General features: G+C 32.6%; 13 protein-coding genes, 1 long non-coding RNA gene and 1 pseudogene across 20 annotated transcripts; 8 read left to right on the forward strand and 7 right to left on the reverse strand.

Annotated features, from left to right (window-relative positions):
• Window positions 1-15,311: 15,311 nt before the first annotated feature.
• On the forward strand, window positions 15,312-19,166 carry LOC110812182 (putative protein phosphatase 2C 23). The gene is made up of 4 exons (XM_022038880.2): window positions 15,312-17,205; window positions 17,339-17,452; window positions 18,380-18,644; window positions 18,754-19,166. Exons 1-4 carry the CDS (start codon window positions 15,538-15,540, stop codon window positions 18,867-18,869), a joined length of 2,163 nt encoding a protein of 720 aa, XP_021894572.2. The 5' UTR covers window positions 15,312-15,537; the 3' UTR covers window positions 18,870-19,166.
• Window positions 19,167-22,549: 3,383 nt separating this feature from the next.
• On the forward strand, window positions 22,550-24,384 carry LOC110812150 (ENTH/VHS family protein). Its single transcript, XM_022038840.2, has 4 exons — window positions 22,550-23,034; window positions 23,174-23,296; window positions 23,381-23,542; window positions 23,700-24,384. The coding sequence occupies exons 1-4, from the start codon at window positions 22,892-22,894 to the stop codon at window positions 24,262-24,264; spliced, it is 993 nt and encodes a 330-aa protein (XP_021894532.1). The 5' UTR covers window positions 22,550-22,891; the 3' UTR covers window positions 24,265-24,384.
• LOC110812151 (uncharacterized) lies at window positions 23,610-29,349 on the reverse strand. Of its 4 annotated transcripts, none has more exons than XR_015817331.1 (7): window positions 29,002-29,349; window positions 27,512-28,480; window positions 27,048-27,202; window positions 26,520-26,970; window positions 25,929-26,422; window positions 24,846-25,056; window positions 23,610-24,252 (listed from the first exon to the last, which is right to left on the reverse strand). XR_015817331.1 is itself a non-coding variant. In XM_088214320.1 (5 exons), the coding sequence occupies exons 2-4, from the start codon at window positions 27,649-27,651 to the stop codon at window positions 26,531-26,533; spliced, it is 735 nt and encodes a 244-aa protein (XP_088070446.1). In that variant the 5' UTR covers window positions 27,652-28,480; window positions 29,002-29,349; the 3' UTR covers window positions 25,780-26,422; window positions 26,520-26,530. The 4 variants fall into 4 exon arrangements, 1 of the variants encoding a protein (XP_088070446.1); XR_015817330.1 differs by having other exon boundaries at window positions 24,842-25,056; XR_015817332.1 differs by having other exon boundaries at window positions 24,842-25,056; window positions 27,512-27,621; window positions 29,002-29,347.
• A 1,253-nt stretch (window positions 29,350-30,602) lies between these two features.
• LOC110812077 (actin-like) lies at window positions 30,603-33,267 on the reverse strand. 2 transcript variants are annotated; one of them, XM_088214319.1, is made up of 4 exons: window positions 33,177-33,267; window positions 32,065-32,531; window positions 30,982-31,595; window positions 30,603-30,890 (listed from the first exon to the last, which is right to left on the reverse strand). In XM_088214319.1, exons 2-4 carry the CDS (start codon window positions 32,516-32,518, stop codon window positions 30,825-30,827), a joined length of 1,134 nt encoding a protein of 377 aa, XP_088070445.1. In that variant the 5' UTR covers window positions 32,519-32,531; window positions 33,177-33,267; the 3' UTR covers window positions 30,603-30,824. The 2 variants fall into 2 exon arrangements, with proteins under 2 accessions (XP_088070445.1, XP_021894447.1); XM_022038755.2 differs by having other exon boundaries at window positions 32,065-32,518; window positions 33,177-33,259.
• Window positions 33,268-35,504: 2,237 nt separating this feature from the next.
• On the forward strand, window positions 35,505-37,272 carry LOC110812170 (bZIP transcription factor 29 pseudogene; annotated as a pseudogene).
• A 2,096-nt stretch (window positions 37,273-39,368) lies between these two features.
• Window positions 39,369-40,429, forward strand: LOC110812171 (uncharacterized). The gene is made up of 2 exons (XM_022038867.2): window positions 39,369-39,492; window positions 39,618-40,429. The coding sequence occupies exon 2, from the start codon at window positions 39,636-39,638 to the stop codon at window positions 40,206-40,208; it is 573 nt and encodes a 190-aa protein (XP_021894559.1). The 5' UTR covers window positions 39,369-39,492; window positions 39,618-39,635; the 3' UTR covers window positions 40,209-40,429.
• Window positions 40,430-43,035: 2,606 nt separating this feature from the next.
• LOC110812162 (uncharacterized) lies at window positions 43,036-45,642 on the forward strand. The gene is made up of 3 exons (XM_022038857.2): window positions 43,036-43,225; window positions 43,448-43,603; window positions 45,030-45,642. Exons 1-3 carry the CDS (start codon window positions 43,214-43,216, stop codon window positions 45,513-45,515), a joined length of 654 nt encoding a protein of 217 aa, XP_021894549.1. The 5' UTR covers window positions 43,036-43,213; the 3' UTR covers window positions 45,516-45,642.
• Window positions 45,643-47,530: 1,888 nt separating this feature from the next.
• LOC110812163 (putative E3 ubiquitin-protein ligase XBAT31) lies at window positions 47,531-51,121 on the reverse strand. Its single transcript, XM_022038859.2, has 8 exons — window positions 50,701-51,121; window positions 50,434-50,493; window positions 50,225-50,296; window positions 50,021-50,142; window positions 49,763-49,903; window positions 49,553-49,660; window positions 48,964-49,222; window positions 47,531-48,304 (listed from the first exon to the last, which is right to left on the reverse strand). Exons 1-8 carry the CDS (start codon window positions 50,878-50,880, stop codon window positions 47,912-47,914), a joined length of 1,335 nt encoding a protein of 444 aa, XP_021894551.1. The 5' UTR covers window positions 50,881-51,121; the 3' UTR covers window positions 47,531-47,911.
• Window positions 51,122-59,456: 8,335 nt separating this feature from the next.
• LOC110812138 (16.9 kDa class I heat shock protein 2-like) lies at window positions 59,457-60,200 on the forward strand. The gene has a single exon (XM_022038823.2). It carries the CDS (start codon window positions 59,569-59,571, stop codon window positions 60,040-60,042), a length of 474 nt encoding a protein of 157 aa, XP_021894515.1. The 5' UTR covers window positions 59,457-59,568; the 3' UTR covers window positions 60,043-60,200.
• Window positions 60,201-60,836: 636 nt separating this feature from the next.
• Window positions 60,837-64,552, reverse strand: LOC110812137 (uncharacterized). 2 transcript variants are annotated; one of them, XM_022038822.2, is made up of 11 exons: window positions 64,316-64,552; window positions 64,100-64,234; window positions 63,495-63,561; window positions 63,287-63,383; window positions 62,922-63,018; window positions 62,750-62,833; window positions 62,245-62,285; window positions 62,057-62,122; window positions 61,889-61,948; window positions 61,638-61,689; window positions 60,837-61,254 (listed from the first exon to the last, which is right to left on the reverse strand). In XM_022038822.2, exons 1-11 carry the CDS (start codon window positions 64,473-64,475, stop codon window positions 61,085-61,087), a joined length of 1,029 nt encoding a protein of 342 aa, XP_021894514.1. In that variant the 5' UTR covers window positions 64,476-64,552; the 3' UTR covers window positions 60,837-61,084. The 2 variants fall into 2 exon arrangements, with proteins under 2 accessions (XP_021894514.1, XP_021894513.1); XM_022038821.2 differs by having other exon boundaries at window positions 60,837-61,257.
• Window positions 64,553-69,151: 4,599 nt separating this feature from the next.
• On the reverse strand, window positions 69,152-71,242 carry LOC148269001 (uncharacterized). Its single transcript, XR_015817333.1, has 2 exons — window positions 70,407-71,242; window positions 69,152-69,440 (listed from the first exon to the last, which is right to left on the reverse strand). It is a non-coding gene; the product is annotated as an uncharacterized LOC148269001 (long non-coding RNA).
• A 1,770-nt stretch (window positions 71,243-73,012) lies between these two features.
• On the forward strand, window positions 73,013-77,831 carry PUB12 (armadillo/beta-catenin repeat protein). Its single transcript, XM_022038808.2, has 4 exons — window positions 73,013-73,459; window positions 75,091-75,207; window positions 75,455-75,901; window positions 76,422-77,831. The coding sequence occupies exons 1-4, from the start codon at window positions 73,190-73,192 to the stop codon at window positions 77,580-77,582; spliced, it is 1,995 nt and encodes a 664-aa protein (XP_021894500.2). The 5' UTR covers window positions 73,013-73,189; the 3' UTR covers window positions 77,583-77,831.
• A 1,016-nt stretch (window positions 77,832-78,847) lies between these two features.
• Window positions 78,848-81,897, reverse strand: LOC110812174 (actin). The gene is made up of 5 exons (XM_022038871.2): window positions 81,735-81,897; window positions 80,776-80,848; window positions 80,283-80,676; window positions 79,373-79,986; window positions 78,848-79,202 (listed from the first exon to the last, which is right to left on the reverse strand). The coding sequence occupies exons 2-5, from the start codon at window positions 80,833-80,835 to the stop codon at window positions 79,137-79,139; spliced, it is 1,134 nt and encodes a 377-aa protein (XP_021894563.1). The 5' UTR covers window positions 80,836-80,848; window positions 81,735-81,897; the 3' UTR covers window positions 78,848-79,136.
• Window positions 81,898-82,135: 238 nt separating this feature from the next.
• On the forward strand, window positions 82,136-84,552 carry LOC110812114 (uncharacterized). The gene has a single exon (XM_088214321.1). The coding sequence runs from the start codon at window positions 82,522-82,524 to the stop codon at window positions 84,418-84,420; it is 1,899 nt and encodes a 632-aa protein (XP_088070447.1). The 5' UTR covers window positions 82,136-82,521; the 3' UTR covers window positions 84,421-84,552.
• A 4,289-nt stretch (window positions 84,553-88,841) lies between these two features.
• On the reverse strand, window positions 88,842-90,795 carry LOC148269002 (dof zinc finger protein DOF2.2-like). Of its 2 annotated transcripts, none has more exons than XM_088214322.1 (2): window positions 90,577-90,795; window positions 88,842-90,299 (listed from the first exon to the last, which is right to left on the reverse strand). In XM_088214322.1, the coding sequence occupies exons 1-2, from the start codon at window positions 90,625-90,627 to the stop codon at window positions 89,307-89,309; spliced, it is 1,044 nt and encodes a 347-aa protein (XP_088070448.1). In that variant the 5' UTR covers window positions 90,628-90,795; the 3' UTR covers window positions 88,842-89,306. The 2 variants fall into 2 exon arrangements, with proteins under 2 accessions (XP_088070448.1, XP_088070449.1); XM_088214323.1 differs by having other exon boundaries at window positions 90,453-90,577.
• Between the last annotated feature and the right edge of the window lie 14,707 nt (window positions 90,796-105,502).

The raw sequence follows: 105,502 nt of genomic DNA on the forward strand, positions 1-105,502 counted from the left end.
GATCGCATCCCGTGCGCATAGATGACTTAGATACGTTTTTCCTTTGGGCGCAATCGTACGGTCAGATTCAATTAGATCGTGCAGTTCAGATTCATTCTCTGAATAAGAAGCATCCAACGGACGAGAGATGGTCACATATCTCCGCACGGATGGTCCAGAGAACCCTAACCCTAACCCTAGCCGCACCAGTCCTCGTCGGAGAAGAAGAATAAGGGCATGGAAAACAAAACTAACCGTCGTCGCCCCTGCACCGGAGCCACCGCACTGAAGCCACTGTGATGCCAAAATAGGTAATTTTTTTTCTTTTTCGCTAAGAATTCGATCCCGAGTCTCTTCATACCCATATTGGAGCTAAAGGATCGACAGGTGAGTCAAAAACTGCGGATAAAGCTCGACCGAGCTGCGGCAGCCAAAACTCAAAACCCTTTCTATTGACCCCCCTTCTTGTTTCCTGTTTCGCGTGATTTTTTTACCACCATGTTCATCATCCTTTTTTGGTGTAAGTTAGCCGAAGAGGAACCCCAACCGCGAAAGAGGACCGGCAGAGCCGCCACACTCAGAGACCTCCAGCCAGTAGGTTTTGGTTTTATTATCTTTTCTGACCAACTGAGGCCTTATAACTCGCTTTTTCATAGGTTTACGTGTAAAACCGGTTAAAACTGACCTAAATCGGTTCAAACCAGTTAGGTCGAGGCGAACTGTTGTTGTGCCAGAATCCTAAAATTGGCAAAAAAGATTTTAAAACACTTATTTTGAACTTTTGATGTATTTTTGGGTACGTGACTGATGTTTTAATTTTTGTATGAAAAATTCAAGAAATCCGAGGATCGTCATACGGCATAATGGAAAGTACGGTACTTCAGACACCGATCTAGGGTAAGAATTTCTCACTCTTCTCCTTGTTATAGTAAATTGAAGCCTAACAACCAATAATACTGTATTTTGTGAAAATTAAAAAATTCTAAAAATAATTACAGGTCACTAGTAAAGGTATAACTGGTTAATGCTTAGTTGCTCTAGTTTATTATTTATTTTCTCATGTGCTGCTTAAAATACTTACTATTATATTATGTGTATTAAATTACTAGCTTAAATTGCTTTCTCGATTATTTAGTTAACATAATTGTATAACCCTCAATTGTTGATTTATTTTGCAATAAATGTCTCAATCATGTTTCTTAGTGTATGTATCACCTATTTATATAACTTACGGTTAATATATAAATATGAGATATTGGTATGTAACTAGTAATTGGTTAATTGTGTTAATCTATATATAAAAGGCTTACTAGGTGCCTTGAAAAATGGTAGACAAATCCGGTACATAAGAAACCCTAATGTGGGTATTATCTCAGTCAGACGGAACTGAGAAGTCTTATATCAGAAGTGTTTGAGAGATATGACTCACCTTCATACCAGTTATGATATCGAGAAAACGATGTTTGGTGTCCATTACCAAATAGAGTATGAAGACGGCCAGTTAATTGATAAATTTGGATAGTAGGTTCACGCATAGGAGGACATCCCTATGGACCCCCAGAGGTAGAAATACGCAGGTAAAAAGGAAAGTTTTTTGTTCTTACTCATTTGTACATGAAATCATAATGTTATTTGAGTTATTGTCCTTATAGCTCATTGGAACTCGTAACAGTAAATATGGAATAAACAGTTTTATGTTAAATGATTTTATTTAATAAAACAAGTGGCTCCATTTGTTGTTTTATAATTTTTACCAACATTTGATTTTTCGTGTCAGTGATAAGTGTAATATTCTTATTGAACTAGTATAACTCATTCATCCATTTAATAATTTCATATCAATAAAATCAAGATCTAGATCCTGAACAGAAGAACGGTTGCGGGTAAAGGTTACCTTCCGAATCCCATCAAAGTTGCCAGTGGAGATTAACCCCATAGGATTTTAACTTTATTTATGTTATGTTATTTTAACTCTTATCAAAAAGTGGCATTCCCTTAATTTTATTAGACATCATAAATTACTGTGTAAGAAATATAAACTTTAATTATTATTTGTTTCTACTATTTTAATATATATCAATTTCCTTAAAGTTTTGGGTCTTTAGCATGGAATCGGTGTCAGTATATCCGCCACATTGCGTATTTTAAGTCGTCATTGCTACTAACGTGGCCGTCTCACGTGGCTGTATTTCTCTTTTTTACGATTTTACTTCCTATTTTTAAATTTTCTTTCAAAAATATCTCTCTTATTTATAATTTCACCTCTTTTTTCTATAATTATTTTCAATTTCATATCTAATTCTATTTTTTTCAAAAATTTCACAAAATTTAAAATAAAATAACATTAAATTATTTAAATATATAATTTTATTAATTATAAAATTATCCTTAGCTAATTTCTGAACTCAAATGTTACATTATATTTTGTTTTGAGAGAATTAAAAAAAAAATAATATCTCGTTCAAATATTCTATCCATCAACCTTTTTTTTTTTTTGAATGGTAAATATGTTTTAGAACACAAAGTGTAAATTAAACTCGTATCTAAATGGAAATTCATATACTAATGTAATTTTTTTTATTAATCAAATAGATTTATATTTAAAAAGGGTTAATAATAATTTTTTAAAAAATTAACTACTTATACCTATATTATAGATGCTTTAAAAATATCTATAATCGAATAAATAGCTTTATAAACAAATACTAATTCTCACGGTAAGAAACTTCAATTTGTATTATCAATTCTTAAAAAAAGAAAAAAAAAATCTACACAATATATATATATATATATATATAATCTAACCTAATATATATAAATGTATTATAACATTCTTAAAAACACAAATCTTTTCAAAAGTAAAATAGAATATATATATATGTGTGTGTTTGTGTATATATATATATTTTATGTGGATTTTGAGCAATGAGCTTAATTAATGAGATTGACGAGAATAGGTGGGGTCAAGCAAATGGATTAATGGGGATGGTGGCTTAAGAAGGTTTCTCCACTAGCAATATTTGAATGATTATGGCTTTGAATCGCCCAATAAATTATAATTATAGAAAAGTGGAAATTAATTTAATAATAAATTATAAGGTTCTTTTTACACTGTTTTTCAAACATTAAATTAAATTAAATTAAATATTTACCACTTGTAAAGTAATTTCAAAAGTTGAGTGATATAAAATTTTTAGAAGAATGACTTTCTAAATTCTAAATCTTTAGTTTGAATTTTATTACTTTTTTTTTATTTATAATTCAAATGATTTAAAAACAAATAACAACAATTTTCAACAAGGAAATTCATTAACAATTTCATTAAGAAATTTAATCAGTTGTTTTTTTTTAAAAAAAGTTAATATAATCAATCATTAATTACACACAAATTGGGTTTAGACTTTTAATCTTAATCCCAAACTTTTCTTTTTTCTAATGTTAATGTTGGTGGACAGTGGACACCATCATGTGTACCCAAAAACCAATTATCTATTCCTCATTATAAACCACATTGATTTTATTCATCAACTCGTGGCAAAAGCTTTTTTTGCCACGTGTCAAATTAAATAATATAATATTAATTTTCTATAAAGTACTCGATTACAAAAAAAAAAAAAATTAGACCCCGACCAATGGTATTAATTACTAAATAAGTATTTTTATCCTCGAAATATTTAGTTCTTATATATATATAATTACTAAATAAATTTATGAAATTACCCAATAAAACTTTTCATAAAAAACCTAATAATATATATATTTATATAATTGACATGTGAGTTTTATATGTTTAATTTTGTTACTAAATATTTAAATTTTAATTATAAGAAAATAATATTAATTATTTATGGGAAATAAATAGAAGGATATACTTTTTTCTGAATAAGTGGGCTAGCAATTAAGGCACTTTAATGATGAACAAGTCACTCAATCAATTTAGTTGACTTTTGTAGTCTTCAAATTAAAATAAATGGATTTAATGTACCCGTGAAAAAACCTACTATAGCCTGTATGAAGATATTTGCTACTGATTTTGCCACGTATACAAGATCGTACCACAAGCTCCAATATTTTAATTAACTTTAGTGTTAAAAATTTTTTTGCTTCATTTAATTTCATTATTTAATATGTCAACAAACATAGTAGATCTAGTTTATAATCAATTTCATTTAAATGGTCCCGATCACATCTAAAAAAATCATCCTAAATTTAAATATATTTATTGAATTATAATTGATACACGTTATATTGAATAAATGTTTATATTTATTTTAAAAAAATATTAAATTGAGTGAATTGTATGTAAACGATAATTCTAAATTGGATATTATTTTTATTATAATTTTATAAATAATATTTTGATTAAAAAAAATTTTGAATTGCAAAACTAATATAACAGTTGTTCCTTAAAAATAACAAAAGGCAATATTTGAAAAATATTTAGAATTAACCCAATCACAAATGCTTTAAATTACGCTTTAAAATAATTGTAAGGACTTTATTTAGTTGGACACAACATATAACATGAAAAACTAAGTATATGTGAAATTTACTACTTTGAAATTTTATATAATAAGCATTATGATACTATGATTTACAATATGATTAATTAATAAATGAAACAATTTGAATAATGCAAATGAATCGTTAATTTATAATGAATTTATTAGTAAATCAACCATTTTATAAAAGAGAGAATATTACAAAAACTTTAATGTTAAACATAAACTAATATCTATATTGGGGTAGGGAGATCTTGCATTTATAGTGCCATAGTTCTTAACTTAAATTTTGTATTTAAACTACTATATATAAATTAATAAATTTTTTGTCCTTTATTTTTAAGCAACTTATAATCATATTTTATATAAAAAATATGCATGATAATGTACATGTCATGACAAATGTAAAAGCTAGAAACATTAAAAGAATAAATATATATTAAAATAGCAGAATCAGATAATAATTAGTGTTTACATTCCTTACATAGTAAATTGCAATGCCCAATAGGGTTACGGTAATATTCATTCTACATTGATTCATAAAAAAAGACAAACAATAATTAAAACAAATAATTAGATATTCTAGGGGATTAATCTCTACTAGCACTTGAATGGGAGTTTATGAAGTGATATATTCACAACCCTCTTACTGATCGAAATTTGGATATTGGTCTTCTTGATATGAAATGATTAATATAACAGTAAGCTACACTAACCCAGTAAGAATATAATACTAATAACTGATACGAAAAATCAGAAGTTGGTAAAAATCACAAAACAACTAATAGAATAATTGATTTAAGTAAATACATTTAACTTTAAAACGTTTTATTCCATATTTACCGTTACAAGTTTTTCTAAAGTCAACATATGAAGATAAGTAATCAAATGATATTTTAATTTCATGTATAAGATGGTAATTCTTCTTTTTTAACCTACTTACTATGACTTTTGAAGGTCCATAGGGATATCCCCCTACTCGTGAACCTAGTATTTCGACTTGACAATAAACCTGATCGTCTTTATACCCAATTCGGTAATGGGCATCACATGTCATCCCCTCGATACCCTGTCTAGTATGAGGTGAACTATCTTTCCCATATCCTTCCGATAAAGAACTTTTTAGCCCCGTCCGACTGAGATAATATCTGTAGTAAGGTTCTCTATGTACTGAGTCTGTCCACCATTTCTCAAGACACCCGGTAAGCTTTTATATACATAGATTTTCATCATCCAAACAACCACTAATCACATAGTACACATTCACATATTAATTTAAATGACACATAAGCAAACGATATAATTTACATAACCGAATAACTAAGTAACTAGATAACCAAATAATCAGTACATGAGAAACCAAGTAAACCAAATAACTGATATGACAATTTAAACTAGCAATTTAATACACACAATTCAATAGTAAACATCTTAAGCAACATAAGAGAAAATGAACAGTAAACTAAAGCAATCATATACTGACCAGTTTCAACTATATTAATGACATGTAATTATTATTAAGGTTTTTATAATTTTCACAAAATATAGAATTATTGATTATTAAGTCTCAATTTATTGTAACAGATAATGGAGTGAGGGATCTTTATCCGGATTAGTGTTCAGAATGTCGTGCTACCTACTACGCTTCCTGATGGTCCCCAGGTTTCCTGAATTTTCATTGCGAAAATTAAAATACCAGTTACGTACCTAAAAATACCACAAAATACTAAAATTGGTGTCGAAAACCTTTTTCAGCCAATTTTAGGGATCCGGCACGGCAACACCGTTGTGTTATAGCACCGGCTCTGTCGCCCATGGTGGCAGTTCGCCTCGACCATGTCAGTTTTAGCCAATTTCTGCCAGTTTTATACATACCCATGCGAAGAAACACGTTAGAAAGTTTCAGTTGGTCAAAAAATAAAAAATTTGAACCTACTAGCCGGAGGGGTCTTCGGGTGTGGTGACTCTACCAGTTCTCCTTTGTGGTTGAGGTTTTTCTTTTGGTTAACTTGTACAGAAAGGGTCGGTGAATACAATGGTCAAAGAATCAAGTAAAACAGAAAATGGGAAGAGGCTCATCAGATGCGTTTTAGGGTTTTGGCTGCGGCAGCTCCGTTGGGATTTACCTACGTTTCCGCCTCACCCGCCATTCCTTTTGCTTTAATATAGCTACATGAAGACTTATAATCAAATTTTGAGTGGGAAGGAAAAAATTTTACCTTTTTCAGTAGTTGACGGTGGAATGTGGTACTAAGAGATAGTTTCGTACCCATAGCTTACTGAAAATTAGACCATAACCGAGAAGTAAACGTAGGGTCCATGTCGGATACTACTATCATAGACACTCCATGTAACCTGACTATCTCTTGGATATATATTATTACTAGCTTATCCAATGGGTCGATCATCTTGATGGCCAAGAAGTAAAAAAATTTGGTGAGTCAGTCAACAATTATCCAAATGGCGTCATATCCTGAGTATGTCCTAGACAATCTTGTCATGAAATCCATTGTGATGTATTCCCATTTCCACTCCGGAATCGGTAATGGCTGAAATAACCCACCTGGGTATTGATGCTCTATCTTTACTTGCTGACACACTAGATACTTGGAAACAAAGTTGGTCACCTATCTTTTTATCCCATTCCATTAAAATCGGAGTTGCATACTTTGATACATCTTAATTTTTTTGGGATACATGGCAAACTTTGAGTTATGAGTCTCTATCATGATGTCCTTTTTCAGCTCACTGTCGCATAAAGCACACATATCCTATCCTGAAATTTGAGCAGCCAATCGACAGATACTCAAAATTTTGAATTTACTCCATATTATGCATTTTTCCTAAGAGCTGCTATGATGAGATCGACGAATTGGGCTTCCTTTATTCTCCGGATCAACTCAAGTTAAATAGTCAAGTAGGCCAAACATGTAACTCTCTTCAGATCCTGAACTTGTATCTATTGTGTGGCCCATATTACCCTGCATTATGAAACCATTAGGTGAGCTAATATACTTGTATTTTTTCTGCTGAGTGCATCGGTTACCACGTTGTCCTTACCCGGGTGATGCAAAATACTGCAATCGTAGTCCTTGAAAAGTCTTATCCATCGTCTCTGATGCATATTGAGATCTTTTTTAGTGAATATGTGTTTCAAGCTCTTATGGTCGGTATAGATATAAAAAGTGTCTCCATACAAGTAACTTCACCAAGTCTTCAAGGCATGGATAATTGCAACAAGTTCTACATCATGGATGGGGTAGTCTTTCTTATAACTTTTTAACTGCCTGAACCCATAGGCTATGAACTTCCCATGCTGCATCAGAACACAAGCCAACCTTAGGTAAGAGACATCACTATAAACTGTATATCCAACTGTCTCACTCGGCAAGACTAACATAGGTGCAGTAGTCAACCGTTTCTTTAGTTCTGAAAAGCTCTTTTCACAGTTCTCGTTCCACTCAAACTTGACGTTCTTTTTTGTGAGCCGAGTCAAAAGAGCAGTTAGGTTAGAAAATCATTCCACGAACCTGCGGTAATAACTTTTCATCCTTAGAAAGCTACGAATCTCCTTGATCGATGTCAATTTCTCCAAACCAAGCATTGCCTCAATTTTTTTAGAGTTCACTGACACTCAATCCCTTGATATGATGTACCATAAAAAGGTAGTCTGCTCGAGCCATAACCTATACTTACTCAACTTTGCATACAACTTCTTTTCTCTGAGAACCTGCAAAACTTGAGTCAGATGGTGAGCGTGTTCCTCTCTGCTTTTTGAATAGACCATGATATCATCGATAAATACAATGATAAACTGATCTAAAAATTGTCTGACAATCTTGTTCATCAAATCTATAAAGATAACTGGTGCGTTGGTTAGTCCAAATGACATGACCATGACCTCATAATATCCGTACCTCGTTCGGAAAGCTGTTTTATGAATGTCTTCTGCCTTGATCTTTACCTGATGTTAACCTGAACGCAGATTTATTTTGGAGAAGACCTGGGCACCCTTTAACTGATTAAAAAAAGTCATCGATCTTGGGGAGGGGGTACTTGTTCTTGATCGTGACCTTGTTCAGTCCCCTGTAGTCAATACATAACCTTAACATCCCATTCCCCTTCCTTATAAATGTGACTCCAGTATTCCAAGGGGACACACTATGTTGGATGAACTCACTATCCTGTAATTCATTGATCTGTTTCCTTAGCTCTTCCATTTTAACACGACTCATGTAGTAAAGGGCAACCGAGATAAGCTGGACGCATAACTGAAGATCTATAGTGAATTCAACTTCTCTGTCCACTGAAAATTCATGTAGTTCATCAAGAAACACATCCGAGAAGTCTTGAACTACTGGAATCTCTTACATGCAAATTTTTTTCTTAAGTTTGCTTAGTTAGAAAAAAATAACCGAGTTAAAGCACTTGATAATAGAAAAATTGCCATGAGGGAATAATGTTTCAAGAATTTTATTAATTTATAAATGACTCTTCATTAGGAGGGTTGAATTTAAGATTCTTGTGAAAACAATCTACGGTGGCGTGATACACCGTTAACCAGTTCATTCATATGATTATATCAAAGTCCCTCGTGTCAATCTTTATTAGGTCTACACTCAATTTTTTATCTGCTATATTTATGATACAGACTTTGTATATAACCTCCCATGGTAGTGTCATACTATCAAGAGTAGACACAAACAACACAAAATCTATAGACACAAATAACACAAAATCAAATCTTTTAGGTAATACATTCAAGTTTGGTGTAAAGTCATGTGAGACAAATGAATGTTAGGCACTAGTATCAATTAAAACATGTGCAAGATGATTATAGATAGTGTACGTACCCTGTATCATGTATGGGTTGGCTTTTGTATCTTGCTAAGTGAGGTTGTAAGCTCTACCTTGAATAGGAGGTCTGGCCCAGTTCTGATTTCTTAGATACTCTATCGTGTAATTCTGTACACTCCCACATATACGACAAGTATTGTTGAGGCGGTAGCAAGATCGGTCTCCATGATCCTTGCCATAATGCTAGCAAGTCCTACTGCGTCATGTTACTGGAATATGAGGAGGAGCCTAAGTCACTAGCATAGGTCTCTTGTTTTGCAGAACAGGTATAGTGGGTGCGGTATGTGGTGTGAAACTGGGGGCCTGAGGTTGCCAACTACTGGAGGAAAAATGCAAAGGTTCCTCTTTATTAGTTGTGCATTGGCCAGAATGGCTGAGTAAGTACTGAGCTCGAACACATACAACTGTTGTCTAATATTAAGACAAAGACCCCATTCAAACTTTCTTGCCTTCCTACCTTTATCTATTACACTCTCAGGGGAATACCGGTCCAACTCTAAGAACTTTCAAGCATACTCTGACACAATCATATCACCCTGGACCAGGTGTGCAAACTCCATTTTCTTCATATGTTAAAGATGCTCTAAGAGATATTCTACATTGAAGGCTATCAGAAACTGTTTTAAAGTGATTGGAATGAGCAGGGTGGCCTGCTTGAGTTGCCACCAGCAACGTGCTTCTCCCACCAGCATGTAGGTGGCGAGTATAACTCTCTGTTTGGGAACCACCCTACGAGTTGTGAAAGCCTTCTCTGTCTCAACTAACCAGTACTCAGCCTCTTCAAATAAGGATGCCCCTACAAAAGTAAATGAGTTTAGTCATTTGTATCTCTCAATATAGTCTAGACCCATCATGGGTGTAACTGGGTCCCGTGAAAGAAGGACTGGATTGTGCTGGGGAGGGATCAGATGACCATATGGTGGTATTGAAGGATATGGTGGAGATACTAGATTGTATCGTACTAGTGCCAGGTGATGCAGTTGGGCCATCGAAATATACTGTGGTGGTGCCGGATGGTACTGTGGAGGAACAGATTGTACTGGGGTGGCTCAGTATCCTCACGTTGTAGGAGTGGCTCAAACTGTGGTAGTGGGAGAGGGTCAGGTAGCTCCCTCATTTCCTCCCGAGTTTATTGGGCAGTGATGAGTCTCTTCAACATTTTAAATAATCGATCAACATCCTCTTGAAGTGAATCTTCCCGAGCTGTTTAGTTTAGTGAGGGTCTTCATCTTCTCATCTATCTGTACTTGCATTTCACAAAAAATGGTTGAGTAATAATTCATTTTTTGGTGTTGCCTTAGGTCTTTGTGTAAAGAATGGTTCCGAAGAATGTGCCTCTGATACCAACTGTAAAGACTTGAAACTTAAAATGAAATAAAGTCATAAACTAAATGTGGAGAAAAATAATAGAGTTTAGCATTTATATTCCTTACACAATAATTTAGAATACCCAATAGGGATGCGAGAATATCTATTCTAAAAAACTAAATGAAAATCAAAGAAATAAATAAAAGACAAATAACTGAGCATTCTAGGATGACCTTCACTAGCTTTTGAAGTGAATCTGGGTGGTGAACTATTCACAACTCTCTTATTGATCGGGATTTGGATCTTAACCCTCTTAATCTGAAATAGTTAATGAAAGGGTGAGCTACACTACCCCAGTAAGAATATCACGTTATTCACCGATACAGAAACTGAAGGTTAGTAAAAATCATAAAAACAACCAATTAAGCTCTTGATTTAAATAAATTCATTTATCATAAGAAAAACTATTTATTATAGATATTTACCATTGCGAGATTTCCAAAACCGACCTATAGAGACAATAACTCAAATAACATTTTAATATCATATTCAAGTGAGGAAGAATAACAACTTTTCTTTTTTATTTGTCTACTGGTATCCCTGGAGGTCCATAGGGATGTCCTACTACGCGTGAACTAATATCCACCATTGTCAACTAACTTTTCATCCCCATACTCTATCCGGTGTGAGCGCCAAAAATACCATCATTTAATACCCCATTCGATATGAGGGTAAATTGAGCCGTCCCTATACCCCGTCCGGTATGAGCGCCAAAAATACCATTTCTTGATACCCTATTCGGTATGAGGCAACATTCACGGTAGGATTCTCTATGTACTTGGTTCGTCCATCATCTATCAGGATATCTAATAAGACTATCATTCATTAATTTACATGACCAAACAATTTTTCGTTTGCATATTAATTTTCAATTTCATAAATTAACCGTAAATCATGCAAGACAATCATTAAATATACATCAAGAAAGCACAACTGAATCATTTAACCATTTCAGTATATTCTCATGTATTTGAACCTGAAAAAGCAAACAATTAATTACACAGGACAAACAAACAAACAAATAAATAATCGATTCTGACTCCATTAATAACCTGTAATTATTCTCAAATTTTTTTAAATTAGACAAATATTATATTATCGATTATTAATCTTCAATTCTATAACAGAGAATAAGGTGAGAGATTCTTATCCGAATCGGTCCGAAATACTGAACTTTCTATTATACTTACTGGTAGTTCCCAGATTTCTTGAATTTTTCTGCAGAGATTAAAACATGTTTCAAGTACCTAAAATACCCCAAAAGTCCAAAATTAATATTAAAAATCCTTTGTTGGCCAATTTCGGGGTTTCGACATGGCGGCCCGCTGCCTAAGGTAGCAGTTTGCCTCGACCTTGTCATTTTTGGCCCGTTTCAGCCAGTTTTATACCTATCCCTGTGAGAAAACACATTAGAGAGCATTAGTTGGCCCAAAAAAGTTTAAAAAACATAAACCTATCAATGGTGGAATTTTTCGGTGCGGCAGCTTCGCCGGCTCACCTTCGCGGCTTGACATTTTTCTTCGGTCAACCTATAGAAAACATAACGATGAACACAAAGGTGAAAAAATAGCACAAAATGGGAAACAGAAAGGGGCTCATCGGAGGAGGTTGCGGATTTTGCCCGTGGCGGTGCTGTCGGGCTTAGCCTATAGTTTTCAACCCACCCGCTATTTCTTTTACTTTAATTTGGGTATGGGGGTGCTCAAAATCAAATTATGAGCAGATAAAATTTTTTTTACCTTTTTTAGCGGTCGGATGTAGCTTCGACATGGCAGCGGTCGACAGTCGGTGATCGGCTCCTTTCTTCGATGACTAGTTCTTCTTCTTCAGCATGAGACTGATGGCTAGGGTTTGGGTTCAGTGTGATGTGTGATATTTATACTCGTCTCGCGTTAATTTGGGCCATTCATCGCATTTGATTTCGACTGTCCGATTGCGTTTAAAGAGGAAATGAATCTGAACTGTTCATCGTGATTTGATCTCGTCCGTCCGATTACATTTAAAGAGAGAATAAATCTAGATCGTTGATAGCGTTTGATCACGACCGTCCGATCGCGCATGAGGAGGGAACGGATTCGGACCGTTTACACGCGTGGGAATGTTTTTGGGTCGTCCGATTGCTGGGCACGCGAATCGCTAGCGTGGTATGGCGCCGAGTCAGCGTGCCCTCTCACGCAGTGCGCTTCGATTTGTCGAGACTACTGACTAGGCAATCCTACGTCGCAATATTTTTTTTAATTGCATTCTGATCCATAGTTTTTGATTTTTATTAAAAAAATACCCTCCAAACTCAAATTTTCACTCTTCTTTTCCAAATTATTTTTATTTTCATCCTCAATCTATTTTTTTTTTCATAATTTTACATTAAATTTTTTATATATTTTTTAATGTTAAAATTAATTTCGAGCCAAATGCCGGATCCGGGTATTACAAATTGCATCGATGAATCTGAGCGATCATTGCGATTGATTTCGTCCGTCTGATCGCGTCTAAATAGAAAATGTATCTGAGCCGTCCGTGCGCGTGGGACATGGTCGAGAGGATTGCTTGCATGACCTCCTGCGTGGTATCGATGTCTGCGTGTTTTGCCACGTGGCGTGCTCTACTTCGTCGTGGCTGCTAACTGAGTCATCCAACGTTGCTGAATTTCTCCATTTTGCATTTTAACCCCCTTATTTCCATTTATTTTTTCAAAAATACTTTACAAACTCAAAATTTCACTTATTTTTTCAAAAATTATTTTCAATTTAATTCCTAATCAATTTTTATAAAAACATTTAATAAAATAAAATTAAAATAAATAAAATTACTTATTAAAATATATTTTTGAAAATAAAAATATCATTTCATATTAATTTTCAGACCTGAATATTACCATAAATCTATAAGCAAAAAAAAAAAAAGATATATATATATATATATGTATATTACAAGTACATACTACAAATATATACCTTTTAAGGATGACTATATGAATAAAAAACTAATTTATGAGTCTAAAATTATGGAGTCGAGAAGTGACGTATTGAATTATTGTTGAGGGAGTCTTACATTACAATATTTGTACATATAATAATTAGATTATTATTTTATACCATGCAAAAAATATAATTTTTTGTAATTATATAAGTTATAATATAAATATTATTTTATGTTGATAAAATTTTATGAAAATAAGAAAAAATTAATAAAAATATAAAAGAATTAGCATACATAATTTGTTGACTAAAGATATGCAAAATAAATAAGATACAAAAAAAAAAAAATTGTGTGATGAAAAACTTATATAGAATTTGTAACAAACTAAAAATAAATTAGATAAAAATTTAATCATACTCAAGTTTTATTTTTATATTTATGTAATTTAAATAGATAACCATCACCTATATTATTACATTAAATTTATTTTAAAATATTTATATTATTATTTTATAAAAATAAATAACTAATTTATACATATTATTATATTAAATGTAAAATATTTAAAAAATAAAAAATTGACACGTATGATTTTTTAGTATTCATTGTATTTATATATTTGATAATTAAGAATATTTGTTCTTATTACTTCAGAATAATATAAATTATTTTTGACACGATTAACATATTTTTCGAACTTGGAATTTAAGTAACATTTAATTCTTGCTACTGTAGGTGTTGAATTGACGTTCAAAATTTTAGTTTGTTGGATCAGTATAAGATTTGAAATGTAATTAACCAATCAAAATTTAATTAGAGTAATTATATATAAATAATTAGGCAATAGTAATTGTAAAACTACCCACCTTAATAAAATGAACAAATTGGGAAGTACACAAATCATTTAATTTCTGTACTAATAAATATTTAAAAATTAGTAAATTGAGACAGACAGAAAAAAGTCAGTATAAAGAAAATAAATGAGAGAGAGAGAAAGTCAAGGTAAGCTGCGGAGAAGAGAGAGTGCTGGCTGGGGAAACCTCGAGTTGACAAATGATAATATGAAACTTCAAAAACTAGTGACACGTGGTAGTCAAACCTTTTTTTGATCAATTTATTTCGCCCGATCCAACGGTGATCCTGACACGTTTCCCCATGCAAGTGTCCGTTTTTTTAAATTTTCCCACTTGACTTTTCGATTGTTACCAGAATTTATGACCACTTATATCAGTTTTACGAATGACCCTATTTTGTTCATCGCCAAATTTATTTCAACGCTCTATGGCAGCGCGTATTCCGCACTCTCTCTAGGCCCAATTCCGCGCAATGGTAATTTGGATTAGGAAAAAGATTCTTTCTTGAAAAATTACAAATTGCTGCCCCCATGATTGGGCCCCACACAGATCTTGTCCTCTTCGAAGAGCGCGTGATCTTCAAGCTCACCAGCGAGATTCCAGAAATATTTTCAAGTAACTAACCGCTTTCATAATCAAAACTCTCCTCAAAACCAACCACGAGTTTACTTAAAACCCCTACTCTTAGTCAACGCCCTACAACAAGGAAATAAAAAATATTTTCATTGCCTTTTTAAAAAAATAAATTTAAAAAAAGTAAAATTCGAATAAAAACTGTTTTTTTCTTCTTCATATTAAAAAAAATCCTGGCTCAAAAGTCAACGCTCCTTCTCTCTCTCTCTCTCTCTCTCTCTCTCTCTTCTTCACATCTTCTTCTCGTCTTCCTTCTCCTACTTTGTCTATCTCTCTCTCTCTCTCTCTCTCTCTCTCTCTCTCTGTAGCTCCTTCAGAATTCCAAAATGAAATATCATTTGCAGTGATTTCAACACAAGACGATTTCTTTGGTTGTTTTTGTGCTTCTATTTCTTATTTTTGTCAGGTGGTATTTCGTTTCCCTTATGGGTAACGGTATCGGAAAGCTCACCGTGTGCTTCACCGGCGGGGGAGAAGCTCGACGGCGGCAAGATTTATCTGTCCTGATAACGGACCCTTTGGACGAAGGGTTGGGTCACTCTTTCTGGTACGTGCGCCCCGACCCGACCCGGCTTTCGTCCTCGAAGGTCCATTCAGAGGAAGAAACCACCACTTTCCGTACAATTTCCGGCGCCTCGGTGAGTGCCAACACTTCGACCCCTCTCTCCACATCGCTTATGGACTCGTACTCGTATGGTCACTTTGATCGAGCCGCGGCGTTTGAGAGCTCCACTTCGTTCTCTTCGATTCCTCTGCAGCCAATTCCGCGGAATCTGATAAACTCGGGTCCGATACTCCCCGGTTCGGGTCCCCTCGAGAGAGGGTTTATGTCGGGTCCGATTGAGAGAGGATTTATGTCCGGTCCGCTTGATCGAGGGTTGTTTTCAGGTCCACTTGATAAGGGCTACTCTGAACAGTTTCCGAGGAGCTTCTCCCATGGAGGTTTCGCGTTCAAACCCAGATCAAGAAAAGAGTCCATAGTTCGGGCTCTGCAGAAAGCGATATCGAAGACGATATCCCGGGGCCAGAATTCGATTGTTGCTCCGATTAAAGGGGTGATTTCCTTTAAAGAACCCGAATGGATTGTTGGCGCGGAGAAGCCGCAGCAGCAGCACCACCACCACAACGAGAATCTGACTGTAAGTAGCTTGAATTTGAGTAGCGATGGTAGTTTAGAAGATGATGATTCGTTGGAGAGCCAAAATCTTCAGTGGGCTCAAGGCAAAGCCGGGGAGGATCGGGTACACGTCGTCGTTTCGGAGGAACACGGCTGGGTTTTCGTTGGGATTTATGATGGATTTAACGGCCCTGATGCGCCTGATTTCCTTTTATCAAATCTGTACCCCGCGGTTCATAAGGAGCTCAAGGGTCTGCTATGGGATGATAACAAGAATGAACCCAGTACAGTAAGCGGCCCTGCCACCTCCCCTGTTTCCTCCATTACAGAGATTGGAAACGGAGTGAATGATTTTTCCCGGAATCAGATTGTTGATGATTGTTCACATTGCGTTGAGCAAGAGAACTATTCGTGTCCTAATGAGGATGTAAATTTCGATTTCAATTTGAAGCGAAAAACGAGCAAGAAGACGAAGAGTAAGTACAGAGGAGCGTCAAAGAAATGGGAAGAGACGCAGAGGAGATGGAGGTGTGAATGGGACCGGGAGAGACAAGAGCTTGATCGGAGACTAAAGGAACAGTTGAATCAAAACGGTTCTGATGGGTCCAAAGCTATCAATCATGGAGATGTCTTGAATGCTTTGGCTCAGGCATTGAGGAAAACGGAGGAGGCCTATTTAGATATTGCAGATATGATGCTCATGGAAAATCCTGAGTTGGCAATGATGGGTTCTTGTGTGCTGGTGATGCTGATGAAGGGGGAGGATATGTATGTGATGAATGTTGGTGATAGTAGAGCTGTGTTGGCACAGAAGGCAGAACCTGATTACTGGCTTGGGAAGATTAGACAGGATTTGGAGAGAATCAATGAAGAAACATCACATGACCTTGAAGCTAGTGATGGTGAGAAACCTGGTTCAGTTCCCAGTTTAAATGCTTTTCAGCTTACTGTGGATCACAGCACCAGTGTGGAGGAGGTATATTATTATTCCCTTGTGTTTTACAGCTGAAGAAATGACTTTGTGAGCGCATATTTTCAGATTATAGAACAGATGATGCTGCCATATGCTTCTTTTGGTGTATTAAACTTTATATTTTGTTGCCTTGTAGGAAGTTCAAAGAATAAAACTTGAACACCAGGATGATGCTTGTGCTGTGATTAATGACCGCGTGAAGGGTTCCTTGAAAGTAACTCGAGCTTTTGGTGCCGGTTTCCTTAAAAAGGTATTATTGTCTCTCGCTTTACTATATATTGAATCTGCAGAGTTAAATTTGTCTTTCTTCCCATGTTCAAATAGTGCATTGCTTTAAATCAATCATAGGAAACTTGGCTCATTTATATTCAAAGCAAAAAGACTTGATTTCAGTGAGAACATGGTGTATAATGCAAAAAGTTAAAGATGATAAATTTGTTTTAGAATCTTAAGAAGGCTGCAGTTTAAGATGTATGCTAGTTACTGTGCCCTCAATGTTTCTTTATAATTGTGCTAAGTTCCAGTATCATAGGCATCATGACCAAAATGGTATATTTCTTGATTTAATGTTCTCTTGGTTGGCAAATGAGTGTACCTAATTGACTTTAGAAGGAAAAAGCTTGGCTGTTATAATGCTAATATCAGTAGTATGATGTCTGAGAACTCACATGCCGGTAAAGAAGAAAGTAAGATGATTAATTCAGGAGGGCTAATGAGACAGTTGTTCTTGTTTGTCTTTGCCAGTAAAAGTTTTCAATTGAAAAAAAAAAAGGATTCATGATGAGAAACTTCACTAATTAGTAAAGTTGAAGATTCTGGTTTATTGATTTAGTTTCCCCACAGAAAGTTACATAGAAAGAAACTGATGTTTTTCTTACTTGATGAGATATAGTAGATTTATTTCGAAAAAAAGATGAGATATAGTAGCATTTTCCTGATAAGCACCTTCAAATTATATGTTGCGAATCAAATTGCTATGATGTGAAAATGTATGCTCAACAAAATTTTGTCTTTTGAGATGTAGTAGGTGGACCATGGAACTCTTTTGCAAGTGCTACCTTTGTGTTTGCTTTTGGGAAAGAAATATATATATATATATATATATATCTGATTATTGTCCGAAAGTTCCATTCAAAAGCCAGTGCTTTCATCTGATTTTCATTTTTACTTTTTGCAGCCTAAATGGAATAATGCACTTCTAGAGGTGTTCAGGATTGATTACAAAGGGACCTCTCCATACATCTCTTGCTTGCCCTCCCTCTACCACCATAAATTAGGCCCAAAAGATCGGTTTTTGATATTATCCTCTGATGGTCTCTACCAGTACTTCACCAACGAAGAAGCTGTCTCCGAAGTTGAACTTTTCATCGCACTGCAACCCGAAGGAGACCCTGCTCAACATCTGGTTGAGGAACTGCTGTTTCGTGCTGCTAAGAAAGCTGGTATAATTCAATTCTCTTTATAACAGTTTCTTTTTTACAAACATGATTCTTTCTGCTTGCATAAGAAACTAAAGTAAATTTTATGAATTTGTGTTCTGGGTAATGGTAGGTATGGAATTTCATGATTTGCTTGAAATACCACAAGGGGATCGTCGGCGTTACCACGATGATGTTTCCATCATTGTCATCTCATTAGAGGGAAGGATATGGAGATCATGTGTATAAGTAGAGAAAAAAAAACAACAGATAGAAGATATAGAGACATCCGCAAAAAGAAAAAAAAAATGAGTAAGGCATTTTCTCATCGCCGTTTTTTGTCCTGTTCACCTCTGTAACATACCAATTGGGCGCCGTGGAAGGGTTCTGAGGAACTTAATTGTGCAATGTAACTGGTTGGTGAGTGGGTTGTAAATAAACGTTATAAAAGCTGGTTCATGTTGATTACAAAACTATCATAGAGAAATTGTAATTTTGCTACTAATAAATAAAATAAAATTCCTTCTTTTTTTGAAAAACAGACAACAGCTTTTTGTTCCTCTTTATCATCTTTATCACTTTTCTCTATCTGTATCTGTTTCTTCTTCTTCTTCTTCTTCACTGCATATGTGGGGTTGGCAATCAGAATCTGCATCTTATTTGGAGCATTTCTTATCATAAAAAAATTGGTTTCTGCAATATTTTGCAGCATGAGAATATCTGGGTTCTGCCTTAAATTTTGTGGGCATTCTCAGATTTTCATTTTCAGGAGGTGTGATTGGTTCCTAAAAAGCCCTAGAATCACAAAAGAGAATATCATAGATGGCTTTGCCAGTTCTTTAGGCAACATGTACCTTCTTTACGTGTTTACTCCTTGCATATAATAAAACCTAAATTCCCAGTTCATAGTCCTTTTATGCCATGCCTTATATATTAATCTTATCTTCTTCCTTAAAACTTTAAACAACACAAAAGGGGATATGAGAAAATTATTCTGAAACTCCGAAAAAATTCTTATCTTATTGTGCATATGATCGGTGTACATGATCTACTGTTCGGAGTGCAGAAGTTTAGATTCATTCTGAATAATTTAAAAATACAAAACCTTTTTTTTCTCTCTCAACCAGTAATCTCAATGCATCAAAACCTCATGGAATAACAAAGATGTGAACTCTATAAATAAAATATCTAAAAAATAAACAGTAGAATTAAACCTAATGATGACTCATAATTGAACTGGGAAAAAGCAGAGGAACCCATGTAAGAACTTGATGTTTTGTCCTGCTGCATGTGATCAGCATAATGCAGAATTCTCCATCAGACATGATCATAAAGCTTCAAACATCAACAGCAGTAGAAGTAATTTTCCTCGCCACGTGGCAGAGCGAGAGCGGTAGGATGAAGGGAAGAAGGGTGATCCATGGTTGCCATGATATGATCATAAAATCTCCTGCTAACTACTAACAACTTTAGTATTGAGAGTAAATGCAGATAGGGGGTTAGGTGAGTGCTACGAGACTCATCAGTAATAAAAACCTGTTGATTCTGCCATTAATTTTCTGGATGGTCTGCCAAAATTTTGTTGCTTTTCTCGGGAAAATTTCCTTGTTTGGTTGGAGAGAAAACAGTACCTTTGGTTGGCTGGCTGCCCAATTGATGCAACTCTGACTTTCTGTTGGATGCATTTGTTTCAGCACTTAAATGAATCCACGTTAGCCAGCCAGGCTCTGGTTTTCAGTTTTCAAACATGAAGAAGCTCATCAAATATTAATTTTATAAAATTCAATATAATTTTAATTTCAAGTAAACTCTATATTCAGTTCATGAGCGAGCATATTCTGAAACTAATATCAAATAATTAACCAAATACACTGTGAATAAGCTATAATTCTTCTAATATTTTCTCAAATGTAATTATATTATGTTCTTAATTACTTAAAACGTATTAAACTATATTGTTTTATTAAAAAAAACAAATTTAATTGATAAATATATTTGTCACCCAATAACAAAATTATTATTTTTTAAATAAAAATAGTTAGTGTTATACTTATACTTAAAACTATAAATAAATACAAAAATTTACTCAAATCTCAAACAAATTATATTGATTAAAATAAATCAACAAATACTTGGATTAGCCCACATCCTATTTTTTTTTTTAACTCAATGGGCCTTTTTATTCTTTGGGTTATGTCCAATATTTATAAACATAATGCTAATAAATCAAACTAAGCCTAATGAGTCTAAAATGGGGTTCGAGCTTGAATTGGAATTGGCCTATATAAAGTTGTTACCAAGTTAATCATGTATATACATATTGAGATAATCATATATATATATATATATTTTGGGTTCTTTTTTTTATAGATTAAACCAGTTTTTGCATATTAATTGTTGTATTATACTTAAACTAAAGATATGCCCAAGTCGATTTTCTACCTAAATTAGCTAATTTAGCAAGATATGTTAGAAAATCAGTCAAATTTATACCTAGAATAATTAAATTACTAAAATAGGATTAGCACCTAACTTAATAATAATAGTAATTATCATAAAACTTAGTTTAAAATTCCATGGCCAACAATTTTCAGTGAAATCTCAACTTATTAAAGTATTTAAATTCAACCTTGTATTATATATTTGACTTGGAATTATCTCACTGACTAATTATTATCATAAAATTCTCTAGTTAGGCAGGATAGCTCATTTTTTTAACCTTATATTATATATTTAACTTAAGTGACAGTTAGTTTAATATATATATATATATATATATATATAATATAACTTTTGATATGCTAATTTAAGATTATATATATATATATATATATATGGAGATCCATCACCGCCGGCAACTCTAATAATTTGCGAAAAAACGACAGATATGTTACAATGGCGATATTACCAATCTTCTATTACCTTTTATTTCTTTATTATTTCAGTTAAAACTACAGTTTTACCTTATAATTTCGCATAATTACAATTTAAAATCATTTAATTTTTTGTGATGATTAAATCATTGTTGTTAGATTTTTTAAATAAAATTACTAATTCTTTGATAACAATTATAATATTTTTATGTCAAATTTTGCATTAGAGAGTTCAAATTTATATATTATATATATATATATATTTAGAATTTTACTTCATTAATTTGATTACAAAAATTGAATTCAGATAATCACAGTATAAACTTAATTTATTAAGTACTTAAATATATAATTATCACTAGAATTGCAAAGTGGATGAATTTAATTATATCAAATCTTTATAGGAAAATGAGTTTCTGAAAAATCTTGTACGACATGTATCGTATTGTCATAGGAGTAAAAGTAAATATGAATTATGACATATAAACTGTTAATTTTTCTCTTCAATTTTTTTTTTTTTTTGTAACTGTGGATATCTATGTAACTTATTATATACATGTATACATACATATAAAATCATAAATTGCATTTCTTGGAAAGTTTGTACAGATAGGTATGAATCAATAATCAATTTGCTATCCTTTTATTTTAGTTAATAATATATTGCAAGTACAAAATTTTTAAAATGTTATGAAACTTTTGGATTTTTTTTTGAAAGAAATTTATTGCTCAAGTAATGAATGCTGAAAATTGCAATGTGTCAATTTTTTAATTTTGAAAAATATTTTTTAAAATAAAATTAAAGTAAAATATATATATATATTTAAGATAAGAGTTCATATTTCTTTAACTAAAATATTTAACTTAATCCTAATTTAATGAAAAAAAATTATTTTATTTTAATTTAAAAAAAAAATCTTAATTGGTTACCCTACTCCGATATACAGAAATTTCAAATTCAAACCAAACATATCGGCAGCTTTCAATTGAACAAAGGTGTTGACTTTACACCTTCACACGTTGATAAAATATAAATAAACTTAATAATTACAAAGACACAAAAGAAAAATACTCTCTCTGTTCGTCAGACTTCCAAACTAGAAAATTCCACCCAAAACCCACAATTCATTTATGATTTAAGATCCAATGTTTTTTTCTTTTTAAAAAAGGAAAACTTTGAAACCTTCTCCCACTAATTTATGGATTCTGTCATCATTTTTCTTCTCCTAATCTTCTTTGTTACATATGCAGAGCCCCACTTTCTACAACAGGTGTTGGAAAATTACTAAATGGTTTGGTTGGGCTGTTTGGATTACCTCTGTTTCTATCACCTCTAATGTAAAAGAAGAAGAAAAGAACAGTCTTGATTGATCTCGCCTTTTTTCTTCTTCAAAAAAAATGTCAACCATGAACAATACCAGTAGCAGTTCCAACATGGGTTCTCCTCTGTTCCATGAATTCAAGAGGCAAGCTTCGTTTTTTCTCAAAGAGAAGATCAGAACTGCGCGTTTGGCGTTGACTGATGTAACCCCTGCTGAATTGTGAGTTAAATCTTATAAAGTGCTTGTTTTTTTCTTTACTCAGAGAGATTTGTTATGTTTCTGTTTATGTAAATCTCTTCAGTCTTTTGTGTTTTGATCTTGTTTTTCTTTTTCTGGGTTGTGTTTAAAATGGTTGAAGAATGACTGAGGAAGCAACAAATGGGAATTCATGGGCACCAGACACAAGAACCCTAGGATCAATTTCAAGAGCTGCTTTTGAATTAGATGATTATTGGAGAATTGTGGAGATTCTGCATAAGAGGTCTGTGATCTTCACACTCATCATCATGATCTCATTTGGGTTTGTCAAATTTTTCATTGTTTCAATGTAAAAATATAAAAACAGATTGGCAAAATTTGAGAGGAAGAACTGGAGGGTGGCTTACAGTTCTGTCGTAGTACTTGAGCACTTACTGACTCATGGACCGGAGAGTGTAGCAGAAGAGTTTCAGAGTGATATTGGTATTATCACTGAGATTGGAAGCTTCCAACATATAGATGAGAAAGGGTTTGTATTAGTTTTTTAACTTGTCATCAATTGAAATAATGAGCATTCTTTGAAAATATCTTGAATATTTGCATAATAATTAAATTTAGAATAAAATAATAATAGAATGAACTGAGCACAGTGTAAATGTTAAAAGAAAAGAAAATGATGAATGCAGATTCAATTGGGGACTAGCTGTTAGAAGAAAATCAGAGTGGGTGTTAAAGCTGCTGCAGAAAGGACCTGTACTCAAGGAAGAGAGAGACCGAGCTCGAAAGCTTACACGAGGAATTAAGGGGTTTGGGAGCTTCTGCCAGAGATCTTCAGGAGGAGGAATTCTGCAGGAATCATCGCATGAAATCTATGGAAGAAGTAATTCAGATTTCATTAACAATGACCATCAGGAAAACCAGCTCTTGTCCTTGGATGAACTAGACTTGATCAAAGGAAAGACTCAAAGATCCGAACACAATAATCGTGAGCCTAGCAAGAGAGATGAGAACCTGAACTACTGGCAAGAGAGACCTGAAACAAATGAGAACATGGACATGGCTCGAAACAAGCAAGAGTTGCATAAATGGAGCGGAACTGGTGAATCGAATCCACTTTTGAGCAGCAAGAATGATGATGAGCACAGGATTGGAACTTCCATGGAAGATGATCATCCTTTCAGTGATGCCGAGAATCAGATCACCTTTTCATTGGTCCCAGCAGCAAGAGGTGGGTTACTCCTGCAAGGATGATTAGACAAACAATGAATAAGTTGAAATTTTCTGCATATTTTTAGCAGCCAAGTGTTTTTTTTTCTCTGACAATGTTGTCTTGTAGATAATTTTTGCAAAAGAAATCTGCTTCTTTCTCTAGTCATGCTTCTATGAACTTATCTGAACTGAGAATGTTCTATGGTGAATACAGTTAAAGGATATTGCTCATGGCCCCTATAAAAGAGCAAAGAGATTGTCTATTGCGCATTACTTTATTGTATGAAATAAAGGCATTTTCCAACACATTAAATATTAAATTAGAGGGATTTTCTTTATGAAATGAGTCTAAATGAACATCCATGATAAGCAATTAAATTCTGATTTTGGCAATCACCAAGTTTTTTTCCGCCACTCACAAGAAACCATAAACTGGGAACTGGCTCAATAACTCATAAATTAAAACCCCTGTTGTTGCATAATTGATAACATTTAATTCAATTATGTACATGGGAATTACAAGAACTGCGTTTTCAATAAGTTATCATATTGATTAATCCAAAAGCTTGAGTTGACAAGAAAAATTCTAATAAATTATTTGTATTATAAAATTACATACATACAAAAAGTGGCTGGGGAATTTGGGTTCAGGATCTGCAAAGCAAGTCTTGAATTGCAAGCCTTGGTGCATTGTTAGGAGTAAGATGCAAATTGCTCAGTTTCAAGTTGGTCATGGGTGTGGTCTCAAAGCCATTTTGCCAACCAATCACGTAAAGCTTCTTCTCCATAAGTGAACCCATCTTCTGCTGCAACCCGAGGATCATGCATTATTTCCTGAAAGCAAATTAACCTTAAGTTTTCTGTCAACTCAACGATAGAGTAAAGCTTAATGGAAATGGCAGCACATAAAAGGCCTTAACTTTAATAAAAAATCACACAAACCTTCGATCAATCTGTTCATTCGGTTATAAAATTACCATTTTTATACATTTTGGTTTGGCTTATTTTATCCAAAACCTTTCGATAACTAGCTGTAAAATGATTAGCCTGAAGGAGTAAATATTAGACTTGAGTGTCAGCACACCAATTCTATGAAACCCAGGATCGGTGTATAGAAAAGTACACTTTCGCTCACTACTTCTGCAGAAACTTGCACAGTAAAGGGTATCCTCTGTTACAAGTCTGCTGGTACCAAATCACATATCTTGCAGTGAAGTTCAGAATCAAGCAGGATATTTTGAGGTTTCAAATCACCATAAACAATCTCTTCAGGTTTGGTAGAGTCCAGGAAGCAAAGGGCACTAGAGATTCAGGAACTGTTCATTGGCAAGTAATATGTGACAGACTTCAGGGCATGCACCAATCAAAGTTTCCAGATGTGGATGTTGCAGTTTGCTAAGAATTTGATCCTCTACATGGGAATGAAGATTAACTTGGGTGCAAAGCAAAATTACCATGCTTCTTTTATAGGATAAATAACGTTTTAACACATAACCACATGCAAAAATTTATGCTTTCCTACAGGAAACATTAGCCATTTTGAGCAATATACCAATGTAAAAGATATAGAATTGCACTGTTGTACTTATTGAATAGGCATTGACAAAAAACCATTAGTTTTTCTTTCCTTTATCAGGACCTAGATTTCTTAATCATTATCTTATTCTTTGTTGTGTGTGCATGAGTTGAGTGAGACAGTACCCAACCTCTTATTGAAACTCTGATTGTCTTCTATAGCACAGTTCTACCCAACACTTCCTCTTTGTGAACACAAATTGTATCCCCCCGACCTATTCAAAAGCTCTCCAAAAACATTGCACCTTGCGGTTTGCATATCTGTCAGTGAAAATTCTGCTAATTCTGGCAAATCTTTGCAGCTCCAACTGGCCCCTGATTTCTCCAATGCTCTAACCAGCACACAGCTTCCAATTTTTGCTGCTACACCCTCTGCTTTCCTTGGAGAGTAGCAATGGATGTCTGTATGAGTTTAGTTCTCCAGCAACTTCATAACAACTATAGGTTGCTTCCTTTGCCCGACTATCGAGAACAGCAACATTTATCATGGTCTTTTGTAACTACCCTACTTTTTTTCTCTTTCTTTCAAGAGCGTCTTTAGTTCCCGGATTGTAGTTCCAAGTGCATCCTCAGCTTCCTTTCTGAGTTTAACTTCACAAGCATGGGCAGATTCAAAACCTTTGGCCTGAAGGAAATCAAGAATCATAGTTCTTAAAATTATTGGATATGCAAAGTAGCCTTTTTCCTAACTGATTAGTTTTTATGGGAAACAGAAAAGCTACCATTTTGTCCATTAAGCTGAACTTGATTGTTCGATTGCCAATGATTTATTTTCTGTTCTTGCCTGTAGGGAACAAAATCTACAATTTAGATTCCCCAAATGAAGTTGGAGCATTGAATTCATGGTAAACTTCCTGATAGCTTCAGTAGCTTCATTTTCCAATTTCTTGCACTTCAATTGCTCTGCAAATGCTTCATTCTTTAACATCTCAACTGCTAGCGTTGCTTCTTCAAGTTGAATATAGAAACATTCTCCCTCGGCCTTTGTATCATAATCTGAATATACCCTTCTCTCAGCAATAGTATATGCTGGGTCTGTGGTAGTAATCCTTGCACTAAGTAAGCTCTGATGATAGGGAAAACATGTATTGCCTGCATTAGATAAACCAGGTGCTAAAAGCACTTTCCCCTCAACTTCTTCATCCGGAACCTGATTGGTTGTTCCTGCACAAACTACAGTTCTTGCAGATCTGGAATGAAAATTTTCTGGGCGGAGTAATAAACTACTTTTCTATTTTGCAGTGACCTACTCCTGAAAATTGCTGGAGTTGAAACTTCCATTTTATGAAACCTAGGACCTTCAGACATGCTTTCTTCTGTTGACAATCTAGATTTCATAGAATCTGGGTGCACATTTGGCTGCATAATTTGATTTGATGGAGCTCTTTTTTTCACCTTCATATAACTGTATAAACCATTAGAGTAACGTGGAAAAAGTAGAAGAAGGAAAGGGAGAAGAAAAAGAACTTTTTTCAGCTTAGTTCTGACTACACAAGCCAATCTATAACAAAGAGGAAAAAAAGAAGCAGATAGATAATGGATTTTTATTTAGATAAAATTTTATTTTTGCTGCAGCATCAAGTATATAAAGGAGTCTTGCAAGAGAAAAAAAAACATGTTTCAGTAGAACAAAAGGCTAGCTGAAGCATAGCTAGATGTTACTAATAATTTGATCTTGAGCTGAAAATGGCTGAAATCATAAGGAGTCGCTTACCTCTCTAGTTTGGTACCCATAACAAGCTTCCTGATGCCATGTCTCTTCACCATCTCAATGATCCCTTCATGAACTTGATCAGCCTCAGTCGTGGGCATACTTCCTTTAACCTGCAAGAAAAGTAGATAACTACCTTCCATAAGGTGCACTTGATAGGAGGATCTTAAAAAAGAGACAATCTACTACCCATTTTTAACCAATGGACATGCAGTTATTTTACGAAAAACAAATAGCACGAGAGAACTATAAAAGCCTGAAGAATATTGATTCTTCTTCTCCTTTTTCACTGAAGTCTTATTCATGGTAAATGTCATAGACCACATTCCAAAAGCATTATGATTCGTTCAAACCCAAATTTATTTAACTTCATATCATGCGTATTTCCCCATGATTATTGATTGCCATTTGGAAAGAAGCAAACATATTAGATGAGAAAAATTCACTTGAAAAGGAAAGGGAAGTGTATCAACTTAATAGTTAACATGGCTAAAAATCTTCTGGAACACATTTAATTAACTTATTGGCTCAACAAAGACGAAACTTTTTAGAGAAGGATTCTCATATCTGTAGATTCAGCCTACTCGAACCTTCAACGAACAGAAATAGGTGTTTCTTCAAGTTTTCAATCATTAACCAGTTTTCTTTTTAAGATATATTAACTAACACTTGGAAGAATATGCAGGAAAAAAAAAACTATTTTAACTGCAATTGCTAAAGAACTGTGCAAAAATAAGATAATCACCCAAATGCCAATTTTCATCAACAAAAGTCCAATTTCATAATCCAGAAAAAAAACTCGACAATATCCATGTAACTACGTATTATTAACATCTATAGAGCAAAAAGGTACAATTGTTCTACAGCAAGTACTCAAGTAGTTATCTAAAAGTTTACTCATCTGTTCCTTCTCTTCCCTTCTAAATGCAGACAGAACTTGGGTATTTTCTCGACTTGCCTGCAGTTTCCCTACTGCAAGGAGGAACCAATGATGAAAGTATCTTGGGTTATATTTAGTTAGACCTTATTCTATTCTCGTTCTATTCGCATATATTCTTAGTATCTAGAATTTAGTAATAAGCAAACCTGGGATCTTTGGTCAATAATATATGCACATTTTCAATTCTATAATAAATTTGTATTCTTACTAAAAGTAATATAAAGCACATATAACACCCATTCTATACCATTGAAATCTGAAAAAAAAAAAAAAAAAAAACAAGCTGCGTGATTGTTCTTTACTCCGCAAACAAAAAGATTTAAATTTGGAAACGAATTATTCAAAAATCTCTAAGGTATTTACAAGAATCTGACCTACATTCTACTTTGCGTAACAACTTAAACAAACCCATTAAAGCTGAGGAAAAAATTGAAGAAAAAAACAGACCCGGTAACAAAGAATGATCAGTACATATATGCTCACTCATATACTTATATATTCAGACAGAGAGAGGGAGAGAAAGAGAGAGAGAGAGAGAGGGAGAGAGTTTTACTTAAGACACGTAAAGCTCCATTTAAGCAAGCCCATAGCTTTGTCCACAGACTTGCCAACAGCTACATACACCTTCTCACAATTACGGCCACCGTCAGCGATCTCAGGCGACTGTGAACTGACCGGACGGTTGAAACTTGAAGGAGACGATAACCCAGGAAGTGGATTCCGGGTCAGATCGTATTGGGGTGGGTATCCGGGCTGTAGAAGCTCCATAGTTGATTTTTCGGGTGAAGTTTGTTTCACCTGAAATTGGCGAATTAACCAGTGATTTGGCGTGGGTCATTGACTTACTACCAAACCGAGGCCTGAGTGTTGATTTCTTTGCTGACTAAATTAGGGAGAGGAAATTTTTGTTATGAGAATAAAAGTTAAAAAAACCTAATTGTTATTGTTTCGTATTATTTTAATAATAAAAATAAAATTATTTTTTTAAAAAAAAACCATGACTAAATAAAAATATTTAATATATTTTAATATTTTTACATAAAAATAAAATTACCCTTACATGCAACTGGAATTGAGACATTACTATAGTTTTTATTTCAATTTTAAGAATATCATTATATTAATTTTGTGGGTTCTCTGCTTCGACAGGACAGTTAGTAATTCTTAGCTTTTATTATGAAATTATATATATATATATATAAATATATAAAAACTTAACTAAGATCACAATTAAAGAATTACATGGATCATCTTGAAATTAAATTTTCGTCAGCTCCCATTTGATTTGAACTCTTTTTTTTTTTTTTTATCTATATAAAATTTGGTTTGTTTTTCAATATGTTATGGTTATCTTAATTAAAAAATATATAGTTATTACGAATAAATTTTTTACTTAAAATATAATAAATTTTTTTCAAACTGAACATAATTTTTATTTCGTCTGTAAATGTAATAGAGTGCGCTAAGAATTATCTAAAATTGTTAATCTAATTCTTTAAAATTAACATAGTAAATTTTTAATTTTAATGAATCAAATATTATACATCAGTCATTATCATTTTATAATATACCAACAAATAGTGAGTTTTGTATTTTCAATAACATTTAAAATTTTTAATCTTCGAATATAACGTAAAAATTTTAATTAGATTGTATTTATAACTCGCCGTATTAATTTAAAATCTGTAATTTATATAAACAAAGCCACATATATAAATTAAGAAAACCATATCCCTATTATTTTTCTAAATTTTATTAACCATATGTTTAGATATGTATAACTTTGGATTCCATGTGGGTCACGATCAAATAAACTACCACACCGTACGAACTTAATTCTTGTATTCTTTCTCAAAAATAAAATAAAATATAATCTTAGAATTAAATTATGAATGTTTATTTTATAGTCAAAGTTCAATAGGGTTTCCACAAGAAATGTCTAAAGAAAATTTTAAATTCTGTCAATAAACAGATAATATAATATTCATGTCAAAAAATGGATAGGCAGAAGAAGTCTTACTTGAAACTTAAAAAGACATTACATTATTTTATGGACAACCAATTTTTATATTTATTGTAATGCATTGTAAAGATTTTTTAGACCTTATAAAGACAATGCAATAAGAAAAATATACTAATGGGAAGAAAAAAAAAAATTGCAAATTTCTTTAAATTAGCATTGAAATCCAAGTGTTGAATGACTACAAATATTAATAAATGAATTTCAAAATTATCCCATCGTCTCCTTCAAACTTTTTTCAACAGTAAAATTCAAGAGAAAGAAAGCTTAAAAAAGAAACTATTTAGCTGCAACTCCGTTACCCAAGACCAGAAATTAAGATCATTTACTCATTCAACTCCTCTTTCTTCATATAATCAGAAGCATTTCCTGTGCACAATGGAAGGTCCAGATTCATCGTACTCGGCCTTGGCAATCCACATCTGTATTTTGATAATTACACAGTTAATAATCAAACAAGGAACCTGCAAATCAAAGATTTCGAGAACACCAACACAATCATTATAAACATACCTGCTGGAAAGTACTGAGAGATGCCAAGATAGATCCTCCAATCCACACGCTGTATTTTCTCTCCGGCGGAGCCACCACCTTGATCTTCATGCTACTCGGTGCCAAAGCAGTGATTTCCTTACTCATCCGATCAGCAATACCGCCGAACATGGTAGATCCACCACTAAGGACAATATTCCCGTATAAATCCTTCCTAATATCCACATCACACTTCATGATAGAATTATACGTGGTTTCATGAATCCCCGCTGCTTCCATTCCGATCATCGATGGCTGGAAGAGGACTTCTGGGCATCGGAAACGCTCAGCACCAATGGTGATCACCTGTCCATCAGGCAACTCATAGCTCTTCTCGAATGAAGAACTGGTCTTTGAAGTTTCCAGCTCTTGCTCAAAGTCAAGAGCTATATATGATAGCTTCTCCTTCATGTCCCTCACGATTTCACGCTCGGCAGTGGTAGTGAAAGAATACCCACGTTCGGTCAAGATTTTCATAAGGTGGTCTGTAAGGTCTCGACCAGCTAGGTCAAGACGGAGGATTGCATGGGGGAGAGCGTAGCCCTCGTAAATTGGAACTGTGTGACTAACTCCATCTCCAGAATCCAAAACAATGCCTGTGCAAAGGATAATTGTTTTCATATATTGAGAAACGCTGGAAAATACACTTTAGAATTTCTTCTTTGAAGAAGATTGTAATGCTTGGAAATAAAGAACATCTATGATTCTCTTAAAAATAAGGAGACATTCGACAAAAGAGTAACAAACAATATATATTATAAAGAAGAAAGAGAAAATACAAACGTAGAGTAAAAAGTGAAGTTACGAATGTATAAATTCATTTGATACAAATAAATTTTCTTATATATATATATATACATAAACGATATAAACAAAAGTCAGTGTTATCCACTAATCAAGTCATGTTACCACTAATGATAGAAATAAAAGCTAATATTTATGTTAACAAACTAAACTAAGATAAATAATAAACTTGATTAAATAAAGACCATGTGCTGGCTGGTGTTGTAGTTTTAACAAGAATCAGTATCAATCGAATAGAGCTATATAAGTCAGATCACTTACCAGTTGTACGACCACTGGCGTATAAGGAGAGAACAGCCTGGATAGCTACATACATAGCAGGAGTATTGAAAGTCTCAAACATGATCTGGGTCATCTTCTCCCTATTGGCTTTTGGGTTGAGAGGAGCTTCAGTGAGAAGAACTGGGTGTTCTTCTGGGGCTACACGGAGCTCATTATAGAATGTGTGATGCCAAATCTTCTCCATATCATCCCAGTTATTTACAATACCATGCTCAATTGGGTACTTCAAACTCAAAATTCCACGCTTAGATTGAGCTTCATCGCCAACATATGCATCTTTTTGGCCCATGCCAACCATGACGCCTGTATGACGAGGGCGACCTACAATGCTAGGGAAGACAGCCCTTGGAGCATCATCGCCAGCAAATCCAGCCTTAACCATTCCAGTCCCGTTATCACAGACGAGTGGCTGGACATCTTCACCATCTGCCATCTTTAATCACCAGCTTCAACATGTCACATGCAGGAAAGTAGAGTCAGGCAAGAAGAAAAAAATCTAACCTTTAATTTGTAAACTGCAAGGTGTTCACATATAATGTTTCACTTATTCTTCTTATCGTCCATAAATGTGATTCGAAGTCAAGGCCAAACAAAATCTCAGGACAAGGAAATTTTTTGAATGTCATCAATCTCAATATGTTCCAAATAACTTACAAGTAACAAAAATACAAAATGGATCTCTTCCATTTAGAAGGATTTCACTATTCATTGCCATTAATCTCAAAAGGAGAAAAAAACAGAAGGTGTTATCATTGGTGAATGCAAAAATTTTCAGATAATAATTCGAAGAATGTGAGAATGATATTGAAGTTTAAATCGTGATAAATTCTCTTTCATTCAACAATATATTCTATTATTCTAAATAAATAAGAGAATGTAAATATACAAACAAAATAATCACAATGTATAGAACCTTGGATTGTGAACTAAGTCGGATGAATCACCTAAATAACCACGAATCAATCAAATGAAAAAGGGAAAGAAAAAAACAATGTGATTGACTGAGGTCAAATAAAATCATAGTTGATATGTAGATGGACTGCAATTTAAGAAAACCAGATGGGTAATGAAAATAAGAAGAAGAAATTTACCTTGGAAAATTTAGATAAGGAGCAAGATAATGAGGTAGAAGAAAATGAGGAAGACAAAAGGAAGAGTTGAAAAAAATTCAAACACCAAAATGGGAGTGGAATTACATATATATATATATATATTCATTTTTCCTTATTTGACAACCACATCCTTCCATGAGAAACGGGCACAACCATTGCCATTGAAAAATAGGCAACCACAGAGAGAGACAGACAGACAGACACCATTCCAAGTTTTTTTTTTTTTTGGTTCTAATTTCTTTTAAATATATTTTAGAATATTATTCCATTAGATATTTTGTTTCTATTTTTGTTTGATATAAAATAATTTTATTTCTAATTTCAGTTAAAATTTACAATTACCTACAAACATTAAAAATCCCTAAAATTAATATTAATATATGTTTTACAGAAAAAAATAGATTTTTCAAATAAAGATATATATTTTTCAATTTTTTTACAAATTGGACATTTAAATGTGAGAGTCTTTGATCTCGATCATAAGCCTGCAATCTAAAATATATTATAGACATTGATCTTAGCAATTTATATCAATATTTAATTTACTATAAGTTATTTTATAAGCAAATATATTAAAACTTTTTTCATTTTGATTTGAGTATTCAAGTGTTCTGTATACATAGAAAGTAAAATACTTGTTCTAACATACAATCAATTCAGGATTATACGAAGCTCTCTCGTGCTCTTGAGGAGGTTGGCACTCATTTCTATCTAGATTATTGTGGTATTGCTCAAACTTGTCTAATTGGTTATTAACTTCTTGTTTTTTTATTTTACTTTTTATTGATTTTTTTTATATTTATAAATTCTTTCATGTCGTTTATATATTATATTATTTTAAATTTTTTTTATAGAATTAAGAATAATTAATTAGTGTTTGATATGATTCATCATTCATGTGCAAAAGCATATAATATAATTGCACCTAAAAAAATAATAATAATAATAGTGGGCCAAATAAACAAATCACACATAGGGAAGTCCAATTAACACAGACATGGACTTTCTTAATAGTATTATTTACATCTATTTTTATGTGGGACTCAGCCCATCCACATCCATGTGGTATGGCTTTTTTTTTATACACGTGTGATTATATATAAACTTAAGTTCTATATAAAATGGTGAGAAAATAAATAAATAATTTTTTTCTTTTTAAAAAAAAAAAAAAAGTAAAAGAGATGATGGGGTGAGATCAGACGGGGCATGATGATCGGAGATGGGAAGCAGAATGATTAAGCATGAGCATGACTATTGAGCTGCAATTATATTTCATCAGAGTCTTTGGTTTTCATACTTTTTTAAGTATCATGCACCACCCCACATAATTATCATTAATTATTTATTTAATTCCCCCCCCCCCCCCCCCCTCCGTAAGTATTTAAGTGATTATGTGTGTGTGTATACACACACACACACACACACACGTATATATGTACCATAAGTCATGTTTAAAACAAGGGATGTTCAAGTATTGGCAAGTACCACCATGTCCATATTGTTCGTGCCCTTATATTTATTTTTCATTGCACCACATTTACTAATACAACTAATTTTATTTTTTATAAGAATAATAAATTTTTTTTATTTTTACTCTGAATGACATAAATAATAAATTAAAGAATATAACGTATCTGTTTATATTAGTTTAGTGACTTAATTAATAAATGATAATAATTATTTTTTTTGTCAAATCTAGTAAATCGATTATCATGACCGTAAAAACTAAAATAAAAAATATTGGCTCGTATGTTATAATAATCAAAAGTTTGGGGGCGTAAATATAAATTGAATAAAAAGTAGGGACCTATTTGTAAAATAATTATTCAACTGAAAAGTTGAAAGCATAAGCCACCAAGAGTCGCGTGTTAAAACTGCTACTACCCACCTAGGCCTTAATCATGGTTTACGATGATGCATTTGATGTGGTGAAATCCAAGCAATCCAAGTGGGCCCCGCTACTTTTACAAAACGAGATATTCACATGAATTATATCGTCTCATTTATTGTTGCGTTGAGATATTTGAATATCTTAAATTTTTTTAAAAAAATAAAATAAAATAAATAAAACGACAGAAAAGAAAAAAACATACCGAATCCGCCAACCTCCGAATTTGCCACTTCCCATTTTCAACGCGGGAATCCTAAGAACCCTCCTGCATGGCCCAGTGGGGCCCACTTAGTGTATAGCCCCCACACAACACGGAATTGGCCTGCAAAAAATGGGACCCACATGGGAAATATATATATATATATATATATACACACACACACGTATATGTATTTACCCACGTACATATCCGATGATAACATGCAACCAATTTAGAGTCCAAAAAATTAAAAACTTTAATTGGTGTTTGGAATCTAGATAGCTACGAGGTGATCGATTTGTCTTTTAATTAATTGTTTTATTGCTATTTGGTGTAGAGTATTGTTGAGTCTAATTTAATTAACAATTAATAATTAGAGTTGTGGTGGAATCTCCGTCGAACATGTAGGATTTTTATTTCATCAACTCTATTATTTTCTATTTTAGGAATCTTTTTAGTTTCCTTTTCGATTCATCTCCTAAATTTGGAAGTGCCCCATTGCTGAAGCTCTGTGGTTGAATTTTTGACGGAATTAGTTTTGTGAGAGAGAGAAAATGGAGGGTATTACAGAAACTGGTAAGAAGCTTCAATCATCTTTGTTTCCTAAACCGGATAACTTGGATATGGCTAGTTACAGTTCGTCTCAAGTGATTCTTCCTGTGCGTCAATTATCTCCATCTCCAACTTCTGATAACAAAAGACCCGGTATACCTCCTACGAACCCTAAGAGTGACACCCCTCTAGGATTTTCTGCAATTATTCAGTCTTCTCCTCAGTTGATACCCATTTCGAGCCGGAGAGCTTTGGAGAAGTCGGTTTCCATGAAGGAGAATTCAAAGGTAGAAAAGCCAACCCAATTCGTGAAACAAGCATCTGAACGGAAGAAAGAAGGGATGGGGGACTGCAAATCTGGGGGAGAGGTAGTGAACGACTTGCTTAATTCATACATGAATTTGGACAATATCGATCTTCTGAATTCGTCAGGTACTGAGGATAAGGATTTGGACAGTAGAGCGAGTGAGACAAAGACAAACGAAGGTGAAAACAGTGACGATGAAGTTGAAAGCTGCCTCAATGGAAATCCAGAGAAGAGGGAAGGAATCAAGATAGTAGCTGGTGGAGATATTGCATCACCTACCCGTCACTATAGAAGTTTTTCAATGGATAGTTACATGGGTAGTTTCCTTTTTGGTGAAGAATCACTGAAGCTTTCTCCTTCCAAAACCCAGAATTCTCAGCAATCGCCTGCAAATTTAGCAGATGGGAATTTGCCAAATGGCGAGTTTACCAAATCTGAGCTCAAAAAGATTATGGCTAACGAGAAGCTCGCCGAGATTGCACTGTCAGACCCTAAAAGGGTCAAGAGAATTCTGGCCAACCGTCAATCTGCTGCTCGTTCCAAGGAGCGTAAGATGCAATATGTTGCAGAATTGGAGCAAAAAGTACATACTTTGCAATCAGAAGTAACCAGTTTGTCTGCGCAGCTGACATTGTTGCAGGGAGATTCTGCAGGGTTTACAAGTCAGAATAATGAGTTGAAATTTCATCTTCAGGCCATGGAACAAGAAGCTCAACTCAAAGATGCTTTGAATGAAGCATTAGCTACAGAAGTTCAACGATTGAAGCTTGCTACTGCAGAATTTACAGGAAAGGCTCATCTTTCCAACTGTATGGCTCAGCAGCTTTCTATCAATCATCAGCTGTTCCAGCTTTGTCAACTGCATGATAAAAGACAGTGCCAACAGCATAATGGCGATTCTAATATGCATGACAGGGAATAATTTACCCTTGGGAAAACCATGAAGTTCTGTTAATTCGAGTTAAAAAGGATCTGACCCAGTTTGAAATAAGGACAATAGAAAATCATGTATAAGCTCCAATATCTACATAATCTATAATTCACTTAAGAAAATTTGACAATTGTTTTGTTCTTGAGGTTGGTTTGATGCCAAAATATAGAGAGTTGGAAGTTTAACTCTTGTTTATGAATGAGATTATCTTTATGTATTGAATTATCATAGAAAATTATGTAATCATTTAAACCAAGTAATATTTAAACAGTGATCATGACTAAAATTGTAACTTACTCTTAAAAAAATTATGTATTGTTATTATATTTCATTCATAAAATCAAATATATTACTTAACAATCAATATGATAATAGCGAGAGTAATGATATAATTATAAAAATTTAAAAGATATTTTAGTATTTTCTTGCAAATTTTTTATTTATATTTTACATTTATAAAACATATGAATGAAGAAAATAATGATATTTTATAAAAATACAACTTTAATATAGTTCCATGAATAATAAAATTATAAGACATATAATTCAGAAAATATAAATTAAATCGTATTTTTATTTGCCAAATAGAATATAAGTAATCTTATTTAAATTTGTTCCTCAGAATTCTTTTCTTCCAATTATTAATGGAGGCACGTGAGTGGGATATATAATTTTAATTGCTCCAATTTAAATTATTAACATCATAAACGAGACCATAGAATTGAATTCCATTCACGTTGGAATTTTAAAATTTATGAAATTGTACAAGATTACTTTTGATTATGATGGATATAAAATAATATTTTTACATATACAATTTTAATATTTTTCATTAAAAAATATATATCATATGAATTTATTTATTAATAAATAAAGTCCAAATATTCCAATTTTACTAACATGAACTTACAAAAGTTGTGAATGAAATAAATTTCTAGCCAGCTACTACCATTATTAATTACATAAGAATCCTCGAATTGAATTCCACTCTCGTTGAGATTTGAAAATTTATAGAAATATTAAAGAATGGTTTTAGATAATTTATATTTGACCCACCATATAAAACTCAAATTAAACTCTTTCAAATATTTATATATACATTCTTTTTTTAAAATTATGTCCTAATTATCTTGTAAGTATTCTTTTGTCCATATATATATATATATATATATATATATCTAGAGAGACAATCATCATTATATCTATATGTTATGTGGTGTTCATCACCCATCAATCACACATTTATGTGCTCAATATATATATTTATATATACACTCATATCTAATTATATCATAATTAATAAATTAACACAAAAATAATTAGACCAACCTTTTTATTAAAATAAATATACCGGTGAAGATAGGGTAATAAATTAATAGCCATTATAATATCAATGAAGATGAAAACACTAGGAAGACAAGAGTGGCAAAACGACAATGATAATGCCGTAGAACCCAATGACTATGGTAGCTTCCTAAAACGCCCCGTTACTATCTTCACGCAATTTTTCGCATGCTGTCATTTTAAGCAATCCCCATGAACACTCTAACCTTTACATATATTTTTCAAGTTAATTAATTAAATAAAGATCACCCAAAAAAAAAAAAATATTGATGCAAGACTCGTCTCAAAATATCGTGAGATGATTAGTTAATCGAGACGGCGTCGTTTAATTTACTGCAATGTATGTATCATATAATATATTTATCAGCATGTTGTGACATGGTTTAGCTGTGGAGAAGCACGTGGATGGGCGCATCAAAGTTCGTATATACCTGAGAAAAAGCGATTGCTTAAACGTGGTTTTCCTTTTCCCTTTGTTACATATATAGGTGTATATATATATATATATATATATATACGCACACACAAAGAGAGAGTATATTCATTCATTCTTTTAAGAGTATCAGAGAAAGAAACAGTCCTTTTTAGCCCAGAGAAAAAGAACCAACCTTTTTTTATATATATAAAGAAAAGAGATAGAGAGAAAGAGAAAGAGATTAGGGCTTATAAGATTTATATTTGTATGTGTGATATGCAATATATCTTCTTGCATTGGATCCTTCGCCGTAGTGCGTTGTCGTCAAAGCCTTTCATTTTCAGCCATTAATTTCTGTAAATTTCCTCTCTTTTTTTTCTTTATCGTTTTCTGATCTCTCAAGAAACATCTTCCCAGCTAAAATCCAAGAAACTTGAAAGGGGAAAAGAATAAGAACAAGGTGAGTTTCCATCATTGTTTTCATTTGTTCTCTATCTATATTTATATATATATATATATATATTTACCCTGGTTTATCATATATCTTTAATTCTTTTTCTTCCAGGCTTCTTCAATCTTCTCTGCAATTCTTCTTCTTCTTCTTCTTGTTTTCTTGTCTGTTAGTTGTGGAAACTGAATCTTCTTCAAATAATTCAGTTCGTGATAATTATTCTCTTTGCTATTTAATTATACACCAAAGACACCTAAATATATACATATATACATGCATATGTATATGGGTAGTACTGACTGATCTCTCTATCTCCTGATATATATGCAGAGAGAATTATTCTTGACAATGGGAATCAATACCGAAACATTCCTCTCTGAAAAAGATCGGGTCAATGCCCCACTAAGACCCAGTTTAGATCATGAGTGCAGCAGTACCCAAACTGCACCATCAGAAGTTGATGACAATCCTGATCACGAAGATGATAAGGTTAAAGGAAGAGCTGATCAAGAACAAGACCACAATAATCAAGAATTTCGCCAAAAGGAGAAAGATTACGAGGAAGATGAAAAAGAAGCCAAGTCTTTAATGTCATCGCCGCCGTCGTCGTCGTCGTCATCTTCTTCTTCTCTGCAAATAAAATTGCCAGAATTCAAGGTTGAAGACGACGATGAAGATGGATTCAAGACTCCGACATCTTCGGACTGTAGAATTCCGTTGATACCCAAATGCCCGCCGGCCCCGAGAAAGTCCAAGACAAAGAGAAAAGCGGCGGCCATGCCGGCGAGAGCCAGTTGCGGCCAACAGAGAATAAAAATTGATTTATCTAGAGAGATATTTGAGTCCCTTTTCTCGATTCGTCAAGATGATGATTACCTCGATCAACAGATCAAGATGGTTAGACAAGAAAATATTATGTGAAAAAAATAGTTATGATCCGTGATGGTCCGATTTTCATTTTTCATTTCAGGTCATGGAAATTAAACTTCCATGAGACATTAATCAGTTTCGCTGATAATATCTTTTTTTTTTTCCTGTAATTTCTGATAACATGGTCTCATCAGACCCTTTGATGATCAGTTTTAATATGCCAAAAGTTTGTAGGTACAAATTTACAATCTCCTGAATCTTTTTTTCCCCCACATTGTTTTTTTCTATATATGCATACATATATATATATATATATATATATATTTATCTTAATATAAATTATGTTTTTGAATTAATTAACCTGTGTTTGATTCTATTACTAACCCAGATCTGAATCTATACATGAGCTTAAGGGCTTAATCCAGCCTCCACTATTCATGGTTTAATTCTCTTTTATTGTGAAATTAATTTTCTATGAACTCCTTAACTCCACTTAAACAATTTAATTTTGATTAGACTAATATCTAAAATATTAACATAAATACCCAAAAAGGAAAATCTCTATATGAGGTGCAATATATAACTACATATGAGAAATCATTGTATAGAACTAATATTTCAAAATTATTTGTCTTTTTCTTCTGTAATTTTTTCATAAAGCCATTAAGTGTGACGTTTAAATACTAATTATTCTTTTTATTTTATATACATTATATATATATATGACCTTTGGGTTGATTTCAATATTTTGGTTATTTGCAATACTTCAAAGTGATTGAATTAATTAATATTGACTTTCTTAATATCTTTCCATGAGTATTGATATGCAGGCATTGACTTTTTTTTTCTCTTTTTCCTTTTCTTGGGAAACAAACATCCTTTTATGGTCTTTACCACCAGAAGGGTTGGTAAACCCAAAAATGGTGGGGATATTCCCTTTATGACAGGAGTAATTCTCAAATCTAAAGGGTGTATATATGTGTCTACATATATATATATATATATATATATATATAACTTCAGGGAAAGTTTATTAATATCACTCCGTGCCCTCTCAAAAGTTACATGCAATTTTTGCTATTGCCACACCACCTTTTGGTAAATCCCATTAGCTTTACGCAACATGATTTGACAGATACACTATTGGTTTTAGCAAAATTAAGGAATATCTTGTCATAATCTGTTTCGAATTCATGCAACTAATTATTAACTTTTATGTGTTTTTAATCAAAATGCTTTTTTTTTTAGAACCCTTTTTCTTTTTCTTTTTCTTTTTCTTTCTTTTTTACCTGCTTGGAAAACCCAATTTACCAATGATTTTAAGGTTAGTAATTATTTTTAAATTTAGTTAGAGAGTGTTTTTATCTCTCTGAGTATACCTAAGAGTATATAAATCATATTTAATTTTACCTTGAATTAATATAGGTTATTCAAAATTTTAAACTTGGTTCAAATTTCAATAAAATACGAGATAATACAAAATAACTAGAACAAAAAAATGCAAGATGCAAGGTGTGAAAATTAAAAATTCTATTTTTGGGCTTTTCTAAAAAAGAAAAGAAGCCCACATTAAGTCCATGTTTGGCCCATCTTGATATTTTCGTGATCTGCTTAATAGGAAATTGGTTTCTGATGGGACGTGCCATACACGGTGCAACATAATATATTTAGATAAAGAAAGATGTGGGCTAGTTGTAATATATAAGTTTGGGCCAATTTTGGAATATAAAAAAAGATATGGGCTATTTCCACTATATAATTTTGGGCATTTTCTAATATATCAAAGAATATATGGGCTTAAAGGAAATATATTTGTTTGTTAAAATTTTGGTTAATTTAAAATATTGAGAGGCCCGTATCTCTACTTTGGGTTTTTGTCAACGAAGTAGAATTTTGCATTATTTTTATTGCCTATTAAATAAAAAATATTAAACCAAAAAAAAAATAAAACTCAAGTTTGCAATTTTTTCTAACTATAATAAAAAATAAATTTAAATATTTTGAATTAAACTAAAACATATTCAGAATAATAGAATAAAAATATATTTATAATTTAAAATCACACGGCAGTCCCTAAATAGACAAGTAAAGATTTCATTAACGTTTTTAAGAAATTTAAAAATCAAAATATCTAAAATTTTAATAATCTTAAAATCGAGAGTGAAAAGATAAATAATTATCTATAAAAAAAAAAAAAAAAAAAGTCACTGTCGTTGAAAATGAATGACAAGACAAGTTCCGTAAAAGTTTCTCAAAGCCCATATGATGTGGGCCCCCTGAAAACTTGGTCCCACTTCATCATATCAAGGTCTAGTGGGACCGGGAAGAAATTTGGTCTCTCTATAATTAGTGTGGGCCCTCTCCACGGATCCATTCCTACATTACTTAAACGGCTAATTTTATTTTATTTTTTCTCAAGTAAATTATTTTTAGGCCCATTTTACAGGATATATTTCTAAATTAAGTTATAATAAACAAAATTATCTTTAATAAATTTCAAATTTATTTATTACACACTAATTTATGTTATAAATTAATTTTTCTTCTCCAATTTATTTTTAACAAGGGTAAAACCGTAATTTTGTATGACAGTCTCTGATCTCCCTCCTCTCCCGACACGCTGGCTTTTTCAATCCTCTAAATGTAACACAATGATTCTGCTCTTTCCCTTTTCTGTCAACAAACCCAACGAAAGCATCCCAAGAATTTTTCCACATGATTTGACCTTTCAGTTTTTTTTTTCCTTAAGTTTTAACCCTCTCCTCTTCTTTTTACCCTCTTCCTCCCCTCCGACCGAATCTCATTAACCACTCTCATATTAGTGGACTGTCAGTCATCCATAATTCCCCATATCAATTTCCATATGCAGCAGTTAAAACCCTAATCACCATGGAAATGACACTTCCTTCTCTTTCAGTTCAGCATTTATTATATATATAGTACCGGAGGAAGTGACCCAACAGGAATTTTCTTTTTTACCCAGGAAAGAATCAATCAATACAGACAGAGGACAGTGTTCCCCAGTAGTAGCTACAAGTACTTTGAGCAAGTTTAATATGGCTCAACAGGTTCCTTCTTTGTCTTCTTCCTCATTTTTCTTCTGGGTATTTGATTGTGTTTTTCTCTCTTTGTTCTTTTACATTTGTTCTGAGTTTATGGCCATTTCCTATAATTCTCACTGATAATTGTTCTGGGTTCTTAGCTTTTTTAACCTGTCACATTGTTTTGTTTCTGGTTCAGTGTTAGTACTTTGTTTTTTATATTTCAGTGGCTGATTGATTTGATTTTAGGAGGAAGGTTGGCCCCTGGGGTTGCAGCCTCTGAATGTGAGAGTAGGATTAGGGTTTGGCAGGAGCAATAATTTCTCTGGATCAATATCATTCAACACTTTACTCACTGGTTCCCCTACTTCCTCTACAGATTCTTCATCAGATTTAGACACAGAGGTCAGTGATGAATGATCCAATACCAGAAAATTTTAACCTCTATTTTCAGTTCTTTTTTAAATTTAAACTGGTCTTATCTTTAGGTGGTTGTGTGAGAATATTATTTTCAGTTACTCAAAAAGGCCATGTTGTGTTGACATGATGAACATGTACCTCTGCTGCTCTGCCATTGTTTTCACTTCAGCTGTTTTTCTTCATGTCCAAATATTCTGGGTAATTTTGGAATTGACTGGAGGAAATTGTTCTTGATTTTTACTTTTCTTTCTGGGTTAACAATGAGTAGCCAATTTATACCCATGTGCTTGAACATTCTTTTCCCTCTTATTTGGCTCAATGTACCCGTACAAGGCACTAACAAGGGTTCTATATTCACTGTATATTTTTCAGTGTAATTATCTAATATTATGCATGACGATTAAAAATTACTAAATTACTATAAAATATTATAAAAATTAACAGAAATGCATGATACCTCCAAGCCACCTTAAAGTTTCCATATGAAAAGCCCTTCATTTTCCTATTGCATTGTGAGTTGGGAAAAATATACTTTAGCTAGTTAATTTGTATTTTCTTTTAATTCCCTTGAACTTTAATGATTGGGTACAGTCATGGTATAATTCACAAGAGAATCTGTTAGTGAATCAGGGTCTTCCCAGTAGTATATAATATTTACGGTTGAATCTAGGTAAATGGTCTTGAATTGGGTTACCCTCACTGGCAGTTCCATTACTGTTAAATCTTACAGATCAGAAATCTCAAAACCAGTTTCTTGACAAAATTCAAATGGTTAATCAAAACCAAGTCAGGCTAAGTTTTAATAGATAGCAAGTTACCTTAGAGTCAACCAATACTTACGTCTGGATTTGAAATTCCACGAGGACCAATTACTCTTGCCTGAGGTGTTTTGTGATCTTATCAAAATATCACAAGATCATATTGGAAACTTAAGCTAGAAACTGTACTAACTCTCTTGTCAATTGGAATGAGAAAGTGCATTAGTTCACCTTTTTTCACCTCTAAAAATGTGTTTGTCAATTATTTGATTGAATCAAAAAAGTATTTTCCCCGTTCGGAATGGCATAATAGGTTGTAACATATGATGTTCGAGAGAATAATTGAATATCAAGTTTGGTAGTCTAAAATCTCTTTTAATGATTTCTTCTTTGATTTACTTTCTAGGAGAAGAAATGCAATATGGTTGTAACATATTATAAGTGATATTCTCTGATAATGCAAGACAAAGTTTCAGTTGAACTTTTCAAGATAAAATCTAATTGTAAATATTAGAAAATCACAAGCCACAAGTATCAATCTTTCTTTTCTTTTTAACTTGGGTTTACATACATGCATATATATTTATGTGTATGCATGTGACCCATATGTTAATTTCACCAAAATCTCTTACTCAAATATATGATTATTTCAGTCTACGGGGTCTTTCTTCCATGACAAGAGCATTACACTTGGGAGCCTAATAGGTGTTTCAAGCATTGTAGAGCTCTCCAAAAGATCAGTAAGAGTAACAAAAGTAGAATCACCAAAGGATAAAAAGGGTTGCAACAAATCAAGAACTTGGCTCTTCTCTTTATGCTCAAGAGACACTACTGACGCAGATAACACGACCAGCCCGCCATCCCTCGGCCACTTCCTTGCAGCAGAGAGAAGAGCTGCTAACGATAACAGAAGAAATCAAAGCCCTTATATTTACGGACTCGATGAATTTGCTTTCTCTCAAGCCAATTCAGAACCAAACTCGCTGTTCCTTAATGGCCAAGTTATGCCTCCTCGAGGAAGTCCATGGCATGGATCGGAGAATAGACTGACTGGAGGACTTGATGATTATCAGGGAAATATTGGGAATGCAGCTCCTGTACTTTTTTCATGTATGTGTGGACAACCTTCTCATAATTAAGTTTTAGCACATATTCTTTTTGTATGAATATACATTTTTATCATTGAATTTAACGTTGCAGAACATATATGCTAGTGAATTCTATGTTTTAGGAAGAGAATAATAAACTTGGGTTCTATTTGAGTTAGCTTTTCTGGAGAAAATGGAATCATTTTGTCTCACTCGTGCTGAGTTTCTCGAACCTTTAACTCGTTTCGATCTAGCCCTTGATCAGTTCTTGTTATTCTTAATGAGCTGCCTACTCAGGTATCTCAGAAACACTGCGAATCAAAGTAATTTTCTGACATTTTATGGTAATTTGGTAACTTTAATAGTAATTACTCAATAATAATTTAACTCATTATTCAAAGTAGCCATGACTTCTATAAGGAAAAAAAAAAAGGGTACATACATACATGTAAAATTACTGTTTCAGCATCCATGACATCTCAAAGGTACGTTCTTGATCTTTATGGACATATTGACATCATGGCATGTGCTTTCAATTCAGTGGGTAAATTTTATAAATTAAAATAACTATTTAGTAATTAAATAAAAATAACATATATTTGACCTACAGAAAAATAATGCTTATAAAATGGGCAACCAAAATCTGTCTACCCTTTGTTCCCAATGAAAAGTTACCACGCTTGTCAATTTTGATCGTCTAAAATTGTGTCGGAGAATATTTCAAATACAAAATTCATTAATGTTAAATATATATATATATAGAATAATGAAATATATCAATTAATTGTTGTCTTTGGTGGCTTTTAGAAATTTAAAACATGCAATAATTGATAATATTTATTTACTTAATTTATTTATTTATTGGCTTTTCTATGGGTAAGCTAACTCTTAATTTGAACATGATCTAAGAAAAGTTGGTCTACACTTGTGAACGCCTCCTTTTTCTTCTTTTGATGTGCATAGTCTTCCCAAATTTCATGTGAATACATATATTTATTTATATAAATATATATATTTAAAATTTTACTTTTTTAATCAATAATCTATGAGCCCATGAAAATGGCATGTTCTTACTTATTAATTTTTTAATGAATTCGATTTACACGAGCTACTAGTACAAAATATCTTCCATCCTCATAATTTGACTTGTATGAATTCAGATTGTTAATTTAAGCAAATAAAATTAGTACACGTATTTGTGTAAAACATAAATTTAAAATTGAATTTTGCATAAATTGGTAAAAAAAACGAAAGTAAAATGACGAAGTAATAGTTCATAAGAAAATGTTTACTATATTTTTGACAAAAACTCATTAGTTATAAAATTATAAACTTTAAATTGATTTATGAAAAACATATATATATTTATTTATTTATTTCCCTTGCATAATTCACCAATAAAGTTTTCAATAATTTTATCAAAGTATCTTTTGTAAAAGAAAAATAGCAACAATAAATATAAAATTCAAATCCACGACATTATTCATCCTTAAATCCGGACCGTCAAAATCAGGGAGAACTGACTAAGCATACACGTGGCAGAATCGGAAGCCAAATGGTACCCATCAAATTGGAAGAAAGTCAATGACGCGTTTACATCAGGAGTTGGAAAGAGACACACTGCACACTTGATAAGAAAACAAAAGGCCAAGGCCAAAACCAACCAAAAGCTGGGCCCCCACACAGTACACTCTCAACGAGTTAGGTGTCCTTCCATTTTCTATACTCTATCCTTCGGGCCCACCATCTTCCTCCACGTGTCCACATCATGTCAGATCATGAGTTCTGGGTCCCAAATCCATACATACACATAATCCAAACCCCACCTGACTTGTCTGAGATTTTTTCATATATAATAACAGAAAACAGTAATAAATATATTCTTGTAAATATTTTACAATATAAAAACTTACCATATATATATATATATACATTCACATGACATCATAGTTCATAAATTATCAAAAAAGCCCGAGAAGAGACATGATCACATGACAACCAACACCTAGCAGGCATGTTACATATGTACATATACATATAATTTTCAAAAAATAGCAGCCGGGAAATGAAGAATAATCAGATTAGGTTACTCGAGTAAAAGAAAGAATTTCTTTTCAATTCAGGTTTCTAACAGAAGAACAATGCTTCTTCAAGCTCAAGTAAACAAAGATTACAACAATATGACCCACGGCAACCATTACCAAACTTACCAACCAAAACCTGCAACTCACTTCTTTGCTTATTACCAAATCTACATACAAAATGGACCTCAATCTATCTATAGATAGATATATATTTTATATATATACCAAATGGGTCCGGCGGCTCCACGATGATTCCTTGATGAGTTTGCTCCCCTTTTTCTAGTTTGCTGAAAAAAATCAGAATTCTTCATTTAAATGTGAAGTGGAGGTTTTACCAATTTGCTGGATTCTACCAAGGTCGGTTCAAGGCTTATCAACCCATTCATTATCTGCAGCAATTCTCCCAGAGCCACGGCCACCCATCTTTCCAAAGGAACCAACTGCTGATAACCCTTTGAAACTGCTGCTTCCCTCGCTGAAGTTTCGGGATTTCCTTGACTTCCTTGCTTTTGAAGAAGTATTATCAATGTCATGATCAGGATCATCGTAGTTCTTGATTTTGGCAACCACCAGCCGGGCAATAGTGCTCCGGCAAAACGGGCATACAGGAGGGTTCACACATGATGTTGTTGGATTAGGCTTGTTGTGGCAGCAGAGGGCTAGAGTGCATTGTGCACACATCTGGTGGCCACAGTCTTGAACTTCAATTGTACATACCTGCTCAAAGCATATGCAGCATAGCTCTGTGTCGCTGGCCTGCATTATATGATCCAGCAGCATATTTATCAGCAAATTGTCCATAACAATCTGAGAAGTTGCAAAACTTTGCATGTGGAATGATTAAACTTTTCTGGAAAAAAAATTCCCTTTGACCCATAGAGGAAAGAGTTATTAACAATCTCCTATTTTTGGTTCATAAGTATTGATACCTAGAGCACAACTGAAATTACCATTCAAGGATGTAGGATCGTGTTTAAGTTTCGTGGTTCTGATCAGGTCGAAGAAAGAAAGTGTGTCAAGCAAAGATAAGATAATAAATTGGTAATTAGGGTTCTTCTATTAGCCATCAAGAAAGAGTCACATTCCATGTCTTGACAGAAGACTCTTCAAAAAATATCATAAGTTGAATATTCAAATCCGCTTGGATTATAAAATTCTTTTAGGAGCCAAAAGAGTAAAAAAGTTGAGCAAAAGCAGCAATCTTAAAAGTTGAAGTTGACAATTGGACTCAGTTTTTTGGAACAGCCAACCATGTTCCTTGTCCTGACAAGGAAAATCAAGAATTTCCAGGAATTAAAAAAAGCAGGCCGTTCAATAAATAATCCATATTCGATCCACATATATTTTCTTTTTTGAAAATTAACATACATCTATATAACATATATAGATATTTTGAGTGAAGGATGACATATTACCTCAGAAATACTGTCATCTATTCCAGTCTCAGAATATGAAGGAGATGGATGTAAGTAAGCAGTTCCCTTAAAGATATTCTTCTCCCTCTCCCTGTTTGCCTCCATTAAGGCTTGTTCTAAAAGTGCTTTTGCCTCTTCATTAAGTTCACTTATGAACTTCAGAGGCGATGGCCAGACAAGAGGCTCAGCAGATGAAGGATTTAACAAAGCCGCACATGCTCCATGCTTGTGCTTTAGAGCAACCACATATGGTATTCTCCTGCGTGGAGATGGCAACATAACAAATGTTAAATTCTTACGAGAAAACTCAAATGAAACAATAAACAGGTTACTTCTGATCTTATTATTAAGAAAAGATAATTGACAGCAGTAAATTAGGGAAAGTTCACTATCCTAATCCAATTTGCGCTTCTTCATCTCCCGTCAAATAAACTAGAACAGCTTATTAATTATTTCCACTTTTTTAACAAGAGCCGAAACAGAAAACCTCATCACAGGCTATATAATGCATATCCTAGTACGGAAATTAATAAAAGAATCTACATATCCTAGTACGGAAACTAATAAAAGAACCCAGATCAGATCATACCCAGATGCATCTCTTTGAAGTCGATCTGCCCCCCAGGCTAGCAATTTACGGATGCAATCAAGAGAACCTCCTCTAGCTGCCAAATGAAGCGGAGTGCTTCCTGGAGAACTGTAAACACAGAATAGTCAATTACCAATGTCTCCATGAATCCCAAACAATTGAATTGTGAGTCAATGAAGTAGATTAAACAAATGTCAGAAGATTCATTACCCATATCCTCCAGTAGAGGCACAAACAAGGGCGCCATTGTCCAGCAAGATATGTACACATTCAGGCCGTCTTTGACGGGCTGCTAGGTGTAACGGGGTCGCTCCCTTTCCATCTCTAATGTTTACAAATCGTGCATATCCCCTAAAATCCAATCCCAGGGCACCGTATTACGATCAAGTTTTATAAAGACCAAATTACTTTGAACAGAAAATAACATACAAGCAAACTAAATTCTGATTGAGAGATGAGAAGACTCACCAAGAAACAGCAACAGGGCTAGACTGAGCCACAAGCAGAATGGTTTGGAGGCAATCAGAATGACCATAATAAGCAGCATAATGCAAGCAGGTTCTTCCATTAAGGGAATCAAACATCAATATCTAATAAAATTTTTAAAATTCTCATCAAAATCTCAAATAGAAAACAAAATATGAAGCAAAATTAACGGGAATTTGAACGTACATTAGCTCCAGCTTCAATGAGCTTTATGACACAAGAGATTCTTCCATGCATTGCAGCCAACATAAGTGGAGTCTAATGCATTGAAATGGAGAAATCAAAACCACAAACCACAGAAGTCAAGAACGAAAAAGAAGTGAATCACTAAAAGATCAAACAAGTAAAAATAATTCACCTCCAAAAAAACATCAAAGACAAAAACGGCGTAATACCTGCTTGTGACGATTCAACACATCTGGATTCACAGATCGTTCCAGGAGCATAGACAAAATCTGCAAATCATCATCGTAAGACAGAAAATCTATGAAGAATGTTTACCCCCGCAAAAACATAATTAAAAACCTCACCTAAAAATCCAGAACCGAATGATCATCCAATAAAACATAAATCAAATTCCGACAACTGAAGCCCAGTAGCCAAAACCGTTTAACAGTAAGCCGAAAACACGAGATTTCCTTAAGAAGAAACAGAAAACAAACCTCGATCTGGCCATTAGCAGCCGCAATATGAAGAACAGACTGACGATCATACATAGTCGTCTCGTCCAAGAGACTCGGGTCTCTATCCAACATATCCCGCACGTTTTCAAACTCCCCACGCTGCACAGCAGTGAACAGTCCGTTCTCGTGAGTCGCCGCACAACTCAGCCCCTGCCCCATCTTCCCCCCTCTATATACACACGCAGAACGCTTCTCACTCCCTCTCTGTATATGTATCTACGAGGATGCGCACTTCGCCACCGGCCGCCGGCGAGGCACTCCACCTCTAACCTACGCCACCTTCACCAGAGGTGGTGGCCTCTCCTTTCCCCCTCAAATGAGAAAAGAAGTTCACATTTATGCACGCACCTCTTCTTCTACCCCTCGCTTTTCAGTGGTTAAATAACTTTAAATCATTGATTTTAAAAAGAAAAATAAGAAAAGTCCAGAGAGAGAACGAGTATTGGAGTTTGGAGCTGCCTGGATAAAGAACCGGGCAGTTGCCCGTGGCAGTGAAAGGGCAGTTACTGTGACCGAATCCGGGCAGCAATCAGATATTTCTCGGGTAAGTTTATTTAGATTCCGAGAACTATACTGTGGCCCCCATAAAAAAATTTCTCCGATTGTTCAGAGGAGAGATCTGGACCGTCAGAAATTTTACTCTCGGATTGTTCCTGGCCGTTAGATGTTGAAGGGGTAAAAATGGCAATGCGGAGAGGTAAATGGAAGTTAAATAATTGTAGTAGCCAATAGGAGTGGAGCAGGGAATATTCTTTTCCGTAATTGCCCATGTGTCCCGTTTTGAGTTTTGACTCTTTTTTTATTTTTAATTTGTTGGGGTCAGTGGTCAGTGCCTCCTTATCTTTTACCGAGAAATTGACAGTGTCTCTGCGAGCAAGACTGCGTCGTTTTCCGACAATTGGGAAGATGAAATTACGAAAGTAGCCCTCCGCTGATCACTCCACGGCGCATGCGATTGGATAGAAAATTAAAATCATTACAATTTCCTTTTACATTCCAGTTAATTAAATATAAATATTAAATGCATTTTTAAGGCATAAATATTGTATACTTTTAATTAATTTTTCATATGTTTCTCTGAGAAAAAAAAAAAAAAAAAGTAATTTATATTTTTAGGGTAATTTTATGTGTGGTCAAAATATTAATAATTCTTTTTTTTTTAACTAAGATCTAAAGGAATTTTTATAATTTACCAAAAATTAAATATCTTTGTAAAGATATAAAATGCATTTTGATAAAAAAAAATTAAAAAAAAGGGTTTCAAAAGTGCTTTCGAATTTTAAAATAATTAAGTGAATTTACAATTTTTTTTTTATTTTCCACATGAATTTGTTCTTCATCCACATTCTTCACAATAACCTTTTTTTTTTTTTAGCACAAATCAATTAGTGAAAATTATATAAGTACAACAAAATCATTTCAAGATATTAAAAAATAAAAAAAATAAATATGATCTATTAAAAAATATATAAATTTTATTTATTAATTAGGTGACTGGAGATGCTGAGTGTAGTTTTTTTTTTTTTTTCGAGTGAAACAAATTGTTGGCAGTATTAGCACATTGATTTATGTTAATATTTTTTAAAATACTCTCATTTATGTGATTTAAATTTATAACTACTAATATATATGTGTTTTATATGATACTATTAATTATAAGATGCCATTAAATTACTAAACTAAATTCTTTTAATTAATAATATTTCAATTCATTTTTTTTTTTTGTATGTAGGAGAATTCGTATTTGAATTTATTTCTTGAAAATTATCGAATCTCCTCATTTCTTAATAATTTTTTATTTTTTGTATATATTGGAATTAAATTTAATAATAATATTTTTATATTTATTTATTATATATATTATTGATAATTTTATTTATTTTTTTCTCTATTCTTATCAATATATATTATATTATTATTAATATACAAATATTATATAATTGATACCAAAATATGTAAATTTTTGCTTAAAAAATTATGCTTTACTCAAAATATATCTTATATATGAATTTTATTTGCTACAAACTAATTCCTTTTATTATTATTATTATTATTATTATTACATCACTATTTTCTTTAAATGATATTATTATTTGCTTTTGTAAGATCAAACATAGATTTTGTTCTTGATCTTTTGGTTATGCCTTTGTCAGTCTACTTTTCCATTCAAGTAAATTTGAAGCATGAATTTTTTTTCAAAAAGAATGTTGTAAATCCCACGCCACTCTACATTTAAATGGTAATTACGATAAGAATATACATATCTATATATTATATTATATTATATTATATTAAAACTATACATATATATATATAATAAAACTTAGGAAAAAAAATTTTGCAGTAATGACCTTTCCAAAGCTTTTGGTGACCACGATTTGTTGCCTGAGTAACGTTCTTAAGTATATATTCATCTTCCAAGCGAAGCATTTCTGTACCCCCATAATATTCTGTAAATATAAAAATAAATATACTGTATGCTATTTATAATTATTTATACTATATTGTATATAAAAAATGTACATTATTTATTAAGAAAGATTGGGGAAATCGAAATTCATTTTTTAATTGAAGTTTGGCACATCTTACTAACCAAACAGTCACGATTAAGAGACAAGATGTCGGTGCTAATTGTTATAATTATACATATATATGTATATATACTACAATTAACTTAATTATATTTAATTAATTATAAATATTTAATAACGTCATATATATTTTAACATTTGTTTTAATTGTTTTAGCACGATAATAGTAATATCATGAAATAATTAGCAATCGTGGGGCCCCGGATTGAAGCATGTATCATCGTAATACATACATATATATATATTCACATTGATGCAGTTGTATGTATGTGTATATGATTATGTATGTATGTATGTATGTATATGTATGATAGTACTTGTACGCGGTTAATTATCAACAAAGATCATGACCAAAATGATTATCATAATGGAGATTGATCTTGTCGATCTTTATGGTGATCGCATGATTAATGGATGTCTCGTGATAATTAATTAATTAATTAAGATTTACTAATTAGCGATTAGCAAGTAATGAATACAAATCAAAGCTTTGTTTAGTCATGGAAGGTAAATCGCACCATCAGCTTTATTACAAAAATTGACTAATCTCCTTCACAGATTGATATTTAGCCATAATTAGTTTTTCTTCCATTTTCCTTCTTTTTTTTTTAATTTTTTATTTAAATTTAACATTTATTGGAAACTTCTATATGACGTTTAGATAAAAAAATATTTATAATAATTTATAAAATTCATAAAAGAATAGTCATTATATTTTATAATATAATTTTATATAAATATAATATAACGATTTAAAATATTTTATTTACATCCTGACCAATATTCTTTAAAAATTATTAGTAAAATCAAACACGACAATAAAATCAAATATATTCTTCAATTTTATATTTTTATTTTATAAGAATTGAATGCTCCCATAGACAATTCAAACAAATAATATATAATTTTACATATGTAACAAATATAATAATTAATTTATAATAATTTGTAAATTTTTTTGGACAGTCCTTTCCAATTGAATATAATTTTATTTCATAATCTAATAAGTAAGATTTTTTTTTTAATTTATAAAATCAACTTATGATACAAACACAGAATGATAATTTTATGTACTAATTAAAAACATGATGGCTAATTTGCAAATAAAGCAGGAGAGTTGAAAAAATCAAACATTTAAGAATTTAATTTACCATTTGGCAGATTGGAATCTTTTGGCTTCCCAAATAAACGTACATGCTTAAAAAAGGAGTCGCATTTTAGACCATTGAATTGAATTCAAGCCTACGATTATAATTACATATAAACTATATTCAATAGTCAATAAAGTAACAACTAACGGTGCAACACAAATGTAGAAATGGAATATTGTGTGTATAATAGTTATATCCACAATAAGCATTTAATATATATTAATTTAAATTTGAACTATTTTTTCTTTAAATGTAAACTAATTTTAAAAAATATCGTTACAATATTATTTTTAATTAATAATTACTCACTGTAATATATAAATATTTTATAATAATTTATAAGTCTAATCTAATAATTACCCAGTGTAAGCATCATATATTTTTATAATTAATTACTAATTAATATATATTAATCTTAATTTTAATTTTTGCTGTAACTAATAAAATAATATACGATGTTTTGGTAGAGATGGAGCTCATTTTTTCAATAGATTTTAATTATTAATAACCATAAAAAGTTGATTAATTTTTTGAATATTATAAAATGAATTTTTCTTTTTCTTTTTTTTCTTTACAGAAAGTAAATAAAAATAAAAATTTCAATTGAACATGTGATGCATTTGATTAATCAACATTTCATTTGTATATTGTAGATAACTAAGAATTTAATTTCATTTACTTCACAATATCTTGCAGTCTAAATATCAATTTTGCTGACCCACGTGTCAAAAGAATAAGTCTTTTAGGATATATATATATATATATATATATATATTAAAAGTCTGTCCTGACTTAACACGAGTCTTCAACTATATATATATATATTTAGTGGTAGTGATTTTTGACTAGGTTGGTTAACGGCAGCTATTGAGAAAATCAACAGGTGATGTGTGCGTGTGTGTATATATATATATATATATATATATATTCAACTTGCAACCATTTAATTAATGAACATTACATTTGTTGCGTGTGATTTACTCGAGGAAGAGAAGTGCTATATTTTTATTCACAAAAAATATATTTTTTAAGAAAATATCTTACCCTCGTTGTTTGTAATAATACATTATAAAATTATATACATATATATATATGCATAGTAGTGTTATATATCTATTAGGCATGTTTTATATGGCAGTACCTTAATAAAAAAATTTGTATACACATCTTTTAAAAAAGTCCAAATAAATCATACATTTAAATTAATTTATATTTTGACATCCCTTCTCTTGATATAATTTGGGTAAAAATGTTTCACTAAAAAACATAATGTTTATTGTACAAGTTTTTTATGAAATTAAATTTCTCTATACATAATTAAAAAAAATGTGGGATGCACTTTATGTGGGAATAACATTATATGAAATTGAGTATCATAAGTCCATAGAAAACGTAATAAACGATTTAAAATATGCGCAACTCACATGTATCGAGCTGTATATAGGTGTAATAATATTAAAGATAAATAAATATTGAAACAGATAAAATGACATTAAATCATAGTAGAGAACATATTAAAATATATTGTATTTGAATTACATAATATATTATATGCTTTATGTTTAGAATTTTAGAGTGATTTCAGCATCTAATATTTTATAAAACTTAATGCAATTTTAAAATTCTTATACTATCTTAATTCCTTAAAATAGTTGTATGTTCTCGTAATAATTCTAAAATCATATACTCATCTCATAACGTTAATAATATCGGAACTTAAAATTATATATTAAGTATCGTCGCTGACTCTAAACTCTATCATTATCTTAATACATGATGTTGTTCTAAAATTCTACACTGACTACAATATTTAGTCTAAGTCTTATGACCAAAAGTTGTGTTGAAATTTTAGTATTATATTTTAATTCTTATATTTTTTATATTAAACTCATTACTTTTATCTTATTTTTTTTGTACCAAATAAAAAATATTAAATTTATTTATAAAAAACACATATGTTATCATAAAATCTATCTATCTATTAATATACTATAGTATTAATTGACAATATAACTAAAAATTTATATCGAGTCCAATTAAGTTATAAGATAAAATATGCACGTAATAAATTACATTATACATAAGTGATCGTTAAATCCACTATTAATGTCTAAAAATAACAATTGAGCGATAAATATGTTTAAGTTTTCTTATACTCTTACAATTGAGTTTTTCTTAAATCATATAAACTAAAATTTTTGTACTTTTTTCGAACATATTAATTCTTTATATTATTATTTTCTATTACTTCACAATTTAAAACATTTAAAAGGTTACGTGACAAATGCTTAACCATTATTTATAAAATGACCTTAATGTATATTCTATTATTTCGTTATAATTTTTTTTTTTTTTCGAGATATAGTTAAAATCATTAAGAATACTAACCTCTAATAAAAATTTGTCTTTAACTATAATCAATATAAAAGGACAAAACAATTCATACACTAACACAAAGTTTTGTGAAATTGTAATTCGATTTTGAGAGGAAGCTATGAACAACCTAATTAATTACTATGGTTTATATATATGTGGGTGTATATACACACCCATGACCAAGTATTGCACTTGTTCTATTCATAGGATCATGCACTTCAAAATATAATTGTTAATTAATTTAATAACGAAGAGTAGTTGATCATATCTTATCGGGAAAGATGGACAAATAATAAATCTTTCTATTTATGCATACTTAGACATACGTAAAGCAATTAAAAACTAATTAAATTAATTAATTTAAAGAAATTAAATTAATCACTTACAGGTTCCGGAAGGCTTCATTATAAAAAGGGTGATTGATGTTTCAGTTTTTTTTTTTCTTTAAAAAAAAATTGATTTCTCACCTTTCAATTGTTGTAAATAAATAATTGATTTTTATTTTTTTAATTTAATAATTTAATTAATTTATCTATTAAAATAAATTACATTTAGACATCTTATTATATCGTATAACAACCATATCATCAAAGATTGATTATATATGATATATCTAAGATTTTATCTAAATATCCCATTTAATTTTTTTTTAAAAAAAAATTATATATATATATATATAAATTGCAATAATTGAAAATTATACACCAAAACAAATAAAGAAAATATGATATTTGCAATTGAACAAACTTCTGAAAGTGATTTTTATTTTCCCATTTCAAAAAGCAAAAATAAGTTCGTGTTTGTTAGAACTAATCAATCTAATCATAAACCTCCATTAATGTAGTTGACTTTTTTTTTTTTTTTTGGAACGATCCATTTGACCTTTCGAATTGTGAAATTAGCTACGTATTATGCAGGGTCCACTTAATAAACTATATGATGTTGTAATTAATATAAATTAGAATTTTAACTCCTTAGTCCTTATGATTTAATAACCAGAAAAGAAATTCGAAGGTGGATGAGTTTTCTCAGAGAGAAAAAGTATGGATGATCAAGTAGTTTCTTCAAGCAACAGTTTTAATTTCCCATTACAAGAAGAAAACTCATGAAGAGTGTGGGATCAACAGTTAGTAATTACGTTTCTAAACTAAAATATCTTCTTTGTGCGCATTAGATATACACATACACACACATTCATACATATATATATATGTGTGTGTATGTAACCAATAGAAAATCGATGGAAATTAGGTTTATAAACAAGTAGCACAAATTGAAAAGCAAAAGTTGTTGTAACTTGTAGGCTTATGGTATAAGTTCCAAAACTTTAGATTCTACCCCAATTAAGCACATAGATATGTATACACACACACGCGCACGCACACTTTCACTGATTTAGTATATACTTATAGAGATTTTGTAACGTCCCGTCTTTTTTTAAGGGCATAGTATAAGATAATTCTGCGACCGCACACGAAAATATCATTTCAAATCCATCATAAACATAAAAATTTTACCGCGAATCTATTACTTAAAATCATAGTTAATTAATAAAAGTTAAGCATTTCGAATTAAAAGATAAAAAAAACCAAAATTTACTAAACATTTATAATTGTTAAGAGAATTTAATTATAGTTTGTAATGAGAACTTTAATTTCATACCTAACGATGAAGACGTAATATATTATTTATACTTTAAAAAATACTTATGTAGAAAGGGTGTGTTCATTTTTTATTTAAATAAAAAGTCAAGTACAAAAGGAAAAAGCACTTTTTTTTTTTAATCTATTACAAGTATTGTATACATTGTTAATTTTAAGAATATATCAAGAGAGAAATAAATAAATGTGTTAGAGACAAAAATAAAATAAAAAAAAAACTAAAAAATTAAGATATAGTATTTATTTTAAGAACCTATAAACTTTACCAAATACAAAAATTAGAGCATAGTCCTTAAAAAATATTTATTAACAATAAATAAAAAAATTCAAACACCCTCTTATTAAATTAATCTAATGTTAAATCAACCTCTTACATTTAAGGGGTGGGTGTATTTATAAGCCCAATTGGGGCTTTAGAAGCCTTTTAAAACATTGTTTTCTTATATATTCTCATATATATATATATATATATATTCATGTGGGCTCGAAGTGGGTTGGACTTTTTGGCCGGGTTATCGGGTGGGTTGAAATTAATGTTAAACGAGCAATAATTAGGCAGCTGTCACGTAATTTTTTGTTGGTGTTAATCCAAAACTTACCAAATTGAAAGCAAATTAAAATGATAAGTACTTTAGTATTAAGAGTACAAATAAAGGTGTTACAGAATTAAACTAAAAAATAAAAATAAAAATAAAAAGCAATTGTCAGTGAAGAAATTACAATTTAACTAAAGTAATTCAACGAATGGCAGAAGAAGCTTTCAGAAGAGTAAAATCCTTCATTATTGTGTTATATATATATATATTATTAAAATCAGTACGACAGGATAAGAGAATGGTCATGAAACTCCCAGAATTCACTTTTTTTTTCTCTTGCTGACTCTTTATTCCTTCACAATCATTCACTTTCTCTATTTACAAGTTACAACTAAGCAACCAGAACCATCCTTCCATTGCTATATATAGAGGTTAAACATCACTCAACTTCATCATCCAGTCCATAACGAAAACCACATTGTTCAAGAATTCCTAAAACAGCTTGCAAGCCTCTGCATTCAATTCTTGAAACATGTCTCTTATTCCGAGCTTCTTTGGCCAGAGAACCAATTTGTTCGATCCATTGTCATTAGAAGCCTGGGATCCTTTCGATAGTTTTTTCACCTCCGCACTAGCCAATGTGCCTGCATCAGCCCGGGAAACCTCTGCATTTGCCAATGTTAGGATTGACTGGAAGGAGACTCCAGAAGCTCACGTCTTCAAAGCTGATCTTCCCGGACTAAAGAAGGAAGAAGTGAAAGTGGAGGTTGAAGAAGGTCGGATTCTGCAGATCAGTGGTGAGAGGAGCAAGGAGAAGGAGGAGAAGAATGACAAATGGCATCGGATTGAGAGGAACAAAGGCACATTCCTGAGGAGGTTCAGGTTGCCAGAGAACGCAAAGGTTGATCAGGTGAAAGCGAGTATGGAGAATGGAGTGCTTACCGTGACTGTTCCTAAGGAGGAGGTGAAGAAACCTGAAGTTAAGGCCATTGAGATATCTGGGTAAAGCTGATAATGGGATTCCCAGAGTAGTACTGCCGTGGCATGAGTCTGAATTTGAATAAAACAAAACTTTATGAGAGTTATGTTGTGTGTTTGATGTGTGTGAAAATGGAAGTCTTGTATTCTGCTTTCCCTTCAATGAAGCTTAAAAGACTTTGAATACATGTTTTCTTGAATATATATGTATACATATTAACAATTAAGAGTGTGTGTGTGTGTGTGTGTGTTATCTCTGAAGTTCATTTGCGAAGATAATTTCTGGAAAAGATTTGCAGACTTCCTAAAATTAACTTGCAGAACTTCAGACTAGACGTTTCATCATCAAGAAACACTTTGTTTATTCTCTATCTTCAAATGCAGATTCTACTAGAGAGCTAAACCAGACTGCTTTTTATCATTTCAAGTCCAGACTCAGATTCTTCAGACCTCAAGGGCTTCACAGAACAAATTGTTAACCAAATACTAGAGCCAATAAAGTTTATTGCAATCACAAATTCAATGATAATTAATAAAAAAAAAAAAAAAGGAAAATCACAACAATTTCATCTTCTGTGATTTGGTCTTATTATGTCTCAAACCTCTTTGATTTTTCTGTCATAATTCAGTAATTCTTTTTGAACTCTAAAATTATTAGTTTCTCAAGTCAATCTTATCATTTTTTTTCACTAATTTTGGTTTTGTAGCCTTGAATTTCAATCTTTGTTTCTAGGAATCTATACAAATGCAGTTATTGCCTAAAAAATTAATAGTTTTACATAAAATTAGGACCATAGAATTCTGAACCATCACAAAAAAACATAAAAACACAAACTTCAAACTGTAATAAAGATCAGAAGAGGGAGTAAACTGTGCTTTGCCCCCACCCCCAAAAAAAAAGTACAAGCATTAGCAATTTCAATCTATCAACCATTCCCTGATTGCCAGTAGATATATAGAACTCATCAGCTTCGTTAAGAAGAGATTAATTCAGTATGCTATTTCAATTTGACACATCACCTCAAAAGGGAATGATTCCGTATCCCATTTTCTACGTGGATAAGAAGCTCTTACACGGGCTTAGTAATACCCTTGAGTTCAAGTTCCAAATTCTGGCTTCTCCAAATCTCCATCTCTTGCACGGCTACCTTGAAGATATGGATCCTATAAAACTCCTTCAAATTTTGTAGAATTCCCTTATCATATGGGTTTCTGAACTGTACGGTAGTAAAGCTCTCTCCTGCTAAGAGAAAAACATTCAATTAAAATTAATGCCAGGTAAGTGCAGTCGCCTAATTACAAAATACAGCTTTACCTCTGCATTTTGGATTTGTTATAATTCAAATCCTCCTATTTAATTTTCCTTATTCAAGTCCACAGGCATCAAAATGGCAAAACATGGGAGTTCAAATTTAACCAAATCAAAATAAGAGAAACTAAAAAATTATAAGATAGTAGCCAAAAAAACTAATTATTTTATGTAAAATGACAAAAAGTCAAACCACAAAGTACTAAACAATTACAGAAAAAAAATACAAAATTGAATTGTATAAAGTCAAACCATAGAGATTAAAAGTGTAATTTTCCTTCGAAATATTTAAGATGCTAAGGAAATATTTTTACCTGATTGAGACTGAGTTATCATCTGGAACTCTGGATACTTCTTCCAGTTTATCTGAAATTACATCATTTAGAATTACAACACTGCAATCGAACATATTTCAGAAAATTTGGCTTTTTTTTTTAATGACTGCAGATTAGTTGGTAAGGGGGTTAGTTTAAACAGAGATTCGGATATTACAATTACTGAAAACACCACATTTGTTTAACTTCATGCATATCTTGTAGCCTTTTTCTTCTCATTGCGGACTTACCCATTCATCTGTTCTGATGTTGAAGCACACACAATATACATGCCACATGAGAAATCCCACCTACATGAATAAACGATATAACCAATCATTTTTTGTAGCATTTTTCATTTGCTCCCACATACATCTTTGGAGAAAGAGCAAGAATTATGTAAGCAAGATGATATGAACCTGCCATAGCACTTGAAGAAGGGAGAATAGCATTGTGCTCACTGCCAGAACTTGAGGCGGGTTATTCTACAGCAAGAACAAAAGAAAGGCAGAGAATTGAAGAGGTGGTGATTATTTGATGCTGACAAGTAATTTAGAAAAAGTAATAACCCCGTACTGTAGGCTACCCCTAGAGGGTAAATACATACCTTTGGCATATTTCTGCCTACAAATCCAGATTTTCTAACAACTGAAAGGCATAGAAAAAGTACTCAAATAAATATATATTAAAAAAGAAAAGAAACTTCTAAAATACAGGAAACTGGAAACATCTCAAAAACACATCAAATAAACAATCAGAAAATATGAAAAGGATCCCTCAAAGAAAGTGCATTCAGTTGCAACTAAGTTCAATCTGCAGATGCTCAACATGTATGCAAGACTAAGCAAGTGTTGGCAACTGAGGCTGACACCACTATTCAGTCCAAACAAAGACAGACATAATTAAATTAAAGTGGGATAACATGATATGGCAATTAATATAATAACTGAACATCAGAGAAGAGTTCTATTTCTTCTTTTGACAAGGTTTTTCACAATTCCCCGGATGTATAGGTTATAAAGGACACTTCATCTTAACGTTTTTCTTCACAGATTGAAATATGAAGTCCTACCGTGATTCAATAATACTTAGTAGGCCGAGCCTAAGCTTACACTGAGATGAGAAAACCAGATAAGAAGCTTCAGCAATGATGAATCCAACTATGAGAACCATGAATAAAGCATAATTATTTTGGCCTGCAAAATAATTCGTCAAACATCATTAGACATATGACAAGGCTAAACTGCAGCGAATGACCACCCAATTAATATTAATTGATAATACCTATGCAGTTTCCAAAAGCCGGGCAATGATGGTCAAAGCCCTTTATATATGCTTTACAGTTCTTACAATATCTTACTCTCCTTTGTGAAAGAGAATTCTGAAAGGAAAGCATACAGAAGACCAATTACCAAACAAACAAACGATATAGCATAAAGCCCACTAAAAATACACGAAGCGGAAAAGAGGTGGAACAGTGGAAGTGATTGCAGAATCTAATAATCATGAAACTCATCCAAGTAGAATTAACATATTTCAAATGGATTTTAAAAAAAATAAGACCACAGAAGCATATCTGGAAATAATCAAGGCTAAAACTAGCTAGGCTCATTATGAGGGGAAAAAACATGAAAGAAACAAGTGACAACCTCATCATTAAACTGAACTTTGAAACCTGAACTTTCAGTTAGTTCATCTGAACCAGTAGAACTATAAGCCACAAAACCCGGATCACTTGATAAGATACTGTATCAAAACCATTTTTGTAAGTATTGCCACTTTCATTTATGCAGCCAACTAAGAAGTTAAAACCATGATAAGCCAACATGAAGATTAGGAGATAGCAGGGAGAAAAACCTGCATAATCCAGTAACGATCATGATAATTTCCCCATTAAAGATAATATCTGCTAAGCGTGAGACGGCTGCAAAACAGCAAAAGAAGCGATTATAGCTCTCAAGCTTCCAGGAAAGCCAAAGATTAATTAAGACTAGCTAATTGCTTTAACATAGACAAAAAATTCACGTTGATATTTTTACATTCGTGTGATATGCTAAAGTATACTCAGTTCTTAACTTCGCACAGTGATCTTAAACTTTTGCACGCTACATTTCGCATCTTAGTCTAAGAATGCTAATACAAGAATTAAACAGCGAGTGTCAACCAAAGGAGCTTAACCTGCTAGACTATGATCAGAATTATGATTAGTTGATCCTTACAACAGTATACCATAAACTGCAGAATTTGTCAACACCATCCGCCGTCTAATCAATAATGAATCTTAAAATATACAAATCTCCTGAAGATGTTATGAAACCCTAAAAACTAGTTCTCGTTTATTCTCCAAAAACGTTCAGTCCTTCCAACAACTACATTTGCAGAAAACACCATATCGTCAAAGTCACCAAACCGTTCCTTCAACAATTATATATAAGTTATCAACAAAATCTATATATAAGCACCTTTTCGAACAACAGCAATGTAAACACCCCAAACGAAGAGGATGTTGAAGAAGACGAAAGCAGGAGCGGAGGCACGGAGTCCAGTGACCCGCCTGCAAACTCTCCCGAACCCCACGGCCAGAACTTGTAGCAGAGCTGCAAAACAAGATCCGTTTCAGAGCAAAAAAATCAATCAATTATGCAATAGAGACGGCGAGGGTGGCCAGCCGCGAGAACCTGATAGTGACAGCTGGAGAAGAATAGGAGAGGCGGAGAAGAAGAGAGGAACAAGAGAGAGTGCAGATTGAGTGAGCAATACAAAGGTGCAAGAGACTATGCAGCGACTGATTGATTCAGAAGAAGGTGAAAACTTTCTCTGATCATTTGATTCAAGCATTTCCTTTGCCGAGTTTGATTGAAGTTGGGAGTTTTCTCTTCATCATTTTGACTTCTGTCGTCAAGACTAAATTTTAGTTGGTTAATTAATATATATTATTTATTAACATATTTTTATTTGAACAACAGTTTATATGATTGAATTTTTAATTAAATCATTAATTTATTTTAAATTATTATATATAATAATAAATAATATATAAAAAATTATTAATTAATATATTTATATTCATATTTAAATAAATAATAATTTATAAAAATAAAAATATAATTAATTTTATTATATAAATGTATAAAAAATAATAATAATCTATTAATATTACCGATTTAATAATTTTAAAATTTATTTTAAATTTATCGGTTATATATCATTTAATATTATATATTAAAATTTTTAATTATGTGTAAAATATGTGAAATTATTAGTTATCACTTAATTTTCTTGTTTTTTAAATTTTTTTTTACACATAATTTTTTTATTCTATTCATTTATATCATACCCTAAAAACTTTAAAGAAGTTTTAATTTCTAATAAAATTTTTAAATGTAAAACATACACTTATACTACAATTCTTGTTTTTTAAATTTTTTTTTACACATAATTTTTTTACTCTATTCATTTATATCATACCCTAAAAACTTTAAAGAAGTTTTAATTTCTAATAAAATTTTTAAATGTAAAACATACACTTATACTACAATTCTCACTATAATTATAATATTATTATATGTTTAATTTTTCATTTATTATTATTAATTTAAAAGAAGTTTAAACTTTTTCGTAATAGAATTTAGGAATAATTAATAAAATTAAACGTTTGAAAAATATATTTAAATTTAATAAATAAAAAATATAAGATATAAATATATTAATAACTAGGTAAATATAATTTTAGTTTTTATTTCAGTTTCTGGAAGAGCCCGATAATGGAATCTAGGCCCATCGAACCGTCCTTAATTACGAAATAGTGGGCTCGGCATTATTCTTTTGAATGCTTAAGAGGCTAATCACAATTTACTACTTATGGTTTGAGATGCTTTGATTTTAAATCTTGTAATGTTTAATTTTATAACTCACTATTTCGTAATTCAATTTTTTTGTAAAATTAATTAATTAATTAACTTTCTAACGATGTTTAATTATCTTTTAGTTCTTTTAAGTTTATAATATAATGAATTTGACTTAGTATTGAATCACAAGATATTATATTAATCTCTCCAAATAATTTTATTCCATACTTTCCTAAACTTAATTTGATCAAAACATTCGTACCCAAAAAAAATTGGTCAAACATATGTATAATAATACATAGTTGGAAAATATCATAGTATAAATGGTATTATTCGTACTTCATTTTATTATTAAAATAACAAATACTTTTTTCCCAATTTAAACACCAATTAAATAAATTTTGAAAATTTAAAGACTAATTAAACAAAATTTGACCTCGGATCTTAGCAACACAAATTTGAAATAATCATTTTTCCCATGACACCCTATTTGACATAATATTGAAAATAAATTAATTTCTATAAAGTTCCAACCATATATATATAAATATATTATAGATAGACATGTGACTATGTACATCTCCCTTTGCATGCATATATAAAGCTTACAAATGCATGTATATATACTATACCTAGATTGAATTAGTAAAGGTTCATTTTTTTTTTAACACTTGATTTTAAGAAATATTATTGAATTAGTTATTTTCAAATTGTTTGAATTAATTGCATGCATATGCTCCACACCGCTTGTTTTATTTATGATTTTCTCCCCGTTAAATAATCAATTTGTATTTTTGACACGTGCAAAACTTTTTGTGTACTTTATTGTAAAAAAGTTATATTCTTTAATATATCATAATTGTATAAATAGTTTAAATTTATAAAACAATAAACACATGCTCTATATGTAAAATTATCATTTACTTAAAAATAAAATAATAAATTATTATTTATTAAATAAATGTGAGACAAATTATATAAGATTAAAGTCTACAATTTGATATAATTCAAGTTAAATAATTGAATATTTTGACAACAAAATTTTAGATTAAATAAATATAAGATTTATGTGTCCAAACACAAACATAAATAACATAACACGTTATATAAATACTATTCAAATTATTAACAAAAAAATTCAATAAATAAGGTATGAGTACGAATGTCAAGATATTGCTTAGGATCTTCGTATATATACACGATTAAATTTTAATTATTATAAATACTGTATTTAAATATCATTCGTCAAAGAAATTATATAAAAGTTGTATTGATTATATCATAATAAAATTTTTAATATATTCAAATTTAATAGTAGATTTTCATATTTCATCAACAAAAGATCTAGAAGAAAAAAAAAAATAAGTCGTGAAATTAATAATAAAAAACTCAATTGACAAATAGGTGATATTAAATATTTAAAAAATAAAAATAAAAAACACTTGGAAAAGACAAATATTGTCTCTGCTGGATAACTTTTACCAACTTGTTGTCCAACTTCTAATACAAGACCTTCTTTCTTATTTGACGCCTATAAATATTATTTATTTACCTTTTCTTAAATTAAAAATTAAAACACAATAATTGATAAATAATTTTCTTATAACTTTAGTTCCCTTTTGTTCTTATAATCAAACTATTTCATAAATAAAAAAATTATATTAAAAAAATTGAATTGTCCTACTCATAATTATTTATATGTTAAAATATGTAAAAAAGTTTTATAGTACATTAATATATGTACCTAAATTAAATTATATAATTTTTTAAGAAACATTGACATAAAAATAGACATATCAAACAAGTCATCTCGCTCAAAAAAATTTAAATTGCAAACCAGACAAATTGGATAAGTATACAAATATATCTTCACGTGTGCCACAGTACCACGTCCAATCAAATCCCAGATAATATTACTGTACACAACCCTGGCCTCACCGTTGCGTGACGCAATCATTTCCCGCGGACATAAAGGAAAGCTAGCAGTCTAACTGGGGAGAGCAGTTGCGCTAAGCACCAAACTTTGTTAAGAAGGGAGTTTATCATAGCTGTCGTTAACCACGGCGTCACATGCAACTGCACTGTATCACCACCACCATTGCCACTATCCAGGTGGACCCCACTTTCAAATCGGGACCCACGCAGGTTTTCCCGAAAACATAAAACAAAAAAAACAAAAACAACAAAAAAAACAATAATACTATAGTGCTCTAGGGTATTAAATAGTATCATGGGTATCTTAAACGGACGGCTCTGATTTCTTTCTCCCAAACCCCGGTGTCCGCGAATTGGACGCACCATCATCGACTACACGTCGACCACGTGCCGCGGTTTTCTCCCTCGTCGGGACCCACTTCGTCCCCTATCAAAAAAACGGAGTGGGACCCAGCTCAAGAGCCACGGACTTTTTTGTTTTTTTTATTTTTTCTAATTTCCTTATGAAGGCTCTGAGCTGTATTTCATATGACGGCTTAATCTCGGGGAAACACTCGGCTGGCTGATATTCCAGCGGAGCCGAGCTTATGTGCGTAATTGAAACGCCGTCGTTGTCAGGTGAGTCACCGTCTATCTCCCGAAACTACCCACTACCACCCGCTCCATTCTCGTGGGCCATGTGTCATCTGACGGCTAGGAGATCTCTCGGTGTATTTGTCAGTCCACGTGTAGGGATGAGAATAACACATGGTGTGAAATAAGTACAACCAATTCACATTAATTTGTTTGACTTTTATTGTAATTTCATGCATCGGACGCACTCTATTACGTACGAGTTTGTTGTTCAATCAATCAAGGGCATAATTTTGCTGGGCCCCGCTTGATTAGGCAGTATTACACGTTGTTGGGTTTCTTAGCTGTGATCGAAGGAGCCTAACAATTATTTTGTTTAAGGAACAAGGAGAGAATAACATTTGGAGCGTTGTTATTGCTTAAGGATTTTTTAAAAATATTATTCTCAGTGATTTATTTTAGTTAGAAAAATAATTTGTTTCCTTCCACGGTTGGGAATTGGGTCATTGTATATACATACGTAAATCTTATAACATAATAGTATCTCAGATCCCCAAGTTCAAATGTATAAGTAAACAATTATTAAAATAATATAAATTAAAAATAATAAATGGGTTTCATTAAATCATCAAAATTGATGGGATCTTCCATGTCAATTTTTAGGATTATGAATTTAAAAAGAAAAAGCATTCAAAATTTTTGTACTTTAAAATTGTAAGAATCCAGAATCTTGGTCAGTTTTCAAATGTTGGGTAATTTAATTTAGTTAGTTATTAATTATACGTGACAATGTATGACAGTTACATTTCATTATATAACTCACCCGACTCAAAATCATACAGGAACAAATATTCAAAAAATAAAAAATAAAAAGTGTACATATTGTTAAAAGGAAAGAGGAAAAGGGTCGTTTTATGAACTTAATTTCCCCTAATTTTATTTCGAATTTATTAATGCAATTATTTGATTTTAACCTGCCAACTCTCACGTGCGCTGATGAAATTAATTAATTTCCTTTATGAATAATTCTAAATTTCATCAATTTAATATGTGTTTTAATATATTACTTCAATTTTATATGAAATTTTGTACACACTCAAATTTTTTAAAAAAAAAAAAAAAATGACCCATTTTTCTTGCTAAACTAAATGCAAAATGTACAGATAAAAATCATAGATATTATTATCACTAAATTTGTTGTGAACATTGTAGCAGCCCCGGAAATTCGTAATTGAATTTATATTATAAATAACAAATGCGGAAGCGAAGTCAAAATTTGAATAACATCCCTTACACGAAAACCAAAAACGTGCTCACAAAATATAAAAGATTAAACTACCTAAAGGGGAAACTTGAAAGTAAAAACTACGAATGTGACTATGGAGTCCTTAGGCGTCCCCTTCGTCGTCCTCCTGCGGAACCGGCTCGGGAACGATGTCATCTTGATCTGAAATGATTAAATAAGGAATGAGCTACATTAGCCCAGTAAAGACATCACGATATCTCACCGTCACGGAGGTAAATGTGGGTAGAAAAACACAAAAGACCAATGGAGCATGATTTACGACAAATCCTTTTATTAATAATAAAACCTTTACTATCCACTTACCTCGGTGGAATTTATAAAACAATATACGAAAGCAATAACATTATCATAATCATGGAATCATATAAACTGTAAAACATAACACTTATCACGCATTTTGTAATTCAATCATTATACAACATATCTTTTCCTCATTTACCAGCCTAGTATCCGTGGGGGTCCATAGGGGTCCCGCTACCCGTTAACCTTTAACATTCGTCATCAGATTCCAGGGCCGTCCCCATACTCCGTCCGGTATGGGCGCCAAAACCATAAACCTCAACGCCCCGTCCGGTATGAGGGTGAAACGGGCCGTCCCCATACCCCGTCCGGTATGGGCGCCAAAACACATAAGATCTCCATACCCCGTCCGATATGGGAGACCACAATCCCGGTGGGGTTCCCTACGGACCCGGTCCGTCCACCATCTCTCAGGATATCTAGTCAGGCTGAACACATTATACAATTTCCATTTACATAATCTTTCATTCTCCTTTTCCCTCAGTCAGCATTATCAATCACATACAAACAAGCAAAACGATAATTTATGTCAAACAGACAACATACAGCATCAATATCCCGGTCATTCAATCCATAATCAATAAAACAGTAAAATATGCACATGAAACTATAAAATGAAAACATCGAACCTCATGCTGCATTTAAAACTGTAAAACAGACCAAATAACAGTTAACCGACAAACACACTATACTCGGGCTCCATTAGCGACCTTAAGCAATTTCACACATTCGTTGATTCATGAAATACCGTTTTATCATTTATTGAACTTTAAAACCGTGATAGAAAATAAGGTGAAGGGTCCTTACTCGTTTCGGGGTCCGAACACGGGTTCACAGTGCGCTTGCAGGCTGTCCCTAATTTTTCCTGAATTTTCCTCGGGGAACTGAAACGCACTACTGGTACCTGCACGTGTTCCAAAAAAAATCCTAAATTAGGCCCAGGGCCCCTTTCGGCCCTAATCGCAACTCCGGCACGGCGGCTCCGCCGTGCTCCGGCGACGGCGTCGCCGCTGGCGGCGGCGATTCGCCTCGGGTTGGCTGTTTTCGGCCGAATTCGGCCACACTCGAATCGGTCCCTGCGAGAAAACAACCCTAGGGCCCTCGGGGGGCCAAAAAAATCACGGAAAAACGGAGCTTACCGGCGGCGGCGCTCTCGGGTGCGGCGTCGCCGCTGGCGGCGGCGATTCGCCTCGGGTTGGCTGTTTTCGGCCGTTTCCGGCCGAATTCGGCCACACTCGCATCGGTCCCTGCGAGAAAACAACCCTAGGGCCCTCGGGGGGCCAAAAAATTACGGAAAAACGGAGCTTACCAGCGGCGGCGCTCTCGGGTGCGGCGGCTCTCCGGCGAGCGGCAGGCGGCTAGGGTTTGTGGTCTGGTGTGGGGGTTCTATTTATAACCCCTTGCCTTTTGATCTCAGCCGTCTATTTTGTTTTAATCTGGGCCGTTCGTTTTTGATTGAATCTGGGCCGTCCGTACGTTTAAATCTGGGCCGTCCAATCGCACGTTTGATCTGGGCCGTCCGATCGCGCCCACGCGGATCGCCAACGTGGCCCTTTTTGGAACGACGTGGTTTTGCCACGTGGCAGGTCCCGGTTGGCCGGGACTGCTGACCGGGCCTGCTGACGTGGCTGCCGACGTGGCTTTTTTTTTTCTTCTCGGTCCGGGCGCTACAAACATAATGTCAAGTCAATTTTTTTGAAATTTAAAAGTTTGTAACAATTATTAATGCACATAAAAGAAAGTTGGGGTCAAACAATTACAAATAAAAATATATAGAACAGGTAGAATCTGAGTTGAATATTAAATTGAGAAATCAAATGGAAAATATAATCTATCGTTTTCAATAACCATTGAAATTTGATGCATTTTTGGATTCTACTATACAAATTAAACAGCAACATGCACGGCGCATTTCCAACCGGGACCATTTATTTTTAACTAATATCTTATTTGACCATTTCAAATAGTTTAGTTTTATAATTATTTTTAATATATCATAATACATGTTAATGTTAGTATAATAATCGAATATGGAATTATATTATCTTAAACCATTATTTTAGTTTTGGCTTTAGTTTCAGTTATAGAGAACTAACAATTTATATTTAATATAATTTTAAAATTATTGGAAAAATTAATTTAAAAATATCTCAGTACTCAAAAAATTAAATAATAAAAAAAATAAAAGCCACATTATATGCGTATGTACATTGGCCAACCATGGTTCGTGAACAACCAGCAAATGGAGCTGCTGTTTGGCGTGTGTCCCGTCTCTGCATATCCACTTTAATGGTAGACACTCACGTGGGGGGGATTTTTTCTTTTTGTTTTTAACCTAATTTAATATAAATTTTAAATATTATTAAATTAAATATTATAAATTATCATTTTAAAATAAATATAAAAATAATTTTAAATAAAATACAAAAAAAAAAATTTAACCGAGTAGATAATTGTCTATTATTGATATTATGTGGGAGAAGTTGGTATAGGCTTTTGGAACCCCCCCCCCACTATTCATGCATGCCCTAATCATTATAATTATAATAATTATAACAATTATTAGTGTTCAACATGCATTATTTTATTTTATTTTAAAAAAATAAAAAAAGTAATTTAACACTACAATAATGATGCGTGGGTGGTGGATGCTCCCCAAACTATGGAATTACAATTGGGTCGGTGATCATTTCTCCAAAAGTTTTTGTCCAATTCAAATTTCCCAACACCCAATTAGTATTAATCTTTAATTACAAAAAAAAAATGTAATTTTTCTATAAATGTTAAATAATAATTTCCAAAAAGTATATTGTAATTTATTTTTTACACATGCATATTTCCCTATATGTAGAGTTAATCAATTAAATTAATATTTTTATTTATTAGTGATTTATAATTGATTTCTTTCTATTATGATTCAATAAATAATTTATAAAAAATAAAAAAATTAGTTTTCAATTTATTAGTTTAGATTTTAGTTTTTGACTTTTTTTTTTTTTTTTTTTTTTTTTTTGTATATCCGCAAATACAAGGAGCCTACGCAGTATGTACCGAATCTATCAGCTTAGGTTCTTCTGGACATGAGCTGACGAGCCGCGACTTGACTCGTCAAATGCACTGAGAAATTAACCTACCGGTGTCTGTTTTCCTAAACCGAGTCAACTAACAACTCGTTCCCGTGTAATACACACACACACGCGCGTAGGAGCCGAGCTGAAGCCAACTTTCTGTCGCTTTTCAATTTCCCGAGCGCTGAACCTAAGCCAATTTAATCCCGCTTTAGCCGCGCCACCCCAACGAAACAGAAAAAAGAAAGGATAAGGAAAAAAGAAAATAAAAGTCTTTGTGCGTGAATTTTCTCTCCCTAAAATCCTCTTCTGCCTCTCTTTCTGTAATGGAGACGACTCAGTTCTGGTCTGTGATTCAGTAGTTTATTTTGGATTCGAAACTCGTCGAAAACTAAGAAGAAATTCATAAAATTTCAAGTAGAAGCCTTAGCTTAACGAGATTAGAGAAAGTAATCGGCGAAGGCTATTAATCGGAAATACGGTGCGTATAGTGAGATCTGGTTTGTTGTCGACGTCGAGTTAATGGAGGAAGACAAAGGAGCGCTTGCGCAGAGCTTGATCGATGTGGTGAACGAGATAAGTTGCGCCTCCGATTACAGGTGTCCGGTCAAGAAGCAGTACTGCAATCTGGCAAGGAGGTTGAAGTTGCTGGTGCCAATGTTCGAGGAGATTAGAGAAAGTAAGGAGCCGATCCCTGAGGAGTCTCTTAAGGCTTTGCTTTCGCTGAAGGATGCGCTGGGCTATGCTAGGGAGTTACTCAGATTTGGTAGCGAAGGGAGTAAGATTTACCTGGTGCGTGAGTATCACTCTTTTTTTTTTTTTTTTTTTTTTATCTGCTGCTGGTTTGGTCCGTAGGCGTGCGCATTTTGTATCTCTGTTTGCATTCGATCTGTTTGGTTGCTGAGAAAATGCGGTGAAAGGTAATGGAACATGATTATTGTGCTATTTTTTAATTTTTTCCTTCTCGTGTAACCATTTCATTGGCTGATCGCATTTCAATGCTGCGGACGCTGCCGGAACATTTGTAGAAATTTCATTATCTAGCAAGTTATGTCTTATGTTCATTTTGAGAATACAAAAAGAAACTTTTATACTTAAATATAATTATAGTTAAATCAGCTGTAAAATCTCGATCCAAGTGATAAATGTGTAGTTCCATTTCTGCTATACCTGAGTGATTAGAACGGGCGACTTTTGGAAACGGAAGGCTACGCTAATTTTTTCAGGATTCAATCGGCTTCGCAGATGGTTAGACTGGGACAATCATGTTTTCTATGGATGCTATTCTCTTTGTTAGGTTATGTCGTATTTCTTTGGGAATAGTTCTTAATAAGATCATTTACTACCATATTTACCACTCTCTGAAGTAAAATTTTGTAGGTAATGCTGGGAGTGATTTGTTCTTCCCCCCCTTTTTTTAATATTGGCAATCTTTGTTAGAGACTAATGATATTCTTTCCATCCAGTGATTTTGAAATGGGAATCACGCAGTAAATTTCCTTACTCTCCCTCTTTCTATGCATTGGTTTGCAAACTTTGATTCTACCGAGATATCTGTTGAATATTATCTTGTTTCTTCTCATGTTTTGTTTACTCTACAATGCTAATCCGGTTCAACTTATGGATATGGCATCAATTTGTGGTTTTATAATATTTGGAAGTTACGTGAAGAACTCTTGTGGTCTCTATGATTCGGAAGTTTCTGTTGATCATTGAGTATCATATAATAAAAGAACGAGAGTGTAATCTGATTTCAGTTTCTATGGGTCTGTTGACATTATTTAGCTCATTTAGAAGAAGATTCCATACTCATTTTCTCATAAGAGCGGATTTTTTGTTGAGGGAATTGGTGTTACTCAATTGGAAAAGAGAGGGTTAGATTTGCTTATCATATATAATAACTAATCAGCCTGTGGTATTTTAACCCTTCAGTATTACCAACTTTTTCCTCCCCAGAGATCTAACATGTGAATTTTCATTGACCATCAGTTGAGGAGGACTGTAAAAAAGTTCGAAGTTCTATTTTTCATGTCATCGGTAGCTTTTATGGTTCTTGTCTGTGTAAAGCACTATGCAATTGCGGCACATATAATCTGTTGTCCTTTCAAATATAAATGAAATAATCATTTTATATTGCAACTAATTGATAAACCCATTTACTACTGGGGATACGAGAAATTATTCTGTCATTCTTTTTCTTTTTCAATTGATGCTCTTGAAAGAATATCGATACGCTTATAATTTTTATTATTGATTAGGTAGATCCATTTTCTTGTAGGGATGCTGCAAGTTTCTGCACATGTTTATTATTGTTGACTAGTAATATTTAGACATTAAACAAGAAGTCTAAATAGCAGAAGAAAGAAAGTCAATATGCTTAGAATATTTTCATGATAGAATTGACTATTCTCATTTTTCTGTAGGTCCTGGAAAGGGAGCAAATCCTGACTAAATTTCATGAGGTAACAGCTCAGTTGGAAGAAGCTTTGAATAGAATTTCGTATGAGAATCTGGATATATCAGATGAAGTTAAAGAACAGGTATATCATTAAGGATTATCCAACCACTTAACATTTGCTTTGTTGCTATCATTATATATCTGCAGGGCACTACCCTGTGATAATTACTTCTCTCTTAATATTTGAGAGATTTATTGCATTGTGACCTTAGTTAGACACCGGAGTCCTTTTTATTCCCGCATCATAGCCCTGACTGAAGCGGGCCATTAATACTTTATATGTCCGTTTTTTTATGTTTATATTCCTTTCTAAACCATTTTATGTGCAGGTTGACCTTGTTATTGCCCAGTTCAGAAGAGCGAAAGGAAGGGTCGATGCTCCCGATGATGAACTACATGAGGATCTCTTGTCCCTTTACAACAAGAGCAATGATACTTCTGCAGATCCAGCTGTCCTAAAGAGAGTGGCTGAAAAGTTACAGTTGATGGGGTTAACTGACCTTATGCAAGAATCACTAGCTTTACATGAAATGGTTATTTCCAAAGGCGATCCTGGGGAGACCATTGAGAAGATGTCGATGCTATTGAAGAAAATTAAGGATTTTGTGCAAACGGAAAATCCCAACTTGGATGCACCTGCAAGAGAAAAAGATCTTCCTCCAAGTAGCAGTGCACAGACATCCACTGATCACAAAACCCCAGTTATTCCTGATGATTTTCGGTGTCCAATATCACTTGAATTAATGAAGGATCCAGTCATTGTTTCGACAGGGCAGGTATTGACACTGGGTTTCCTCACCTACATGAGTAACATTCAATTGAACCTTACATGTCCTTTCTTTACCCTGTTTTTAGTTTAGGATCTCTGGCAATTGGTATAAAAAGATATTAAAATATAGACCTCAGTTTGTTAGGGTCAAAGGTATATAGGGTGCTAAGTATGAAATGAAAATATGACAATATTAGAAATCCGTTTGAAGTGCCATCAGATGAGTTTCTCTACCTGTTATAAAGTAAGTCAGTTACTAGTTTAAAAGATGATTCCTATGCTCTGACTGCCTAGAAAGGGAAGAAGATTGTGATAGGATTCTGGTTCGCACTGATTTGGCATATATAAGCTATTTGATACTTTATTTTCTTAACCAAAATACCTTACCAGAACCTTCACGTGCTTTGAGTTAATTCATCCAGAATACAGAACATAAGAGAGCAAAAACCGAAGACTTGTTTATATTTTTCTTTTTACTTCTTTTTGCTAACAGGTCTCTTTTTTTTTTATTTTTTAATCTGCTGTAGACCTATGAACGTGCTTGCATCGAAAAGTGGCTGGAAGCAGGGCATGGAACGTGCCCAAAGACACAACAGACCCTTACAAGTACTGCCCTTACACCTAATTATGTGCTCCGTAGTCTCATAGCCCAGTGGTGCGAGTCAAATGGGGTTGAACCCCCAAAACGGCCCAGTAGTTCTCGTCCTAGTAAAGCTACATCATCATGCTCTCCGGCTGAGCGCACCAAGATAGAAATTCTTCTTCGGAAACTCACATCTGGAAACCCAGAAGACCAAAGATCTGCTGCAGGTGAAATCCGTCTTCTTGCCAAACGCAATGCAGATAATCGTGTGGCCATTGCCGAAGCTGGTGCTATACCTCTTCTTGTCGGCCTTCTCTCAACGCCTGACTCTCGAACCCAGGAGCATGCTGTAACAGCCCTTCTCAATCTTTCAATATGCGAAGATAACAAAGGAAGTATCATTTCTTGTGGAGCTGTTCCGGGTATTGTTCATGTGCTTAAGAAAGGGAGTATGGAAGCTAGGGAAAATGCTGCAGCCACACTTTTTAGCCTTTCAGTCATTGATGAAAATAAGGTAACAATCGGTGCCTCAGGGGCCATTCCGCCACTAGTGACGCTGCTTAGTGAAGGTACACAGAGAGGTAAAAAGGATGCTGCCACAGCATTATTCAACTTGTGCATTTACCAAGGAAACAAAGGAAAGGCAGTTAGGGCAGGAGTTGTGCCAACATTGATGCGGCTATTGACAGAACCGGGAGGTGGAATGGTGGACGAGGCACTTGCCATTCTAGCTATATTGGCTAGCCATCCGGAAGGGAAGTCCGCCATTGGAGCTGCAGAAGCAGTTCCTGTTTTGGTAGAAGTCATAGGGAATGCTTCCCCCCGTAACAGAGAGAATGCAGCTGCAGTACTGGTGCATCTTTGTTCTGGAGACCAACAACATCTAGTGGAGGCTCAGGAACTGGGAGTTATGAGTGCACTTGTGGATTTAGCTCACAATGGCACAGATAGGGGCAAACGAAAGGCTGTCCAACTGATTGAGCGAATTGGCCGGTACGCAGAGCAGCAGAAACAAGCACATGCGCTGTCTGAGGCTCAAGCTCAAGCTCAGGCCCAAGCTCAGCCACCTCGGCCATCCTCTGCGGTGCATGTTGTTGATAGCTAATGTTTCTCTTTTGGCTTCTATTCTGTTTTGTTCATTAACGGGTCACCTTTGTTTGTATTTTTTTACAAATATTCCACTAGGCAGGATGGGGAGGTGGAAGATCACCTGCTCAATCTGTAAGTTATTCATTTGTTTGAGGGCTCAGAGAAAAGAATATTACATATTCACAAAAGCAAAGCGGAAAAGAAATGGTGAAGAAGAGAGGAGAGGGAAGGACTGAGAATTGAGATGTACCATTTGTAACATGTAATGACTGTAATCATCCTCAGTTTTTATGGAAGTGATGTTTTACTAGTTCAAATCAAAACCATACAAACCCAGCTGTGATTCTGAGGTAATTCTTTCTTATGATCAGTGTTATTTATGTTTATTTATTTATTTATTTTGTATCGGTTAGTTACCCTTTCGAGAATGGGAAAACATAATCACCTCGTCATAGTGAGTTGATTTTGTAATTGGTTAAATTTAAAAAAAATGATTCTTAAATTATTTGGACTTTTGATAAAATTCACTCCGTATTTTGATGACTTGGGTGGGATTGGCAAAATGATTGTTACTAATGATATTTCGAAAGAAAATTATTAAATATACCATGTTAACATTGGAGCGTGCTTGTTTAAGAGGAAAAGCTATCATGTGTATAAACTATCCGTATGTTATAATAAGTGCTAGAATAAATAAATTAAAAGAAAAAGGATATAGTAGCTAATACAACTTTCATATATTTCTAATATGATATAAAATTATTTTGAAGTGACTTTTTATTTAGAACTTGTGGAAGAATATCTTAAAAACCTGTCACATTTGCTAAAATTTTAAACAATAAAATTTATTCTAAAATAAAATTTATCTCGACCTGAATAAAATGATTATTTAAATTTTATTTAATTTCTTCCAATTGACATGACTTATATGTATATTAAATTTATAAAGAGTTGGAATAAAAACTCAGTTGAATGTACTTAGGGTTCATGTTGGAAGGTAATAGGAGCAGAGCATCAAAGAAATTTTCAAGAAATCAAGTCTAGATATTTCCAAACCAGATAAAATTTAAAACGAAATAAATTAATCTACATTATAGTTAATGCATATACATAAACAATAACACATTATACTCCGCATAAAATGAAATTTCAGATTTTGAAGATGATTATTGCAGGCTTGGCTTTTGCCAGATTCTTCCCATGAACATATTGTTAGAGAATATTCTTTTCTTCCTTTCTTCTGGTCTGATTCAACTGAAAACTAAAGCACCAAAGTTCAAATAGACAAGAAACCACAATGTAAACCCTTTTTTTTTTTCTCTCAATGAAATCCACATGATTTTTCATAACGAAATTGAAGGAAAGAAGTGCTTAATGACTGCAATATAAAACAAAAGTGAAGGAATTTTAACAAATCTGTTATCATCATAATCATCATCTCCGCTGATCCGTTTTCTTCAATTCTTTCATAAGTACATAAAAAAACTCAAATGTAGGTAAAGAACATAGCGAGCTGCAACACCTTACCCAAGACAAGAAATTACACCCCACCTTCCTCCTTCCGATTTCATTAGAAGCATTTCCTGTGGACGATAGATGGGCCAGACTCATCATATTCAGCCTTTGCAATCCACATCTGCATTCCAACAATCAAATTTAGGTTTGAAATGATGATATATTTACTTCGATATTATGAAAATTATGTTACATTTGGTTAAAGTTCATTTTATTTCCATTAAGTTATTAGATGTTAATTTTAGATCCTTTAGGAATCATCAGCAGGAGAACCATCCTTATTAAGAATACCTGCTGGAAAGTGCTGAGAGATGCCAAGATGGAGCCTCCAATCCAGACACTATACTTCCTCTCCGGTGGAGCCACCACCTTGATCTTCATGCTGCTTGGGGCCAAAGCAGTAATTTCTTTGCTCATTCTGTCAGCAATACCCGCGAACATGGTAGATCCACCACTGAGAACAATGTTCCCATACAAATCCTTCCTAATATCGACATCACACTTCATGATAGAATTGTATGTGGTTTCGTGAATTCCTGCTGCTTCCATTCCAATCATTGATGGCTGGAAGAGGACTTCAGGGCATCGGAAGCGCTCAGCACCAATGGTGATCACCTGTCCATCAGGTAGCTCATAGCTCTTCTCAACAGAAGAGCTAGTCTTTGAAGTTTCCAGTTCTTGCTCAAAATCAAGAGCAATATATGACAGTTTTTCCTTCATGTCTCTTACAATTTCACGTTCAGCAGTTGTTGTGAAGGAATAGCCACGTTCAGTCAAGATCTTCATGAGGTGATCAGTAAGGTCTCGACCTGCAAGGTCAAGACGGAGGATGGCATGGGGAAGCGCGTAGCCCTCATAAATGGGGACTGTATGACTGACACCATCTCCAGAATCCAGAACAATACCTGCACAACAATCCAGAAAAGATTGGCATCCCTTATATCACATGGTTAACACTGGACTACGAGAACATTAAACCCAACAAGCTGTTGTTACTTTTAGAGTGTCAGAGAACTGCAACTGCAACTAACGCAATTCTTTATCCTTTTCTTTTCTGTAGTAACTAAAACACGGGCACCAATTTCAAACAGTAAGAAAGTAAAGTCTTGAACCAATGAATTTTTTTACTAGTCTTCATAGAGTTGGATCTATTCGAATCAATCAGTCTAAATCCATACAGAATTAAATCTGTCTAACTTACCGGTTGTACGACCACTGGCATATAGGGAGAGGACAGCCTGGATTGCAACATACATTGCTGGAGTGTTGAAAGTTTCAAACATGATCTGGGTCATCTTTTCCCTATTGGCCTTTGGATTGAGAGGTGCTTCTGTAAGAAGAACTGGATGTTCTTCTGGGGCCACGCGGAGTTCATTGTAGAAGGTGTGATGCCAAATCTTTTCCATATCATCCCAGTTATTCACAATGCCATGCTCAATTGGGTACTTTAGAGTCAAAATACCACGCTTCGACTGTGCCTCATCACCAACATATGCATCCTTTTGGCCCATGCCAACCATCACACCAGTGTGGCGTGGACGACCAACAATGCTAGGAAACACAGCCCTTGGAGCATCATCACCAGCAAATCCGGCCTACAAATTGAAATAATAGTGACAACATGCAGATTTTCTTATGATAGACAAGAATTTCCATTATAGATTTATTCAGAATGGGGCATGCTAAGTTGATACCTTAACCATTCCTGTCCCATTGTCACAGACGAGTGGCTGAATATCCTCACCTTCTGCCATCTTCTATCACTAGCTGGAACATGTCACCGGCAGCAAATCAGACTTAGGCAAGGTGAAAATAAAATTCAACATTCAAAGGGGGAACCAAGATTATACATCTAAAATGCAAGAACAGGTAAAATTTAGGTGAAATTTCTAAAAGTCAGCCACAAAATTCTCCTCTCCAAACAACTTACTAGTCACAGAATAGATCTCTGCACATTTTTAAATTTGAGGTAAGAACAAGAAATATTCGTACTAACAATGATCAAGCCAGATACTTCCTCAAGAAACTTGTGGCCCACTAATACATCTACAAGGATTTCAAATTCATCAACCGTCACAAAAATAAAATATATATTTTTTCAAACCAAAAGGCAATGAAGAAGAAATCAAAATGATAGCAGACTGCCATAAGTTCAACGAGAACAACAAAAATCCTTCCATTTAGAAATGTATTCCGTCAATCTGGATGAATTTATCCTTCCATTTTACTTCTAAGATCACAATCACATAAACTTTCCATAAAAAAGGTAAATCAAGATACATATTACGACAATCCCGATCCAATAGCATGGCACTGAGAAATTCCCAAATTAACAACAATAAATCCATAGAATTGTTTCTGAAAAATCAAAATCAAGGCATTATGCAACAATGTGATCATTATCAAGCTAAAAGAAATCACAATTCATAAACAGATCCGTCAAGATCAGAGCGTCAAATCGATATGAAAACACACGAAACCAGAATAACCGATTAATCGCATCAATATCTTGTCCAATCCAGATCGGAGAAAGAAAACGAAAAATGAAGGAACCGAAAACATTCTGAATCAAGAAGATTCTATCCATTTCCCTTCCCTTTTCTCAATAACCAAAAGGATAGACAGAGAGAAGCAAAACGAGAACAATATTCACCTGAGAAATTACGATAACGAGGAGAGAAAATGAAAAAAATAAAGAGAGAGTGAGAGAGGGAAGGAAAGAAGCCTCCGATCTCAGCTGCCCGCCCTTGGGTTCAAAAATGATCAAATGCAAATGAAACCCTGCCCAAATGATACTCTAAATCCAAATGAAATTCCCCTTTATATTCCTATCCATATTTCCCGTTTTAACACCACCTCTCTCCAAAAGATACGGGCCACAGCGAAGACCGTTTAAAATAGCCCTCGTACTAATACGATGTCGTTTTAGAAGCCATTCTAATTCTATTATTCTCCTTGGGCCTTTTTGTCTTTCCACTTTTGTTTGTTTCGAACTGACTATACGACGTCGTATACGAGAGCTTCCCTTCCTTCTTTAAACTGTATAATATCCAGGGCTCAATAAAGAATTAGTAAGCAGAGATTGACTGGGAGATCGAAGAGGAAGAAGGGTTCTAAGAGAACAGGTACAAGCAAGCTCTCTCCTCGGTTTCTCTGTACTTTGAAATTTACTGCGGGATGCTTCCGATTTTGTGTTGACCTTTACTGGGGTTTCCAAATTTGTTCTTATGTTGATCGTCTTATAGATCGACTCTTTTTTTTAGAAAAATTAAATATAGGTCGACTCTTCTTGTCGGAATTCCACGATTTGTTATGCGAATGTAGGGTTTATGTGCTTAGTTTGGTGTTTTTGACGAGAGCCTAAGGTTTTCGGGCGTTCAATTTTTCATCATGGTTTTTTCTCTTTTCCTGCGTTAACGACCAGATATTATGTCACTGTAATGGCATTCGCTTTCATTGGTAGCCTACAAACCCTATGGCCTTTCTCTCTGTTCAAATTCGATGATTTAAAAGCGTCAGACGAATTGGTACGCAAACTTTCGGTACCAGAAACGACAAAGAGATTCGTTTTCGCTGTTAGAATACCCGAATCTCAATCTGTAATATACATACTCTCTGCTCAGAACTTATCTGAGAGATCTGCTGTAGATGCTGACTGCCTTATTAGGGAGATTCGACCCGATGTTGTTGTCGCACAAGTAGGTAATTCGGCTCTGAGCGAAATTCAATCAGAAGAGGATGAATTAGGAAGAGGTGATATCAGTTTCCCAATCCCTACTTCATCTTTTGAAGTACTCAGACGGTGTTTTGTTGATAAGGCCAATAAGCAGAAGTATGAGAATTTGGCTGGTAACTTGGTTCTGAGAGAAATTTTTGGAATTTGTTTTCATGGACATTTTTTGGCAGCCAAGAAAGCGGCCAGGGAGGTTGGTTCATCCTTTGTAGCTCTTGAATCACCATTTGTTATAGCCTCTTCGCTAGATAACTCCTCCGGGCAGGTTGTGGGTGACAAGGTTCAAGGACTGGTTAGTAGTTTGGTTTCGCAAACTGTGACTCCGGTAGTATTATCAAGTTCGAGGAGGTTTGCCATTAACAATGATATTCAGTCAGGGACTCTGAAGTTGTTATCCTCACACATGAAGATTTTAGACACGAAGTTGTGGCCTTCATCTTCGATTTCGGAGCTGAGGTTGAAGGAAGTTCCAGCAATAGATAATTATGATATCCCACCATTTGCTCAATTCATTTATCCACTGCTCCTTGATCTGCATAACATATTTACTGACCTCCCATCTATTGGAAGAGCTCTGGCTTATGCGAGGAAGATTTTTTCTGATGTGAACAAAGGTGAAGTTGTGGACACCCAAATTGTATCCGAAATTTACACCTTTCGAGTTGCAGTTGAGGGATTGAGAATTGCTCTAAACAATGCCGGCCGGCTACCCATTAGCAAAATCAGGAAATCTAATGCCCCTAAGGTTGATTTCACAGAGCTTCCAGTTGATGAGAAGTCACATGCTCTCCTTGCACAGGCTCTTCAGATGTGTGCTGGGAAGTTCAAGACCGTTGTAGCTGTAGTTGATGCGAGTAGCATTATGGGTATCAGGGAACACTGGGACACTCCTGTTCCTCCAGAGGTTAAGAGTTTGGTTAAAGAGTTTGTCTCAAATTGTGAAGGAGATGGCGGTACATCAAACAATACAATTGTAAAGCGATTATTTTCTGATAATCCAGCGGTGGCCGTTGGTGCCGGAGCAACAGCAGTTTTAACTGTTTCATCTTTACCTAAAGTTTTCCCAGTCTCTACTTTCATGAAGCTTGTAACGTTTAAAGTCCCTACATCATTAAAACTTGTTCTGACTCAAACACAGAAGGCAATGGCAATAGCTCTAAGCAAGACTCTCCCATCCAAAGTTGTTGCCCCAGGACTTGCAAGTTCTGGAGCCAATACAACCAGTATTTTTAAGGCAGTTGCATCAGCTGAGAAAATCCGAGCAGTGACCCACAGTGTAATAGCTTCTGCTGAGAAAACCAGTTTCTCGGCCATGAGAACTGCATTCTACGAAATTATGAGGAAAAGGAGAGTACGACCAATTGGTTCCCTCCCATGGGCGACATTTGGGTCCAGCATTACAGTATGTGCAGGGTTGGTTTTGTACGGAGATCGGATTGAATGTGCTGCTGAATCACTTCCTGCAGCTCCCTCGATTGCCAGCTTGGGTCGCGGAATTCAGGGTCTATGCCAAGCATCTCAAGCAGCGAGGCAGACAGAAGGTAACAGGATACAAAAATCTATAGAATCTCTTATGTACAGACTGAAGAAAGTAATGATTCAATAGAGTGATATTTTGATTAGTCGTCTTAGCATGCTAGTCGGTGATGTTCAAAATCATACCTTAAATTCCTTAATATGTATATATTGGATTCACATTACAAATAGGAATAGAAATAAGTGTGAAGAGTCGTCAATATCTCCACGGCTGTCAAGTTGTAGCTATATAAGTTTGCATAAAATTTCCTCTGGTAAATAACATTCGATCGACCGACGAGGAAAAATCATAAGATCTTGACTTTCCTAGAACCTTAATTGTGTAAAGAAAGAAAATAATAAACCTGTGCTTTGTAATTGACAATAAACACTTTTTTAATGCAAAATCATTTTCTTTGAAATTTTCGTAATAATTTGTTAAACCCAACTCACTGTAAATTCAACACGAAGAGGTTTAGTTGAATGTTTCTCTCTCTCCCTCTTATTTATATATGCATATAGATAATTGATGTGTATTCAATGACTAATGATAGATAGCATTATGTGGGTCGATCAATTTGCAAAAGGAGTGTATAGGTGGTTAAAAGAAAGATGTATGGAGTGTCTTTGCCAATAAATATGATGAAAATGATCGGAAGATAACAAAGCTTAAAAGAGTAAAGGAAAATGGGTAATGCTAAAACTAGTGATACAAGTAATTCCTTCATAGTTCATTAGCATCAAAATTATACAAAAATTATATTTACCTCTTATTACTTGAATTTACATGTAATTTTTCAAAACAAAATCGAAATTAGAAAGTACTAGTTATTTCAGAATTATTTAGCTCTATAACAAACAAAACTAAATTATTATCTACATTATTATTATTATTTTCTCAAAAAAAAAACACTTTTCTAATTAAATGTAATTGTAAAAAAAAAAAATTGAAATCAAAATATCATGATACATATCTATAATAGGGCATAAAAGCAAAAGTCGATTATGAAATAAAAATTGACACACATACAGAGAGATATATATATATATATATATATATAGAGAGCGAGAGAGAGAAGCATGGAATTCCGAGCCCACGGTGGATAATGTATTCTTCTTCTTCTTCTTCTTCTTGTTTGTTGTTCATTGGTATACCTTCTCCAGGCAGGGTTCAGTCTGCAATGCATCAGTACGTACCGACAACTATTAATTGACTGGTTTTTAATCTTTCTCTTTCTGCATTTACTCTATTCGCTCCAACTGACTTTCATCAACATGACTGCTTTTTTTTTTTTAGCTTTCTGGGTTTCATTTTCGAGAATTTTCTTTGCTTTTTTCCTTCTTGGCAATAACAGCTTTCGCCTTGGTTCTTGCAAAAAGCATACCCCCTCTTTGATTCCTTTTCTTTTTTTCTTCTTAAACCTAACTTTTCCTATTTCATTTAATTATCAGTTTATTCACTAATAACACTTGGTGGTTTAGTAGATAATTTTTTTTTTATATTTTATTTAAAAAGATATGAATTTAATTCTCACTAACAAATATAAAATTTACTACTTCTTAAGTATATAATTAATTTATAATATTTAATTTATTTATTTATTAAAATTAATAATTTTATCTACTAACATATATTGATATAATTGTAATAATCAAATTGAATTTAAATATATTTAAAAATCATAAATTTAAATCTCACTAAAAATAAAAAGTTGATTACTTTGTAAGTGCATTATACTGTCGCTAATAACTAATTTAAAATATTTGATTTAATAAAATCATAAACTTTATTTATCAGTATATTTATGAGATTATAATAATTAAATTGAGTTAAACATTAACGAATTTATTATATTGTTGAGTAAAATAAATATTCCGTAATGATTAAATGTTTTTAATTTGTGTGAGTAAAAAGGATTAAAAAACTGACCCATTTTTTTTTTTTTTTTTGTAATCATTTTACTCTTTTTTTTAAAGAAATTTAATTTATTAATTTTTAACTTACATACATACCCTTTAATCCTCATAAATTTTTCTACAATTTTGGAAAATAAATTTACATTATGTTTTGAAATAATTTCATAATTAAAAAAAAAAAATCAACTTCCAGTACACAACTAAAAGAAAAATTAAAATATAAGAATAATGCATGAATTAAACCAATAATTTATTTGAATATTAATTTGTATAGACATATATATATGTATGTATGTATATATATAGGTGCAACAGTTGATGAGTAGATGTCACATATTTCTTTTTATTTTTATTTTTATTATTGATTCAGATTTTGAGGGAGAAAAGATAAAAATTAAAGAGCCAAACAAGACGTTGAAAAAGGTGTCGTCTTTTTGACCCATATAGTTTTATATGTGAAGTGATGAATGAAGTTTAACGTTATTCTTTTCTTGCAAAATTCTAGAACATTACTTGACCCTGGTCTGCTTCAATTTAGGAAAATAATATTTTTGCATGGTTTTTAGTGGCATTTTGGCGTCTTGCTGTTGGAATTTTCTCTTTTCTTTTCTTTCTCAATTCTCATTCATATATATATATATATATATTTATATATTCACATCCTACATGCTAATTATTTGTTTCATAATTATAGTTACTCATAATTAATTATACAATTCGTTAAACTTCCATTTTTATTCGATTTTTTTTTTAAAAAATTGACTTATATATATATATATATATAAAGATTAAACATTATTATTTAATTTATATACTTACTACTCCCACAACTATATACAAGACTGTCAAAAAAAAAATGATAAATAATTAAGTTAGAATTAATTAGAACTATACTTCTATCATTTTTTATTTTATAAAATTAGATTTTAAACCAAACCCAAAAATAAAGATAAATATACACACACATTGAAGGAAATATTATGTCCATTAATACGTTTTGCTAATAGAGAAGGAATATTGTAGAAAGTAAAAATGTGAGAGCCTTGAATTAAAATTAACCTCATTTTTATCTCCTGTAAAGGACCTAAGTAAAATAGCTACAGAACGAGCTCTCTCTAGTGTGTGTCTATTCATATATATAGTACCAACAGTTGTATAATTTTGAATTAAACCCATATATATCTATCTCTTTATATTTGGACTCAATCAAACTCTTAGTAACTTCTAAAGTTCAAGAATCATGCACGAACCGAGTTCTTGCAAATATATAGAGCGTTCATATATAGTTTACCTCAACTTCGATTGCAGCAAATTAGAGTCATTTCTCTTTATAGCCTAGCCAGTTTTACTAAATATGTGTGTGTGTGTTTGTGTGTATTCATTTAACTATTATGCTTTTTGTCGGATTAGTTATAAGCGTGATGTCTATATATGTGTGTGTGTGTGTGTGTGTGTGTAAGTATATATATGTATATGTGTGTCTATATATACTATAGCTAGAACAAAGAAGTGTTAGATTAATAATCCTAAATGCTATAATGTCTTATCTAAATTATCTTTATCTTAACAGAACATGATTTCTTAGACTTTGTTTAGATAAATTCAGTGATGGTTAATTAATATATAGTAATAGCAGTAATTGAATGACAATAATACAAGATTGTAATGATAAAATTTTTTTACGTTTCAATAATGGTATATTAATGACATATTTTTGTTTGGATGATAGGATGGTATGGTTGTATTTTTAGCTAAATTATTAATTTAACCCTACATATTATATGTAATAGTAAATGGTATAAAAGAAATATGTAAGGAAAGAAAATTTATTTATCAATATAATTATATTTCTATTTAAATAAATAATTAAATTAAAATTTTATATTTAATAAAATAAATAATAATTATTTATATTATCATATTAATTTAATAAGTTTTTAATTGTCAGTATATATATGTAATTAATTAAATTAGATGGAGATATAATGAGAAACAAATAGAATGCCCATCAAATAACACCAATTTGGTGGTTTAAAAATTCATTCTAAAATTTACCAGTCAAATATCATTTATTACCATTGGAAATTGAAACAAATACGATTTTCTCACGTCCGTAAAATACCATACATTAAAATTCTATCATTTACCATGATCCAAACAGAGAGTTAAAGTTTTACCCTATAAGTAACCTAGGTGATGCAACTATTTGTAAAAAATTTTAGGAGATTAACTAACTTTAAATAATATTTTATTAAAAATTTGAGTAAAATAAAAGGGATGTTACTAAAAAGATTTAATTTTTTAATTTACGGTTGTCTCTATAAATCTTCAAGCACATAAATATATATAAACAGTAAAATAGTTTTTAAAATTTTAAATACATAAATAATAATTAAGTTTGGTACTTGAACTGTTTAAAAAAACTTTAAAAAATACATTATTATCATATTTATAATTTATATTTAACTTAACTCGTTAATAAAAAATTTATACACTTTGAAATTTATAAATTATTATTTTTAATAGTAATTCTTGTGTTAATGTTACACAAAGAAGCGCAAAGATATATATAAGACATGTAGATGCATATAAATATGTAAGAAATTAAATTATATACATTCCAGAGAAAATCAGGTCATAATGTCAGATCATATAACAAACTCTATAGAGTTTCACACCCAAAACCCGTACGAACACACATCAAGACACAAAGACAAGGAGACAAATATGTTGTAAACAAGCCCATGCAATACAAACCACGATGATCACCAAATTCTGAAATCACAGATTCAACAAAAACAAAAAAGGAGAGCATACAATATATATAAATATGTCAAGATTGATGAAATCCTACCATATATTTTCTTTAGTTCTTGATCAGTACTAGACGATGAATATCCAGCCACATGATTATCCATCAGGAGCACTTTATATCCTTTGAGGGTTTTCAAGAGCTTTGCAAGCTAGTGATTATCAACCTTTATACACTACATATATGTGTATGTATGGCCGATCTTTCAATAGAATAGGTAATAATGATAGTTTAAGATGAGTAATTAATTATAAGAGATGATTCGTAGTGGAAGAAGAGTTGAGACCTGATAAATCTGAAGTTGTACTCCATGAATTTCCACCCCAGTACTGATTGCTACAATTAGCATTATGATCATCACTGTTATTCTCAGATGAAGAGAGCCCTGAAAATGGTCTTGACAAGTTAAGCAACTGATGATGATGATGATGATGATGATGATTATTATTCTCTTCCATTTTCACTGGAACAACCTGAGAAACCCTAGATCCAGGCCGGAGCTGGTCTCCTACGAGCATAGACGATGAAGATGCTTCTATGGCAGCTCCGCTTTGAAAAGGGTACAAACCTGATGGATCAAAGAAAGGAAATTGGTGCACCCCAGATCCTGATAACATGTCACTGGTCGTCAGTCCCACATGATCGGAACCGCCATTAATCTGAGCTTGAATTCCAGTTAAATTCAATCCGAGATTTCCGAGGCCGCCTAACTGAGCGCTGAGATTTTGCAGAGAAGCCATGAAAGGTAACTGGGGAGTTTGATGTGGCAAATTATGATTCGTGATCTGATCAGAACTTGCAGCTTGTACTTGTCTCTGATGATTATCAGTAGAACTGTTTGAATTTGATTTTGAGCTTGAGCTGTTCTTGTTCTTCTTATTCCTCCGGCAACCTCCGCCAACAGGAACATTCCTTAGGGCACCGCCTCTAGTCCAGTACCTCCGGCAAGTCTTACAGAAGTGGCGAGGCTGAGATAAGCTATAGTTATTAAAGTAACAAAATTTAGTATTGGTGGAATCACATCTTGGACACTTAAGAGCCGCCTCAGGCTGTGGTATCTTCGCTAGTCGGGCTCGATCAGCCATCGAACCGGGCCTAATACTTCCGGAACCCAAACCTGAACCGCTTCCGACATGAGGAGGTAGTGGAGGAAGCTGAAGATTATTATTATTATTATTATTATTATTGATTACATCAGTACCTCCTGGTACTCCTTGATGCTGGAGAAGATGATTCGGTTGCTACAAGAGATTAAACAGACGATATTCAGAAAACATCATATCAAACTAAAAGGAAACAAATTGAGTAAGACTGAAGAATGAATTACTATAAATGTAAATTGGTATATTCAAGAAAAAGATTTTTAAGAAGGGGAATAGGAATAATAATTATACCTCTGATCTTCTTTTTTCATAATTTCAACTTTTTCTTTTGGTGGGTATGCATAAAATTGAAGAAGAAAAGAGAGGAGAGGAGAAATTAATCAAGAGAGTTATATTTACAAATATATATAATTACCTGCTGCCAGTTGGGGGGATCTAAATAGACTGGAACAGAAGAGAAAACCATGGTGGATTTTGTTTTTTTTTTTTTGTTTGATGATTTTTTTTTCTTTAATAAAGTTTGATGGGTTCTTTAGGGAAAAAATATGGTGGAGAATCAAACTAAGGGAATACCAGCAGAGAGAGAGAGAGAGAGGCCAAGGGAGAAAAGAGAGAATTAAAGGAGGGGGGAGAAGAATGGGGGGGGGGGGGGGAGTGGAAAGGGGAAAGAAGAAGGGTATAGTTTATTTTGAAGGGTTAATTAAATAATTAATATATATTCTAAAAAATTCTTTATCTTCTTTTTAATTTTCTTTTTGTTTTTATTATTGTTTTTAGGGTTTTGAGTGGACTAAGTTTCTTAGCCTATAAGGCTTAGTGGTGGAATTGCAGAAAGGTGATTATTCCTTATTCATGCATGGAGAACTGAGAGAGAGAGAGAGAGAGAGAGAGAGAGAGAGAGAGAGAGAGATGTTAAATCAAGAAACAATTATCAGCTTACCGCCCTAAAAAAAACAAACAATTATCAGCCCTTTTACTGGTCCTTCGTGGTGGGTTCGCCCACAACGTGGTCATAATAAAGTTTTTAAATGATAAATTCAAGAGGCCGTCGCACATGATACATACATTATATATATATATATATATGTGTGTGTGCATGTATATATATATATATATATACAGACATATATATAAGTAGATGCATGATATACACATGTCATGGCTCGTATAAAGTGAATTGGTGTTTTTAAGAATTGATGAACAAAAAGTAACATTCATTATTGCGGAAGTTATCTTTGTTTTTCTCTCTATTAATTTTGTAAAAAATTTGCTAATTAACTTATCTGAAAAAAAAAATATTGCATAAAAATTAGACTATAAAATCGGATTATAAAAAATTCCTTTAGTACTGACCTCGATAAATTAAGTTTAAATCTTACTTTATATATATATATATATAATTCATAAACCCAAAAAGAAAAAGCAAATTATCATATTCAAAAACTTCACTAATTTTTATAAAGAATTCTTAACTTTTATATTATTAGTTATCTTCTAAATTACTTGAATATTATGCTTAAATTGAAGCATCTCGTGTAAGATAAAATCATATTAGGAAAGTGAATGGAATAAAAATTTTAAGATAAAGATTATATTATATTCTTACTATCTAACTTGTTATTTTTACTAATTCATGGTGTTAGTATTTTTTTTTTTCTTTCTTGTGGTAGGTTCTCATAGGTTGTTGATCATCTATTTTCTATTTCTCATGATCTTAAAAAGTTTGCTTATCGTATTTTTTTTTTTGTTGGCAAAATAGTTAATAAATTTTTCCCACTTAAATTTTTGAGTTATTTGAGTTTTGGAGATGTTGTGTAGATATATAAGAAACTTATTAGTCGAGAATTATGTAGATTTAAACAGGATTAAGTTAGCATGGTGGATTCAAATGATATTTCTATTGTTATCTCTACTTTTTTTTTAGAGTAACATTTTCCTTCGCGTTATATATGTTTTTTTTTTCTTAGTTCTTGAATTAGTTTACATAGAGATTCTTCTGATTGTTATCTTTGGGTACTTGAGAATTTAATTCAATGAATCTAGTTAGGAAACTTAGTCATATAGTGATTAGCATTGTCTAATGGGATTGAAATGGGACGTGAGCTTTATTTTCTCCAAGAATATTAGTAGGTAACTAATTTAAACTTCAAAGAACTATTAGTCAGTAAAGAAGTTTCAATAATTATCGTCTCATTCATTGATGAAGCTCTTTATTTTATATCAAGAATTACATTTCATTGTTCGTTGATTATAATCCTCATTAGATTATATATTATGTTATCCAACTTCTTCCTCGTTTCTAGTTTTTATGTACATTGAGGAGATAATTTTAGTTAATATCTGTGTAAATTTTTGTTTACAAGTGGGACATGAACTAATTATCTATCTTTAAGAATGAGACCTTCTATAGAAGTGTTGTCCATATTTTTTTACTCATGAATCATCTATTTTGAGCTCGAGGATAGAGCTCTCAATCCAATCACGAGATATCTATTTAGAGCTCTCAATTCAATCCAATTCAATCTTCCAGCTTTTTAATATAGTTGGTACTCATCTTGAAGTTCCAATTAATCCATCTCTATTTTTTCTTTCTTCACTAAAGTTCTCTTTCATTAGAAAAAAAATTCTCTGGCTACTAATCTTTATTGATTATTATAATATATATATTTGATAATATTATATAGTTATCTCTTTAGTTCCAATATGATATAGTAATTTATATTAAAATATAAAAAAAAAAAAATTATTCCTAAATTATAGTTGAATAAATTATATGGTTCGCGTATATACTAATTGTTTTAAGCCAAGTTATTTATATACATATATTTATACGTATATTAGTTTACATTTCTGAAAATATTTTTTAAATATAGATAGAACAGCAGTAAATAAATTATAAACCACACGTGGTTCATAATTTACTTTTCATAATATACATTATCATCCATTTTTCCATCACATTTTTATTTTTGAGCAAATTATTAATTAAGTTTTTCAAAATTTTGCTTTTTCATTTTAAATTTTAAATATTTTTTTACAAGATATTTTTTAACTTTTCAATTTTTTTAAAACGCAGTAATACCATTTATTTTTGTTCTATATATATATCTATATTTTTTATAATTTGAGTCCTTCATGACTTAATTCGAACAAAAAACAAAATCACCAATAACATCATACATTTTTCTTAAAAACAAAAAAAAATTAAAATTTATACTAATTGGGTAATTAAAATTTTATCATAATTATTTAAATATAATAAAAAAGTAACAAAATCAAGTATATAATTTATACCCATTGCGGATTACAAATCTATATATATATATATATATATATATATATATAAAATCATGTACACTTTATATATAATTAACTGTTATAGACTGGCTATTAATAAAAGTTATGTTATTACATTTATGCGCAATCATATATAAAACTTATAGTGCTTTAACTTACCAATTTGTTTGTCTGTGTTCGGGCAATAAGTGCTTACTCACTAAGGTTTCTATATGTAGAAACAATAATTGTATAGTAGATACTTTTTCAATTTAAATCGAAACTTAAAACGGTGAGTAATTACGTAATATTTTGACCGTCAATACACACACACACACATATATATATATATATACATATATTTGTATATTATGAGTTTGGGTTTTTTTTTTTTAAAAATATATATTTTGACCATCAATACATACATATATATATATATTTGTAGATTATAAGTAGATAACTCTTGATTAGGGTTTTTTCTTATTGTTATTTTTTCATTGTGTGTGTGCGAATAGATTTTATCTTTATGCTTTCAAATTTGTAATAAAAATCAAACACTAAATCGTGGATCATCAACTTTTTAGACAGATGACGATGATGATATACAACTTTAAATGTTCAAAATCATTCACACTAAAGTGGATAAAATTCAATTTGTATTTTGTCTTTCTCTTTATTTATTTATTTATTTATTTCTCCATTCTTTTCTTGTTGGATCAACTTTTTCCAGATTGAGACTGGCGAATTGAATTGAGTACGTGTATATATAGAATTATGTTTCTTTGATTGGATATATACGTCATGGAGGAAGATCAAAAGAAAACAAAGATTGCTACTCATTAGTGGATGATATATATCTATATATATATATATACATATATATATTGATGCATGCATGTATCTTCTTCCGTAAGGAATCTATTTTTTTTTTTCATTTATTGGTATGCTAATTGGATTACTTTTTTGTTAATTTAAAAATTTAAAATGTTTAATTTAATCAATTATTTAAAATATTATTACTATGAAAAATTTTAGTGGCGTATGGTGGATTTGTAAATCTATTTCTTCTTAATAAAAAAATATATTTTATTTTTTGAAAAGAAAAATACAAATTATTATTTTTTTAAAAAAAATTGTTCCAACATACTTGGATATGTTATAAATAATTTTATTTAATTAAATTATTATTTTAAAAAATTAAATTTTAGGAAAATAAATAATAATAATAATTTTTAAAAAAATTTTAAAGGATAAAAAATAAGAATCAAACTCATATAGTTCACTCCAAGTATCATTTACACCATATATTCTTATATATATATATATATACTTTAAGTCGAACTCATTCCATAGTTAACCACAATCATGTGTACACTTTCTAAACATAAAAATGACACTTCTACTAAGTTAGAAATGACTGTTTAATTACATTTGATATTTGGGTCAAACATTATTCTCTAATTTTAATAACTTATAAGTTACAAATTTGACTTTTATCTAAGGCAAAACATAATATATATCTACATATGTATATGATATTGTACTAAAAAATATATTAAATTAACTAATAGTATGAGTTGAGCATCTTGAGCTCTAAGCATAATGGAATTTATTTGACAAATTAATTAAATAATAATAAAAAAAGAGACGGATCTTTTTGTAACATGCGATAGGAATATCATATGTTTTAATTTAATTAAATTAATAGTAGAACATAATTATATAGCGTAATAATCTTAAGTGGCTTAGGTTCATTTTTCCATCAACTTTTTATATATTAAGACTGTATGATCCAATAAAAGCAAGTCATCCACGTTATAACAATAAAAAAAAGTCTATAATATTTTTTAAAAAATTTAAAGAGAGTATGATGAATTTGTAATGCGTTATAAATATTTAATTAAAGAAATTTAGTTATCACGAGATGTTCTTTAAATATAGTAGATTTGTTTAAACTTAATATAATTTTATTATCTTATTTTTATTAAAATATTAGTGAGTTAAATTTTTATTTTTATTAAATTAAATATTATAAATAAATCATATGTAATTCATAATAAACTAATAAATTAATTAACGAATTTTACATAATCAATTTTGTCTTTAAAACATATATGGATATTTACAAAATAACAATTTTAATAAACTGTTACCCCTAATTTGCCTTTGATTAATGAATTTTTTGGGGCGGGCTCGTTAGATGAGTGATTATCAATTAATTAAAGGAACTAAAGTTTTAAAAAATTGTATATATATATATATATATATATATATATACTTTCATATAGAGATAAAACTTTTCCTACAATTCCTCAATTGACAGCTGATAATGCGCTAAATAGCCTAACACCGAAATATTTCAGTCATTGGAATGATTAATGGACCCTCTTTTATAATAATAAATAAATAAAATTCATATTAATTATTAGAAATAAATATGCGAAATGAGCAAGCTTAGTGGCCTCTTCAAAGCCGTTTGATTTGGCGACAAAGTGGACCATCAACGTCAGTCTTTATCATCAGATGCTCGTGGTCGGAAAATTCCCTCTGCCACGTCATCCCCTTTCGGTCAATAATATAAAATTCAAAAAATTTAAGAATTTCCATTTACAAATTATAATAAATTAAATGGATTAAGCGAATTTATAAATAATAATAATGAACAAAACATGTTATACTGAAATTAGATTTTTAGTTTTTCGTGACATAAAATCTCGCAAATGCAATTCATTAAGAAATAATTTAGTGACTAAAATTTTTGTTTTTTATTTGAAATTAAATTTTATTATTTTATAAATATTAGTAATAACCAATTTATAATATTTAATTTAATAAAATTAAAATTTTAATTCATTAATATATTAATTAAGTTATGATGATCAAATTGAGTCAAATTTAAATAGATTATGATATCTGAAACGATAACATAAATTTAAACTAAGTTTGAACTTAAAAAAAATTAAAATTATAATCATTTTCATTATTAATTAATTTATACATAATATTGTAAATGAATATTTTGTCTCGATCACTACTGCCTGGTATATTTTAAATTGTTGTTATGTAATAATACGTAAACAAATATATTATATATAGATACCATATATATATATACACACTATATAGATGTAACGAGAACTTTCTGATGTCTACCGATTAATTAATATTTTTTCCAGATTCGAACTATATGCTTTTGAAATTCCTTTACATCGTTAAATTATTAATTAAGTTGAAATTCAATTGAAGTATCCAAAAGAAAGCAACCAATAGAAGTGAAACAAATCTACAATATAGCTAAGAGTCTCACGTGCATTTCTTTTGTTTCTTTACTCCCTCCATATATATTACACGCACATATATATACTTATATATATATATATATATGGTAACTAGAGCTAAAGAAATGTTATATACACACACACACACATATATACATATATATATATTATCCCACATTGACTAGAGCTAAAGAAATATTCTGAGAGGTTATTCTCACTCTAAAGTAATATGCTTTTTAGAAGATAAAATTTTAAATTAGAATATTTAGTTTATAAAACTTTAATTAACTGTGTGATTAATGTCATGGACCGGAATTTAATCGTTCATTCGCCATAAATGCACATTATAAAAGGTTATATTTACCAAATAAATTATATCAACTAATTGGTCCGACATTTTCTTTTTCAACATCAATTATACTAAATAAAAATTTTAGAACCCATCAATTATTTTAATTGTAATATTTTCTTTTCATATATATATATGGATGAATTTGCATGAAAATGCATATGGTGGTGCCAAATCAGGAGCCAATTTGACCTTGTTTTATATTATATATATATATATGAATATGTATACATGTATGTATATATGTGGAGTTGTATAAACGTAAAAAATAGAAGCATGAATTAAAAAAGTTGCATGGTGGGTAGTGGCGTAGGAATCTAATTCCCTATCATTATCAAATTTGATGACAGAGAGCAGAAGGGTACATACAACTTTTTCTTTTTTTTTTTTTTATTTATAAATTTAATTTTAATTGGGGGTCTGGAGAGATTTATAGTTGGAAAGGATTCAAAATTGCAGCCTTCACACATTCACTTGTCTCCCTCCTTTCTCTCTTTCTCATCAACCACAACATTAATTACAAACATATCAGTATATGTCTTTTCTTAACTTTTTCCAAAAATAATATATATATATATATGTGTGTGTGTGTGTGTGTGTGTGTGTCGATTTAATTGCAAAAATTGCTTCTGGGTTTTTTGTTTTGTTCTAATTTTTTAGTTACTATAATTAAATCTCTAAACTCTTGTCTTTCTTTCGAATCAGGCTTTTAATTAGTTCATCTAAAACAAATAAACTTTGACACCACATTATTAACAATTATTTTGTAATACTCGGGCCTAAAAAAGGACCGAGATAATTTCTTATTATTAAATTATTAATTCAAAATAATTATTTATTTTATTTTTATTTAAATAGAATTTTGAGAAAAAATAAATTAAAGACGATATTGAAAATAATTTTAAAAAAAATGAATGAAAATGTGGGTTCAGAATGTGTTTTCGAAAAAAAATTGAAAACATTGGGTCAAAGTGCAAAAAGAGAAAAATTCGGCCACATAGGACTTCCCAGTCAGCAGCCCCAACGAATCGAAGTACGCCGCGTGGCAAGGCACGCGGACGTCGGTGCCATGCAGGCAATCCGCATGCACCGCGATCGGAAGACCTAGGATCGATCCTTCGCGCGTGAACGGCCTTGATTTTGTTTTCCCATTATGCGTGATCAGACGGTCGAGATCAATCGCGATGAACGGTACAAATTCATTTTCTCCTTATGTGCGATCGGACAGACGAGATCAATTGTGATGGATGGTCAAGATCAACGTGGGATTGGTATAAGTACTTCACGTCACACGGAAACCCAAACCCTAACTGCCAGCCCCCGCCGAAGAGGAAGAACCAAACACCAGAGAAGGAGGCTGATCGCTGACCGTCGCCGCACCGGAGCTACCACCGACCGCCAAAAAGGTAAAAATCTCCCTTACCAGCTCAAAATTTGATTTCAGACACTCATGTAGCCAAATCAGAGCAAGAGAAATGGCAGGTGAACCAAAAACTGTGAGCAAAGTCCGGCGGAGCCGCAGCGACCAAAACTCCAAAATACCTCCGATGAGCCCCTTCCCGCTTCCCATCTCAGTAATTTTTTGGTCATTGTGTTCATCGTCCTTCTCTGTGCAGGTTAGCTGAAGAAAGAATTTCAACTGCTAAGGAGGACCAGCGGAGCCACTGCACTTGGAGGTCCCCCCCCCCCCCCCCTCGCCACGCTGATAGGTTCAATTTTTGTATTTTTTTTGTCAACCGAGTTCTTATAACGTATTTTTTTTATAGAGATACGTGTAAAACTGACTAAAATCGGTCAGGTCAAGGCGAACTGCAGCCATGTGCGGCGGAGTCGGTGCCAGAGTACAGCGCCACCACCGTGCCGGAACCCCAAAAATTGGCCAAAATGAATTTTGGACACTGATTTTAGAATTTTGAGGTATTTTTAGGTATGTGACAAGTTTTTTGAATTCGACAGAAAAAATTCAGGAAACCCAATACCTATTAGGAGGCATAGTAGACAGCTCGATGTCTCGAAACACCGATCCAGGTAAGGATCCCTCATTCTATTCTTCGTTACAGTAAATTGAGTTTTAACAATGTATAATTTCATATTTTTGTGAAAATTTTAAAAATTTTAAAAATAATTACAGGTCATTAGTGGAGACAGAACTAGTTTGTTCACAATTGTCTTGATTTTCTCTTTATTTTTCTGTATTATCCTATTTACTTGATTTTCGTATAATACATGTTATTAATTTATAGTTTCAATTGTCTTATCGACTTAGCTGGTTATTTTAGTTATATATCGTCAATATGAATGTAGTTTAATTTATATGTGAATGTAATATAAGATATTGGTATGCATTATTGGTTGTTTATTGATAAAAATCTATATGTTAAAGACTTGCTGGTTACTCATGGAAAGGGCAGACGGACCCAATACATAGAGAACCCTACGGCGAACGTTATCTCAGTCAAACGGGACTGGAAAGTCCCTTATCAGAAAGGTTTAGGAGGTATGATTTACCCTCATACCAAAGGGGTATCGAGGCGATGGAATGTTTGATGCCCATTACCGGACGGGGTATGAAGACGGCCGGTTAATTGTAAAATTAGATATTGGATTCACGAGTAAGGAGGACATTCCTATAGACCACTAGGGATATGAGTAAGTAGGTAAGAAAGGAAAGTTATTCTCTTATTCTCTTATGCGTGAAAGTGAAAAGTTATATGGATATGGACTTTCATAGGTTGTTTTTGGAAAACTCGTTACAATAAGTATCAAACAAACGTATATAAGTTTAAAGATATTTAAATAAAGTAAGGGCTCCATTAATTATTTTTTTTTATTTTTACCAATCTTTAGTTTTCTGTATCTGTGATTAATATGATATTTTTACTCAGATAGTATAGCTCACTCTTTCATTAACTATTTCAGATCAAGAGGAACAGGATCCAGATCACGATCAGCAAGAGGGTTGTAAGTAGTTCACCATTGGACTCTCTTCAAATACTAGTGAAAGTTGTCCTATGATACTTTTGTATTTGTTCTTCATTTCATTTCTTTAATTACCATTTTTCTTTCAGAATGGATATTCTCATAACTCTATTGGGCATTCTAAATTATTGTATAAGGAATGTAAACTCTAAATCTATTAATCACTTCCGCATTTATTTTATGAATTCATTTCCATTTAAGATTTTGGGCCTTTATAGTTGGTGTCAGAGCTGCATTCCTTGAAATCATTCCTTACACAAAGACTTAAAGACACCAAAATATAAATTATCACTCTTAACCCTTTATTGTGAAAAGAAAGTACAAGAACATACGAAGACGAGGGCCCCTATTGAACAAGGCAGCCCAAGATGGGTCATTTTGAGAGGATGTCGATGGCTCTTCGAGATATCAGAGAGACTCATCTCTGCCCAGCAAGTTAGAGAAAAGAGGAGGGAGTTGTCTGACCGTCCATCACTACCACAGTGTGAGACACCCCTACAACAAGAGGATTCAGTATCATCTCCATACAACCCTGCCCCTCCACCTTATCATTTGGCACTGCCACAGTATAATTCGGTGCCTCACCATACAACCAAGTGCCACCACAGAGTCACCCAGTCCCTCCCCAACATAATCCAGTTCTTTTTTAACAGGACTTGCAAACACCGCGGTAAGGAATATGGGGATCGATCTTGCTATCACCTCAACAACACTTGCCGCATCTACAAAAGTGCCCAACACTATACGAGAAAAGATTTGCGGAATAAAAAATCAAGTCAGACCTCCAGTGTAGGGCATATTCTATACCCTCACTCAGTAGGATACTGAAATTAACCCAGACGTGATATAAAACAAACGTAAAAAAGAAATTTGTATTTGAGAGATTCTCGTGGTCTAAAATTCTCCAGACATGTTCCCTGATGAAATATCAGGATTGCCGGTGGATAGAAAAATTAAATTTACTATAGATCTTCAACCTAGCACCTAGCCAATCTCAGCGCCCCTTATCGTATGAGTCGTGTAGAGGTGGAAGAATTGAGAAAATATATCAAAGAATTGAAGGAATGGGTTCATCCGACTTAGTATATCTCATTGGGGTGCTAGAGCCATATTTGCAAGGAAATGGGATAGAACGTTACGATTATATATTGACTACAAGAGATTAAACAAAGTCACGATCAAGAACAAGTACCCCCTCCTTAGAATTGATGACATTTTTGACCAATTGCAGGGTGTCTAGATCTTCTCCAAAATAAATTTGCGTTCGGGTTACCACAAGGTAAAGATCAAGACAAATGACATTCCCAAGACAGCTTTCAGAATCAGATACGGATATTATGAGTTCCTAGTCATGCCTTTAAACTAACCAACACACCAGCCATTTTTATGAACTTGATAAACAAAATTTTCAAACAATTTCTGAATCAATTCATTATTGTGTTTATCGATAATATCCTGATATATCCAAAGAGTAGAAAGGAACACGTTCACCACCTGACTCACGTTTTGCAGGTTCTTAGAGAGAAGAAATTGTATGTAAAATTGAGTAAGTGTGGGTTCTGCCTTGAGTAGACTACATTTCTAGAATACATCATATCAAGGGATAGAGTATCAGTGAACTTCAAAAAAGTTGAGGCAGTGCTTGGTTGGGAGAAATTGACCTCAGTCAAAGATATTTGTAACTTTTTGGGAATGACAGGTTATTTCCGCATATTTATAGAAGGATTTTCTAGCATAACTGCTTGCAATACCCAGACCCAGAATTTGGCCCGGAATCAATTTTAACATTTTAAATATATAAAAAATTTATTTTTAAATTAATTTATTTTAATTTTTTTGAATTTGTGAAAAAAATAAGTTAATGATGAAATTAAAAATAATTTTGAAAAAAATGGGTGAAAATTTGGGTTGGGATGGTGTTTTTAAAAGAAAAATCATAAACTGGGAGTTAAAGTGCAAATAAGAAAAATTTTGTCACGTATGACCACTCAGTCAGCAGCCCCGACGAATCAGAGCAAGCCGAGTGGCAAGGCATGCTAACGTCGGTGCCACACGAGATGTCACGTGGGCGATCCGCGTGCCCCGCGATCGAACAACATAAGATCAATCCTGCGCGCGTAAACGATCCAGATTTATTCCCCTTTTAGATACGATCGGACGGTCGAAATCAAATCACGATGAATGATTTAGATTCATTTTCTCCTTAAATGCGATCGGACGGTTGAGATCAAATACGATGAACAGTCCATATTTATTTTCTCCTTAGACTCAATCGAACGGTCGAGATCAAACGCGATGAATGGCCCAAATTAACGTGATATGGGTATAAATATTTCGCATCATACTGAATTCAAACTCTAGCTGCCAGCGTCCCACCGAAGAAGAAGAAGCAGTCGCCGGAGAAGGGAGCCGATCGCCAACTGCCACTGCACTGGAGCTACTTCCGACTGTCAAAAAAAGTAAAAATTCTCTTACTTGCTTGGAATTCGATTTCAAGCACCCATGTGGCCATATCGGAGCAAAATAAACAGCGAGTGAGCTGGAAACAGTGGGTAAATTCTGGCCACGCTGCCGTGGACAAAAACCTTAACCTCTTCCCATGAGCCTCTTCTCGTTTTTCGTTTCGTGTAATTTTTTTACTATTGTGTTCGCCGTTCTATTTTCAAGTTGACTGAAAAAAAATTCTAGCCGCGAAGGTGAGCCAGCGGAGCCGCTGCACCCGAAGGACCCTACCACCAGTAGGTATTCATTTTCTGATTTTTTTCGGCCAACCAAGACCCCCTAACATGCTTTTTTCACATAGATATGTATAAAAGCGGCTGAAATTGGCCAAAACCAGCCGAGAACTAGCAGGTCGAGGCAAACCGCCACCATCACCGGAGCACGACGGTGCCGCCATGTCGAAACTCCGAAATTGGCCGAAAAATATTTTTAACATCGATTTTAGATTTTTGGGGTATTTTTATGTACGTGAAGTGTGTTTTAATTTTCGTAAGAAAATTCAAAAAATTCGAGGACTACTAGTAAGTACAGTAGAAAGTTCGATATTTTGGACATTGATTCGGGTAAAGATCCCTTACTCTTTTCTCTATTATGACAAATTGAGACTTAATAATTAATAATTATATATTTTCATAAAAAATTATAAAATCTTAAAAATAATTACACGTCATTAGTAGAACCAAAACCGGTTAGTTCACAGTCGTTTCGATTTTCTATTTGTTTTCCTATATTGTGTATATTTATTTACTATTATACTGCATATAACTCAATTGATAGTTTTTAGGGTCTTTTTGGTTATTTTATTATTATTTTTCCTGCATTGCGTGCCGGTATTTCGGTCATTGGTTATTTAGCTGTGTTAAAACTATATTGTTGTTTAAGTGAACGGTGAGTATAAAATGAGATATGATTATTGCATGGTTGATGGTTATGTTGATGAAAATTTGTATAAGAAAGACTTATTGGATACCTGGAAAAGGGCAGATAGGCCCGGTACATAAGAAATCTTACTGTGAACGTCATCTCAGTCGGATAGGCCTGGGAAGTCCCTTATCAGTAAGGTCTGGGAGATATGGTTCACCCTCATACCGGACTGAGTATCGAGATGGTGATATGTTTGGCGCCCATACCAGACGGGGTATGGGGACGACCGGTTAACTGTTTAATTGGATATTGGGTTCACGAGTAAGAAGACATGCTTATGGACCCCCAAGGGTACTGGTAAGCGAGTAAAAATATAAAATAATCGTTTATTGTTATCTTCTATGTAATAAATAATAGTGCATGAATACGAGTTTTCATAAGTTATTGTTGGAAAAGACTTATTACACAAATATGGAATAAATGAATTTTATTTATAGTAAATGAGTTTACATTAAATTAAGGGTTCAATTGGTTATTTTTCTTATTTTTACCAATTTTCAGTTTTCTGTATCTGTGATTAGTGTGATATTCTTACTGGGTTAGTATAGCTCACCCATTCATTAACTATTTCAAATCAAGAGGAACAAGATCTAGATCCCGATCAACAAGGGAGTTATGAATAGTTCACCATTCGGACTCCCTTCAAAAGCTAGTGAAGGTCATCGTAGAATTGCTTAGTTATTTATCTTTCATTTATTTCTTTGATTTTCGTTTGTTCTTTTAGAAGAGACATTCTCGTAACCCTATTGAGCATTATAAAGTATTGTATGATGAATGTAAATCATAACTCTATTATTTTGCTTCCGCATTTAATTTATGACTTTATTTCTATTTAAGTTCCAGACTCTTACACCGCCCCTCTGACTTAGCTCACAAAGAAGAACATTAAGATTGAATGGAATGAAAACTGCGAAATGAATTTTATAAAACTCAAGAAGCGGTTGACTACTGCACCCGTGTTAGTTTTACCGAGTAGAACAGGTGAATATACAATATATAGTGATGCATCCTAACTGGGATTAGGTTGTGTTCTGATGCAGTGTGGCAAAGTCATAGCATATGGGTCTAAGTAGTTAAAGAGTCATGAGAAAAATTACTCCACTCAAGACTTAAAACTTGTCGCCATTATTCATGTCTTGAAGATCTGACGCCACTACCTGTATGGGAAGACTTTTGAAATTTATATTGACCATAAGAGCTTGAAGCACATATTCACTTAGAAGGATCTCAACATTTATCAGAGGCGTTGGATAAAGCTTCTCAAGGATTACGATTGTAATATTTTGTATCATCTGGGAAAGGGCAACGTAGTAGCCAATACACTCAGCAGAAAAAGTATAGGTATGTTAACTCACCAAATAGTTCTGAATGCAAGGTAATAAAGATCGCACAACATATACGACTTTAGAACTTCAAGAAAGTTACATGCTTGGCCCACTTGACTATTCAACATGAATTGATCCACAGAATAAAAGAAGCTCAATTAATCGATTTCACCATAGCCGCCCTCAATGAAGATGGAGAATAGGGAGCACATCCATAATTTCAAGTCTCTGTCGATGGGTTACTTAGCTTCCAGGATAAGGTGTGTGTTCCAGATAACAGTGAACTTAAAAGGGATAACATAACAGAGGCTCACAACTCAAAGTTCGTCATAGACCCTGGAAGTACTAAATTATATCAAAGTATGCAACCCTGATTTTGGTAGAGCAATATGAAAAGAGATATAGCCAACTTTATTTCCAAGTGTCTGGTATGTCAATAGGTCAAGGCTGAGTATCAATGCCCAGACGAGTTACTTCAATCATTACCGATCCCGGAGTGGAAGTGAGAGCATATCACAATACACTTCGTGAAAGAATTGCTTAAGGCACGAATAGGGCATGATGTTATCTGAGTGATTGTTGACCAGCTCACCAAGTCCTCTCACTTCTTGGCTATTAAGATGACCGATCCTTTGGACAAACTAATAAGAATGTATATTCAGGAGATAGTCATACTACATGGAGTTCTAGTGACAGTAGTATCCGACA

This window comes from Carica papaya, chromosome 2, assembly GCF_054855325.1.
Source record: "Carica papaya isolate Zhongbai chromosome 2, ASM5485532v1, whole genome shotgun sequence".
Taxonomy (NCBI): Eukaryota; Viridiplantae; Streptophyta; class Magnoliopsida; order Brassicales; family Caricaceae; genus Carica; species Carica papaya.

Bases quoted from the DNA above. Each gene is read 5' to 3' on its own strand.
- LOC110812182 (XM_022038880.2), top strand. From the start codon at position 15,538: ATGGGTAACGGTATCGGAAAGCTCACCGTGTGCTTCACCGGCGGGGGA. The intron at 17,453-18,379 runs GTATTATTGTCT...TACTTTTTGCAG, and splicing joins GTGCCGGTTTCCTTAAAAAG to CCTAAATGGAATAATGCACT. The intron at 18,645-18,753 runs GTATAATTCAAT...GGGTAATGGTAG, and splicing joins TCGTGCTGCTAAGAAAGCTG to GTATGGAATTTCATGATTTG.
- LOC110812150 (XM_022038840.2), top strand. From the start codon at position 22,892: ATGTCAACCATGAACAATACCAGTAGCAGTTCCAACATGGGTTCTCCT. The intron at 23,035-23,173 runs GTGAGTTAAATC...AAATGGTTGAAG, and splicing joins GATGTAACCCCTGCTGAATT to AATGACTGAGGAAGCAACAA. The intron at 23,297-23,380 runs GTCTGTGATCTT...ATATAAAAACAG, and splicing joins GTGGAGATTCTGCATAAGAG to ATTGGCAAAATTTGAGAGGA.
- LOC110812151 (XM_088214320.1), bottom strand. From the start codon at position 27,651: ATGGAAGGTAGTTATCTACTTTTCTTGCAGGTTAAAGGAAGTATGCCC. The intron at 27,203-27,511 runs GTAAGCGACTCC...TGGTTTATACAG, and splicing joins ATGGGTACCAAACTAGAGAG to TTATATGAAGGTGAAAAAAA. The intron at 26,971-27,047 runs GTAGGTCACTGC...CAAGAACTGTAG, and splicing joins AACTCCAGCAATTTTCAGGA to TTTGTGCAGGAACAACCAAT.
- LOC110812077 (XM_088214319.1), bottom strand. From the start codon at position 32,518: ATGGCAGATGGTGAAGATGTCCAGCCACTCGTCTGTGATAACGGGACT. The intron at 31,596-32,064 runs GTAAGTGATCTG...TCCTTTGCACAG, and splicing joins CGCCAGTGGTCGTACAACTG to GCATTGTTTTGGATTCTGGA. The intron at 30,891-30,981 runs GTATGTTTATAA...ATCAAAATACAG, and splicing joins CTCTCAGTACTTTCCAGCAG to ATGTGGATTGCCAAGGCCGA.
- LOC110812171 (XM_022038867.2), top strand. From the start codon at position 39,636: ATGGGAATCAATACCGAAACATTCCTCTCTGAAAAAGATCGGGTCAAT.
- LOC110812162 (XM_022038857.2), top strand. The intron at 43,604-45,029 runs GTCAGTGATGAA...TGATTATTTCAG, and splicing joins CATCAGATTTAGACACAGAG to TCTACGGGGTCTTTCTTCCA.
- LOC110812163 (XM_022038859.2), bottom strand. From the start codon at position 50,880: ATGGGGCAGGGGCTGAGTTGTGCGGCGACTCACGAGAACGGACTGTTC. The intron at 50,494-50,700 runs GTTTGTTTTCTG...GATGATTTGCAG, and splicing joins CTGCTAATGGCCAGATCGAG to ATTTTGTCTATGCTCCTGGA. The intron at 49,661-49,762 runs GTAATGAATCTT...CTGTGTTTACAG, and splicing joins GCCTCTACTGGAGGATATGG to TTCTCCAGGAAGCACTCCGC.
- LOC110812138 (XM_022038823.2), top strand. From the start codon at position 59,569: ATGTCTCTTATTCCGAGCTTCTTTGGCCAGAGAACCAATTTGTTCGAT.
- LOC110812137 (XM_022038821.2), bottom strand. From the start codon at position 64,475: ATGCTTGAATCAAATGATCAGAGAAAGTTTTCACCTTCTTCTGAATCA. The intron at 62,286-62,749 runs GTAAGCTTAGGC...TATGCCTTTCAG, and splicing joins TCTGGTTTTCTCATCTCAGT to TTGTTAGAAAATCTGGATTT. The intron at 61,258-61,637 runs GTAAAAATATTT...TTTTTCTCTTAG, and splicing joins GATAACTCAGTCTCAATCAG to CAGGAGAGAGCTTTACTACC.
- PUB12 (XM_022038808.2), top strand. From the start codon at position 73,190: ATGGAGGAAGACAAAGGAGCGCTTGCGCAGAGCTTGATCGATGTGGTG. The intron at 73,460-75,090 runs GTGCGTGAGTAT...ATTTTTCTGTAG, and splicing joins AAGGGAGTAAGATTTACCTG to GTCCTGGAAAGGGAGCAAAT. The intron at 75,208-75,454 runs GTATATCATTAA...TTTTATGTGCAG, and splicing joins CAGATGAAGTTAAAGAACAG to GTTGACCTTGTTATTGCCCA.
- LOC110812174 (XM_022038871.2), bottom strand. From the start codon at position 80,835: ATGGCAGAAGGTGAGGATATTCAGCCACTCGTCTGTGACAATGGGACA. The intron at 79,987-80,282 runs GTAAGTTAGACA...ATTGTTGTGCAG, and splicing joins TGCCAGTGGTCGTACAACCG to GTATTGTTCTGGATTCTGGA. The intron at 79,203-79,372 runs GTATTCTTAATA...GTTGGAATGCAG, and splicing joins CTCTCAGCACTTTCCAGCAG to ATGTGGATTGCAAAGGCTGA.
- LOC110812114 (XM_088214321.1), top strand. From the start codon at position 82,522: ATGGCATTCGCTTTCATTGGTAGCCTACAAACCCTATGGCCTTTCTCT.
- LOC148269002 (XM_088214322.1), bottom strand. From the start codon at position 90,627: ATGGTTTTCTCTTCTGTTCCAGTCTATTTAGATCCCCCCAACTGGCAG. The intron at 90,300-90,576 runs GTAATTATATAT...AATCTCTTGTAG, and splicing joins ATCCCCCCAACTGGCAGCAG to CAACCGAATCATCTTCTCCA.